General features: G+C 47.1%; 2 protein-coding genes, 1 non-coding gene and 1 pseudogene across 8 annotated transcripts in view; 1 reads left to right on the plus strand and 3 right to left on the minus strand.

Moving 5' to 3' along the window:
• Positions 1-51,268: 51,268 nt before the first annotated feature.
• Positions 51,269-106,297, minus strand: IGF2BP1 (insulin like growth factor 2 mRNA binding protein 1). 6 transcript variants are annotated; one of them, XM_055257546.2, is made up of 15 exons: positions 105,446-105,981; positions 104,193-104,253; positions 76,899-76,947; positions 76,070-76,121; positions 70,787-70,850; positions 64,050-64,331; positions 62,407-62,541; positions 60,996-61,118; positions 60,114-60,249; positions 58,941-59,063; positions 58,388-58,507; positions 57,407-57,481; positions 56,451-56,582; positions 56,099-56,212; positions 51,269-53,073 (listed from the first exon to the last, which is right to left on the minus strand). In XM_055257546.2, exons 1-15 carry the CDS (start codon positions 105,618-105,620, stop codon positions 52,981-52,983), a joined length of 1,734 nt encoding a protein of 577 aa, XP_055113521.1. In that variant the 5' UTR covers positions 105,621-105,981; the 3' UTR covers positions 51,269-52,980. The 6 variants fall into 6 exon arrangements, with proteins under 6 accessions (XP_055113521.1, XP_063484858.1, XP_055113522.1 ...); XM_063628788.1 differs by having other exon boundaries at positions 58,388-58,504; positions 58,941-59,057; positions 105,446-105,935; XM_055257547.2 differs by having other exon boundaries at positions 58,388-58,504; positions 105,446-105,935.
• On the minus strand, positions 65,327-65,661 carry LOC129470116 (COX assembly mitochondrial protein homolog; annotated as a pseudogene).
• LOC129470811 (U6 spliceosomal RNA) lies at positions 66,340-66,443 on the minus strand. The gene has a single exon (XR_008653339.1). It is a non-coding gene; the product is annotated as a U6 spliceosomal RNA (small nuclear RNA).
• Positions 106,298-138,695: 32,398 nt separating the features above from the next.
• The window catches only part of GIP (gastric inhibitory polypeptide), a 10,345-nt gene continuing 5,793 nt past the window's right edge, over positions 138,696-143,247 (plus strand). The window contains exons 1-2 of the mRNA XM_055258484.1: positions 138,696-138,775; positions 140,361-140,467. Of these exons, the coding sequence (XP_055114459.1) occupies positions 140,382-140,467 (86 nt within the window). The 5' untranslated portion in view covers positions 138,696-138,775; positions 140,361-140,381. The remainder of the gene's footprint in view (positions 138,776-140,360; positions 140,468-143,247) is intronic.

Genomic DNA, 143,247 nt, shown 5'->3' on the forward strand with positions numbered 1-143,247 from the left:
CCTTGAACTCGGGAGTCGGAGGTTGCAGTGAGCCCAGATCGCGCCACTGCACTCCAGCCTGGGTGACAGAGTGAGACTCGATCTCAAAAAAAAAAAACAATTTGTATATATCTATCTATATATATATATAGATAGATATATACACACACACAAACGTACATGCACATACACACATACATGCACCCCCAAAATAGGGAATACACTTTTTGTTTGTTTGTTTTTTGGAGATGGAGCTCGCACTGTCGCCCAGGCTGGAGTGCAGTGGCGCCATCTTGGCTCACTGCAACCTCCGCCTCCCGGGTTCACACCGTTCTCCTGCCTCAGCCTCCCGAGTAGCTGGGACTACAGGCGCCCAGGACCACACCCAGCTAATTTTTTGTATTTTTAGTAGAGACGGGGTTTCACCGTTTTAGCCAGGATGATCTCGATCTCCTGACCTCGTGATCCGCCCATCTCAGCCTCCCAAAGTGCTGGGATTACAGGCGTGAGCCACCGCGCCCGGCCTACTTTATTTTATTATTATTATTATTATTTATTTTTTGAGACAGTTTCACTCTGTTGTCCAGGCTGGGGTGCAGTGGCGAGATCTCAGCTCACTGAAAACTCTGCCTCCCAGATTCAAGCGACTCTCCTGCCTCAGCCTCCCAAGTAGCTGGGATTACAAGTGCACACCATGCCCGGCTAATTTTGTAATTTTTTTTAGTAGAGACGGGGGTTTCACCATGTTAGTCAGACTGGTCTTGAACTCCTGACCTCAGGTGATCTGCCAGCCTTGGCCTCCCAAAGTGCTGGGATTACAGGCGTAAGCCCCCATGCCCGGCCGGGAATATACATTCTTTTTAAGCACACACATGAATATTTACAAAATGGACCATAGTAAATGGACCATTTACTATGAGCAAAACAGTTTCCCCAAAAATGGATAAATTGGGCCGGGCGCGGTGGCTCACGCTTGTAATCCCAGCACTTTGGGAGGCCGAGGCGGGCGGATCACGAGGTCAGGAGATCGAGACCACGGTGAAACCCCGTCTCTACTAAAAATATAAAAAAATTAGCCGGGCGTGGTGGCAGGCGCCTGTAGTCCCAGCTACTCAGAGAGGCTGAGGCAGGAGAATGGCGTGAACCCGGGAGGCGGAGCTTGCAGTGAGCCGAGATTGCGCCACTGCACTCCAGCCTGGGCGACAGAGCGAGACTCCGTCTCAAAAAAAAAAAAAAAAAAAAAAAAATGGATAAATTACAGATCATATTCATAACCACAATGCAGTGCGGTTAGAATCCGCACACGCATGCGCACAGGCCGGGAAATTAAGACACACAATCCTAAAAAATGAACGAATTAGAGAAAAATCTCAAATGAGGTTGCTATTTACAAAATGGACTATGCTGTGCTTCTGGTTTTTACCAATATGCTGAACTAACCATAGAGGTAAGACACCATGCAGTGGGAAGTTTGTGAAAAGCCCCAGAGGCGGAGGGGTCTGTGCCAAGCGTAGGGCAGGAGCTTTGGCTGGCGGCCATACGCCTGTGGGTGTTTAAAGTAGGAGAGTAGCCGTCGGAGTTGTGCTTTTGCTTCTCCCCCACCGTTACCTTGGGGAAAATACTATCTGCCTCACGTCTGTGGCCACTCCGGAGAACCTGGAGTTCTGATTTCCAAGGGGAGGAGAAGAAGCGTGTATCCCGGCTCCAGGAGAGAGAGAGACCAATTCACCTTTCCTCTGTTTGGTCCAGGTGTCCTCAGCAGTAAAATCAGGGCAGTGCAGGTGCAAGGGGGAGACAAAGAAAAACAAGGAGGCCGACTAACTTGGATATTACCTCTCTACCACCCTCCGCATCTCTCTTTCCAAACTCCCAGAAGGCAATTTCAGCTCCTAATTCAGTGAAACTATGACCGTGCATTCCAACAAGAACACTCCTCTGTGCACTAGAACCTTCACATCCCCTAACTCAGGATCATGGGGATGGGAAGCAGAAACTATTCAAGCAGGCTACGAGGTGTAATAGTGAGGGAGATACTTCAACTTTCACCCTTTGTTCCCCAATCCACGCACCCGGGCTAAGGCAAAGCAGACAACATGTTCCAGCCACTGGTTTACGATGTATGCCAGTTAGACCCTGGCAAAAGGGGCCCTGACTTAGGCCTGTGTTTCAGAGGACCTGCTGTTTCTCTTGTGACACTGACCTCACAGGATGAGGAGTCTATGTCAAGGGGTTGTACTTCCTTAGAGCCCATGTGCCCCCCACCCCCACCCCAGCCCAGGCACCTCCAGTGCCCAGGACCCTACAATTCCCTGCCCACTTCCAGAGTCTGTGCAGTGCTCTTCCTGAGATCTGTGCCACTGCCAGCAGTGTGCACACCCCTGGGCCCAAGGGGTGGTCCCAAGTCAGCTGTTTGCAGGACATGTGGACAGAGCTTGGGATGTTCACATGCAGGACGTGTGGACAGAGGCTTGGGTGTTCATACCATATTATGGAAGGACAAAGCCAGTGATTGGAGAGGGAAGGGAGTGGTCCACAGGCTGCTGTAGGAATCTGACTTGCCTTGCACTGCAAAGACAAAAACTCTCAGTTCAAATCTGGGTTTCCAGTTCCTTATGAAGATGTGATTGTTAAGACAGGAAGGCAGAAGATGAGCCTCATTTATAACTTTAAAATATTTAGACATATGGTGTGTCTGCCTCTGCTCCCTGTTCTTGCCTTAGCCCTGCAATGTTAGGGGAGGGCCCGTGTGCTGCAGGGCAAGCCCAAAGGCACAGGGTGTGGGCTTCCTGCTCGCAGGCCACTGAGCCTTCAGCAGACCCTTACTCTGTTCTGTCACGCTGCTGCTTCCTGCTGAGGGGCCACTTGCCAAGACAAGGAATTCTGTGGGCATTGGCCCATTATCACACTTCCTTTGCCATAAAATGTGTCCCCTGGTTGGCATTTTACATGCTGTGAGGGACACCAGGGTGAGAAACGAAGCATTCTATAAGACCATGAAAGAGGATGCCAGTGAAGTGCTGAAGGTGGGGCATGCAAATCTGTAGCCGGGATATGTGTCTATCCCCAAGTGGACAAACTGCTTCTCCCCACCCCCATGATGGGAAAGGGCCCAGTGAAATCTACTTGCCCCTGGTTAGCCAGCTGGTCCCCCAAGGAATTCCAAGAGCTTAGTGTTGATCTCTGCTGTTGGCAGGTTGGGCACTCAGAGGTAGCAATAGCCAAATCCACCTTGGGAAGAGAATAATGTGTCTCCACTATGGCCTCTTTGTACCTGGATCCATTGAGCAAACACTGGGATGGCTGAGCAGGGAAAGAAAACCCATGCCTGGAATACATGCTGATATGGTTTGGCCTTGTGTCCCCACCCAAATCTCATCTCCAATTGTAATCCCCATGTGTCAAAGGAAGGACCTAGTGGGAGGTGATTGGATCATAGGAGTGGTTTTCCCCATGCTGTTCTCATTATATAGAGTGAGTTCTCATGAGATCTGATGGTTTTAAAAGGGACTCTTCTCCTTTCACACACTCTCACCTGCTGCCAGGTAAGACGTGGCTGCTTCACCTTCCGACATGATTGTAAGTTTCCTGAAGCCCCCCCCAGCCATGTGGAACTGTGGGTCAATCAAACCTCTTTTCTTTATAAATTACCTAGTCTCGGATAGTATCCTTAAAGCACTGTAAGAACGAACTAATGTGCCTGGCAATTCCAGTTAGGGCAGATCACTACCCACTCCAGGGCAGAAAGGCTTTGATGTAATCAACCTGCCTCTGAGTGGTAGATTAATCTCCTCAAGAAACAGTACCATATCAGTGGCTTAGCCATGGTTTCTGCTGCTGACAGGTCAGACATTCAGGGACAGCAGCAAAAGCTAGATCAGGCTTGTTCAAGGGAGCCCAAGCATAGGCCCATGCATAGCCTGCACCCATGCCACTGGGGATACTCCGCTCACAGAGCCATTCGTTCAGCACTGGGGCATGGAGGAGCAACAGAGAATGGCTTACATCCACTAAGTGAGTTAGTGTATCCACCTGGCTATTGAGATTTCTGAGGTTGATGATGCCTGATATTATTTGGCTGTGCGTCCCCACCCAAATCTCATGTCCAATTGTAATCCCCAGTGTTGGAGGTGGGGCCTGGTGGGAGGTGATTGGATCATGGGGGTAGATCCTTCATGAATGGTTTAGCACCATCCCCTCAGTGCTATTCTTGTGATGATGAGTGAGTTCTCACAAGATCTGCTTTTTTAAAAGTGTGTGGGCCCTCCCCACTTTATCTTTTGCTCCTGCCCCTGCTCCTGCCATGTAAGATGCCTGCTCTTGTTTTGCCTTCCACCATGAGTAACAGCTCCCTGAGGCCTCCCTAGGAGCAGATGCTGCCATGTTTCCTGTACAGCCTGGGGAACTGTGAGCCAATTAAACCTCTTTTCTTTATAAATTACCCAGTCTCAGGTATTTATTTATAGCAGTGCGAGAACAGACTAGTGCAATGCCCTCTGATAATTACTGACAGAAAACATAAATATCTCCAATGCTGGTTCTTAAAAATAGACAATTAAAAATTATATATATATAATATATATTATATATATAAAATATATATAATATATATAATATATATAAAATATATATAATATATATTATATATATAAAATATATATAATATATATTATATATATAAAATATATATAATATATATAATATATATAAAATATATATAATATATATAATATATATAAAATATATATAATATATATAATATATATAATATATATATAATATATATAATATATATAAAATATATAAAATATATAATATATATAATATATATAATATATAATATATATAATATATATAATATATATATAATATATATATATAAATCATTTTTAAAAAATAGGCCAGGCGCGGTGGCTCATGCCTGTAATCCCAGCACTTTGGGAGGCCGAGGTGGGCAGATCACTTGAGGTCAGGAGTTTAAGACCAGCCTGGCCAACATGGTAAAACCCTGTCTGTACTAAAAATACAAAAATTAGCCAGGCATGGTGGTGCGAGCCTGTAATCCCAGCAACTTGGGAGGCTGAAGCGTGAGAATCACTTGAACCCAGAAGGTAGAGATTCCAGTGAGCCGAGATTGTGCCACTGCACTCCAGCCTGGGTGAAGAGAGAGTCTCCGTTTCAAAAGAAAGAAAAGAAAAAAGAAAACATAAATATATGCACACTAATGCCTGTTCCCATGGGTCTATCCACATATGTCTTCTCCAGACCTCCTTTCTCCAATCTTTCAATCTTCTTCCTTCCAGGCCCCAGACCAGCCAACCAAGCTATTCTTCATGGTCCGGGAGTCCACATATATCTTCACCTCTGACCACTTTGCCATCCATACAAATTTGATGACCAAATGTAATGCGTGCTCTAAGCTCTGCCCGCTGGGAGGGTTTTCCCTGACGACTTTCTTTCAGGACCACCTCTAAATAGGGCTACAGTTATCCTTATTCAGCTTGTACCAATATACCAAGGTGATCCTTCTGTAGCCTAGCTTCTTTCCTTCTCTATTTGCTGGTCATAGGGGAACTCTTGTGAGGCCACAGGTGTGAGCTGATGAAGAGGCATTAGCACAGAACGTGACAAAGGGGCTTGGCCAGCCCATTTCTGTAACTTCATTATACCCTCTGCAGAGCCTGCGTTCCATCTGCAGGAGTGGAGGGTCTATCTAAATGGTGGCATTCTGGCTTTCACAGTGTGCTCTAAGTTGATAATAGGCTGACGTCAGCCTGTCATTCTGTTTTTTATGACAATTAGCTAAAGCCAACTAATTCCATTACCCTTATAATTTACTTTGCCCAGGCCAGGTGCAGTGGCTCATGCCTGTAATCCCAGCACTTTGGGAAGATGAAGTGGGAGGATCATTTGAGCCCAGGAGTTCGAGACCAGCCTGGGCAACATAATGAGAACTCGTCTCTACAAAAAATTGAAAATATGAGGCAGGGGGAATTGTTTGAGCCTGTGAGATCAAGGCTGCAATGAGCCATGATCACGCCACTGCACTCCTGTCTGGGCTACAAAGTGAGATGCTGTCTTAAAAAAAAAAAAAAAAAAGCCGGGCACGGTGGCTCACACCTGTAATCCCAGCACTTTTGTAGGCTGAGGCAGGCAGATCACGAGGTCAGGAATTCAAGACCAGCCTGGCCAAGATGGTGAAACCCCGTCTCTATTAAAAATACAAAAATTAACCAGGCATGGTGGTGGGCGCCTGTAATCCCAGCTACTCGGGAGGCTGAGGCAGAGAATTGCTTGAACCCAGGAGGTGGAGGTTGCAGTGAGCCGAGATCGCACCACTGTACTCCTGCATGGGCTACGGAGCAAGACTCCGTCTCAAAAAAAAGAAAAAGAAAAAATAATTTTACTTTGCCCCTGTATCTTTCCAGTGCTGGAGATATTACATGATCCAGTTTCTCCTTCCACCTGTTTCTCATCCCATCTACCACAGGTGTGGGTTTGCAGTTGTGCTGCTGTGGCATGCAGGAGCTTCACTGTCCTGCCTACCACAAGCAATGAGGTCTAATATGGTTTGGCTCTGTGTCCCCACAGATTGCCGAATTGCAATCCCCATGTTTTGGAGGAGGGGCCTGGTGGGAGGTGATTAAATCACGGGGCTGACTTCTCCCTTGCCGTTCTCATGATAGTGAATGAGTTCTCACGACATCTGATGGTTTAAAAGTGTCTGGCACTTCCCCCTTTGCTCGCTCACTCTCTCTCTCTCTCTCTCCCCCTCTCTCTCCTTCTCTCTCCCTCCCTCCCTCTCCCTCTCTCCTGCTCTGCCATGGTAAGACACACTTGCTTTCCCTTTGCCTTCCACCATGATTGTAAGTTTCCTGAGGCCTTCCAGCCATGCTTCCTGTTGATCCTGTGGAACTGTGAGTCAACTAAACCTCTTTTCTTCGTAAATTACCCAATCTGAGATAGTTCTTTATAGCAGTGTGAGAACGAACTAGTCCAAGTCCAGAATTCCATCCTAAGGCTATGCTTTCTTACAGCTGCTTCTGCACCCAGCTCTCCTACTCTGGGTTCCCCGCAGTGCAGACCCTCAGATAAGGATTTGAGTGCATGCTGTTTATTTGGGAAGCAGTCAAATAAAACTGTGAGGAAATAGGGAGGGGAAACAAGGAAGGGAGGAGAGCTCATGAAGGTATATGTTAATATGTGGGGCCCAATCCCACTGGGGATCCTTTGAGGAAAAGTGTGGAACAAGCTTCAGAATTGCACTGAAGAGCAAGAAATTTGGGATATTTGTCCCCACCCAACTGCCTTCCCTCGTTGGTTGGGAGTGTTGCCTCTGGCCCTCTAGGCCTGCCCTGCATGCAGGCAGAGAGAGCATGCTTCCCTGACAAGAGAACATTCTTGAGCAAAGAGATGCAGAAAACCAACAGCGCATACAGGGAATGTGCTCTGGAGTAGCGAAGGTAATGGGTGAGGCACCATCGAGCAGCATCTGCAGGTTTTTACCTTTGCTGCTGCAACCTAAGCCAAATAACTGTAGGTCCCCTACAGAGCCAGGTTCTGACTTCCACAGAAGCTTTATTTTTTATTTTTATTTTTATTTAGAGACAGGGTCTTGCTCTATCACCCACAGGGGAGTGCGGTGGCATGATCATGGCTCACTGCAACCTCGACCTCCTGGGCTCAAGCAATCCTCCTGCCTCAGCCTCCCAAGTACCTGGGACTACAGACACTATCACACCAGGCTAATTTTTGTTTTTTTAGAGATGGGGGTCTTGCGGCCGGGCGCGGTGGCTCACGCTTGTAATCCCAGCACTTTGGGAGGCCGAGGCGGGCGGATCACGAGGTCAGGAGATCGAGACCACGGTGAAACCCCGTCTCTACTAAAAATACAAAAAATTAGCCGGGCGTGGTGGCGGGCGCCTGTAGTCCCAGCTACTCGGAGAGGCTGAGGCAGGAGAATGGCATGAACCCGGGAGGCGGAGCTTGCAGTGAGCCGAGATTGCGCCACTGCACTCCAGCCTGGGCGACAGAGCGAGACTCCGTCTCAAAAAAAAAAAAAAAAAAAGAGATGGGGGTCTTGCATTTTTTTCCCAGGCTAGTCTTGAACTCCTAGCTTCTAGCTTCTAGTGATCCTCCCACCTCAGCCCCCCAAAGTGCTGGGGCCAGAAACTTTCTCACCACCTGTTGAGAACAACACCTAGAGTGAGGAAGGAAGATAGGTTTCATGATTCCATGTCCTGCTTAGCCCACAGCATGTTTTCTCTCCTGCAAGAAAGAAGAACCCATTTGAGAGCATGTGAGATCTAGGCAGCAGCTATCCTTCCATTGGCAGTGTGCACTTACTCCCAGGCCTGCCTCACCTCCCTCCACTGCCTGGCATGTACTCATGGGAGTCCCTTCTGCCTTGGTTTGTGTTTAAGCCATGAGAATTGGAAGAACAAAGCATTTCCAGTAAGAAGCACAGCTTGCCACTCAAAGTCAATGAGGGACGGGCAACATTGTCATGATGATGCCTCATACCTTCCTTTCTGTTTTCTCTTACATAGCAGAGGGTTGTAAATGAAGATGAAGGACCTCCTGTGAAGTCTGGTCTAGTAGAATTCACACTCAGACCTTCTGATGCCTGGCAAATGCTGTCACCTCTAGACCAAGTGACCTGACTCTCCTCCCACCTTTGCTTCCCTCCACGCTTGCTGGCAGCTGGAGAAAAGTGATGAGAACCCTTCACCCTTCTCAGTTCTGCGTTCTCCAGGACACCCCCCAGCACCTCAGTGTTGGTCTCTCTAATGAACAGAGTTATTATTTACCCCCGAACATATTTGACTGTGACTTGAGATATGACCAGGTTCCTAGCTACAAATCAGCCCTGCAGATAGGAATAAAATTACAGGGAGAAAACGTCAGACCAACCAACAAACAAACACACCCTGGTAGAGTCTGGGTGTGATGGCTCACACTTGTAATCCCTGCACTTTGCGGGGCTGAGTCAGGACAATTGCTTGAGCCCAGGAGTTTGAGACCAGCCTGGGCAACATAGGGAGATCCATTTAAAAAAACAAAAAACAAAAAACAAAAACCTTGGGAGAGTGAATAGAGACTTGAAAAACTCACTGATTAAACAGGGAGTCAAAGAGATTAGAGGAAGTTCTTTATTAGCCTAGGATCATTTATAATTGATCTGGGGTTTATTGACACAAAGGACAAAGTCTCTGTGAATCTCAGCCTGTCTCCCATCATGCTCATTCACAGTGAATGATCAAAAAAAACCTTTTTGCCTATTTTTTTTGAGACAGGGTCTTGCTCTATTGCTCCGGCTGGAGTGCAGTGGCACAAATGAGGCTCACTGCTGCCTCAACCTCCCAGGCTCAAGCAGTCCTCTTAGGTCAGCCTCTTGAGTATCTGGGACTACAGGCGTGCATCACCACACCCGGGTTGGTCTCGAACTCCTGGGCTTAAGTGATCCTCCCACCACAGAGATAATTCTAAATTATCTCTGTCCTCTCCAATCATACTTTTCATTCTTTCACTGATAGGTGCCAGCTGCAAGGTGGAGTAGTATCAGGTACAGTATTTCAGAAAAGAAACAAGGTAACATGGAGAACCCTCCCTCATCTCACTTAAATGCAAGTAGGCTTCCTGGAGGAGGAGGACTTTGGGAGAACATCAGAAGTGTTTTCTGCCACCCTAAGCATTTTGCAATCCAAGGACAAGAGCTCACCCATAATCACCCTATGATCCATGTGGACTGTGTTGGTATATGTCAGATGCTGAAGGATAAAATCCAAAAGTTTTTGGTCACTGGTCAAAATGGTCAGTTGCTTCTGGCTTCTGCCCTGTATCATATGTTCTAGAATGTCAGCAAAGATTTTCAGTGACCCTAGAGAAGCTATCAGGATGACATGGAAATATGTTAAAACGGGTTTTTAAAAATCCTCACCCTTTGGGAAATGCATATACCCAGGATAACCCAGCAGAGAATATAAGGGTGAGAGAAGAAGGCATTGTATTAGTCCATTCTCACACTGCTATGAAGAAATACCTCAGACTGGATAATTTATAAAGAGAAGAGGTTTAATTGACTCACAGTTCCACGTGGCTGGGGGCCTCAAAAAACTTACAAGCAGCAAGAAATAGAATGAGTGCCAGCAGGGGAAATGCCAGGCACTTATAAAACCATCAGATCTCCTGAGACTTACTCACGATCACGAAAACAGCATGGGGAAACCATCCCCATGATTCAATTATATCCCACCAGGTCCCTCCCACAACACGGGGGGATTATGGATTACAATTCAAGATGAGATTTGGGTGGGGATGCAGCCAAACCATATCAGGCATTGAGAATGTTGCTGGAAGGGCAGATTCTACATGAACTCAAGCTGAAGGTACACTAGACCCCCGGCACATGCCAAGTCTGGGCTTGTTGAAAGACCTTTCTGGCTGGGCACGGTGGCTCACGCCTGTAATCCCAGCACTTTGGGAGGCCGAGGTCAGGAGATCGAGACCATCCTGGCTAACACGGTGAAACCCCGTCTCTACTAAAAATACAAAAAATTAGCCGGGCATGGTGGTGGGCGCCTGTAGTCCCAGCTACTTGGGAGGCTGAGGCAGGAGAATGGCGTGAACCCAGGAGGCGGAGCTTGCAGTGAGCCAAGATCACGCCACTATACTCCAGCCTGGGCCACAGAGCGAGACTCTGTCTCAAAAAAAAAAAAAGAAAGGCCTTTCTAAACCATGGGCTGTAGCTGTGCTATGTATAAGGATACAGCACACTTAATCATTGCAAGTGAATGTCTGACTTTATTCATGAAAGTACAAATTGTATAAAATAACAATAAATATGTGCGCTTCATTTTAGGCAAAAACATATTTTACCTGCAGAAAATTGTCAGATTTTTTTTCTTTTTTCTTTTTAGACAGTGTCTCGCTTTGTCATGGCTCATTGCAGCCTGGAACTCCTGGGCTCAAGCGATCCTCCCACCTCAGCCTCCTGAGTAGCTGGGACCACAGGTGCACGTCTGGCTAATTTTTTTTTTTTTTTTTTGGTCTCCCTATGCTGCCCAGGCTGGTCTCAAATTCCTGGCCTCAAGAGATCCTCCTGCCTGCAAGAGGCCCTGCAACCTCAGCCTCCTGAGTAGCTGGTACTACAAGCGTGCACCACCACACCAGGCTAATTTTTAAATTTTTTATAGTGATGGAGTCTCCCAATGTTGCCTGTAATCCCAAAGTGCTGAGATTACAAGTCTGAACCACCACACCCAGCCAATAGCTCTTGGTATTTTAATGTAAATTTTTGGTAAACAATTTAGGAACTGCCTTGTTTTGTTTTGTTTTTTCCTTTAAAAACCTACTTGTGGCTGGGCGCGGTGGCTCACGTCTGTAATCCTAGCACTTTGGGAGGCCGAGTCAAGTGGATCACCTGAGGTCAGGAGTTCAAGACTAGCCTGACCAACATGGTGAAACCCCATCTCTACTAAAAATACAAAAATCCAGATGTGGTGGTGGGTGCCTGTAATCTCAACTACTCGGGAAGCTGAGGCAGGAGAATTGCTTGAACCCAGGAGGCAGAGGCTGCAGTGAGCCAAGATCATGCCACTGCACTCTAGCCTGGGTGACAGAGCAAGACCCCCTCTCAAAAAAAAAAAAGCCCTACTTGTAACTGTTGTTAGATGGAGCATATATATTCAGGACAACTTGAATGTATACTCCCTGTCAGGCCTCTGAGCCCAAGCCAAGCCACCGCATGTCCTGTGACTTGCACGGATACGCCCAGGTGGCCTGAAGTACCTGAAGAATCACAAAAGAAGTGAAAACACCCTACCCCGCCTTAACTGATGACATTCCACCACAAAAGAAGTGAAAATAGCCTTAACTGATGACATTCCACCATTGTGATTTGTTCCTGCCCCACCCTAACTGATCAATTTACTTTGTAATCTCCCACACCCTTAAGAAGGTTCTTTATAATTTCCCCACCCTTAAGAAGGTTCTTTGTAATTCTCCCCACCCTTGAGAATGTACTTTGTGAGATCCACCCCCTGCCCACAAAACATTGCTCCTAACTCCACCACCTATCCTGAAACCTATAAGAACTAATGATAATCCCACCACTCTTTGCTGACTCTCTTTTCAGACTCAGCCCACCTGCACCCAGGTGAAATAAACAGCCATGTTGCTACACAAAGCCTGTTTGGTGGTCTCTTCACCCGGACGTACATGAAACTCCCAGTGTCAGGCCCCTGAGCCCAAGCCAAGCCATCGGATCCCCTGTGACTTGCACGTATACATCCAGATGGCCTGAAGTAACTGAAGATCCACAAAAGAAGTAAAAATAGCCTTAACTGATGACATTCCACCATTGTGATTTGTTCCTGCCCCACTCTAACTGATCAATGTACTTTGTAATCTCCCCCACCCTTAAGAAGGTTCTTTGTAATTCTCCCTACCCTTGAGAATGTACTTTGAGAGATCCACCCCCTGCCCCCCAAAACATTGCTCCTAACTCCACCACCTGTCCCAAAACCTATAAGAACTAATGATAATCCACCACCCTTTGCTGACTCTCTTTTCGGACTCAGCCCGCCTGCACCCAGGTGAAATAAACAGCCATGTTGCTCACACAAAGCCTGTTTGGTGGTCTCTTCACACGGATGTGCATGAAACCCAGGTTGCAATCCTCAGTCTTGGCCCAAATACACTCTCTACTTATATTAATTTTACCTGAGCTTCTTCCTTTTAGGTCAACAAATGAAAACCTAAAATACACAATAATGGCCTTGAGAACAAGCAGGCAATAAGTAGCAAAGATAAATAGAGTGTTGGGAAAATGGTGAACTACTATATAGCAAGACACTTGGTCTAACTGCTGCCTGGCAAAACCTTTGGTAAAATTGCAGACTCACATCTCAAGAAAGAGATGAGCTTATAAAATAACTGGCCAGTCTGCAAACAGTCAAGAGGAAATATGGACAGTGCAGAAATCAAAATTGAAATTAAATTAAAATTAAAACTGTTTCCTAGCATATGAAAGGCATGGCCATCAAACTATAGCCTCAAAAAACACCCAGATGCAGCTGGGTTCGGTGGCTCATGCCTGTAATCCCAGCACTTTGGGAGGCCAAGGTGGGTGGATCATGAGTTAAAGAGATCGAGACCATCCTGGCCAACATGATGAAACCCCATCTCTACTAAAAATACAAAAATTAGCTGGGGGTAGTGGTGCATGCCTGTAGTCCCAGCTACTCAGGAGGCTGAGGCAGGAGGGGAGTGGAGGTTGCAGTGAGCTGAGATGGTGCCACTAGACTCCAGCCTGGCAACAGAGCAAGACTCTGTCTCAAAAAAAAAAAAAAAAAAAAAGAAAAACACCCAGATGCTGCCATTAAGACAGCCTGTATTCATTAGATTTTGCTGCATAACAAACTACCCCAAAACCTAATGACATAAAATATGCATTATTCTCACAATTCTATACAGGTTGACTGGGCAACTCTTCACATCTAGACCGGCTTGGCTTGGGCTGAGGCTGGATGATCAAACAGTCTCACCCACGTGTCTGATTGTTGGCAGACTGAGTAGTCTAAAGAAGCCTCAGCTGGAACTGCTGATTTCTGCTTTATCTGGTCTATCATCTTCCAGAAGCCTCCTTCACAAGTGGCAGAACGGTTCTAAAGTGAGCAAGCGAGGGCAAATCTTTTTCAAGTCTCTCCTTTCATTGTTTTGCTCATGTAGAGCAAGCCACCTGGCTAAACCCGGATTAAAAGCGTGAGAAATTGAATCCACCCTTTATTGTGAGGATTGGCAGAATCACAATGCAAAGGGGTGTGCATACAGCAACTGGAGGAATTTGTGGCCATTTTTTCAATCTACCACATGGCTTTAGGGCAAAGAGTAAATCAAGGGTGTGATTATCGCACCCCATTTTGAAGATCTATGTAAGGATTAAGGTGGTGCCATTCAGCTAGACAAAAGTGTTCCTAGAATGAACTGTGTGGTCCCACAGAAGCCTGATATGCCTATTATTTAGTATCTGATATTAAGTCTAGAGAGGAAACCATGAAAGAATTGTGGACATGGCTTTTGGCCCATGAAGTTGTCTGAAATCAAATACACAGAAAATATTCAGTTCAGCCAGGCACAGTAGCTCACGCCTGTAATCCCAGCACTTTGGGAGGCCGAGGCGGGTGGATCACCTGAGGTTGGGAGTTTGAGATCAGCCTGACCAACACGGAGAAACCCCGTCTCTACTAAAAATACAAAAATTAGCCGGTCATAGTGGTGCATGCCTGTAATCCCAGCCACTTGGGAGGCTGAGGCAGAAGAATCACTTGAACCCGGGAGGCAGAGGTTGCATCAAGCCAAGATCGTGCCATTGCACTCCAGCCTGGGTAACAAGAGCAAAACTCCATCTAAAAAAAAAAAGGAAAGGAAGAAAGAAAAGGAAGGAAGGAAGGAAGGAAGGAAGGAAGGAAGGAAGGAAGGAAGGAAGGAAAAAGAGAGAAGAAAGAAAGAAAGAAGAAAGAAAGAAAGAAAGAAAAAGAAAGAGAGAGAAGAAAGAAAGAAAGAAGAAAGAAAGAGAAAGAAAGAAAGAAGAAAGAAAGAGAAAGAAAGAAAGAAGAAAGAGAAAGAAAGAGAAAATACTCAGTTCAAGAGAGCTATTTTGGCAAAGTGCCCCCAACTTGGACTGAAGGAGACAAGATGTAAAATAATCTCTATGTCCCCAACTTTCTATGGACAGAAAGAGGCTAAAAAAGCTTCTCAGCCAACACAGAGGGCACACGTTCCAGTGCCCTCTTCCACAGTGCCCAAGGAGGAGGATGAAAAAGGAAGGACTTTGTGAACATCGAGGAAGGTGACAAGAAAAACACTCAGGGATAAATACTCCACTGAGAACTTCGTGTTGCTAAATGCAGTGTTCATGTAACTGTAATAGGTTTGTTTCCCGATGCACACAGCAAATCAATAGACCAAGACACTGGGCTACAGCAGAGAAAGAGATTTAATCATAGGGCTGCTGAGTGAGGAGATAGGGGGAAACCTCAAATCTGTCTCCCCAAGGAATTATGGACTAGGGTTTTAAGGGTTTTGGAGCAGGCTGAAGTATGATCGTTGGTTGGTCAAAGAGTGAAGGATGAAGTTATGGGACAGGGAGATAAAGAAACTGTATTCTCATGCTGATTCTATTCCACTGGAGAGGTCTTCAAACTGATTGGCATCAGCTGTTTCACTGGAATTCAGGCTCTGCTTAAGCAATCTTTAAACAAAAGCCTTATGACTCCAAAACCAGAGATCCTATCTTAAACAAAAGCCTTATGAATTTTTTTTTTTTTTTTGAGATGGAGTTTCGCTCTTGTCACCCAGGCTGGAGTGCAATGGCACAATCTCGGCTCACTGCAACCTCCGCCTCCTGGGTTCAAGTGATTCTCCTGCCTCAGCCTCCCAGGTAGCTGGGATTATAGGCGCCTGCCACCAAGCCTGGCTAATTTTTGTATTTTTAGTAGAGACAGGGTTTCACCATGTTGGCCAAGCTGGTTTAGAACTCCCAACCTCAGGTGATCCACCCATCTCGGCCTCCCAAAGTGCTGGGATTACAGGTGTGAGCCACCTCGCCTGGCCTCTGATTTTCTTTTTTTTCTTTCTTTTTTTTTTTTTTTTAAGATATGGTTTCATTCTGTTGCCACACCAGGGGAGTGCAGTGGCACAATGGGACTCACTGCAGCCTCAGCCTCAGCCTCCCAGGCTCAAGCCTCCCGAGTAACTGGGACTACTCTTACCTCAGCCTCTCGAGTAACTGGGACTACAGGCATGTACAACCATGCCCAGCTAAGTTTTGTATTATTTGTAGAGACTGGGTTTCACCATGTATCCCAGGCTGGTCTTGAACTCCTGGGCTCAAGTGATCTGCCCACCTCAGCTTCCCAAAGTGCTGGGATTACAGGTGTGAGCCACCATGCCTGGCCCAAAGTCTTATGATTCCAACATCAGAAATCCTATCTATAGGAACCATGAGGATACAAACAGCCAGTATCAAGTGCTGCTACATGACTTTCAGTTACAAGGAAGGGGACCAAAGTGCAGCCTGTTTAATGATTAACGATAATTATATTTCTGTCCAGAATTCTTGTTACCGCTATGAGGCTGGCTTCAGTCACCTCTCTGTGTTCATACTATTTGCCTTCTTGGAAGATTTTACCGCAGTTGACTTCTCCCTCTGATTTGGTTTGAATGTTTTGTTCCCTTCAAATCTCATGTTGAAATGTAATCCCCAGTGGTGGAGGTGGGGCCTTGTGGGAGGTGTTTGGGTCATTGGGTGGATCCCTCATGAATGGCTTGGCACCCTCCTCTCAGTAATGAATGGGTTCTCACTCTGAGTCCACGTGACATCTGGTTGTTTGAAAGGATAGACTACCCTGCCCTTGCTTTCTCTCTCGCCATGTGACAGGCTTGCTCCTGCTTTGCCTTTCGCCATGAGTAAAAGCTCCCTGAGACCTCACCAGAGACTGAGCAGATGCCAGCATCATGCTTCCTCTATGGCCTGCAGAACCGTGAGCCAATTAAACCTCTTTTCTTTATAAATTACCCAGCCTCAGATATTCCTCTACAGTGACACAAAACAGACTAAGGCATCCTCCTTCTAGGAACCTGTTCTTCTTTTGGCTTCCACTCCACCACATCCTTCTGTAACCACCTGATAGATTCCTCCTGCCCACTGTACAAACAAAATCAATTCATGGGGACCATGGCATTGCAGTAAAGAAAGAGTTTATTTGACCCAAGGCCAGCCATGCCACACTGGAGATAGTTATTACTCAAATCAATCTCCCTGAAGGCTTAGAGCTTAGGAGTTTTACAAAGATAGTTTAATGGGCAGGGGGCTACAGTAGGGGAAATGCTGATTGATTGGGTCAGAGATGAAATCATAAGGAATTGAAGCTGTCTTCTCGTGCTGAGTCAGTTCCTGGGTGGGGGCCACAGGATTGGTTGGCAGGTCCAAATGGGGCCATCCAGTTGTCAGAAATGCAAAAACCTGAAAAGACATCTCAAAAGAGGCCAATCTTAGGTTCTACAATAGCAAGGTTATCTGCAAGAGTAATTGGGAAAGTTGCAAATCTTATGACCTCTGGAATCATGGCTGGTAATTATTTTGAATTCAAGCCCCTCTCATACTCCTAACTTGATGGCCTTTCATTAGGTTTGGTTTTTTTTTTTTGAGACGGAGTCTTGCTCTGTCCCCCAGGCTGGAGTGCAGTGGTGGGATCTCCGCTCACTGCAAGCTCTGCCTCCCGGGTTCACACCATTCTCCTGCCTCAGCCTCCTGAGTAGCTGGGACTACAGGCACCCGCCAACATGCCCAGCTAATTTTTTCTGTATTTTTAGTAGAGACGGGGATTCAAGGTCTTAGCCAGGATGGTCTCGATCTGCTGACCTCGTGATCTGCACGTCTCAGCCTCCCAAAGTGCTGGGATTAAAGGCGTGAGCCACCACGCCTGGCCTGCCTTTCATTAGTTTTACAAGAAGAGTTTAGTTTTGGGGGAGGGTTATTATCATTTAGACTATAAACTAAATTTCTCCCAAAGTTAGTATGGCCCGCGCCCAGGAATGAGCAGACAGCCAACCTGGGAGGCTAGAGGCAAGATGGAGTCAGCCATGTCAGATTTCTCACACTGTCATAATTTTGCAAAGGTGGTTTCACTTCAGGTTGTTGAGGCTCAGAAGCTGATACCCCAAAATATTGTACTTTGACATACTGAACTGAAGAAGCCTCATTGTCCCTCTGACAATCTCCCCCCACCACACTATCTCATCTGCCTAAGATCCAGACCTACCAAAAAAGAACAATTGTTTTTATTTTCCCTCCCTGTAAGACCAAGAATATAACCATACCTGAACAGACCCTTTCACTGACAAAGAGAACTGTTTACAAGTGAATCTCTGTTCCCGAACCCATTCATTCTCCCTAGTAATCCTTTACTGTCCCTCAACAGAATTCCTCTCCCCTGACCCCCTAACCTGTTTTGCCAGCATGGTGTATAAGCTTCTGAATCCCATTGCAGGGTAGATAATCACTCTGTGGTTCTCTCCATGTACATGTTAATAAAATTTGAATGCCTTTGTCTCCCATTAATCTGCCTTTTGTGAGTTTCTTTTTCAGCAAACCTTCAGAAGGCAAGGGGAAGTTTCCCCTGACCCCTACAGTTGCCTCACTGATGCAGGATTTTTCTCAGCCACTTTGCCAACTGGGGTCCTCCATGGCTGGTGACACCCACATGCCCAGGCCTCGCTCAGTCCCAGGACTGCCGCTGGAGGTGCCTCACCAACTCGGCCCACCTGCACTGTAGTTTGTACCCACATTCGGTGGTTCCTGAGCTCTTGTCCTGCATCCAAGAAGAATGAGGATATGCTGACAATTGAAGGATGAGGATGGGCAGAGGACAATTTTATTGAGCAATGGAACAGCTCTCAGGAAAGAGGGGATGTGGAGAGTGGTCTTCCACTCCCACAGTGGCATAGTTTCTTTCTGTCAGTGTGGCTGAGTCTGGGGCTTTTGTGGCTCAGAATAGGGGAGTGTGTGCTGATTGGTTTCTGAGGATGTAAAGAAAAGCCAAAGCAAAGGCATCACTCAGAGGTGGCAGTGTAGAAAACCAATTAGGAAAGGGCTGTCATATGTAAAATAGGTGAAGGGTGGGGATCAATCAGAGGAAAGTGCACCAAATGGGAAGACAGGTTCTCAATTCAGTCCATGGATTTACCTGAGACTTATAGCTAGATTTTAAACTGTCTTCAGCTTGAAGGTGGGGCTTCACTGGGGACCCTCCCATATCTGCCTAGGTATTTGCCTGCCTCCTGCCGCTATCATCACCACCTCCTATTCCCTGAAGAATGTAAGCATCATGAGAGTAGAGATCTCACTTATTTTGTTCATTCTATTTCCCCCATACCAACACCAGGCCTGGAACATAGTAGGCATTCAGTGAATGAAGAAATTAAATGAGCTATTCTTGCCAAGCCTAAGGCTGAGGTCTCAGTTTGTCTTCATTGCCCTGCATCCCCTGGCCTTTTTGTCTTGGAACAGCACAGTTGGAGTTTACTGTCATCATGTTTGTCTGCAAAACCAAGATACCTTGCACATATCTTAGTGGTTTCTGATCCCAAAAGAAAACACATCTGGTGACTCAGAAAGGATGTGGAAGCTGTGCCTGGATGTCATGGACTCCCTTGGCTCTTTCTGCTGCTATATTGCAGCCTTTGTCATTATTACTGCTAACATAAGTGTACTGCGTGGAGTCTCATGAATCCTTTCCTCCATCTAGCTGTCAGAGTTGTTTGAACCAGAGCATCTCCATCTTGAATAAGGGCTGGGTAAAATAAGGCTGAGACCGACTGGGCTGCATTCCCAGGAGGTTAGGGCATTCTTAGTCACAGGATGAGACAGGAGGTCAGCACAAGGTACAGGTCACGAAGACATTGCTGATAAAACAGGATGCAGTAAAAAAGCCAGCCAAAACCAAGATGGCAACAGAGGTGACTTTTGGTTGTCCTCATTGCTCATTAAACACTAATTATAATGTATTAGCATGCTAAAAGACACTCCCACCAGTGCCAAGACAGTTCACAGATGCCATGGCAATATCAGGAAATTAGCCTATATGGTCTAAAAGAAGGAGGAACCCTCAGTTCCAGGAACTGTCCACCTCTCTCCTGGAAAACTCATGAATAATCTGCCCCTTGTTTAGCATATAATCAAAAAGTAACTGTAAGTATTATCAGTCAAGCAGCCCAAGCTGCTGCCCTGCCTATGGAGTGGCTATTCTTTATTCCTTTACCTACTTTTTTTTTTAAGTGAAAACAAGTTTATTAATAAAGTAAAGGAATAAAGACTGGCTACTCCATAGGCAGACCAGCCTATTCCTTCACTTTCTTAATAAACTTTCTTTCATTTTGCTCTATGGACTTGCCCCAAATTCTTTCTTGCACAAGATCCAAGAACTCTCTCTTGGGGTCTGGATCAGGATCCCTTTCCAATAACATCTTCCTGTGGAATCACAAAGGCACTATAATGAGGAGACCCCCGACCCAAAGGAAATAGACTGCAGCACCAATTGGCTGACCTTGGGTGAGTGGTGGGATACATTTTACCCAGGTAAAGAATGGGATTGGGTTAGAGTCCTTCCTAAAACAGAGAGGGTGAAGGTCCCTCTTAATAATAAGGCAAGGATGCTTGACCAAACTTGGGTTTGAAGCCCAACTTAGGAAGGTTAGAGTCCTTCCTAAGATTTGGGGGGTTAGAGGCCCCTTTAAGTAAAGTCCCTCTTGGTTAAAAATGGATTTGGCGGCCAGGCACGGTGGCTCACACCTGTAATCCCAGCAGTTTGGGAGGCTGAGGCAGGTGGATCATCCTGGCCAACATGGTGAAACCCTGTCTCTACTAAAAATACAAAAAATTAGCTGGGTATGGTGGCTCGCACCTGTAGTCCCAGCTACTTGGGAGGCTGAGGCAGAAGAATTACTTGAACCCCAAAGGTAGAGGTTGCAGTGAGCTGATATTGTGCCACTGCACCCCAGACTGGTGACCAAGCGAGACTCCGTCTCAAAAAAAAGGATTTGGCATTATGGGATGTTAACGATTAATCTCTTTGGATTAATCTATTTTTTTTTTTTTTTTTTTGAGACGGAGTCTCGCTCTGTCGCCCAGGCTGGAGTGCAGTGGCGCAATCTCGGCTCACTGCAAGCTCCGCCTCCCGGGTTCACACCATTCTCCTGCCTCAGCCTCCCGAGTAGCTGGGACTACAGATGCCTGCCACCACGCCCTGCTAATTTTTTGTATTGTTTTTAGTAGAGACGGGGTTTCACCGTGGTCTCGATCTCCTGACCTCGTGATCCGCCCGCCACGGCCTCCCAAAGTGCTGGGATTACAAGCGTGAGCCACCGCGCCCGGCTGGATTAATCTATCTTGCAGTCTTTGCTGATGGCTGTGAGTGACAGGATTAGGCAAGTACAGGATCATTGGACATGGAGAGCTTTTTTCTCCCTAAAGGGGGAAACTTGAGAGCCGATGGGACTGCTGGAAAAGATCCCTTCACTACTGACAAGTAGCTGCCTGAACTTTTATTCAGTGTGGCTGCAATGGGTGGGTCTTTCTCTGGCCTCCCTCAGCTCCCTGCCTTCCCCACCCTGCCAACCACCCTGCCACAGGTAATGTTTTTCTCCCTTTCTCTCCTTTCTATTTCCTATCTTTTCTGTTAACTCAGGGCAGCTGTCTGCTTTTTCATCTTGCCCAGAGACCACATGTTAAATCTCCTGGTCAGAAGGTCATTCCACCCAACCCTGAATGGATCAAAGTTGACAGGGCCCAACCAGGGGTAAGTTTGAGACTTGCCAGGTCGATATTGCATGCTAAGTGGAGTGGCTAATGTCTATGCTTTATCACATGTATTTTGCTCTGTCCAGAGTGGAAAATGTTAATTTGGTTACCCCATGTAATCTCTTGGGCAGCATCTTACAAAATTGAGAGGATTTTGCCTATGGTTCCATGAAACAGAAAAAGATGATTTTCTTTTGTGTTGTGGCTTGGCCTCCAGGGCTATGGTGCGGCGAGCAGGGAACTGCTCAGGGAAAGGGAACCCAGAAGCCTGGCATGTGCCCAAAGGGTAAGAATTTCTTACCAGTCAGGCTTTTGGTCTCTCTCTTGCTATGCAAACTGGTTGAATGAATGGTAAAAATTCACTGTTTATCTCCTCTGTAAAGTTTTAATTAATGGGAAAAAGGATTTTTGAGGCTGGTCTTAAGCCATAGCAAATCTGGTATACTCTGTGCTATAAATGTATCTTTCTGTATCATTCGGTCATAAAGAGGAGTACTTTAGGACAGAACATGGGCTTAGGACCCCAAGCCAGCCCAGCAAACTGGCCAGTAACAAACTTTGCTGCAGGTCCCTGAAATTAAAAAACAAAACAAAAAACTGGATGAGGGCCGGGCGCAGTGGCTCACGCTTGTAATCCCAGCACTTTGGGAGGCCGAGGCGGGCGGATCACGAGGTCAGGAGATCAAGACCACGGTGAAACCCTGTCTCTACTAAAAATATAAAAAAATTAGCCGGGTGTGGTGGCGGGCGCGTGTAGTCCCAGCTACTCGGGGAGGCTGAGGCAGGAGAATGGCGTGAACCCCGGGGGGCGGAGCTTGCAGTGAGCTGAGATTGCGCCACTGCACTCCAGCCTGGGCGACAGAGCGAGACTCCGTCTCAAAAAAAAAAAAACCTGGATGAGGACTCCATCTTGTTTTATGTCTTTGGGAGCTTGACCTTGTAACCATGTGTCAGTACTTTCTCTTGGTCTTCACCATTCAGAAGACAGGAATTTCGGATTTCATGTCACAGTTACCCCTAAAACTTGTCTTGAGCATTTAAAAGCCATTGCAAGCTCAGAATTGGCTGCCTCTAGGAGCCCTGTGGGAAGAGCAGTGGAGACTGCCCAGTGCTGTAGCTCAGTAGCTACAGCTTTCTCTTTTCACGATGGCATCCGGGGTTCAATTCCTGGCTTAAGGAATGAGTCTTTTCTGGTTTAATATCTGCACAACCTTGACCATTTGTTGATTCTCTTCCCCTCCATAAACTGTCTTGAATTTTTTTTTCTCTGAGCACCTGGGAGGTTACCTTTGGTAAAGTTCAAAAAGCCAGAAATATTGGCTGTTTGGCATGGCTAAAGTTGGGTAATAAGAGATTTTAAAGGATTTTTTTAGTGTTATGGCTAAAACTCGGCTTAATTCGGCCGGGAACGGCAGCTCATGCTTGTAGTCCCAGCTCTTTGGAAAGCCAAGGTGGGTGGATCGCCTGAGGTCAGGAGTTCGAGACCAGCTTGGCCGATATGGCAAAACCCCATCTCTACTAAAAATACAAAAATTAGCTGGGTGTGGTGGCGCACACCTGTAATGCCAGCTACTCAGGAGCACCAATGGGATGGCGCTAAACCATTCATGAAAGATATGCCCCCATGATCCAAACACCTTCCAATAGCCCCACCTCCAACAGTAAGGATTTCATTTCAACATGAGATTTGAAGGGCACATCCAAACTATTTATCAATGAGGAAAAGGGGTGCGTATGTGCGTGTGTGCGCGCGCGCACGTGTGTGTGTGTGTTTTAGAGACAGGGTTTTGCTCTGTCACCCAGTCTGGAGTGCAGCGGTGCAGTCATAGCTCACTGCACCCCCCAACTCCTGCGCTCAAGGGATCCTCCCCTCTCCACCTCCCAAGTAGCTAGGACTATAGGCATGTGCCACCACACGTGGATAATTTTTAAAAGCTTTCTGTAGAGACAAGGTCTTACTGTGTTGCCCAGGCTCTCAAACTCCAGGCCCCAATTGATCCTCCTGACTTGGCCTCCCAAAGCACTAGGATTACAGGCATGAGCCACTGTGCCTGGCCAGGAAAAGTTTTTATTATAGAAATATTTCTGCTAATACAAAAAAGAAATATTCCTGCTAATAAATAAAGAAGAAACCAAACATGCTGGTGCACACCTGTAGTCCTAACTACCCAGGAGGCTGAGGTGGAAGGATCCCCTGTACCCAGGAGTTTGAGTCCAGGCTGGACAACAGAGTAAGACCTCATCTTTAAAAATAAATAAATACATCCACAAATAAAGAAGGAATGGTGGAATTAGAATATCACAATATTGCATTCTCTAATGAAATAATGAATCAAGGCAGTGATTAAAAGCAGCTGCTAGCCGGGCGAGGTGGCTTACGTCACACCTGTAATCCCAGCACTTTGGGAGGCTGAAGTGGGCGGATCACCTGAGATCAGGAGTTTGAGACTAGCCTGTCCAACATGGTGAAACCCCATCTTTACTAAAAATACAAAAATTAGCCAAGCGTGGTGGCAGGCACCTGTAATCCCAGCTACTCGGGAGGCTGAGGCAGGAGAATCACTTGAACCTGGGAGGCGGAGGTTGCAGCGAGCCAAGATTGCACCATTGCACTCCAGACTGGGTGACAAGAGTGAGACGCCATCTCAAAAAAAAAAAAAAAAAAAAAAAAAAAGCAGCTACTGATGAGTGGATAGGGTGGCTAATGCCTGTAATCTCAGCACTTTGGGAGGCTGAAGCAAGAGAATTGCTTGAGGCCAGGAATTCAAAACCAGCTTGGCCAACATAATGAGACCCCTGCTTCTACAAAATAATTTTTAATGTTTTAATTAAAATAAATAAATAGGCCAGGCATGGTGGTTCACACCCATAATCCCAGCACTTTGAGAGGCTGAGATGGGCAGATCACTTGAGGTCAGGAGTTTGAGACCAGCCTGGTCAACATAGTGAAACCCTGTCTCTACTAAAAATACAAAAATTAGCCAAGCATGGTGGCAGGTGCCTATAATCCCAGCTACTCGGGAGGTTGAGGCAGGAGAATCACTTGAACCCAGGAGGTGGAGGTTGCAGTGAGCTGAGATGGCGCCACTGCACTCCAGCCTGGGTGACAGAGGGAAACTGTCTCAATCAATCAATCAATAAAAGTATTAGGTGAAAAGTCGCATGTATTTTCATTGTTACGTATGCATAAGAGTAACATGTCTAAATAAATCTAAAAAGGCTCTTTCAATAAAATAAAATGTCTAAGTGACTGGAAGCAATGCTAAAATTCTCCCCATCATGAGCCATCAGAGAAATGCAAATCAAAGCAAAATGAGGTACCACTCCACACTCACTAGGATGGCTACAATCAAAAAGACAGGGCCAGGCGCAGTGGCTCACACCTGTAATCCCAGGACTTTGGGAGGCCGAGGCAGGTGGATCATGAGGTCAGGAGATTGAGACCATCCTGGCTAACATGGTGAAATCCTGTCTCTACTAAAAATACAAAAAATTAGCCAGGCATGGTGGGCGGCACCTGTAGTCCCAGCTAATCGAGAGGCTGAGGCAGGAGAATGGCGTGAACCCGGGAGGCAGAGCTTGCAGTGAGCCAAGTTCAAGCCACTGCACTCCAGCCTGGGCGACAGAGCGAGACTCCATCTCAAAAAAAATAAATTAATTAATTAATTAAAAAGACAGACAGACATAAATAAGTGTTGATGAGAATGTGCAGAAATTGAAACCTCACGCATTGCTGGTAGGAAAGTAAAACGGTACCACTGCTTTGCAAAACATTTTGTCGGTTCTTCAGAAAGTTAAACATAGAGCTACCATATAACCCAACAATGCCATGCATAGGTATATACCCACAGAAACAAAAATATATGCCCATGCAAAAACTGGTACATGTTTATAGCAGCATCATTTATAGTAGCCAACGAGCAGAAACAACCCTCAAATATCCATCAACTGATAAATGAATACACAATATGTGGTATATGCATACAATGAAATATTATTTGGTAATGAAATGAGAAGCTGATATATCTGTAACAAGAATGAACCTTGAAAACATTATGCTAAATGAAAGAAGCTAGTCATAAAAAGCCACTTATATTATGATTCCATTTATATGAAATGTCCAAGATAGGTAAATCTATACAGAGAGACAGAAAGTAGATTAGTTACCAAGGGTATCAGAAGAGAAAGAAAAAAGAAAAGGAAAGGAAAAAAAGAAAGTAGGTTAGTTGTTACTAGGGATCAAGGGAAGGGAGGAATGGGAAGTGACCACTAATAGGATTTCTTTGAGGAGGGGAGAATGAAACTATTCTAAAATTAGATCTTGGTGATAGTCGCTCAACTCAGAATATATAAAAACTATGAGCTGGGCACGGTGGCTCACTCCTGTAATCCCAGCTCTTTGAGAGGCTGAAGCGGGAGGATCACTTGATCCCAGGGGTTCAAGACCAGCCTGGGCAACGTAGTGGGACTCTGTCTCTACAAAAATGTGTTTTAGTCCAGGTGCTATGGCTCATGCCTGTAATCCCAGCACTTTGGAGGCCAAGGTGGGTGGGTCACTTGAGGTCAGGAGTTGGAGACCAGCCTGGCCAATATGGCGAAACTTTGTCTCTGCTAAAAATACAAAAAAAAAAAAAAAAAAAAAATTAACTGGGTGTGGTGGCACGCACCTGTAATCCCAGCTAGTGGGGAGGCTGAGACAGGAGAATCGCTTGAACCTGGGATGCACAGATTGTGGTGAGCCAAGATTGAGCCACTGCACCCCAGCCTGGGTGACAGAGTGAGACTCCATCTCAAAAAAAAAAAAAATTTTTTTTTTAAAAACTAGCTGGGCATGGTGGCGCATGCCTATAGTCCCACCTATTCAGGAGGCTGAGGTGGGAGGATTGCTTGAGCCCAGAAGGTCAAGACTGCAGTGAGCCAAGATCACGCCACTGTATTCCGGCCTGGAAGACAGAGCAAGACTTGCTGTCTAAAAAAAAAAGAGAGAGAGAGAGAAGCAGTGACGACAACATTTTCCTTTCATGATGATGTATAAAATAATGCTGCATGCTGTATCTTACAATTGATGACATCCTAGCATTAAGTATGGTTGTTTGTTTTCTTTTTTCTTTTCTTTTCTTTTTTTTTTTTTTTTTTTTGAGATGGAGTCTTGCTCTGTTGCCCAGGCTGCAGTGCAATGGCGTGATCTCAGCTCACGGCAACCTCTGCCTCCCGGGTTCAAGCGATTCTCCTGCCTCAGCCTCCTGAGTAGCTAGGATTACAGGCATCCACCACCATGCCCAGCTAATTTTTGTGTATTTTTTTTTTTTATTAATTTTTTTTGCATACAAAAACAATAAACATTTTCTAAAAATACATACAAACAAAAAGATGCGTATCAAACATATTAGGAAGGTTGCACATGGGAAGTCGGGGAATAGAAATGGGGGTGGGAGTTAAAATAAATGAGAGAGGGACTTTATATGGATCAGTGATAATAACTCAATCCTCTATTTGACAAAGAAGAGGGAGAAGGAAGAGGAAGAAAAAGAAAGTGGGATAAAGGATCAGAAAGGGAGGAAAATAGAAAAAATTAGAGTATGACTCCAGGGTAGACCTGTTTTGTTGTCATTGAGTTGGTTGGTTGGTTTGTCTGTTGTATTCTTCATGTTTCGCCAAGTTGGCCAGACTGGTCTCGAACTCCTAGTCCGAAGTGATCAACTCGCCTCGCCCCCTAGAGTGCCGGGACCACAGGCGTGAGCCACCACAACCAGCCCCCACATTGCTTCTGGCCTCCATGGTAGACCTCCCAGACGGAGCGGCCAGGCAGAGGAGCTCCTCACTTCTACCCAGACACGGGGCGGCCGGGCAGAGGGGCTCCTCACTTCCCAGACGGGGCGGCCAGGCAGAGACGCTCCTCACTTCTTCCCAGACGATAGGTGGCCGGGCAGAGGCGCTCCTCACTTCCCAGACGATGGGTGGCCGGGCAGAGGCGCTCCTCACTTCCCAGACGATGGGTGGCCGGGCAGAGGCGCTCCTCACTTCCCAGACGATGGGCGGCCGGGCAGAGGCGCTCCTCATCTCCCAGACGATGGGTGTCCGGGCAGAGGCGCTCCTCACTTCCCAGATGGGGCAGCCGGGCAGAGGCGCTCCTCACTTTCCAGATGATGGGTGGCCGGGCAGAGGCGCTCCTCACCTCCCAGACGGGGCAGCCGGGCAGAGGCGCTCCTCACTTCTTCCCGGACGGGGCGGCCGGGCAGAGGCGCTCCTCACTTCTGCCCGGACGGGGCGGCCGGGCAGAGGCGCTCCTCACTTCTTCCCGGTCGGGGCGGCCGGGCAGAGGCGCTCCTCACTTCTTCCCGGACGGGGCGGCCGGGCAGAGGCGCTCCTCACTTCTTCCCGGACGGGGCGGCCGGGCAGAGGCGCTCCTCACTTCTTCCCGGACGGGGCGGCCGGGCAGAGGCGCTCCTCACTTCTTCCCGGACGGGGCGGCCGGGCAGAGGCGCTGCTCACTTCCCAGACGGGGCGGCCGGGTAGGGGCACTCCTCACTTCCCAGACGGGGCGGCCGGGCAGAGGCGCTCCTCACTTCCCAGACGGGGCGGCCGGGCAGAGGCGCTCCTCACTTCCCAGACGGTGGGTGGCCGGGCAGAGGCGCTCCTCACTTCCCAGACGATGGGTGACCGGGCAGAGGCGCTCCTCACTTCTTCCCGGATGGGGCGGCCGGGCAGAGGCGCTCCTCACTTCCTCCCGGATGGGGCGCCCGGGCAGAGGCGCTCCTCACTTCTTCCCGGACGGGGCGGCCGGGCAGAGGCGCTCCTCACTTCCCAGACAGACAGGGCGGCCGGGCAGAGGCGCTCCTCACTTCTTCCCGGACGGGGGCGGCCGGGCAGAGGCGCTCCTCACTTCTTCCCGGACGGGGCGGCCGGGCAGAGGCGCTCCTCACTTCTTCCCGGGCGGGGCGGCCGGGCAGAGGCGCTCCTCACTTCTTCCCGGGCGGGGCGGCCGGGCAGAGGCGCTCCTCACTTCTTCCCGGACGGGGCGGCCGGGCGGAGGCACTCCTCACTTCCCAGACGATGGGTGGCCGGGCAGAGGCGCTCCTCACTTCCCAGACGGTGGGTGGCCGGGCAGAGGCGCTCCTCACTTCCCAGAATTTTTGTGTATTTTTGTGGAGATGGGGTTTCACCATTTTGGCCAGGCTGGTCTTGAACTCTTGACCTCAGGTGATCCACCCGCCTTGGCCTCCCAAAGTGCTAGGATTACAGGTGTGAGTGGTGTTTCCTAATTGTCAAAACAATTCTGGGACTTCAGTATTAATATCTGTATCTTGTATAGCGAACAGACATTTTCCTGTATGACTCCTACATTCTGCCCAGGGAAAGTCTGAGTAATTGCAAACCCAGGTTAGTGCAGAGTTAGGCAGGAAGCCAGCTGTAATATGAAGGAGCAAGATCAAGCCCAAGCCTAGGGGTCTCACAGAACTGCTTTGGACTCCAGGAATCCAAGTGGAGGAGAATTAGACAGTTGTCGGCCGGGCACGGTGGCTCACGCCTGTAATCCCAGCACTTTGGGAGGCCGAGGTGGGCGGATCACAAGGTCAGGAGATCGAGACCATCCTGGCTAACACGGTGAAACCCCATCTCTACTAAAAAGATACAAAAAATTAGCCGGGCGTGGTGGCGGGCGCCTGTAGTCCCAGCTACGCGGGAGGCTGAGGCAGGAGAATGGCGTGAACCCCGGGGGGCGGAGCCTGCAGTGAGCCGAGATCGCGCCACTGCACTCCAGCCTGGGTAAAAGAGCGAGACTCCGTCTCAAAAAAAAAAAAAAAAAAAAAAAAAGACAGTTGTCAATTTCATCCAGAACCAGACATGGGGAAAAATGGAGCTGGAAACAGAGTATCATTATCTTAAGCTCAGTAGTTCCCCAGGAACCTGCCTGGTGCTGGTTATGGGACCCACTCTCAACCCTCAAGCCCCAGTGTCAAGGATGGAGTCATCATAGGCCTTCTATGTTTTCCCCCATCCTAAGGGCAACATCACCAGCTCTGACTCTCCCTCAGAAGGTTTCACCCTGTTCTACTGAAACATTACAACCAGAAAACTTTTTCTGTCTTCCCCATGAGAGGCCCAGGAGTTTAAGACCAGCCTGGTCAACATAGTGAGACCCCAACTCTATTAATTCTTTTTTTTTTTTTTTTTTTGAGACGGAGTCTCACACTGTCGCCCAGGCTGGAGTGCAGTGGCGTGATCTCAGCTCACTGCAATCTCTGCCTCCCAATTTCAAGCTATTCTCCTGCCTCAGCATCCCGAGTAGGTGGGATTACAGATGCCTGCTACAGATGCCCACTACAGATGCCCGCCACAGATGCCACTTTTTGTATTTTTAGTAGAGATGGGGTTTCACTATGTTGGCCAGGCTGGTCTCGAACTCCTGACCTCGTGATCCACCCGCCTCAGCCTCCCAAGGTGCTGGGATTACAGGCATGAGCCACCGTGCCCGGAGAATTTTTTTTTTTTAATTGGATGGGCATGGTGGCACAAACCTGTAGTCCCAGCTACTAGGGAGGCAGAAGCAGGAGAATAGCTTGAGCCCAGGAGTTCAAGGCCACAGTGAGCTAGGATTGCACCATTGTACTCCAGCCTCGGTGACAGAACAAAACTCTTTCTCAAAATAAATAAATAAGCCATTCTGAGTCATCATAGACCTTCTCTGTTCTCCCCCATCGTGGGGGTAACACCACCAGCCCTGATTCTCCCTCAGAACGTTTCACTCTGTTCTGTTGAAACATTACAACTAGCCGGGCACGGTGGCGTGACAAAAAATTAGTCTGGCGTGGTGGCGGGCACCTATAGTCCCAGCTACTCAGGAGGCTGAGGCAGGAGAATGGTGTGAACCCGGGAGGTGAAGCTTGCAGTGAGCCAAGGTCGCACCACTGCACTCCAGCCTGGGCGACAGAGCGAGACTCTGTCTCAAAAAAAAAAAAGAAAAAGAAAAAGAAACATTACAACCAGACAACTCTCCTCCCCGTGAGGGGCCTGTCCCCTTGGGCATGGCCTGGGCTCTGGCTTAGGAGAAGCCTGCAGATGCTCTCACAGGCTAGGGGGCTTAGTATTTAACTAAATGCTCTTATCAGAGGCTTCCTCCCCCAGCCCATCCTTAGTGCACAGCAGACAGCTGTTTGGAGAGTTTCTGGAGCCTCATTTCAAGTGATGGCTTGGAACTGGGTTCGAATTTTGGCTTCAGACAAGTAGCAAACCAGCCATAAAAGCCATCTGAGCAAGAGGGTGGGGGAAGAAAAGGCAGATGAGTAGGTGTTTGCTTAAGGAGGTATAATTTCACCCCCAGGTGATATCCAGAAAACAAGGATCCTCTGAGCAAGGCCTTGATTCCTGGAGGGTAAAAGTAGTATCTAAAGCCATTCCAACGGCCAGGCACAGTGGCCCATGCCTGTAATCCCAGCACTTTGGGAGGCTGAAGCAGGAAGGTCACTTGAGCCCAGGAGTTCAAGAGCAGCCTGGTCAACATAGTGAGACCCATCTCTACAAACAATTTTTTTTTAAGTAGGTGGACATGGTGGCACAAGCCTGTAGTCCCAGCTACTCAGGAGGCTGAGGTGGTAGGATAGCTTGAGCCCAGGAGTTTGAGGCTGCAAGGACCTAGGATTGCACCACTGTACTCCAGCCCGGTCAAGAGAACAAAATCCTGTCTCAAAATAAATAAATAAGCCATTCTGAGTCCCCTCTCTTTCCTGACTTCTCTGGGTTAGGAAAAAGAGCTCAGCTGGGTGCAGTGGCTTAAGCCTCCAATCCCAACACTTTGGGAGGCTGAGACAGGTGGATCACTTGAAGTCAGGAGTTTGAGACCAGCCTGGCCAACATGGTGAAACCCCATCTCTACTAAAAATATAAACTTAGCGGCCGGGTGTGGTGGCTCACGCTTGTAATCCCAGCACTTTGGAAGGCTGAGGCGGGCGGCTCACGAGGTCAGGAGATCGAGACGACGGTGAAACCCCGTCTCTATTAAAAATACAAAAAAAATTAGCCGGGCGTGGTGGCGGGCGCCTGTGGTCCCAGCTACTCGGAGAGGCTGAGGCAGGAGAATGGCGTGAACCCGGGAGGCGGAGCTTGCAGTGAGCCGAGATTGCGCCACTGCACTCCAGCCTGGATGACAGAGCGAGACTCCGTCTCAAAATATATATATATATATATATAAACTTAGCTAGGCTTGGTGGTACGCTCCTGTAATCCCAGCTACTTGGGAGGCTGAGGCAGGAGAATCACCTGAAGCCAGAGGCGGAGATTGCAGCGAGCCAAGATTGCGTCATTGCACTCCAGCCTGGGCAGAAAGAGCGAAACGCAAAATTCCATCTAAAACAAAAAAAAAAAAATGCTCTGGGTTCCAGCTTTGACCACTTTTCTTGTTTGTCTCCCAACCCCAACTCCCCTGAAATCTGCTGTATTGCATTCTTTTTCCTTTCTGAGGCTCAGCTTTGCCCTTGATGGCATGGGTAGATTTACCCTGCCCTGGTAACTATCGCTGCTGGGAATTTGCCACCTCCTGGTTCTTCCCAGCCTCCTGCAAGAGCATCTGTTCAAAACCCCCTGCCCTGTCTGCCCCTGCCACTGCTGAGCTGGCAGGACTCTGCTGTGGGGCCCCTCTTATCCTGCATTCTCCCTTCGGGGTGGGACAGACATAGTCTGTGCCTTAGTCAGAAAAAGACAGACACACGGTTCAGCCAATTGGAATGAATAGTGCAGCACCTAGAATCAGTTCGCATTCCAGCATGGGTCAGGCTTCCAGGTGGAAAGATTGGTGGTAGAATCTGTACACCTGAGGCCTTCCCTCTCATTACCAAGACAGTGATGACTCAGCCCTGGGCTAGGTTTACGGAAGGGAACCCCCAAGGGAGCCTTTTCTACAACTTCATCGGGGGCTGGCCTTATACCTTGTTGCAACAGAAGAAGACCCACTTGGTGGGGTTTAGAAATAGTAGGAAAGCCTATCTAGCCCCACAAATCTCTGCCCACAGCACTTGAATCCCTCTGCTTTGTCAAGTTGCCTGGCTTAGCCTCATTAGGGATGCATTCCTTTGAGTTAATTGAATCCAGAGTACCACCCAGGTGGCCAAGATTGTTAGGTTTAACCTAATCTAATATAAATCAGTTAGCTTTGCATAAAGGAAAATACCATTGCTAGACCACCGTATCCCATTAGGCTTGGTCCAGCCCAGGACAGGATGCAACATCAAATTTGAATGGAGTCAGAGGAAGATGGGAGTGGCTCAGTCTACCATGGGGGTGCTTGGGGCATAGAGAAAGAGAACCCTGGTCACACAGGACTATGCTAGGGACCACCTTAGGAGTTGTCACCTTGTATTCATTGATTATTATCATCAATGTTCATAGCTGCCCAAATCCAGCAAGCATAGCTGGGAAGGGGAGTACAACAAAAGGACCATGAGGTTAGAGTAGCCAACCTCCCTCTCCAGATCTTCTTTGTTACTTGCAAATTCCAGGATCCCAGTCTCCCACAGTAGATGTGGATGGGAAAAGGTAGAGTGAAAATGGTTAATTGTGTGCTTCAAGTCTCTTACAGCCATTCTGGGCCTTGACCCCTCCTTCTCAACATTTTATTTAGATAGGAGGTAGCTTTTTGGGAATTGCCACATTCAGAAACAAACTGTGGGTCTTTTTTGGGGGGTGGGGGGTGGAGTTTCACTCTTGTCTCCCAGGCTGGAGTGCAATGGCGCAATCTCGGCTCACTGCAACCTCCGCCTTCCAGGTTCCAGCAATTCTCCTGCCTCAGCCCCTGAGTAGCTGGGATTACAGGTGTGTACCACCACGCCCGACTAATTTTTGCATTTTTAGTAGAAATGGGGGTTGCACCATGTTGGCCAGGCTGGTCTCGAACTCCTGACCTCAGGTGATCCACCCACCTGGGCCTCCAAAAGTGCTAGGATTACAGGTGTGAGCCACCACACCCGGCCTAAACTGTTGGTCTTAAGTGTTTGTGCTGCTGGGAGCTGAAGTTTGGTTATCCAATCATCCATTCCAGTTTTTCCTTTTTCAAGAATCCATACCATCTTTTAATGGCACCTGCTGCCTGGGGACAATATGGGGCCTGAAAGGTCCAGCGAATGTCCCAGGTGCTTCTCACTGCTGGGTACTTTTTGCTCTGATGACACAATTGTTTGATTGGATATGTTCAAGGAATCAAAAATATAACATAGTCCATCCAAGAGTCCTTGCATACTATGGCACTCATCTACTGTGCAGATGGAGACGGTAGTATCAGATCCTGAAGAGACATCTATAGTAGGCAAAATAATGGACCTCCAAAGGTGTCCAGGTACTAAACCCTGGAACCTGTGAATATATTGTGTTACGTAGCAAGGGACATTAGAGATACAGATGCAGTTAAGGTTGCTAATCAGCTGAATTTGAAACAAGGAGATTATCCTGTATTTCCTGGCTAGGCCCAATGTGATCACAAGGGTTCTTACAAGTGAAAGAAGGAGACAGGAGAGTCAGCATCAGAGAAAGTGAAGAAGGGCTGGATCGGCCTAGTTCAGTGGCTCACGCCTGTAATCCCAGCACTTTGGGAGGTTGAGGAGGGCAGATCACTTGAGGCCAGGAATTCGAGACCAGCCTAGCCAAATGGCGAAACACCGTCTCTACTAAAAATATAAAAATTAGCTGGGCATGGTGGTGGACACCTGTAATCCCAGCCACTTGGGAAGCTGAGGCAGGAGAATCGCTTAAGCCTAGGGGGCAGAGGTTGCAGTGAGCGGAGATCATGTCACTGCACTCTAGCCTGGGTGTCAGAGCAAGACTCTGTCTCAAAAAAAAAGGAAAACAAAAACAAAAAACAAAACAGAAGGGCTGGATTGACCATGGCTGGCTTTGGAGATAGAAGAGGACCAGGCCCCAAAGGAACGTGAGCCGCCTCTAGAAATCTGAAAAGGCAAGAAAATGATTTCTTCCTAGGACCTCCAGAAAGGAATGCAATCCTACCAACATCTTGATTTTAGCCCGGCAGAGACTCATTTTGTGTTTCTGAACTACAGAACTGTAAGATAATACATTTATGTTGTTCTAAGCCTCTAAGTTTGTAGCAGGTTGCTACAGCATCTATAGGATATGAACACAGTGTCTGCTGCAGTCAACGCCCAGCAGTACTCTTACGAAGAGGTCTATGTAGTCCATCGCCAGGACTAACAGGATCCAGGACCCCTAGCTATATGCTCTGAAGTTCACTTTGCCACTCAACTATATGGCTGGCATTTCAGGCATGTTTGCCAGGCTTCCTTGGCCTCAGGTGCTGGAAGCACTAGGCCTGGTTTTGGGGTCCAGTCCTGAATTGTACATGAATTACATGTGTGATGGTGTATCCAGGGAGCTATGGTCCTCACCTGGGCAGCGCAGATCTGATTACTTCATTGATTTCATTGATGTTCATCCTTGAAGGGTCCTTTCTCAGGGACATTCACATGGGTCATGAAGTGGGGGTAGGGGTAACAGGCTACATTGGCCGGGTGGGGTTGTGTTAACAAGGACAAGTGCCACAGCCTGCCACTCTGCCCATTGAGCCGAATTCTCTTGCCCATGCACAGTTTGAAACTGTTTTCTTTGGGGCTGCCCAGCAGTAGTGGTCCAGGACACTCCATCAGCCATTAAGTAAGTGGATCCATCCATGAACCAGGCCCAGGCATCTTCAGGAACCTTGTGTACCAAAGCCCCCAGGAAGCCCAAGACGCCAACATAGACCGGCATCTGGGGTAGCCACATCGGAGTGTGACTGGCTACTTTTTCATGTTGCTGTGGGGCACCACTAATGCTCAGTTTACTTCTTTCCCAGATATGCCGCTTGCACTTAATCATGAATGATTTCTGGGCAGCACCCACATGTTGGTGTTCTCATTTCTGATGCATCCAATGATAGGGCTGGCAGCGCCTGACACCACCTGTGTTGATTTGTTAGTCTCTCAGTGTCTGCCCATCAGTGATGTCCAGTAACAAGCCAGTAATTGCCTCTCAAATGAAATATACTGGGTGGCAGTGTCAGCCACATGCTGTACCAAAACCCCAGGGTGCCTTTTGCCAGTCTCCAGTCTGCATAATTGTCAGTAACTGACACATGTAGTTCAAATAGCTCATTAGGGCTGATGGCCCAAGCAGAACTCTATATAGCTTGTTGAATAGTTTCTAGGGCCTGTCATTGGTCAGGATGCCATTCAAAGGTGGCTGCCTTGTGAGAGATCTTATGAAATCAGTTGAGCAGGGTCCCCATGGGAGGTAGGAGCTGCCTCCCATACCCAAACAGTCCCATTAGATGCTGTGCCTCCTTTTTGTTTGCTGGAGGTCCTAAGGCTGACAGTTTTCCTTCAAGAGTTTCCAGCATTGTTCTCTGAGGATCAGCCCATGTGGTTCCTACATTAGTTTGTGAGGCCTGCCACAAAATACCACACACTGCGTGTTTTAAACAGCAGAAGTTCATTCTCTCACACTCCTATTTTCAATCATTTTTTTTTTTAGAAACAAGGTCTTGCTCTGTCACCCAGGCTGGAGTACAATGGCATGATCATGGATCACTGCAGCCTCAACTTCCCTGGCTCAAGCAATCCTCCCATCTCAGCCTCCCAAGTAGCTGGGACTACAGGTGCATGCCACCACGCCCATGTAATTTTTGTATGTTTGTAGAGACAGTGTTTTACCATGTTACCAAGGCTGGTCTTTAATTCCTGGGCTCAAGTGATCTGCCTGCCTTGGCCTCACAAAGTGTTGGGATTACAGGCATGAGCCACTATGCCCAGCCTCAAATTGTCTCTTCTTTTTTTGTTGTTTTTTGTTGTTGTTGTTGTTGTTGTTGTTGTTGAGACAGAGTCTCACTCTGTTGGCCAGGCTGGAGTGCAGTGGCATGGTCTCGGCTCACTGCAACTTCCGCCTCCCGGGTTCAAGCAGTTCTCCTGTCTCAGCCTCCTGAGTAGCTAGGATTACAGGCGCGCACCACCACAACCTGTTAATTTTTGTATTTTTAATAGAGACGGGGTTTCACCATGTTGGTCAGGCTGGTCTCGAACTCCTGACCTCATGATCCGCCTGCCTCGGCCTCCCAAAGTGCTGGGATTACAGGCGTGAGCCACCACGACCAGCAAATTGTCTCTTCTTAAAAGGATGCCAGTCAGATTGGATTAGGGCCCACCCTAACAACATCATTTAATCACCACAGTACAGGCCCTATTTCCAAGTACGTTCTGTTGGTACTGGGGGTTAGAGCTTCAACATACAAATTTAGAGGGTACACAATTCAGCCCCTAATAGTTCCCCAGAACTTGCCTTGGTTGGCTGGCCCCTGATTTACGCTGGAGTTAATCTTCTAGGCCTATTTACTTAGGTATTGAACCATTTTATCTAAGCAGTTAGTCTGCTTGCCCTTAGCCATTAGTCTCCTCTTTGGAGACCCCCTGGCATAACTGCCAGGTCTACATTGCCCTGTGGTCTGAACCTTCAATTTGTCTCTTTCTCTCCCGTCTAGCCTGAAGTGCATTTACCTTGGCCTGTATCCAGGCGTCTATTCTGGACAGTTTGTTGCCCAGTAGCTGAATGGCTTTCTGGACTTAATTGTCCATGACAATGCCATTTTAACAAACTAGTGAATCTGACCCTGAGTGACTATGTCATCATCTGGACACTTGTGTTTTCATTGTAAACCTAGCCCAGGGTTACAAAGATCCTAAAAGCTATGGGGTGTTTCCCATGAGTGCTCCTCAGACAATGGAAACTTCTCTTGGGTAGGCCACTGTTCTCATTGTAGATGTAAAGATTCACCGACTGTGCAAACCTAAAGTACATTAAGAAAAAAAAAGGCTGGGCGCGGTGGCTCATGCCTGTAATCCCAGCACTTTGGGAGGCCAAGGGGGGCAGATCACGAGGTCAGGAGATCGAGACCATCCTGGCTAACACGGTGAAACCCCATCTCTACTAAAAAATACAAAAAATTAGCCAGGCGTGGTGGAGGGTGCCTGTAGTCCCAGCTACTCAGGAGGCTGAAGCAGGAGAATGGCGTGAACCTGGGAGGCGGAGCTTGCAGTGAGCCAAGATTGCACCACTGCACTCCAGGGCAACAGGGCAAGACTCCGTCTCAAAAAAAAAAAAGGCCAGGCATGGTGGCTCACTCCTGTAATCCCAGCACTTTGGGAGGCTGAGGCGGGCAGATCACCTGAGGTCGGGAGTTCAAGACCAGCCTGACCAACATGGAGAAACCCCGTCTCTACTAAAAATACAAAATTAGGTGGGCATGGTGGCGCATGCCTATAATCCCAGCTACTCGGGAGGCTAAGGCAGGAGAATTGCTTAAACCTAGAAGGCGGAGGTTGTGGTTAGCTGAGGTCATTCCATTGCACTCCAGCCTGGGCAACAAGAGTGAAACTCTGTCTCAAAAAAAAAAAACAAAAAAAGAACTCCAGCTTGGCCGGGCGCAGTGGCTCACGTGTAATCCCAGCACTTTGGGAGGCCAAGGCGGGCAGATCATCTGAGGTCAGGAGTTCGAGACCAGCTTGGCCAACATGGCAAAACCCTGTCTCTACTAAAAATACAAAAATTAGCCGAGCTGGTGGCAGGTGCCTGTAATTGCAGCTATTCAGGAGGCTGAGGCAGGAGAATCGCTTGAACTTGGGAGGTGGAGGTTGCAGTGAGCCGAGATTGTGCCACTGCACTCCAGCCTGGGTGACAGAGTGAGACTCTGTTTCAAAAAAAAAGATTCACTGATTGCAACAGCCTTGATTAGTCTTTGTTTGTTTGAGACAGGGCCTCGCTCTGTCACCTAGGCAGGAGTGCAGTGGCATGATCTCAGCTCACTACAACCTCCGCCTCCAGGGTTCAAGTCATTCTTGTGCCTCAGCCTCCCAACTAGCTGGGATTACAGTTGTGTGCCACCATCCCCAGCTAATTTTTTGTATTTTTAGTAGAGACGGGGTTTCCTGATTGGTCTTTACATGTTCTTCCTCCACGTTCGTGTCATCAGCAAGGTGGAGGTGGCCAGGCTGGCCTGGAGCTTGGGGTTTGTCATTAGGCAACCAAGTGATTTCTACTCCTCAAATAGCACAACCCGTGTGGCTTCCTAATCTATAGCCCAGGAAGCAACCTCTCCAGTCTCAACCCTCTCTTTAACATTCCTCCTTTCACACTCATTGCAAAAGTGGACCTCACTGCATCTCTGCATAACTGACTGCTCTTGATGACCAGGGAGCATCTCATCTGTGGTCATGGTTACCGGTCAGAGAGAAGCAGTTTTGCTTTCCCAGTAGTCCTAAAGGGCCTTGAACAACAATCACAATGTGCTTTTCATAGCTTTATGGGGCCCTTTTCCCATTATCTCTAAGTCCAACCACCAATGCAAACCATTAACTTTTTCAGGACAACAGGCAAGTGCCACTTGTCCCCCTTGTCACTAAATGCTTCAGCATGCAGGTCACTACCATCCAAGTGTCCTGATCCGTACCTGGCTGGTTGGCTTGCTGATATCACCTATCTTTCTACAAAAGGGCATTGTGATCTTATTTCCTCCAGGAGGAAAGGGTTAAAAATCCAATGTTGACAACCTGTCAGGAGCAGGTGGCCCAAAGCTCCTTGTAGTATGACCTCTGTCATGGGTTAAATGGTGTCCCCAAAAGATAGGCCTACTGGGGACCTCAGAATGTGACTTGGAATAAGTCCAACACTTTATTTGGATTAAGTGTTCTTGCAGATGTAATCAAGGTAAAGATTTGGGGTTGAGATCATCCTGGATTAGAGTGGGCCCTAAATCCAACAATGAGTGTCTTTATAAGAGAAAGACAGACACAAAGAAGAAAGCCATGTGAAGATGCAGGCGGAGTGGAGTGATGGGTCTACAGGTCAATGAATACCAAGGATCGCGAGGAGAGAGGCCTGGGGTGGATTATCCTCTAGGGCCTCCAAAAGGAATTCACTCTACTGACACCTTGATTTTGGACCTCTGGCTTCCACAACTATTGTTTTCAGCCACACATTTTGTGGTAACCTGTTACAACCACCTTAGGAAACTAATAAAGCCTGTATTACAGCAAGACAAACAGGCCTTCTTTGGCCAACTTTTGCTGAGTTACAAGTTCTGTATCAGGAACATAGACTTTCTTACTTTGTAAAAGACAGAAGTTTCTCCTTGACCGCCAGAGAAATTCAGTGTTGTAAATCCACCTACATTGTTTTAAAATACTTTACTTGGCAAAGAGGTCCTGAGTTTCATTGGGGCTTATGGGTCGGGGTTGCTCCCACTGGCAGGCAGCCAAGGCCACTAAGAATGAGATCTTTAACTTGCCAGTCAGCAAGACATCATTATAGAGTGAAAATTTTGGACAGCAGAAGAATTTTCCAACACTTTATGCACATTCAAAATCCAAACATGTAGCTACTCTGGGCACACTGCCTATAGCCCTGCTCTGCAAGGGGCAGGAAAAAGAAAAGAAAAACAATTCAAACTTGTAACACATTTCAGCACCAATGACACATTTTTACAATAGTTCATTACAGTGAATGAGCTGGAGTCTCATTTGCAAAGTCACTTTATCCTTTTCCCCACCCTCTTCACTGCAAGTTTTTTGCCTAATATGTTAGGCAGTTTTTTTACAGAAACACAGACCAAGGACTTTTAACACAGGTACTGCAGGAGTTATGCAGTAGCTAGAAGCACACAGAGTAATTTGCACCAGGGAGCACAGCTTTGCACTACTTTTGGTTTTAAGTGACCATTAACTCAGCCTCCAAGTCACTTTGAACACCTGGGCCCCAATCCTACCTCTAGCCGCTGGACCTCCCAATGTGGATCCAATATATTTTTTGGGTTTTGTTTAAATTTTATTTTATTTTATTTTATTTTATTTTTTGAGACAGAATCTCCCTCTGTCACCCAGGCTGGAGTGCAGTGACACGATGGTAGCTGTAGCCTCGACCCTTGGGCTCAAGGAATCCTCCCCACCTCAGCCTCCTGAGTAGCTGGGACTATAGCCATGCACTGCCATGCCCAGCTAATCTTTTTTATTTTTTTAATTTTTTTTTTTTTTGAGACAGAGTCTCGCTCTGTCGCCCAGGCTGGAGTGCAGTGGTGTGGTCTCGGCTCACTGCAAGCTCCGCCTCCCAGGTTCACGCCATTCTCCTGCCTCAGCCTCCCGAGTAGCTGGGACTAGAGGTGCCCGCCACCACGCCCGGCTAATTTTTTTGTATTTTTAGTAGAGTCAGGGTTTCACCATGTTAGCCAGGATGGTCTTGATCTCCTGACCTCGTGATCCACCTGCCTCGGCCTCCCAAAGTGCTGGGATTACAGGTGTGAGCCACCATGCCCGGCCTAATCTTTTTAATTTTTGTAGAGACAAGGTCTCACTATGGTGCCCAGACTGGCCTTGAACTCCTGGGCTCAAGTGATCTTCCTGCCTCAGCCTCTCAAAGTGCAGGGATGACAGGTGTGAGCCACCACCCTGGCCTGCCTCCCAATGTTTATCAACAGGTGGCATGAGCTGCCAGCTCCCTGGAAGTCCCATCCCCTAACTGGATCCATGCAGCCCATGAACAAGTAGGAGAGTGGTAAGATCCTACTCCTTCCTTCTCACCTGCCACTCAGGTGAAGGCCATGCTAGCAGATACCGGGGCACACAAATCATCCCCTTACATTATCTCACTAAGCCTCAAGTCATCTTTTTTTTATTTTTTTAATTTTATAAAGTAGAGACAAGATCTCGATTTGTTGCCCAGGCTGGTCTCGAACTCCTGAGCTCGAGCCATCTTCCTGCTGTAGCTGGGATTACAGGTGTGACCCACCACACTTAGCTTCAAGTTGTCTCTTAAGGGTATTGTAACTTTACAGTCCCCACCATTGGGTGGCAAATTTATCAAACTCCTGAGTACAAGATAAGGCAAGGCCAAGATCTGACTGACTTGACCAGTAAAGATACAATGAGGCTGGGCGTGGTGGTTGATGCCTGTAATCCCAACACTTTGGGAGGCCGAGGCAGGCAGATCATGAGGTCAGGAGTTCAAGACCAGCCTGGCCAACACGGTGAAACCCTGTCTCTACAAAAATACAAAAATTAGCCGGGAGTGGTGGCGGGTGCCTGTAATCCCACCTACTTGGGAGGCTGAGGCAGGAGAATTGCTTGAACCCAGGAGGCAGAGGTTGCAGTGAGCCGAGATCCTGCCATTGCACTCCAGCCTAGGTGACAGAGCAAGAACCCATCTCAGAAAAAAAAAGATACGAGTCACTCTTAGATTTGACACGTTAGTACTTACACCAGTGGTGAAAAGAAGGATAAGCCAAAGGTGCCTGCTCCCATGATCCTGTCCCACGAAGTATGGAACACCCTACTGAGGAGGAGCCAAGCTGAGGCTGCAGCTCTGTGGTTTGGTATCCTGCGCTCTACTCTGAGGGAGGGATGGGGCAGACTGAGTAATCAGAATCCAGGAGTCACGAAAAACAGTTTCATGACAGTCTTCTGGGAGAGAGAAGCAGGTGGGCCTCATAGTAGCCTTTTACAAGCCTGCAGTCCCCTCGTGTTCTGGGAGGATCACAAGGCGTTCTGCCAAAACTCAGGGAGGCTGTGTCTCAAGCCTTTGCCTGCATGAATACACGCAAGGTCGCCATGGTGCCATGGCAGAGTTATTCCCCTACTAGAAAATAGAACAGACAGAACAAAGATCCCTGCCTGCATGGAGGTTAGATTCTAGAGGAATGGCAGAGAGTAAATAAGTTAGAAGCCAGAATGGTGGCTTTGGTGGGGACGGGAAAGAGATGAGCATGAGGGGCTTTCAGGGGTGCTGCTGCTGTCCTCTTTCTTCATCTGGGTGTTGGTGATAGGGGTACATTTTCAGTTTGTGAATTCCTTGATTAATTCACTTATGATTTGTGCACTTTTCTGTATGTGTGCTATACTTAAATTCAAAAGGTAAAATAAATATATAATGAAGTACAGATTAAATAAGGAAAGTATACAGTATGTCAGATAGTGGTAAATTAGAGAATTTTCTTTTTTTTTTTTCTTTAGACGGAGTCTTGCTGCTCTGTCACTCAGGCTGGAGTACAATAGCACAATCTCAGCTCACTGCAACCTCCACTTCCCGGGTTCAAGCAATTCTCCTGCCTCGGCCTCCCAAGCAGCTGGAACTACAGGTGCGTGCCACCACACCCGGCTAATTTTTTTGTATTTTTAGTAGAGACGGGGTTTTGCCATGTTATCCAGGATGGTCTCAATCTCCTGACCTCGTGATCCGCCCCACCTCAGCCTCCCAAAGTGCTGGGACTACAGGCGCCCACCACCATGCCCAGCTTATTTTTGTATTTTTAGTAGAGATGGGGTTTCACCATATTGGCGAGGCTGGTCTCGAACTCCTGACCTTGTGATACACCCGCCTCGGCCTCCTGCTGGGATTACAGGCGTGAGCCACCGCACCCGGCCTCTTATTTCTTTATAAGCAATTTGCTCTTAGAATTTTCTCTTTGGCTTTGATCTACTTAAACATCACTAGAATATATGTAGGTGTGAGATTTCCCAACTCTGTCAGCTTTGGCAAGCTATGGGCCCTTTCAATCTGAGGTTTGACAAGTTTTTGAATTCTCAGAAATTAATCTCTATTGTTTTTCTTTAATATTCCCCCCCATTTCTCTCTCTCTTAACACAAGCATCTGGATGTTAGCACTTCTACAACTAGCCTTTGTATTTCTTAGCTCTTCTTTTCTATTTTGTATTACTTTGCTCTTCTGCTCTGTTTCTATTCTGGGAGATTTCATTGCTGTGGTCTTCTAATTCTTCTTCTTTTTTTTTTTTAATGGAGTCTTGCTCTGTCGTCTAGGCTACAGTGCACTGGCTTGATCTTGGCTCACTGCAACTTCTGCCCCCCTGGTTCAAGTGATTCACCTGACTCAGCCTCCAGAGTAGCTGGGACTACAGGCGCACACCACCACACCTGGCTAATTTTTGCATTTTTGGTAGAGATGAGGTTTCACCATGTTGGCCAGGCTGGTCTCAAACTCCTGACCTCAGATGACCCACTGCCTCTGCCTCCCAAAGTGCTGAGATTACAGGCGTCAGCCACTGTGCCTGACCCACTTATAACTTTTTTTTGAGACGTAGTCTCTCTCTGTCGCCCAGGCTGGAGTGCGGTGGTGCAATCTCGGCTCACTGCAAGCTCCGCCCTCCGGTTCACGCCATTCTCCTGCCTCAGCTTCCCAAGTAGCTGGGACTACAGGCGCCCACCACCACGCCCAGCTAATTTTTTTGTTTTTAGTAGAGACGGGGTTTCACCATGTCAGCCAGGATGGTCTCAATCTTCTGACCTCGTGATCCGCCCGCCTCAGCCTCCCAACGTGCTGGGATTATAGGCGTGAGTCACCGCGTCCAGCAACCCACTTGTAACTTTTTAAACTTTTTTTTTTTTTTTTTTTTTTTGAGACGGAGTCTCGCTCTGTCGCCCAGGCTGGAGTGCAGTGGCGCAATCTCGGCTCACTGCAAGCTCCGCCTCCCGGGTTCAGGCCATTCTCCTGCCTCAGCCTCTCCGAGTAGCTGGGACTACAGGCGCCCGCCACCACGCCCAGCTAATTTTTTGTATTTTTTTTTTTTTTTTTTTTTTTTGTGACGGAGTCTCGCTCTGTTCCCTAGGCTGGAGTGCAGTGGCACGATCTCGGCTCACTGCAACCTCCGCCTCCCGGGTTCACGCCATTCTCCTGCCTCAGCCTCTCCGAGTAGCTGGGACCACATGCACCCGCCACCACGCCCGGCTAATTTTTTGTATTTTTAGTAGAGACGGGGTTTCACCGTGGTCTCGATCTTCTGACCTCGTGATCCGCCCGCCTCGGCCTCCCAAAGTGCTGGGATTACAAGCGTGAGCCACTGCGCCCGGCCTAATTTTTTGTATTTTTTAGTAGAGACGGGGTTTCACCGTGGTCTCGATCTCCTGACCTCGTGATCCGCCCGCCTCGGCCTCCCAAAGTGCTGGGATTACAAGCGTGAGCCACCGAGCCCGGCCTTTAAACTTTTTTTGTTGTTGTGTGTTTGGTTTTTTGACACAGATTTTCCATCTTGTGCCCAAGTTGGAGTGCAATGGCATCTCGGCTCACTGCAACCCCCACCTCCCAGTTCAAGCGATTCTCCTGCCTCAGCCTCCTGAGTAGCTGGGATTACAGGCATGCACCACCACGCCTGGCTAATTTTGTATTTTTAGTAGAGACGGGGTTTCTCCATGTTTGTCAGGCTGGTCTCGAACTCCCTACCTCAGGTGATCCGCCCACCTCGGCCTCCCAAAGTGCTGGGATTACAGGCGTGAGCCACTACGCCCGGCCTTGTTTTTCTTTAGGATATTTATATTTAAGTGATCCCTTTACTAAGTTGTATTAATTATAAGTTTATTAAGGGCCAGATACGGTGGCTCACACCTGTAATCTCAGCACTTTGGGAGGCCAAGGCGGGTGGATCACCTGAGGTCAGGGGTTCAAGACCAGCCTGACCAACATGGTGAAACCCCGTCTCTACTAAAAATACAAAAATTAGCTAGGCATATTGGCGGGTGCCTGTAATCCCAGCTACTTGGGAGGCTGAGGCAGAATCACTTGAACCAAGGAGGCAGAGGTTGCGATGAGCCGAGATAGCGCCATTGCACTCCCACCTGCACGACAAGAGCAAAACTCTATCTCAAAAAAAAAAAAAAAAAGTGTTTAACTTTTTGGACTTCCTGAAAATGCAGTATTAATTGCAAATAATGACTATATTTTTTATATTAAATACTTCTTTTTTTTCCATTTAGTATCTTACTGTGTTGCCCTGCCCACAAACTTTAAAAATATAGTTACATAGTATCTTTGGGATTTTGTTCTTGATCTTAATGGATCAGTTCAGTAGTCAGCAAGAATTATATTTAGACTGATGATTTGAATTAGAGTATCTTAATCATGTTATTAAAATATTTATTTAGGCCAGGCGTGGTGGCTCACACCTGTAATCTCAGCATTTTGGGAAGCCAAGACAGGTGGATCACTTGAGGGCAGGAGTTTGAGACCAGCCTGGCCAAGATGGCAAAACCTCATTCCACAAAAAAAAAAAAAAAAAATAGCCAGGTGGCCAGGCGCGGTGGCTCACGCCTATAATCCCAGCACTTTAGGAGGCCAAGGCGGGTGGATCACAAGGTCAGGAGTTCAAGACCAGCCTCGCCAATATGGCGAAACCCCATCTCTACTAAAAATACAAAAATTAGCCAGCCACGGTGGCAGGCGCCTGCAGTCCCAGGTACTCGGGAGGCTGAGGCAGAAGAGTCTCTTGAACCCGGGAGGCGAAGGCTGCAGCGAGCCAAGATCGCGCCACTGCACTCCACAGCCTGGGTGACAGAGCGAGACTGTCTTAAAAAAAAAGAAATTAGCCAGGCATGGTGACACATGCCTGTAGTCTCAGCTACTTGGGAGGCTGAGGCAGGAGAAATCACTTGAACTGGGAGGTGGAGGTTGCAGTGAGCCAAAATCACACCAGTGCACTCCAGCCTGGGTGACAGAGTGATACCCTCAAAAAAAAAAAAAAAAAAAAACCCAAATTGGAAAAAAAAAAAAAAAATTGGAGAGGGCAGGGTCAGAATAGACCTTTCCCTTTACAGGAAACCCAGAAACACAAGTCACTTACATGTTTTTTTCTTAGGGTAAGTGTTAGGAAGAGTGACATACCCTTGTCACTTCTTGGACAGCTACTTCTCTGCAGTGATGTCCCAACATCTTTAATGCTGGAGCCCTCATTCCAAACACCTGACCTGCCCCCCCCCGTCCCAATATGCAAAGCTAATTAAGAGCAGGGCACCATTTAAAAATCACTCTTCTGTACACTGAAGAAAAATGCCTACTTTGCATTTCGATGACTCAGGTCCCTGGGAACCAGGGCTCCCATGCTGAGGCTGAGCATCTCAGCTCCCAGACCCAAAAACCCTGAGACACAGACATACTTGTCTTTCAATATAAGTTTCCTTTTATTGAAATTGAAACAGCAAAATGAAGTGGTTTGTGGCTGAAACAACCTTCACGGGAAAGAAAACTGGAGTGTTCGTTCATCCATCAAAGAACAAACTCCAACGTGTGAGCCAGCTGCCCCACCTCCCCCAAAGCAATGAACAGATTAAAGGACGGGAGGAAGGATACAATCAAAATCGGGTGGTGATGGCTGGCAGATTTCCAGTAAAATACAATTTTCAAAGTTGCTGCAATTACAGAATAAGGTAGCATTCATATTAAAAAAAAAAAAAAAAAAAAACTGTCCCAAGCAGTAGGCCTCCAGCTCTTCCCGATTTGCACTCATCAAAATACATCTTTCCCTCTTCTGAGTAAGTGATGTTTCAGAACTGCTTACAAATCCACTTTGCCTCAGGGGAGGAAGCTCTTTTGATTCACTCTGGTTTTGGGGACCAGGATCAAGATTCTGGAGAAAAGGGAGACTCCAAATGGTGATAGAGGACGTTTATTCATTATGGTAACACATAATCTGCTGAAGTTCATTTTGAACGTGCTTTTACATAGCAGTGGCTAACATAAAATCTGCACAGAAATGTTACAAGTGGCTCCCCAGCCCCCACAGCAGGGAAGTGCCAGTCAAGATTTAAGCATCCCCAAAACAAAGCCTTTATTCCTGGGGGGGCTTATTGGTGGGGGAGGGGGGATGGGGGTGACTGAAGTCAGCTGGCTGGGAGAGGAGAAGGGAGAGAAGCACAGGAAGGACTCACTGGCAGGAATAGGGTGGGGGATGGGGTGAGACAAGCCAGGGGCAGACTGTGAAAGCTGTTACCTGTTAGAATAGCTAGCACGTTATCTTAAACAAGTGAAGAAAATCGCCAGAGTGAAACTTATTTACGGGGGAAAAAAAGGCTTGGGAAATTAAAACAATCCAGTGGTCACTGGAAAATGTCTCCCTCTTTTAAAAAAAACAATTTTTTTTTGGTTTTTTATTTTATTTTTTGGAAAGTATTCTCAAGGTAATATTTTTTCCTTTGGAAAAAGAAATCTTTTTCCCCCCCTAACCTAAGCAAGTGGAGTTGCCACTACCTAATTTATCTATTGTTTTGCTAAGAGGTAGATAAAACAAAAGTGAAATGGGGCTTCTATGAGGAGGTCCATTAGAGGGTGGGTGGGGAGGGGCTGGGATCGCCCAGTGGAACTCCCCCAACTACAAAGACAGCCTGAATGAGTCCAAGGACCGGGCCCTCAGACTCCCCCAGGGCAAAGGATCCTGCTTCACCTCTTCTCCTTCTAGAGCCAACTGGGCCCCCCTTGAAGACTGAAAAAGGGCCCAATGGAGGTGTAGGGTCTCAAAGAAACCCCGTTGAAGAGGTCTCAGCTCTGGCTTCCCCAGGCTTCCTGACTTTGGGGCTATGTGGTGGGTTCCAGGCCAAGCCCCAGGTCTCACTCCAGCCAGCCCCTCTAGAAGGGAAGAGGCCATTCCTTTCCTCACCATCTGGTCCAACAAAGCTATAGAAAGTGAGAGAGGGACAAGCTGGAGGCCAAAGGGGTGACACATGGGCAAGGAAAGCAGAAAGTGGGGACCTCACAGCCAGCCCTCCCAGCCCAATCGATATGGGGGGGATCCTGGCAGGCCTGCCTGTTCCCCAAGGACAAACCTTTCGTGGCACAAGCCTCAGCTCACTTGTCCTGGTTGGGATTCATACCCTTATGCACGAGTCCCTGCCCTTAGTTCCAATCTTACTGTAAGGATTGAGGTAGTTAATCCATTTATACTCGTAGCATCCATCACCTGCGGTTAATCAAAACACATGCTCCCGAGGAGCTTCCTGCTATTTCATTCAAGAAAAAAAATTTTTTTTCTTTTGTCCATCCGGAGTCAACCATACTAAGGCGCCAGCAAAGGCGCCATCAGACTGTGCCCCAAAGCGGTGCACAGGGCCGAGGGTCAGGGCTGGGGCTCTCGCCCCTAAATCACCCTTCAGACATGAGGCCTCCTCCCTGTCCCGTACCCCAATAGAGAAGCCTTATGTATCCAAAGGAAAGAAACTGAAGTTTTCAGCTGGTGTTACTCTAAGTCTGAATACAGAGAAATGTTCTGCATCTAAATTATCGAGTATTTGGAAGGGAAATGGCTTTTATGTCCCCTGGCACTGATGAGGATTTTTCTTCAATCTTCCTGCAATTACTGTGACAGGCTGTGCTGTTTCCCTTCTACTGGTTTTCAAGAAAAAGGCAAACAGTCGAGTGGTTTGAATGGCAAAGCCACTAGGATCTCCCCATAAACACTTCAGGGGAAAGAAAGGAGAACCCCCACCCCTGATGAGAGGTGGGAGGAAGGGGTTGCCTAGAGGCACCAGCTTCTCCTGTGGAGCAAGAAGGCTCAAGCAGGCCCTCTGGGGCTCTGTGAGGTAGTTACTAGCACTGCTGGTTCCCAGTTTGGCAGAGGGTATGTCTGGGTTGGGAGGAGGGGAAGGCACCCTTGAGAGCTAACTGAGGCCCCTCCTCACTGCCCGTCTGCCAGGCCTGAAGGGAACTTGGCGGTGCTATCTCTGCAGTAGGGGCAGGGGACAGAGCAGTCCCACAACAAGGAGCTACCTGGAGCCCCAAACTTCCTCTCCTTCCCCAAAGTGCAACCAGGAGCCGACGGACCAACTTCTCAGCTCCCTACCCCTTGGCTTGGCAAACACCGCACCCTAGTCCCCCAGGAGCCTCTGAAGGGAAGGGCCTCGCCCTTAGCTCCCAGTTTCCAGGAGGCCTTCCTCCTCAGACAGCCAGGTGTATGTCGAAAGCTGGCTATTGCTTTGATTCAGGAACAGCCTCTCTCAGCCTCTGTCTGTCTTTGGCACAGAGGAAAATGGACACAGAACCAACTAGAGCATCCCCCCTCCAGTGTTCTCTGGGTTTTAAATGGGGTCTTTTCTGCCAATAGTGAGGCATAAACAAGAATAGCTCCCAACTGCCTCCAGAAGGAGGGGGTCAGGAAAAAGGAAAAAAGATTGATAAGGACTGGGAGGAGGGGAGGAAAGTAGAAAAGGGCTATAAAACTCCCTGTCCTTAAAAATGGCTCTCTCCTAACCAGACCCCTCACAGGAGCTGAGTCCACAATCCCAACTGCAAAAGGCAACCAGACCCGAGAGGGGATTAAAGCCATTTGGGGTGTAACTGGCAGATGCAGCTTCAAAGTCAGTCAGTGAATCAAACCATTTTGGTTATGTGTTTCAAAGAATTTAAAAATATATCCTAAAGAGATGGCCCTTTCTTAAAAATATATATGTAGCACACACACACACATATATATCTTAGAGCACAGAAGCATTTTTTTTTAAGTCACTCTTCTCAAATCATCCAAATCTCCCAAGTGCTTTTCGCGATAGCTTGTTATCTCACCAAGGATGGGGAAATGGAGGTGCTGAGCAGGAGGGCAAGGAGTTGCCCTAAGACCTAGCCTACAGGGCACAGGAGGGCCCGGCCCACCAAGACAGGTCCTTCATCCCACTAAACCTTAACCACCAAACCATGCTCCTTTTGCTTTCTGGTGGTATAACTTACACGATTTTCCTGCTGGGCAAATATCAACAATGAGTGGAGCCTTGCCTAATCCAAGCAAGTGAAGTTTTCCAGTCCCTTGCCACACACTTCCTGGTCTCTTCTGGGAGCTGAATCAGACAATGGAAAAGGACTTGGGCTCAAGGTGTGAAGGGAGCAGGCCCCCAAGGAAACTGAACACTGCAACAATCACATTTCAGGTACTGTGGGATTTTTTTTTTTTTCTTCCTGATGATAGTCTGAACCAGATATCAAAGCATGCTTGCTGCTGGAAATTCGCTTTAAATTACTAAATGGCCGACGTCTGAACGTTATCTGCTTTGTTTTGGGATAAAGCACATAGAGCCAGAGATGGAAAGCTGGGAGACCCTTTTTATGGGACAAGTGGAGAGGCTTAATTCTACTGGCCTGATGTGATCCCTAAATGTTTTTCTGCTTCTATTCAATTTGGGCCAGACAATTCTGGGGGCTACAAGGGAATGTCCTAGGGAGAAAGTGATAAGGCAGGAACCTGTCCCAGTCACGTCCCCATATCCCCTGCCCCTCCTTGCCACCAGCCACCCTAAATCAAGAATTCCCTAAGTTTGGGTCCACTTTTAAAATCAATCAGACCGATCTAAAGAAGACAGGGAGACAGAGGTGGGGGCAGTTAACTAGTATCTGTTTGCCCCTTGGATCTATGGACACAGATTAAGAAGAATAGCAAGACGGAATTGAAATGAAACAATAACAAAAAAAAAAAAATGAAAAGCATTTCAATGACAAACCAGGTGGACCTCTCTGAGGGCGAGAGGGTGGCCTTGTCTTTCTTCCATGAATGGAATCTCAGCTCCCATATTTTTAGACGGAGAAATATAGGTTTTTTTTAAAGGGTATATTTTTTAGTTATTATTTATCTCCTCGATAAAACGGAGGCAATATTTTAAAATATCTCAACAGCACCACTGGTGGGAAAAGCTGGCTGAGATGCTGTTTAACCAAAAGAGGAAAGAGAGGAGACCAAGGGCCAGGTGGTTGGTTGTTGGGCATTGTTTAACCACTGAGAGCCCCCAGCTCTGCTAGGCCTTTTAATCCTATCAGGTAGGATATTCCAGCAGCGGCCAGCAGCTGGGGCTCTAGAAGTCAGAGAACAGGGCCAAACAAGGCTCTGGGCTCTGCCCCTCTGGGCTCTCTCAAACCTGGGCCTTCCCTCTTAGCACTAAGCCTCCTCCTAAGGGTGCAGCCCCCAAAACCTTTCCCACCAGGCCTGTTCTCCATAGAGAGTTCCTAAAGGGTTACTGGCTCATGTTGTAAGAAATTATGAAACATAACTTTCTTGTTTTTTCTTTTCATTAAAAAAATAAAATATTCAAGACTATCAGCTTCTCTTTTGCTTTGCTTTTCTTTTTTATATAAAATATCAGCAAGCCGCAAAAAAACAAAAATCAAAAAAAAATTTTTTTTAATGGGGTTGGGGGGAACAAAAAGGAAAATAATTGCTGAGGTAACTTCATACCTTGAGGTAGTTTACTTCGCACACAGCATTGCCTGACTACGCCCACATGTTGCGGTTGTCCTGTTGTTACTGTTGTTGCAATGTTGAAAGGAGGGGAACTCCACGCATGGGCTTTTCCATATGTAGAGAGGCCTTCCTCCCTTCCCAGCACACTTGATAGCATTGTCCAGGGTAGCTAAAGTGCATTACCTGGCTAATATGCATTGTCAATCAGTATATTAGGAGGAGAGGCCTAACCTCATTTAACTGATGGCTTCTGTCTCCCACAAGGGCTAAACACTCCATGGGATCTTATTAAGCCTGGTAAATTAATAAATTAAGCTTATTTACCCCTTGCTGTACAATGCTGCTGGTATTCTGAATTGTTTTTTAGACACACCTTTCATCATGCTGATGATGATTCATGGAGACAGAAGCCGTCAGTTAAAAATTCCTCTCAGATACAAACAGAAGCAAGTACTCTCCAATTTACTGAATTTGCCAGATGATGGACTTTAGCTTTATCGGGAGCTCAGGGTTGGGTTCTAAGTCCCACCACCAAGCAAACAGTGCCGTGGCTGGGAGTGCCCCACAACCCCTGCCTCTAGGAACCAGCCCTTATGGGAGCACATGGGCTGGGGTGAGGGCACCGTGGCAGCCTTTGGGGCCACTCAAGTCCTCCATGGAACTGAGACTTTATCAAGGGGAGTTAAGTGTCCCCTTCCCAGTGCTCATATCCAATCATTAAAATAGACTTTAAAAAAATATAAAATCCGCCTGAGAACGATGGGAATCAGGGACAGTGGTCAGCCCCTACCCTGCTGAGCATTCAATACCATCTATGTGCACCTGGACATAACGTGAAACCTACACAGGAGAGGGACGTGAATGTGGTGGGGAAGCCCCAACAGAGTGGGGAAATTTCAGCTGTGCCAATTTGAAGATGGTGATCTGGCATAGATCAGCCACAAGGGCACTCCTTTTAAACGTGGATTATTATGTATCTTAACCATCTTTCTCCCCATTTTCCCCTCTTCTTCATTCCCTATTGCACCTACTGGTTAGGGAGTGATTGAAATTAATCTACAGATACTGACAGTTCTTTTCCCTTGAGTCAATATTGTAAGCAAAGCAATGCATTCGTTCGCATTTTTTTCTGGTAGCAATAAAGATAAAACAATTAGTGTAAATATAGAAAGAGGCAGTAAATGGAGGTATTTTAATCAATTACCCAAGTAGGGGGAAGAAGATTGGAAAAACATTAAGGTCAAGAAATGAACCATCCTTTAAGACTGATTAAAACACCCCTCTGCATGTTTTTAAAACCTGAAGGAAATTTTATTTTTCTTCCCACTAAGGTGTGATCCACCCTCTTGGTGGGGCCTGGAGAGCTTCTTTAAACAATCCACGTTTAAAAGTGCCTTGCGCTAGAATTTCTGACACCCCGAGGGGCAGACAGTGTTGGGCCAATTGGGTGGGTGTTTGGGGCTGAGAGATCAGGGTTCCTCACTGGAACATCTTTCTCAATCAAGTGGGCAAACCTGATCTACAGCCCGGCCCAGGTGTCCCGGATTCCCACTCATTCTCAGGCCTGCCGGGGAGAGCACACTCTCGATTTCTGCCCGTTGTTGTCCTGGACTCGAAGGGACAGGGAGGGGCTGGTCACTTCCTCCGTGCCTGGGCCTGGTTACTCTGTCCCTTCTGATGCTGCTGCTTAACCTGGGCCAGGATGTCTCGGATCTTCCGCTGAGCCATCTGCAGCAAGAAAAGGCAAGAGGGTGGGTGTGAGGACCTCCAAGGAGACAGCCTTCCACGGAAGACAGGTCATCAGGTCCAGACACAGGCAATAAACAGAACAGGTCACACAGGACTCAGAAGAAAGATAAAGAGAAAGGATGAGGGTTGGGTTGACCTTATATTTCTTTGCCTCCAGTAGAGCCTGAGTATCCCCTGGAAAATACAGCAAACGTGGTAGGTGTTAAGTGGGAGATGGGGTTGGGGGACATGAAGGAGAAACAGTATCAATCCATTCATCAGAATTTAAAACTTGACAAAGTTGATAAACATTACCAAACCCAAAACAGAATGCCTAGAGTTTCTAGGCAGAAATACATCACACATTGTAGAGCAGTGGTCCCCAACTGTTCTGGCACCAGGAACTGGTTTCATGGAAAACAATTTTTCTTCCACGGATGGAGGTGGGGGTGGGGAAGTGGTTTCAGGATGAAACCTCAAATCAGCATGCAGGAGATTCTCATAAGGAGTGTGCAACCTAGATCCTTCGCATGCACTGTGCATCCCTCGAGCACTTCACAACAGGGTTCGCCCTCCTATGAGAATCTAATGCCGCCCTGATCTGACAGGAAGCGGGGCTCAAGAGGTAATGCCCGCTCGTCTGCCACTCACCTCCTGCTGTGCGGCCCGGTACCAGTCCTTGGCCCGGGGTTTGGGGACCCCGTTGTAGAGGGTCATAACTTAGAAGACATCATCACAAATCCACGCTTCATTTTAATACTCCAGGAAGAGGAATAATATGTCTAGATATGGCCAGGCGCACGGTGGCTCATGCCTGTAATCCTAGCACTTTGGGGAGCTGAGGTGGGTGAATCACCTGATGTCAGGAGTTCAAGAGCAGCCTGGCCAACACGGTGAAACCCCATCTTTATTAAAAATACAAAAATTAGCCGAATGTGGTGACGCGCGCCTGTAATCCCAGCTACTTGAGTGGCTGAGGCAGGAGAATCACTACAACAGGGGAGGTGGAAGTTGCAGTGAGCCAAGATTGTGCCACTGCACTCCACCCTGGGCAACACAGCAAGACTCTGTCTCAAAAAAAAAAGGTAAAAATAAAAAATAAAAATAAAAAATAAAGTCCAGATATGGATTAATCAAAAAGCATAAATACATAAGCTTCACTGTGAAAATGGACAAAATACAAAATCTTTTATTATTTTCTTCTTAAAAGGTTCTTCCCTAAGAATAAAGTTTTATAAAGGAAATCAACTGCAAAATGGGATTCACTTCATAGAATGAAGACCAGAATGTCTCCTTTCCATAAATGAGTGCTTCCTTTCCTGGTTAAAGAGGAAGCTGAGGCTGGGCGTTGTGGCTCATGCCTGTAATTCCAGCACTTTGGGAGGCTGAGGCAGTGAGATCGCTTGAGCCCAAGAGTTTGAGACCAGCCTGGGCCACACGGTGAAACCTCATCACTACAAAAAAATACAAAAATTAGCTGAGCGTGGTGGACCTGCCTGTAGTCCCAGCTACTTGGGGGGCCTGAGGTGGGAGGATCACTTGAGCCTGGGAGGTAGAGGCTGCAATGAGCTGTGGTCACACCACTGCCCTCCAGCCTGGATGGCAGAGCGAGACCCTGTCACAAAAAAAAAAAAAAAAAAAAAGAGGAAGTTGATCTAGGTTGGGAAAATAATGTGGAAGTCAATAAGAGGTCCAACTCCATCAACCCTGGCTTGATGTTTTACAGAGCTTTTCATTTAATTCTCGTTCTGATCAGCTAAAATTGCTTCAGTGTTTAATATTAATATATCCTGGCTTTATGCATCTTTGGATGTATCATTTACTCTCTTTAAAAAAAAACAAACAGCTGAATTAAAGATTCACATTTACCCTCTTAAGCTTCATTTATAAAATGAAATTGTTGTCAGAATTAAATGAGTTAATATACATAGGCCACATAAAACAGTGCTGGGTATATCAAAGGCATCGATAAATCTTAGATATTATTATTATTATGGCTCTTATTAATACTTCTTTTTTTGTGTGTGTATGTATGTATATATATATATATATATATAGTTGAGATGTAACTAAAGCCTCTTATTAATACTTCTCAAAGGGTTATCAGAGAAAGTTACTTATCCAAGGTCACATAGCAGAAAGGCTATGTATGTGAAGTTTGAGGTCAAAGCTCCCTGGCTCCAAAACCTTCATACTTGATGCTACACTATATGGCACTGGAAGCCAAAAAACCAAGAGCCAGTTTGCCCCAATTGCTCTAGCAGCCCCAGCAGACCACAAGCCTGCTAAGATCTGGATATCCTCTATGAATTGTAGGAACTGTGATCAACAGTCTCCAAAGTTCCTTTCCAGTTCTAACACTGATGGATTTAAGACTTTAGGAAAACACCATTAGCTGCCAACCACCTGTTTGCTTGCCTTGCTGAGGTTCAGCAAAATTTGAACCTGATATTGGCCTTCCCTTCCACGCTCTGGAGCCTGTCTGAGTGCTGAACGGCAATGATGAGTTCTGGGAAAGGAATGGGAGGGTGGAGGAGCAGAAACCAGGGAGAGAACAGCCATTCTGCGAAAGGCAGAGGGACTACATTTCAAAAATGCATCAATCCAGGGTGTTAGTACTGTTATTATTCCATGAACAAAACCAATCTTCTTTCATAACCAGTGCAGAAAGGGGTTAGGGAGGGACTAACGTAGAACATATATATATAATGTTATATATGTTATTTATATATATAATGTTATATATGTTATTTTTATGTTATATATATATATATAAAATGTTATATACAATATATGTACATTAAACTTGTCAAATTACTTTCCCTAGAGAGTAATAAGAGGGAATATGTCATCTACACATCCCACTTCTGCACCTGAAAGAGGGCAATAACCTAGCTCAGAGGCAGGCAGATGTGGCTGAGGCCCCAGGACTTGTCAAGGTCATGAAGGTCAACCTTTGGAGTCTCTGCTTCTCTGCTCCCTGTGCTCCTGCAGCCCTCCCGCTATGGGGGAGCACCATATGTACCTGACTGGCATAGAAATGTCCGATGATTTTCACGATGACCTGGTCGTTCTCATCAGGGGTCTGGTCTCTTGGTACTACCACCTCAGCTGCCGTCAAATTCTGCAACTCGTTCACCTGGGGGTGGCCAGAGAGGAGCTCAGGGTGCCATCAAGAAAGCATGGGTGGGGTTGGAGGGAGGAGCCAGGGTGACTAGTAGGGAGAACCTGGAAGAGTCAGGACCTGAGCTTGGGGAGTAGAATCAAGTAAATGAGCAAATCAGGAGTCCTGAGATTGAGCAGTACAGGAGGCCAGAGAGAGCTGCTGAGATTGGAGACCAAGGCCCAGGGCTTTCAACCTGGCCCTCACAGCTCACCGTTTTTCCACCTTTGCCAATGACCCGGCCAGCTGCTGATGCTGGCACACGTATGTGGGTCTCCAGCTTCACTTCCTCCTTGGGACCAAAGAAGTTCTCCTCCTTGAGTTTGCCATAGATTCTTCCCTGAGCCTGAGAAGAGGAGGTAATTGTTAATCAGTGGTTCATATACCTGTGACAAAAGGGAAAAGTGGGAAAAAGGAAGCTCCAGCCCATATTTTCTGGCCAACAGGCCCTCCCCATCCTAGGCGGGCTAACCATCTAAGGCAGGTGAAGGGCAAGGCTGAGGTGGGCAGCTTGTCAGCATTCCTTCCACTTAGCTATCATACTGGAGACCCTGGGTGGAGATTATGAGTTATGAGTAACTGAATAAACACTTCTTAAGGGAAAAAATAGTTCCCAGAGGAATCTAATTCACAAGCTACAAACCAGACCTATGGAGTCTGGACGTGGCACTGACCAGCATTTCAAGGCCCTGAATGGCAACTAATCAAGTCACACAGAGGGCAGGCCTGTCTGACTCTCCAGTGGCCCAGAGAGCTGTCCCAGTCCTCTATCTTCACATATGTTAGGTTAAGCTAATTGATGGTTCATTTTTTGGCTGTCCGATCAGAATTTTGAGAACCTTAGGATTTAGTGGGGACATAAAAGATGAGAATTTGGCATTAAAGGCCTTCCCTAGAAATGACGGCAGAGTGCAAATAAGATGCCCTCAGACTTCTTTCCTTCCCATCTTCTTCTGTGGACCTTAAAAAGGGAAGATGAAGTCAACAGAAATCCAGTTTGATGTCAATTTGAAAATAGCTCTGCAGCCCTTTATCCTGCATGAAAGGCTTAAAGATGTGATGAGGACTTGACAGCTAATGGGAAACTGCCCCAGCCTTTTTCCTACCTCAGGGGAAATACCCAACCTCAATTCCTCCATGTTCAGCTTGGAAAACGATAAAGACCAAAACCTTGAATTGGGCCTCTGGCGGTCCAGTGATGATAACCATACGAACTTTGGAGTCAGGTGTTTCGGGTGGTGCAATCTAAAAAGCAAAAAGCTAGTCAATGAGGGACCCTCTATGGGAAGACCCCCACCATGTCCACTTCATCCAGTTCCCCTTCTACCACCCTTACTCCCAACTACCCATTCTGAAGACTTAGGGAAGGAAGAACAAAGACCCTGAAGCCCACATCATTACGCCTGCACACCAGAATTATTAGGAGGGCAGAGGTGCTCAGTTATAAGGATTGGCTTCAATGACACTTTCTAAGTAGGGCCTCCGGCCCCCTCCACCTACCAATCTCCCAGAGAGGTTTCAGTGGAGTCTTGCCAACAGGCAAGGACACAAATGAAATGATCAACGGATAGAGGGCAGTGACTGCACCTCCACTGGAGGACAATCAAGGTTTTTGCTCAAAGCTTTTAAGACAACTAAAGCAACTGGATTTAGGTTTGTGAAAACTTAACAGCATCCTTGTTTCACTATGACAGATTCTCCCTTCTCTCTCCCCGGGACCTTGGCCAGGGAAGGTGACAGACAACTAACACTTACTTGGTGTTAGTACGTGAGCGAAGGGCTTTGGCTGCATAGCTTCATAATATTGTACTGATTAGGAAAGTGAGGCTCAGATCATATAGCGTATTGGAGGAAGGGGTGATGAGGTGGATCTTGGATTTGAACCCAAGTCGATTTGTGTTAGAACCTAAGTTCTCTTTCTGTGTTATAACCCTGACCCTGCCCAGCCTGAAAACCCAGAAGCACTGAAGCCATCCCATGGGGACCAAGCAAGGTCAAAAACAAAGAGGACTTCGATTCCATGGGGGAAAGGTCCCTCACATGACACACAGAATTCCCAAATGAGTAGGGGGAATATGGGAGAAAGCGCAGAGTGATAAAAGCAGAGCCCCCTCCCTTTCCAGAAACAGGACGACCCACAGAGCAGATCACCTTGATGGAGGCGCTGGCAAACCGGGAGAGCTGTTTGATGTGCTGCCCCTTCTTGCCGATGATGGCGCCCACTGCCTGGGCGGGAATAAACACCTGCACCATCTCCTGCTCGGGAGCCTGCTGCCAGGACAGGGGGCGTTATTACCAGGGGGCCCAAGTAGCATGGCCCAGAAACCCTCCACTCCCCTGCCTTGCATTCTCAAGGAGGAAAGAGCACAGGCACCAAACCGCCACCATGGGCTGCCAACGGATGCTGTGAGCTCTTTAGTTCTTCCTATGCCCAGCAGGGCTAAAGGGAAGAGGCCAGGAAAATGGAAGAGGCCAGGAAAGAGTGAGAGAACAGTGCTATCTATGCCCCGGGAGCATTCTAGGCAGACATTTGGGAGCCTCAGAGCCAGTGGCTAGGAGCACTGGAGAGGAGGGACGCCTCTGAGACCTTCCTTCCCTCTCCCTGCAAACTTGCCAAGCATCCAACTCCCATAGCATGCTGGGTCCCCCTTAAGGGAGGCCACATATGGGCCCGGGGTCCCGTGTAATAAGATCTTCCACCTACCATAAAGGAGCTATAGGGAGCAGCCCCGGTAACGCTGCTGGGAGGCGGCGGGACTGCGCTGGACGAGGCTGGGAAAAGACCTACAGCAGCCAGGTTCAGGCCAGGGATCAGGTGAGACTGCAGCTGGGGAATAAAGGTGAGGAGGAGGAGTCAGCACACCCTGACAGGGCCTCGTGTGTGACCCTGGCTGTACAAAAGGCAAGTAGCCCCAGGGGAAGTGGGCCAAAACCATGAATTACATACTTTTGCACAAAAGCCTATTCTGTGCTTTTCATACACTCTCACCTACACACTTCGGTGTGGAATTTTAAGTGATATGATGTTCTCACTGGACTAACGGCTAGCAATTGCAACCAGAAATGCCAAACAGTTACACACCCTCAGGAGTCCTTCCTCTCTGGCTGTTCAGACTGCTGGAGACAGACGATAGACCCACGACACTGTACTATAATCCCCCTATATGAGAAAAAGGCGTGGAGACAGAGCTCCATTTGACTTCTAGGACTCTGGTTCTAAACATTTTTGGTCCTGTACCCCAACCCCAAGTCTCCTTTAAAAATCAGATGAGTTGTGTGCAGTGGCTCATGCTTATAATCCTAGTACTTTGGTAGGCCAAGGCAGGAGAATCGCTTGAGCCCAGGAGATCGAGACCAACCTGGGTGACACAGCAAGACCCTGTTTCCAAAAAATAAAATTTTAAAAAATTTGCTGGGCATGGTGGTGCACACCTGTAGTTTCCTAGGTACTTGGGAGGCTGAAGCAGGAGTATCCCTTGAGCCCAGAGGGTCAAAGTTGCAGTAAGCTATGATTGCACCATTGTGCTCCAACCCGGGCAACAGACCAAGACCCTGTCTCAAAAATCATAAAATAAAAATCAGATGAAAATGATGGACCCCCCCATTTCAATAAAGTGCACACAAACACAAATTGTACACATACTTGGAATCACAGGACTCAAAGCCCAAGATTGGACCCCTACTCTAGGAACCAGGTGAAGAATCCTTGCTAATTAAATACTATTTAAATACTATTTCTGACAGTCGAAGTCCAAAAGCATCAACTGAAGCTCCAAGGCCACACGGCACAGGGCACATGTCCATCACCCTGCACCCCACAAGTTGCTGTTGCTAAGACTCAGGAAAAGATAAGCAGAGGGTACTACCCAGCACTCACGCTCATGGCGGCCACATCATTCTCGTAGGCCTCCCGAACTTTCTTCATTATTTCCTGCTCGGCCCTGCAACAATTCTCGATGGCCCCCTTCACAGTGATGGTCCTCTCAGGGTTGTAAAGGGTAAGGTCTTGCAACCTGGCAGAAAGAGCAGAGTCGTGTCCTTTCACTGGCAGGCCAGGACCAGGCCCCGGCAGGAACAAAGACGAGAGGCCAGCTGAGTCATAGGCCCACCATTTCTGCAGCCTATTCAACTTCTGGCAAATAACTCTGCAACTCCAGTCTTTGGTGTTCCCAGTTTGTAACCAGGGCAGGGAGTAAGATGGAGGGAGATGACAATACCTAACTTCAACTCCTCTGTTAGCAATGGATCCAATCTCAGATTACGGTTGTGCCTCCAAGTTTCCCCATTGATTCTACATAATCCATGTCCTATACCTTTTTGGACAAGAGCAATTACTTTGCCCACAGGTTAGTCTCTGATGAAATGAAGAAGCACACTGCTTGCAGGAGCAGCCCACCACAGACAGAAAAGGGCCAAGGTCACTTCTCACAGTGACAGATAAGCCTAAAGCCCTGAGTCCCTGGCTCCTAGCTGCAGACTGTCCACGAGCCACAGGGAAAGAGGGCTGTGATGTGGTTGGACGTGGACTGCAGAGGTAGCACCTTACAACACCCCCACCCCATATGGCAGTGGGAATGGGCAGATCCAGTCCTTACAGGGATTTTTTAAATGCTCTTTACCACTTCGACTGTTTTTCTTCAAGAGGCAGAAAGAGCATCCATTTTAAAAAAGCACATGTCAAGGTTCCGTGATGAAATATTGACTCTGGCCCCCATGCATCCCCCACTCATAAACAGGGAAAAATAGAAGAGAGCCTTACGAGGAGATGGTGATTTTTGTCTCGGTATCTTGCTCTACCTTCTTCAGGTTCCGTCCTTCCTTGCCAATGAGACGCCCTACAAAGTTATTATGGGCCAGGATCTTCAGGGGAACCTCGTCAGCCCTTGGGAAGACAAAGGAAGAAGTGGAAGACAAGAGCTCCTTCAATTGTGGGCATCATGAAGACTCAATCACCATGCCACCCCAGACTTGGCATTTCCAAGTAAAACATCTCAAAACTTATCAAACTGCATACTTTAAAAATATGTATGATTTATTATACATCAATTGAACATCAATAAAGCCAATTTGTTTTATTTTATTTTTTGAGACAGGGCCTCACTCTATTACCCAGGCTGGAATGCAGTGGCACTATCAAGGCTCACCACAGCCTTGACCTCCTGGGCTCATGCGATCCTCCCTTCTCAGCCTTCCGAGTAGCTAGGACTATACACACAGGCCACCACGTCCAGCTAATTTTTCTATTTTCTGTAGAGGTGAAGTTTCACTATGTTGCCCAGGCTGGTCTAGAACTCCTAGCCTCCAAAGTGCTGGGATTAGAGGCATGAGCCACTGTGCCCAGCCAATAAAGCTATTTTAAACAGCACAAGTGTGTAAAGGAACATCTGTAAGCAGATTCCTTGCATCACTGTTTTCTGATAAGGAAAAGTTTAAAACAATTTAAACACCCATCAAGAAATAGGAGATTGATTACATGAACTATGAATAGCTATACTGTGGAATTCTATGCAGCTATAAAAAGAATGAGGTCTGTCCATATGTACTAATATATGTGCTGATACAGAAAATGAAAAAAGTATAGAACAGCCTGTTCAGTGTGATTCTCTCTGAGCTAAAACACATGTGCACACACACACACACATGAATACACACAGGCACACATATCCATACATGTAGGCACGCATACACAATATACACACACCTGTGAGTGCACAGAATTTCTAGGAGGTCATACAACAGGAATAAGAAGGGGTGGGGTGTGGTGGCACACGCCTGTAATCCCAGCTCTTTGGGAGGCTGAGCTGGGTGGGTCACTTGAGTCCAGGAGTTCAAGACCAGCCTGGGTAACATGGCAAAACCCCATCTCTACAAAAATCACAAAAAACTAGGCAGGCGTGGTGGTGCATGCCTGTTGTCCTAGCTACTCAGAAGGCTGAGGCAGGAGGATTCCTTGAGACCTGGAGGCAGAGGTTGCAGTGAGCTGAGATCATGCCACTGTACTCCAGCTTAAGTGACAAAGTCCTGTAGAAGAAAGATTTTCTCAGTTTACATCTTTTTGTACAATTGCTGACTGTATTTCTTATATGTCTGTATAAAACCTTGAAAGTTGAGTTGGGGAGGCTCAACTGGACTAGCAATCCCTGAAGATCCAAGAAAAGCTGGAGACTTACGTTTTGGTGTCCTTAGCCTCTTTATGCATAATCTCCAAGATCATCTTACAAGCGGAGGAGCAGCCCTCAGGGGTAGAGTGCACACTGATGGCTTTTTCAGCTGCACCTGCATTCTCCTTCCTATGCACGTCTATCCTGGGGGCCACAAGGACAAGGCTGGTTAGTTGTCCCCAGTGATACCAGTACTTCAGGCTCCCACCCCACTACCCCTCCTCGGTCAAAGGCATAGAACCTGCTCTTCTTGGAACAAGGACAATCAAGTACAACTTTGGGAATGGCAATGAAAGGACTGGAGAAATATGACCCGTCTGTTACTCTGGATTCTGTCTCAGACCAGCAGTGTCTCAATCTACAGGTGGTTGGTGGCCAGGCACGGTACCTCACGCCTGTAATTCCAGCACTTTTGGAGGCCAAGGCGGATGGGTTACTTGAGGCCAGGAGTTTGAGACCAGCCTGGCCAGCATGGTGAAACCCCGCCTCTACTAAAAATACAAAAAAATTAGCTGGGTGTGGTGGTGCACACCTATAATCCCAGCTACTAAGGAGGCTGAGGCACAAGAATTGCTTGAACCTGGCAGGAGGTTGCAGTGAGCTGAGATCACACCATTGCACTCCAGCCTGGGTGACGCAGTAAGACTCTGCCTCAAAAAATAAAATAAAAATAAATAAATAAATAAGCGGTGGTTGAGGACAAGAACACAGCCTATGACACAAATAAATGCAGGGGTGGGAATTACCAGCCCACAGCTCCAAAGCTGCATTTCCGCTTGAATTCCGTATGTCCCCCTTGAAACAAATATAAAGAGAAGACACAGTGCCCCAAACTCAAAGTAAATAACAAGATTTACTATGATAAGGACATAATATGACCTGTTCTTTGCCACTGAGTACACTGATCAGATATAAAGATTAGAGAAAAGCCCGGGTGTGGTGGCTCACGCCTTTAATCCCAGCACTTTGGGAGGCTGAGGCTGCCGGATCACGAGGTCAGGAGTTCGTAACCAGCCTGACCAACATGGTGAAACCCTGTCTCTACTAAAAATACAAAAATTAGCTGGGCATGGTGGCGTGCGCCTGTAATCCCAGCTACTCGGGAGGCTGAGGCAGGAGAATCGCTTGAACCCGGCAGGCAGAGGTTGCAGTGAGCCGAGATCACACCACTGCACTCCAGCCTGAGCGACAGAGCAAGACTGTCTCAAAAAAAAACAAAAAAGATTAAAGAAAAGAAGGTCGCAGTGGCAGAATGGGAGATGGGACACAATTATGAGAGTCCTAATTTTGGACAGGTTGGCCAGCCCTGTTACCACACTAAGTGGTCATGAAATCACACAGCACTGAGTGGCTGACTCATCAAAATGAGGTTTGCTTGAAGACTTTTTTTTTATGAAACTTCACATGAGGAATTCTAGAACCTCTCTCGCTAATAGGAGTGTGTGGCCTAGCACCCCAGACCCATTCTCCCTCCCTATCTGCCCTCCCTTTCCCAGAAGGCTGGTATTGGAAGCAGTGACCCCTGAATGCTCCAGGCAACATTTCCTAAAAGGTAAATGTTGATGTCCCCAGCATGCTTCCAGGAAGCCTCTTTAGGTACCAACCACTGTTCCCTAGCACCCAGCCTCCATTCCCCAAGAGCCAAGACTCACTTGGACTGGGTCTGTTTTGTGATGTTGCGGATGGTGGCCCCCTCCTTGCCAATGATGGCACCCACATACTGGGTGGGCACCAGGAGCCGAAGGGGGATGTCCACTTGCTGCTGCTTGGCTGGGGCCCCCGTTGCCACAGGTGAGCCCTGGCGGGGCTGACCCCGAGAGCCAAAGCCCCCTCGGCGCCCATTCTCAGGTCCCTGTGCTATCTGCTCATCAGGGATGTAGGAGACCTTCAGGGCATGGTTCTCCAACTGGTGGCCATTCAGCTTCATGATGGCTCTGGGGACAGAGTGAGAGTCTATAGGTCATTCCAATCCATGCCAATCATACCAGATGCTCTCTTGGCCAAAGCACTCTAGTAAGTTACAGCTTGGAACACACTAAAGAAAAGGAGATAGTCACCTGCCCACTACCTCCACCTCCATTTTTCAGAACTTTCCAGTCTAAATGGCATCAAAGACTTCAAAGGAAATGTAAATAAATACAGTGTTCCCTAACACTTAGTTGGGATTTATTGTTCACAAAGGCCTTCCACTGGAACCATCAGAGAAATGGGCTTCCAGTCCAATAGAGAGTATAGGGTTCTGCCAGCCTAAAAAGGAAGAGCAAACCATAGATCTCAAAGTACTCCCATGTCAATTGGAAAGCATACCACAGACCTGAAGAGGCTCCACAAAGCTAACACATACACTTTCCAGATTGAGGAATCCCTACTACAGGGTGAGGAAACCAACTGCTAACTACTACATAATCCTAACTTTAGAGATGATGAAACCAAGGTCAAAGGAGATTGAAATGTATACATGTAGAATCCAAATGTTAATCCTGCCCTAATTAAGTGTGGGGTTTATTTTTGTTTTTGAAATAAAAGATCTTTATTTCAGATAAAAATTAGTATTTCCTGGCTGGGCACGGTGGCTCACGCTTGTAATCCCAGCACTTTGGGAGGCTGAGGCGGGCGGATCACGAGGTCAGAAGATCGAGACCACGGTGAAACCCCGTCTCTACTAAAAAACACAAAAAAAGTTAGCCGGGCGTGGTGGCGGGCGCTTGTAGTCCCAGCTACTCGGAGAGGCTGAGGCAGGAGAATGGCGTGAACCTGGGAGGCGGAGCTTGCAGTGAGCCGAGATTGCACCACTGCACTCCAGCCTGGGCGACAGAGCGAGACTCCGTCTCAAAAAAAAAAAAAAAAATTAGTATTTCCATAATTAGGATAAAGCAAACACACATTCTTGAGTCCATTATTTAAGGAAATTTATACTATAAACGACTTCCATGAATATTAGAGTTCCTGAATATCATTTGAATATTTGCCTACAGGCTTATGGGAAGTTTCTGTAGCCTTCTCTTTGTAGAAATTCCAGTTTTTCTGAATTCTTCCTTCCTTCAGGTATTCCATTTTGCATTCTTCATAAAAGGCTGGATCATTATGGTGAGCAGTTACACGTCCTTTCAGTAGAGAATTTTCTTTCCAGCATTTTCCTACCGTAAGGATTCCAGAGTTCTTGCAACATTTGGTAAAATCTTGAAGTTGTTCACAACACCTCTCTCTGGCCTTTTCTCTCATTATTTTAGGGATCCAAACATCTTTTTCGACATGTCTGAGATGCTGCTTTAAAACTTGCAGCGTCTTCCCATTGTTTTTTATATAAAATTCAAACTCCTTGAAATGCTTGAAATGGTTTACATGACATTTCACGATTCACAACTGAAACCCCTCCATAGCCATGGCACACACTCCTCTTTGATCTCAATTCTTTCTTGTGGCCTTTGCTTAAGCCACTGCTTTTTGTTTTGTTTTGTTTTTTTCTTGAGACAGAGTTTTGCTCATTGCCCAGGGTGGAGTGCAATGGCATGATCTCGGATCAGTACAACCTCCACCTCCTGGGTTCAAGCCTCAGCCTCCCGAGTAGCTGGGATTACAGGCATGCGCCACCATGCCCCGCTAATTTTGTATTTTTAGTACAAATGGGGTTTCTCCATGTTGGTCAGGCTGGTCTCGAACTCCCGACCTCAGGTGATTCGCCCGCCTCAACCTCCCAAAATGCTGGGATTACAGGTGTGAGCCATCGCGCCCGGCCCAAGGCATTGTTTTTCAAATTTCAGGGCAACCCATCAGAGAGTTATTAAATTAATCTGCCAGGTCGAACGCCATCACGGCAGGTGGAGAAGCAGCAATTGAGGAACTCTTCTAATGAGCTGCTGGTGCACAAAAAAAAAACAAACACGCAGTCTCGAAATTTTAGCTCCTCCGCAGTCCCCCATTGTCTTTATTTATTTATTCATTCTTTTGATGGAACGCTTCACAAATTTGCGTGCCATCTTCGCGCAGGGGCCACGCTAATCTCTGTACCGTTCCAATTTTAGTATATGTGCTGCCGAAGCGAACACCTCCGCTGTCTTTTGTGCCACCTCTCCTTCCAGAGTCTCCAGAGACCCCTAACTGCCCACTTGGCTCTGGGGCCACAATCTCACAACCCTCCCCAACCCAGTGGGGTCCGCCAGCGCGGGGCTGTAATACCACACATCACCAGCAGATGCCGCAGCCCCAACACTTCACAAAGCCAACTTTCAAAATGACCACTGGCAGCCATTTACTACCTGCTATATACTTGCCAAGCTCTACGCCGGTCGCTTCCAGTCAACCCTGCACCAGTTGGCCCAGCTGGGAAATGCGGCCACCGTGAGGATTAAGTTAGTAAAATGGTACACAGTGCCTTAAACAGTGACCGGCTGGCGGTGTGAAATTATTACCAGGCCGAGACCAGCCTGGAACCGCGGCCTCCACTCCCGCCTAGTGCAGTCCCGGGCCCTCCCACAAGGAGGTCCAGCCCCCCGGGGTTGCCTTCCAGCCAGTTGGGGCTTTTGCCCATTTTCCTATCGCCTGCCACCAAGCTGCTGCTACGTATCCCGGCTGGAATCTGACTCCCCCTCCAGCAAAGTGGTGGGGGGCGGGCCCGGGTCGGGGAGGCCACATCACCAGCTTCCTGCAGGAACTTCTAGAAGGCGAGCAGCCCAGAAAATGGCACGGGCGGCCGCCCAGGGGAGACCTCGGAGGGCAGGGCATCCCCGTTCCCAGGTGCCCCAGCCACCCCCACCGCTGCAGGTGTACGCCCGCAGGAAGGCGCCACGTGGTGGGGCCTCAAGTGCGTGTGGGGAGACTGCGAGGTCCCAGCCTACCCACCGCAGGCCACTGCCCCAGACCGCTGCCACCTCCCAGCGCACCTCGCATCCACGTCTGCCCAGGCTCCCAGGACAAAGATAACTGAGTTAGGACACCAGTATTCCAATCTTAGTTCTATTGCTCACTAGCTCCATGAAGCAGGAAACTTACAACCTAGTCTAGACCTAAGTCTCATCAACTGTAAAGGGAAACTGATACTTGTGCCCTGCCTACCTTACAGCTAATACATTTAGGTCTGTAATCCATTTTGAATTAATTTGTGTGTTCAGTGTAAGGTGTAAGTCCAAATTCATCTTTTGTCATGTGGGTATCATCGAACTGCCCCAGCATCATTTGTTGAAAACACCTTATCTTTCCTAATAAACTGTCTTTTTAGCACTTTGTGTGAAAACAAAAACAAAAACCAGCCGATATAAACGTAAAGGCTTTTCTAGGCTCTGAATTCCATTCCATTGATCAGTATGTTTATCCTGATGCCAGTACCACACTAATTTGATTACCGTAGTTTGATGTTAAGTTTTAAAATTTGGGAGTTTAATTCTTCTTTGTTCTTCTTATTCAAGACTGTTAAGGTTTTTCTGCATTTCCTCAAGATCAACTTGTCAATGTCAGCCAAAACTGCATATCTTATGGGATTTATGTGACAATCACAAGTGAAAACATGTAATAAATTAAGGGATTTGTCATTTTTACACCTATTAAGTCTCGCACCTCCTTTGGTTGAATCTACCTCTGTGGATTCCATCTTGAAAAGTTTTGTGTTTTTGGTTTTTCGTTTTTTGTTGTTTTTGAGACAGGGTCTTACTCTGTTACCCAGGCTAGAATTCAGGGGCATGATCTCAACCCACTGGAACCTCCACCTCCACCTCCTAGGCTCAAGCAATCCTCCTACCTCAACCTGCTGGGCATGTGCCACCATGCCCAGCTAATATTTTGTAATTTTTGTAGAGATGGGGTTTTGCCATATTGCCCAGGCTGGTCTTGAACTACTGAGCTCAAGTAATCCGCCCTCCATCGGCCTCCCAAAGGGCTGGAATTACAAGCATGAGCCACCAAGCCCGACAGCATTTTGAAAGATTTTGAGGGTTTAAAAAAAAAAAAACAAGGCCAAGTGTGGTGGCTCATGCTGGTAATCCCAACACTTTGGGAGGCCAAGGTGGGCTGATCACCTGATGTCAGGAGTTCAAGACCAGCCTGGCCAACATGGGGAAACCTCGTCTTTACTAAAAAATACAAAAAATTGCTGGGCATGGTGGCAGACAACTGTAGTCCAGTAGTCCCAACTACTTGGGAGGCTGAGGCAGGAGAATCACTTGAACCCGGGAGGTGGAGGCTGCAGTGAAGAGAGATCGCACCACTGCACTCCAGCCTGGGCAAGACTCCATCTCAAAAAAAAAAAAAAAAAAAAAATGGCAAACCATGATATAATTCTAACACTTTGGGAGGCTGAGGTAGGAAGATCGCTAAAGCCAGGAGCTTGAGACTAGCCTGGGCAACACAGTGAGACTCCCATCTCTAAATATTAAAAATTTTAAAATTGGCCCAGCATGGTGGTGCATGCCTGTTATCCCAGCTACTTTAGAGGCTGAGGCAGGAGTATTCCCTCAGCCCAGGAAGTTAAAGCTGCAATGAGCTGTGTTTGCAACACTGCACTCCAGCCTGGGCAACAGGGAGAGAGTGTCTCAAAAAATAAAATAATATATATATTTTTTTAACTGTGGCAAAGACGTAGGAATTGGAGACAGAATGGCTTGCTTACCACTTGGAGACTAGAGTCTCAGTATATTTGGTATGTCTGTAAAATGGGGCTGAATAAGATTGAAGGGAGGGCACAAGCATCATCCATTCCCAAGGCTGACACTGGTTAGAAATGTTAACAAGGCAGCTGGGCGCAGTGGCTCACTCCTGTAATCCCAGCACTCTGGGGGGCTGAGGTGGGTGGATCACTTGAGGTCAGTTCGAGACCATCCTGGCCAACATGGTGAGACCCCATCTCTACTAAAAATACAAAAATTAGCCAGGTGTGGTGGTCCACACCTGTAATCCCAGCTACTCAGGAGACTGAGGCAGGAGAATCACTTGAACCTGAGAGGTGGAGGTTGCAGTGAGCCAAGATCACGCCACTGCACTCCAGCCTGGGCGAGAGAGTGAGACTCCCTCTCAAAAAAAATAAAATAAAAATTAAAAGATTAAAAAAAAAATTAGCCAGCTGGGCATGGTGGTGTACACATGTAGTCTCCCAGCTACTCAGGAGGCTGAGGCACAAGAATCGCTTGAACCCAGGAGGCGCAGGTTGCAGTGAGCCAAGATTGCACCACTGCACTCCAGCCTCCTGGACGACAGAGTAAGACTCAGTCTCCAAAAAAAAAACCAAAAAAAAAACAGAAATGTTAACGAGGTAACAAAGGGCAGGCGAGGTGGCTCAAGCTTGTAATCCCCGCACTTTGGGAGGCCAAGGCAGGCGGATCACTTGAGCCCAGGAGTTCGAGACCAGCTTGGGCAACATGGTGAAATCTTGTCTCTACAAAAAAAATACAAAAATGAGCCGGGCATAATGGTGCAGGTCTGTAGTCCCACCTACTTGGGAGGCTGAGGTAGGAGGATTGCTTGAGCCCAGGAGGTTGAGGTTGCAGTGAGCAGATATCATGCCACTGCACTCCAGCCTGGGTGGCAGAGTGAGACTTGTCTCCAAAACACAAGAACATGGCAACAATAGGCAGGAGAGAATGAACAACTGTTGACATGAGCTTTAAAGCCAAACCCTAGTGGCCGTAAGGGGCAGTAGGAACCTCTAGAAAATTCTGAGCCCAGGAGGTATTTAAAAGAAAATGGTAGGTATTTGAATAAGAGGTAGGATTTTACAAAGTATTATTAGATTGGAGAAGGCGGCACGTTGAAGAAGCAAGAAAGCCCAAAGCAAAATGTGGCAAATCGTGTAACAGGCTCGGATATTAATATAAATGAGTAATGTGCAAAATGTATAGTCTGTCTGTAACAGCGAGTGAGAAGCATAATCGCTCAACCAAAGGGCTAGGAGCTAAAATTGTGGGTGCGATGGGACTAAAAGGACCCCACAACTATCACCAGCTAGGTTTACGACCATCACTGCAATAAAATGTCCCAGCATCCCAAGGTTGAGGAATCTTTTTTGAACCCCGAAGTTCCCCCTCATTATCACTAGATGGCGCCATAAACACAGCAAAGGACTCTAAGGTCCTGAAGCAACCAGGGACCTATCAGCGGGGGAAATTTTCTCCGCAAGGGATTTCTCACTTCTCTGGGAGGGCTTTGGCGCCCTCCCTTCTATGTATTTTTGCTATCAATCTTTATGTTTCTGAGCCTTTGAGATCCCTGAAACAACGGACATGAAGGAGACCCCCCTGAAGAAACCTTTTATGTAAGATTCTGGGTTTGGCTTAGGCTAATATCAGAACCCTGGATAGGGACCCCAGCCTGCCTAGATCCCCTGAGGAAAAAGTGGGACTAGGCTCACACCACCCTTCACAGAGCCCCCCCCACCACCCCCAGCCCAACTTTCCAGCCCACTCACTGCCTGGTCTGCTCCCGGTTGGAATAGGTGACATTCACCACTGCCGTCTCACTCTCGGTGTTCACTGCAGAGAAAAGGGAGGATAGCATCAGAGCAGGGAAATCTGGAGGCCCAATCAATGAATCCCCAACTCCAGCTTTCCACGTTTTGAGATCAAGAAGACACCTGGCAGGCCAGGCACAGTAGATCACGCCTGCAAATCCTAGCACTTTGGGAGGGCAAGGCAGGCGGATCACTTGAGCCCAGGAGACCAGCCTGGCCAACACAGTGAAACCCTGTCTCTACTAAAAAATACAAAAAGTAGCTGGGCGTAGTGGCACGTGCCTGTAGTCCCAGCTACTGGGGAGGCTGAGGCAGGAGAACTGCTTGAATCACTTGAACCCAGGAAGCAGAGGTTGCAGTGAGCCGAGATCATGCCACTGCACTCCAAACCTGGGCAACAGAGGGAGATTCAGCCTCAAAAAAAAAAAAAAAAAAAAAAAAAAAGACACCTAGCGGATACTCCAACTTGAATAAAAAGGCAAAAAAAATTTCCCCTTTCAAGGGAGCTACCAGAAAGTTCAAATTTACCAGGCAGGGCATTGTACCTCACGCCTGTAATCCCAGGACTTTGGGAGGCAGAGGCAGACAGATCACTTGAGCTTGGGAGACCAGCCTGGTCAACATGGCAAAACCCTATCTCTAACAAAAAACACAAAAATTAGCCTGGCGTGGTGGTGCACCCTTGTAGTCCCAGCTACTCAGGAGGCTGAGGTGGGAGGATCGCTTGAACCTGGGAGGCAGAGGTTGCAATGAGCCAAGATTGTGCCACTGCACTCCAGCCGGGGTGACAGAGTGAGAGCCAGTCTCAGAAAAACAAAGAAAAAAAAGAAAATTCAAATTTACCTTCTTGCTTTTTGTAATTTCCTCAGCCAGTTCCCAAGAAAGTGGATATACAAATGGGTGTAGCCGCCCTATCAGCAGTTGTACAACAAGGCTATACAGCAAGGCAAACACTACTACCCACCTCCACACACACACACACACAACCTGGGAGTAAATTCCCCTTAGAAAGTTAAACTAGTTGGCCAGGAGCGGTGGCTCACACCTGTAATCCCCAGCACTTTGGGAGGCCAAGGTGGGTAGATCACCTGAGGTCAGGAGTTTGAGACCAGCCTGACCAATATGGTGAAACCCATTTCTACTAAAATTACAAAAATTATTAGCTGGGTGTGGTGGCATGCGCCTATAGTCCCAGCTACTTGGGAGGCTGAGGCAGGAAAATCGCTTGAACCCGGGACGTGGAGGTTGCAGTAAGCCAAGATTGTGCCTCTACACTCCAGCCTGGGCGACAGAGCAAGACTGTCTCAAAAAAAAAAAAAAAAGTTGTAAACTAGTTAAAAATCAACACACGCTGAATGAGATTAGCAATTTATGTAAGTAAACACCCCAAGAAATCCAAGAAATGGCCTGCAAAGATATGGCTGACAACACTTGGCAACACCTAAATCCATTCTAGAGGCCTATGTATCCTCAAGGGCACAAGAACTAAAGTGTATTAAAATCCAGCTAAACAGAGGCCAGGCACAGTGGCTCACGCCTGTAATCCCAGCACTTCAGGAGGCTGAAGCAGGTGGATCACTTGAGGTCAGGAGTTCAAGACCAGCCTGGCCAACATGGCAAAACCCAGTCTCCACTGAAAATACAAAAATTAGCCAAGTGTGGTCGTGCCTGCCTGTAATCCCAGCTACTTGGGAGGCTGAGACAGGAGAACTGCTTCAACTCAGGAGGCGGAGGTTGCAGTGAGCAGAGACTGCACCACTGAACTTCAGACTGGGTGACAAAGCGAGACTCTATCTCAAAAAAAAAAAAAAAAAAAAAAAAAAAAAAATCCAGCTAAATGGACTGACAGGAATGGCTGTAGAAGTCTAGAAAGAAAAAAAATAATTTGCATGTTTTCCAGGGGAAAGGATTTCCTGTCTTGGATGTGGCCATTGTAGCCTCAGGATGCTAGCCATTGATCCCATCAAAATTCTTGGCTCTAACTAGGAAAATGGTTTGGCAAGCTGACATTAGAATCCCAAGCAGTCTGGAAACATATTTCTCACTTACAATTATTAAAATTAACCGTCTGAGGTGGGAGAATCACTTCAGAAGGTGGTGCCAGGAATTTGAGACCAGCCTGGCAACATAGGGAGACCCCGTCTCTACAAAAAATTGACAAAAAAAAAAATTCAGCCAGGTGCAGTAGTAAACACCAGTAGTCCCAGCTACTTGGGAGGCTGAGGCGGCAGGAGACTCACTTGATCCCAGAAGTTTGAGGCTGCCATGAGCTATGATCACACTGCATTCTAGCCTAGGAGGCAGAGCTAGACTCTGTCTCTAAAATAAATAAATAAATAAACAAACAAACAAAGTTAACACCTTCTTTCTCCTATATCGTCTTGTGAATTTGGGTCTCCTGGGCTTGCTCAACCATGGGGTGGGGGACCCTGGCTTAAATTAAGCCTCTGCCCCCAAAACACTGCGGATAGATAAGGCACTTGGTCACAAACTTCAGTGCAAAGAATCTGTCATCCAGGCTGGAGTACAGTGGCGTAATCAGAGTTCACTGCAGCCTTTAACTCCTGGGCTAAAGCTATTCCTCCCATCTCAGCCTCCCAAAGTCCTGGGATTACAGGCATGAGCCACCACGCTAGGCCCCAGACCACTCTTAAGTGCTCTGGCCTTCATCAGTAGGTCTCTCCCTCCTCAGTGGTAAGGAAGCTTCTGCAAGAACAATCTTCCAGTGACTGGAAATACAGTAGTAAACCAACAAAACCTCTGCCTTTGTGGAGCTTACGGAGAGACAACAATAAGCATAATAAATAAGCAAGTTCTACAGAATATTTGACAGTGATGACTGCTATGGAAAAATATAAATCAGATGAGGCCAGGTGCAGTGGCTTACTCCTGTAATCTCAGCATTTTGGGAAGCCGAGGCGGGCAGATCACAAGGTCAGGAGTTCGAGACCAGCCTGACCAATATGGTGAAACCCCATCTCTACTAAAAGTATAAAAATTAGCTGGGCATGGTGGTGGGTGCCTGTAGTACCAGCTACTCGGGAGCTGAGGCAGGACAATCGCTTGAACCCAGGAGGCGGAGGCTGCAATGAGCCAAGATCGCACTACTGCACTCCAGCCTGGGTGACAGAGCGAGACTCCATCTCAAATAATAATAATAATAAATCAGATGAAAGAGGATGGGATGGGTAGAAAGAATGGACCTCACTCACAAAGTGACTTTTGAGTAGACTCAAGGACTTTCTCTACTGTCCAACAAAGTCAAACATTTCCCATACTGTTCTCTCCAGGTTGCAGATATCCTTCCAGACAGGGTATGTTACAGCTTCCTAGTGAGCCTTGGATAAATTTAAACTAGTGTTGACTCCTTACACACCTCTCAGTGAAATTCAGCATGCACTTGCTCCCAAGCCACTGCTCAATCTTACTGTTTGTCCAGGAGTAACTTATTCATTACTCTAAACTGTGAACAGTACTGGGCAGTAGTTATCAGTGAGTCCTGTTGTATCCTGGCATTTAAGATAAAAGGCAAGCTACAGGATTAGAGCAGGTTAGAATGTGTTTGATAGATTCAGCAGTTCACTCTTGGGTGGGTGAAGGTTTTCATCATTTATAATCATTTATAGCTTGCCCCTTTCCACAAATAATTTGGAGAGGAATATTTAAATCTCAAACCAAGTGATTATCCACTTGTTTCTTGAAGATCTACCAAACCTAACCCGGTATCTTGTCTACCTAAAGACCGCCTTATGTCCAACCAAAGTCACTTTCCATTACTAAATGGACAAAACTTACTTTGTTTTGTTTTTGAGACAATACAGAGTCTTGCTTACCCAGGCTGGAGTGCAGTGGCACAATCACAGCTCACTGCAGCCTTGGCCTCCTGGGCTCCAGCAATCTTCTTGCCTCAGCCTCCCTAGTGACTGGGACTATAGGCATACACCACCACTCCCAGCTAATTTTTTGTAGACATGGAGTCTCACTGTTTCCCAGGCTGGTCTCAAAACTCTTGTGGCTCAAGAGATCCGCCCACCTTGGCCTCCCAAAGTGTTGAGATTACAGGTGTGAGTCACTGCGCCCAGCTGGCAAACTTTTTATGACCTAGAATTCTTTATCATTTATCCTTCTGTGGGCCTACTCTTCAAAAGATTTTGCTTACCTATCGAACTACATTAACTAAGCAATAAATCCTCTGCTTTTTATTTTAATTGACCAAAGACATTATGTTGCTACCAATCAGAGCTTCTAAAAAGAGACAATCGGTTGATTATTCCAGCCAAAAACAAGAAACATGAAGCTTTTCAAGTAAAATGGCTGCGGAGTAACTCCAATTGAATGCAAGATTTCTGTTCTTAGACTAGTTCTAAAATGCTGGGATAGCCATTTCTACCTTGGTTGATCCCTAAGAGCCTGGAGACTCCATGCTGAGAAGGAGTGGCTTTGTTCAACCCTCCTACTAAACAGAAGAGAAACCCAGTTCCACAGATAACCAAGATCCGAAGCCGAGGCCAGGAGTCCATGCCCCCAATCCAATGTATTTCCCCGTGTAACACATTCTATCTGCCTTTCTTCTTTTGGTTTTCAATGTAGATTTGATCATAGAAAGTGAAGCAGAGGCTGGGCACGATGGCTCATGCCTGTAATCCCAGCATTTTGGGAGGCTGAGGCGGGGGGGCCACAAGGTCAGGAGATCAAGACCATCCTGGCCAACATGGTGAAACACGTCTCTACTAAAAATACAAAAATCAGCTGGGTATGGTGGCACGTGCCTATAGTGCCTATAAGCCCAGCTACTTGGGAGGCTGAGGTAGGAGAATCGCTTGAACCCAGGAGGTGGAGGTTGCAGTGGGCCGAGATTGTGCCACTTCACTCCAGCCTGGTGACAGGGCAAGACTCCGTCTCAAAAAAAAAAAAGAAGGAAAGAAGGAAAGGAAAGGAGAGGAGAGGAGAGGGGAGGGGAGGAGAGGGGAGGAGAGGGGAGGGGAGGAGAGGGGAGGGGAGGAGAGGGGAGGGGAGGAGAGGGGAGGGGAGGGGAGGGGAGGAGAGGGGAGGGGAGGAGAGGGGAGGAGAGGGGAGGGGAGGGGAGAGGACAGAGGAGAGGAGAGGAGAGGAAAGGAAAGGAAGAAAAGAAAGAAAGAAAGAAAAGAAAGAAAGAGAAAGAAAGAAAGTGAAGCAGAACAAATGCACCGAACTCCTCCAACCCCCACCACGAGCGTCACCCCACGCCCGGCCCACTCTTACCTTGCTCACAGTTCTCTACTGTACCATACTGAGCCAGCAGGCTGTCCAGTACCTAGGAAAATGGAGAAGGGAAGTACACTTAACTCTGAGTCCCAAGACCCTTGCAAAGCAGCCACTGGACACCCTGCATCCCAAAGCAATGTGGCATAGATAGAGCCACAGGAGTGTTTGAGCATTATTACCTGTCCAGTGTGACCTTTCTGGGGTGCTAATGCTGATGGGGTATCTTTGCAGGAGTGTACTTAAGTTCTGCCTTAAGGGCCTTTTGGGAAGCAGACATGGGCTGCCTGGGTCCCTAAATTATCTTCTGCCATATTACCAAGTTTAGGGCTTAGGAAACACTCATCCACCTCCCTAATGCCTCTTGCCATAGGGACAACCTAAAGATGGGGCTGTGGGTTACATGAGGCCAGGCGCGGTGGCTCACTTGAGGTCGGCGTTTGAGACCAGCCTGATCAACATGGTGAAACTCTGTCTCTAATAAAAATACAAAATTAGCCGAGCATGGGGGTACACGCCTGTAATCCCAGCTACTTGGGAGGCTGAGGCAGGAGAATTGCTTGAACCTGGAGGAAGAGGTTGCAGTGAGTCGAGATCACGCCACTGCACTCCAGCCCGGGCAAAAAGAATAAAACTCCATTTCAAAAAAAAAAAAAAAAAGAAAGAAAAAGAAGAAAGGATGAGACTCAAAAAGAAAAAAATAAATAAATAAGAAAGAAAGGATGAGACCTAGGCCTCCCCAGTCATTTCTGGCAACTCCAGAATGGTCCAGACGTACTTTCCAGGCTCCACTATCCCACTCCATTTAGAGTTTCCCCCAAACACTTACTTCCCATCGGAGCTGGGGTGGAATATTTCGGATTTGAATTTTCCGGCTCCTGAAAGTAAAGAAGGAGCAGAGTTAAGGAAAGCTCTGAATACATTAGGGGTCTGTGAACTCGCAGTTTCTAATCCTTGCCCCAGTTTCTATTTCCCTACCTTCTGCTCACCAACACCATAGTCTTAAAATCTAAGAATAAACTTTTAGGAATGGAGACTCGGAGTAGGGGTACCTCGCTTTAGAGACCAAAATTATCATGAATGCTACCACACCTAGGAATGCAGAATCAGGTGTTCTAAGCACTCAGTTAACATTCCCAAAACACACACACACGCACACAAACTGTTTTGTTTGTCCCACCACCTTCTCACTCATTCCTTTATTCAGGAAGCAGGTTACCATGACTATGTTCCAGGCACTAGGAATACAAAGCTAAATAAGACATTATTTTTTACTTTTTAGTTGTTTTTGAGATGGAGTCTCTTGCTCTGCCACCCAGGCTGGAGTGCAATGGCGCGATCTTGGCTCACTGCAACCTCTGCCCCCTGGGTTCAAGCAATTCTCCTGCCTCAGCCTCCCTAGTAGCTGGGATTACAGGTGTGTGCCACTACATCTGGCCAATTTCTATATTTTCAGTAGAGACAGGGTTTCATCACATTGGTCAGGCTCGTCTTGAACTCCTGACTTCAGATGATCTGCCTACCTCAGCCTCCCAAAATGCTGGGATTACAGGCATGAGCCACAACATCCGGCCCAAGACATTATTATTAATTAATCTAACAACCATTTAACCATTTAATTGATACCTACTTCATGCACTACTTTGTTCCAGATGCTGGAGACACACAAATAAAGAGACATAATGCCTGGTTGAAGGTGTTCACAATTTATTAGGTGAGATAATATATGCAAACAAATCACAGCGAGATATAGTGCAGTGGTTAAGTCCTTGGCACAGATATGGATTTAAACCTATGCTCCACTTACTAGTACTGACCTTTACAAGATTGTTTAACCTCTTTGAGGCTGTTTCTTCCTATGTAAAACGAGATAATACCTTTCCACAGGGTGGTAGGTGATGCTAGAAAATGTAAGTACTTGAAGTGTAACAATAGATGTATCTGTGAATACTAAGGTGGGAGTGATTGACACATACACAAGTCAGCATAATGCCACTACCTTCCTCTCTCCCAGTAACTATACAGTACTTTCTTCTTTCCATCTTTATTATCATTAACAATCTTGTAAAGTGCTGTCACCCAAACTGGAGTGCAGTGGCATAAACACAGCTCGCTGCAGCCTAGACCTGCTGGGATCAAGTGATCCTCCCACCTCCCACCCTCCTGTATAGCTGGGACCACATGCACATGCCACTGTGCCCGGGTAATTTCTTCTTCCCATCTTTAAAATGTGATTTTTAGCCAGGCGTGGTGGCTCACGCCTGTAATCCCAACACTTTAGGAGGCCAAGGCAGGCGAATCACTTGAGGTCAGGAGTTGGAGACCAGCCTAGCCAACATGGTGAAACCCCCTCTCTACAAAAAAAAAAAAAAAATTAGCAGGGTGTGGTGGCACGTGCCTGTAATTCCAGCTACTCAGGAGGCTGAGGCAGGAGGATCGCTTGAACCAGGGAGGCAGAGGTTGCAGTGAGCCGAGATCACACCACTGCACTGCAGCCTGGGCAACAGAGTGAGACTCGTTTAAAAAAAAAAAAAAGAAGGCCGGGCGTGGTGGCTCACGCTTGTAATCCCAGCACTTTGGGAGGCCGAGGCGGGCGGATCACGAGGTCAGGAGATCGAGACCACGGTGAAACCCCGTCTCTACTAAAAATACAAAAAAATTAGCCGGGCGTAGTGGTGGGCGCCTGTAGTCCCAGCTACTCGGAGAGGCTGAGGCAGGAGAATGGCGTGAACTCGGGAGGCGGAGCTTGCAGTGAGCGGAGATCGCGCTACTGCACTCCAGCCTGGGTGACAGAGCGAGACTCCGTCTCAAAAAAAAAAAAAAAAGAAAAAAGGTAATTTTCCCTGAGGAAGGCTTTCAGGTTCAGGGTCGACTCCCAGATCACTTGCTCACCACCGAAATCAATGCACTAATCCCTGGGTTTAAGACTTTTAAATTGACTTGATGCATTGGCCAATTGCATTTATATCTTTGTTTTTATCCTTGATCATAAACTCTTAGTCCAAGGACAATGTCCAAAAAAACTCTAGTGGCTTGAAGGAAAACTGAACTAGAAAGTAAGAAAGTCTAGTTCTAGCCCTTAACCTGCCCCTGACTGGCTGTTCCTCTAATTAAGCCTCTCTTAAGCTTCGGGCCTCAGTATTCCTACCTGACATGCAATGGGGACAGTGCCAGCCCTTGCTAAGCTTGGGGGAGGGGTTGGAAAACAGGGAAGGGGGATGCTAAGCTCTAGTTGTAAAAGCGTTGACCTTGGCTGTCCTGAGCCAGTTCACTCACTTTACCCATGTGACCTCAGTATCTCCAGGTTTACAGTGGGTACAGCAAGATCTTTATGATCTTTTCTAGCCTGCAATTCTAAATGTGGAGTCTTCATCCATAAAATATGTTAAGGAAATCTCTCCCAGGGATGAAATAATGGGGAAAGAAGGAAATAAACATTGAAGAGAATCTCTGTCCCTGGCTCTCTTCTTTGGTTTGTTCATGAACTTGATCTAAGTAGGTCAGATTATAGCAGGACAAAATAGTAAGATACAAATCCAGTTCCAGGTCCCCAGATGCCATCAGACCACCTTTTTGTGATTCAATTCATTGGCCAAGAGGGAACCCCCACATCTACCCTTGTGAGGAATTTCCTACAACTCATTTGATGACCAACTAGACAGACTGAAAATGTAGAAGCCCTCACAATGAAAGCAAAACTGCTGGAAGAAATGAGGAAAAGAAATGGCCATGCCATTGGAAGGTTGAGAACGCAGACCTAGTTTAACACCTGTAACAGGTATTGCCCAGGCCCAGGCCCAGGACTTCCCTCAAGGGAACACTTCTGGATGTCTGGATGAAGGGCAGAGAGGTGGGAGTGGCTTACCTGGGAGTTCAAACCAGTAAGGGCCTAAGGGAACCCCAGTTTAGGAGCCCAGTTTGAAGTGTGCTCTTTCAAGATGGTCCCTTAGTACAATCTAAGGTCAAAGGTCAAAATTCCCTCACACTTCAAACTCCCAGTTTTAGAGGCTTTCTTTCGTGGAGGGGATGGGGGGAGGGAGAAGGGTGGCAGTGGTGAAATCAAATCTCTGCTGGGATGTTAATCCATATCCTGAAAGCAATGGCAGGCAGATCGTCTGGAATGTCTGGAATGTTCCAGGAGAGGGAGGGGGAGGAGGGCAGGGCCACCCAACCAATGAAAGAAAAGACATCCTGGCAGCCCTCCCCTGCCCCCAACCAGCAGGGACTCACCCAGCCCTCCAGGGTACACACCCCACCCTGGGAACCCACTCCAGGCCCCTCCAGGCCGCCTCCTTTCAACAAAGCCCCCAGCCCTGATTAAAACACAACGGCGGGAGGTGGGGTGCAGGGAGGCACAGAGGCCGTGAAGAACCTTTGTCTTTTAAGCCCTTGGCCCCCGTTTCTATTAAGTATGGTGCTACCTAATTTCTTTCAGGCCTCAAAGCACATGGGGCATTTCTGATAACTGTGACCTGTATTCCCTTCCCTTGGTCCCAGTCTCATTCATTCCACAAACACTTAGAGAAGGCCTGATGTAGACTGAGCTGGGGCAGTGTGTTGGGAACTTGGGGGATCCAGATGGAAGCTAAGAGCACCCTAACTGGTTACTTCTTCACTCTGAACCTTAGTTACCTCCTATGAAACTTGAATAAGGCTTTTATAAAACAAGTTGCCTGCCATGTAGTAAGCACTCAATTCATGTCCAAGTCCCCAGTCCCAGGGAACTGGAGTATCCACACTAGCATGGAAAGAGGCAGGCGGGTAGGGTTGACAATAGTAACAGCTATTAAGATTTTACTTCTGCACTGGTGGAGAAAATAGTGAAAAATACCACTGCCTAAAGCCCCACCCCCATCTCCCCAATTAAAGGGTCCAGGGACCAGGGACCCACTCCAGTACTTCAGTAGACCAGCTTCCACCAGAGCTGAGAAGCGCCTTTGCCCTATGGGCAGTATCTCCTGGGCACCTTCTATATGCCTGGATTGCCTAAACTAATGAACATCCATTGTTCAGAAAAGGAAGGTGAACTCTGAGTTCATTAGTCCCTCCCCGCCACCCTCCTGTAACTGATAAACCTGTGGATTCAAAGAATGAAGCAACCAGCCCCTGGCAATAAAGGCAACAGTTGCACCAGCCTATTTTTCTGGGTGCCAACATGCTGTGGCTTCTGGTGCTGTCTGTCTGCCTTGATCTACAGAGTAGTTATCAGGTCCCGGGCCAGGGGTGGGGCATGTGGGGGCGGGGGCGGCAGCTTGCCAGATACATAGCAGCTATTGAGGACTCACCTCTCAAACGCTGCTGGGCCAAGGAGGAGGCTTAAGAGCCACAAAGACTGAGTGACCATCCTCCAGAAGCCCAGGGGGGATTCAGGAGAAAACAGAGGGAAGGAGCATCCTTGCAACAGCTTAAGAAGCTATGTAGGAAGTAAGAGATTCAGGAAGCAGAGGGAGCAGGGCCCCTGGGAGGGAGATGAGGGTGGGAACTCTCCCTGGGCTGAGAGTTCTCATCCTTCATACCTCAAGAGTTCAGAGAAGTGTCACTGACTTACACCAAAGAGAAAAGTAAACAGTTCTCAATTAGGGAAGAGCCTGCTTTTTTTTTCTTTGAGACAGGGTATTGCTCTGTCATCCAGGCTGGAGTGCAGTGGTGGGATCTTGGCTCACTGCAGCCTCGACTTCCCAGGCTCAAGGGATCCTCCCACCTCAGCCCCCTGAGCAGCTGGGACCACAGGCACATGCGCCATCACGCCTGGCTCCAATTTTTTTTTTTTTTTTTTTTAATTTGTAGAGACGGGGCCTCACTATGTTTTCCAGGCTGGTCTCACACTCCTGTCTGTCCTCAAGCGATCCTCCCACCTCAGCTCCCAAAGTGCTGTATAGATGTGAGCCACCGCACCAGGATGATAATAATTTCTTGATGTCATCAAATACCTAGTCAATGTTCAATATGCCAAATAATCACTTTTCAACTAACTAACTATGGAAATAGGCAGCTGGAAGAAGAAGTTAATAGCTTAAAGAATTATAGGTGGGATGTTTTGATTTATCGGAGTGCAATTCCACAGTGCAGACCCACTGTTCACTGGGTCGTGTGAACTCTTAAGTGTTTTTAATTTTGTCCTCCAGCCTAAGGTGAGTTTACTTTGGCAAATGCTTTTTGTCCCCTTTATGTCATCAAAAAGGCAGCATAGGGACAGTGCGAAGAGTCTGGATTCAAACAGCCTTTGGGTTCAAATTCTGGCTGTGGTTCTGCGTGGCTGTGTGACTTAGACAAGATACTCAACCTCCCCATCTCAGTACCCTGGTCTATAAAACATCCGTTGATACTACCTTAGTGGGTAGGGAGAATTATATGAGATAATGAATCTCAGAGCCTGGCATGTTAATTCCCTTCCTTTAAAGTAGAAGTTAGGGCCACGTGCGGTGGCTCACGCCTGTAATCCCAACACCCTGGGAAACCGAGGTGGGTGGGTCATGGGGTCAGGAGTTCAAGACCAGCCTGGCCAACATGATGAAACCTTGTCTCTACTAAAAATACAAAAATTAGCCGGGCGTAGTGGCGCACGCCTGTAATCCCAGCTACTTTGAAGCAGGGGAATCGCTTGAACCCGAGAGGCAGGGAGGTTGCAGTGAGATCGCACCACTGCACTCCAGCCTGGGCGACATAGCATGACTCTGTCCCCCACCCCACCCCACCCCAAAAATACATATACGTATGTGTGTGTGTGTGTGTGTATATATGTGTGTGTATATATATATATATAATATAATATATATATTATATAAAATATATAATATAATATATATTATATAAAATATATATAATATAATATATATATTATATAAAATATATAATATAATATATATTATATATAATATATATTTTATAAAATATATATCATATAAAATATATATAATATAATATATTATATATAATATATATTATATAAAATATATATAATATATACATTATATATAATATATATATTATAAAATATATATAATATATACATTATATATAATATATATATTATAAAATATATATTATATATAAAATATATATAATATATTATAAAATATATATATTATATATAAAATATATATAATATATAATATATTATATATATATATAAATTAGCCAGGCATGCACCTGTGGTCCCAGCTACTCAGGAGGCTGAGATGGGAGGATCACCTGGGTCCGGGAAGCAGAGTTTGCAGTGAGCCGAGATGGCACCACTGCACTCCAGCCTGGGTGACAGAGTGAGATCCTGTCTCAAACTAAATAAATAAAGTGTAAGTTAGGAGCCAGGCACAATGGCTCACTCCTGTTGTCACTCTTTTAAAGTCATATTGTAATTCTTATATTTTAGAAATATATACTGAAATAGTTACAAATAAAATGACATGTCTAAGATTTGCTTCAAAATAATCAGAGCGCAGGGGAAAATGAAAACAGACTACATATGCATGGCAATTTTAAAGCTAAGTGATGGATGGTACACGGAAGGGTTATTACATTATCCTTTCTACTTTTATGTTTATATTTCTTTCCATAATAAAAAGGTATAAACAAAAAAGATGTAATTCCAGCTCACCCAGTTCTGAAGTCATTAGCAGTTCAAAATTAATAGAAACTAGTATGAAGTAATGAAATTTTCCTATTGGTGTTCTATTCGAAAGAATCCAGAACCTTGAGGAGCTTACCGGGGCTGGAAGGAGACAAGGGCTTGGGCTCCAAGGGAGGAAGGAGCAAATGCACCAGAAGAGATGGTCTCAGAAAGAGGCCTCCCAGGAAAGCATTGTGCACAGTGTGAATGGGAGGCTGAAAACTACCCCTGGGACTGGGATTTCTCTAATCCTCTGCAAACCTGCTCCTTCTTTCAGCCCCCGTACGCAGAAGCGAGGATGCCGTTTTCAATCATGTTTATGGCCTCCCTCACCCCTCCCTAGAGGGAGGAGTGCCTTTAAACTGGGGTGGGGCAAGCCAGTTGAAGGAAGGGAGGAGGGCTAGGTGGGAGCAGGTTTTGGAATCTTGTCAAGTTTGGGGCCCCAATTCCCCTCCGGCCCCTGTCATGAGTCAAGCCTGGACTTTCATCTCCAGCAAAGAAGTAGGATTAAACCGGGATCTTCAGATTAGAACCTTCACCTCCACCCCTCCCCCAGGCCAAGCTTCCGGCTCCATGTGTGGTCTTGGACAAGCTAAGCCTTCAACTCTGGACCTCAGTTTCTCACATCTGGGAAACTAGGAGTAGGGTTAGTCCATCTTAGAGGGTCCTGTGTCCCCAGACAGGGATCAACCCTGTCTACCTATAAGGAAACACCTTCTTAATTAGAGGGATTTTCTGTGCCCTAATAGTCTGAATAACTGGTTCTTAACTTTTTTTTTTTTGAGACAGTTCCTATTAAGATAAAAGGCAAGAACATTCCACCAGAAAGATGCACTTTGCACACCATTTCAAGATTTCAGGGGTTAATGAAGACTTTCGAATCCATCCATAACCCCAAAGTAAAGACACTCCCTAACCGCCATCCCTACCTATCACATTTAACTTCATCCCAAAGATATCCAAGTCTTCAGTCATGGCTGCAGGCATCTCAACAAGTAGAGAAGGAATCAGCCTGAGGCAATTAGAAAACAAAGCTAGACTGGGAGCCAGTTTGGGGTTCCCAGGATGCTGGAAAACAGTGAGCAACAAACATGTTTCAAACCTGCAAAAACATACACACCATGCTCATGTCATCTAACAGGTACCAGATTTCTAATCAGAAGTCAAGAAGCTGGTGGTTTCTGCTAAGAGTCCAGCTGCTCGGAGCCATTCTTTTTTGTTGTTGTTGTTATCTTGACAGCTACTAGACACTGGGCCTTCTCTGTCCACTACAAGAGCCACTAATTACATGTGGCTGCTCTACTGAGGCTCTTGCAGTGTGGCCAGTCCAACTGAGCAACTGAATTTTTAATTTTGTAACTTTACGCGTCAGGCCGGGTGTGGTGGCTCACACCTGTAATCCCAGCACTTTGGGAGGCCGAGGCTGGTGGATCACCTGAGGTCAGGAATTCAAGACTAGCCTGGCCAACATGGTGAAACCCTGTCTCTACTAAAAATACAAAAATTAGCCGGGTGTGGTGGCGCATGCCTGTAACCCCAGCTACTCAGAAGGTTGAGGCACTTTGGGAGGCCAAGGCAGGTGGATCACCTGAGGTCAGGAGCTTAAGACCAGCCCCATCTCTACTAAAAATACAAAACATTAGCCGGGTGTGGTGGCAGGCACCTGTAATCCCAGCTACTCGGGAGGCTGAGGCTCAAGAATTGCTTGAACCCAGGAGGCTGAGGTTGTGGTGAGTTGATATCATGCCACTGCACTCCAGCCTGAGCAACAGAGTGAGACTCTGACTTGAAAAATAATAAATAAATATAAAATAATTTTAATCTAGTTTAGAATACTAGATTTCTAAAACTTAAGTACCCTCCAAAAAACTATTAAATATCTCTTTAATAATCATTTATATTGATTGCATGTTGAAATAATTTTTTATATATTGGGTTAACTATCTTTAAAATTAATTTCACCTGTTTCTTTAATATGACTCGTAGGAAATAGAAACTTACATGTATGGCTCACATTGCATTTCTTTTTTTTTTTTTTTTTTTTTTTTTTTTTTTTTTTTTTTTTTTTTTTTTTTTTGTTTGAGACGGAGTCTCGCTCTGTCGCCCGGGCTGGAGTGCAGTGGCGCAATCTCGGCTCACTGCAAGCTCCGCCTCCCGGGTTCACGCCATTCTCCTGCCTCAGCCTCCGAGTAGCTGGGACTACAGGCGCCCGCCACCGCGCCCGGCTAATTTTTTTTTTGTATTTTTTAGTAGAGACGGGGTTTCACCGTGGTCTCGATCTCCTGACCTCGTGATCCGCCCGCCTCGGCCTCCCAAAGTGCTGGGATTACAAGCGTGAGCCACCGCGCCCGGCCGGCTCACATTGCATTTCTGTTGGACAGTGCTGGGCATTGTGCTACAGTACCCAGCACATAGGCATGGTCCCTGCTTTCACGAGGTTTACAGTCCAGCAGGGGACCTGGTTTGATTTGATTTGGTTTGGTTTGGTTTGGTTTGGGATAAGAGGACAAAGCTAACCAGGGAGTAAGGGAGGGCTGCTCACTGGACCCCTTCAGAAGTAGGTGATTCTGCTGTTCAACAAGAGGGTTCCATGTGGCTGACACCAGAGTAGAAGCCCCCTCCCAAAGCTGGCCCCTCTCCCACTTGTCACTCCCATCTAGAAGTTGCCCTAAGGTGCCAACCTCTGCCTTTTCCAGAAAATCACCACTGACTCAGCCCTTCCTCCCCACTACACCTCCTTATCCCTACAGGGTGGAGAGGCGGTGAAAAAAAAAAATTGTCCAAGAAAACTTCTGAAGGGGGCGGACCTGGCACGCTTCAGGATGGCAGTAGCTGAGAAAGGGGGCGGGGGTGGGGAGGGGAGGAGGAGCTGGCCGAAAGCCCAGGGCTCTGTGCCAGGCTGATCCAGAGGCAGGGCAGCCAGACAGGCCGGAGGACAGGCGGGCCGACGGGCGGGCTGTCGAGTGGCAGGCTGGCAGGGGTAGGGGCCAGAAAACATTGACCTACTGGGAGATGTGGGACTGGGCAGAGCAGATGCCACCACCACGAAGAAAGCCAGAGTGTGAGGGGACTGGAAGGCGAGGACACCACTGGAATAACTGTCGCCCTGTGAGCAAGGTCTTTTAATGTATGTGGCATACACGCACTGCCTCCTTCCTATACTACTTGTTGGGGAAAAGTAGGAAGGAAAAGCAGGTCACCAAGAGCTACTCTGGGCTGAACCTTTCTTCCCACTCCTCTGGAGGGCTCTTCTACCCACGTTTAGGGGAGAGAAGGTAATCACTCAGCTTATATGACCACAGACACACACACATATACACACACGCGTGCACACACACAATACACACACCTTAATCTGTCACCAAGAAGTTCCAGTTGAAAAACGTCAGATTCATACATTGAGGCAGAAAGGAAAAGGGTAAGCCTCTGAAGCCTGAGAGGATGCTGAACAGTCACTCTCATTTCACAGATGGAGAAACTGAGGCTCAGAGAAGGAAACAGACTTGCCAACTTGGAGGCAGGACTAGTAGGCTGCTTGTGCTCACTGCACCAAACTCCACTGCTTTCTTTCTGAAGACAAGTGTTAATACAGCAGAAGCCTGAACAGCCCCGACGTCAGGAGCAGGAAAAGTGCCCATATTCTGTATGGTTAAGTGTGTGCCAACTGGCTTTTACTGCATGCGGCTCTAATTTGGGCACGGGATTTCACTTGCGGAAGAGCTAAGTGCCCTATAATACGGCTGGATGGCTGTCAGGGAGATTTGTTAGCGGGGTGAAAGGGTGCTCACCAAAAATTCCTATCATGCAAAATGTCATCTTGCTCTGGGGGAGGAAGGAAGCAACTTGTGGAAGGTGCTAAGGGGCGGTGGGGTCAAGCCAACCTCAGCATGAATACTTTGCTCAATTCGCCTATCTCAGAAATAGTTTGACAAGAAAGCCCATCTGAGCAGCCCCCAAGAAGGCCAAAACAGAAGCTCTGGGACAGCCCAGCTCTTTCCAGACAAATTCCACATCAGCCTGGTCCAACTGCCACCCTCTCCCCCACCTTGAGTGGCTCCCAAAGGGGAGAGGTGGTCATGTGGAAGCACAGAGAATGGGGGGTCCCCGGGGTGGACTGAGGATGTGGAGAAGAAACCATCAGGACAAACCTACAGTATGGGGACAAATGGAAAAGAGGTGACCCAACGGGAGCTGTGCAACTGAGCCTCCCTCTTGCAAGCTGAGATGGGGAGGTCCCCCTCAGGGACACTGCTCACGATCCTTCTCAGACTGGCAGTGGGAAGGGAAGAGTTTCGGAATCTTCCCCCCCGGGGTCGGGAAGGCTACTAAGCTCCGAGGGAGGGAAAGGTGGGGGGCAGGAAGACCATCTCTGGCCCGGCCCCGCCTCCCTGGAGATGCTGGTTTAGCTCTCGCCCCCGGTGGAGATGCCAGCCTCTCTCCAGAAAGCTTAAAAGCCATACAGTCACGGCCGGGCGAAGTGCCTCACGCCTATAATCCCAGCACTTTGGGAAGCCGAAGCGGGAGGATCACCTGAAGTCAGGAGTTCGAGACTATCCTGGCCAACATGGTGAAACCCCGTCTCTACTAAAAACACAAAAATTAGCCGGGCGTTGTGGCACGCGCCCGTAATCCCAGCTACTCGGGAGGCTGAGTATCACGGGAGCCGAGATCACACCACTGCACTCCAGCCTGGGCGACAAAGCGCACCCTCAGGCACTCGGGGTCTCAGAGTCCCGGCCGAGGATGGAGCTGGCGCCCAGTGGAAGGCATCATGAAAAGACACAGAGTCGAGCTCTGTCCTCCAGAGGGAACAGCCAAGGTGGCCCTCTCAGGAGCAAGGAGAGGAAACCAGACCAGCCTCCAAAGCAATCGGTCTTCGGCAGCTTCCCATTGCACCATGAGAAGGACCCGGCGGACATCCCCGTGCTCCTCGGGGTCCTTAGTGCCCCCTGGTGAGGATGGGCAAACATCTGGGCACCAGCCCCGCAAGCGTCTGCGTGTCCATGAGTGGCGGACGCTGCGCAGGAGCCCTCAGGGATCCGCGTCTCCCCCTAGCTGCCAACCATGACCTGCGGGAAACAGGCGCTGCTGCTGGCTTCTTCCTGGTGGGCGCTTCCTCAGCCAGTCTCTCCCCTGACACGGGCCCCTGCGTGGCCCTCCTCCCCCTCAAGTGCCCTCTCTGTGGAGGTCTTCCTCCCCAGGGCTCCGCACGGTCTAGAATGTTCTACCACCAAGGATCCTGTCTGGGAGGACTGAGTGCCTTCCAAGATGGTTCTCGCCTATCCTTGGCCAGGAGGAGGGGACGGCCAAGAGGACCTAGGCGGTGAACACGGCCCCTCGTGGTGGAGCAGGGGAAAGCGCAGCAGAGCAGGCCACTGAGGGGGACGGCAACTGCGGGGCTGGGACTGAGGGGGAGACTGAGGGGGACGGGGACTGCGGGGAGAACCACTAACGGGGATAGTGCGGTGCCTGGGAAGGGCGGCGGCAGCTGAGGCGGGGGAGGGGCGCCCTTGTGAACAGGCAATTGAGAACTGAGACGGCGCAGCTGAGGGGCGGGCTGTCCCCGCCTGTGCCCACGGTCGCCCCCTCCCCAGCCCCTCTCACCTAACCCGGGAAGCTGAGCACTCGCCCTCCCACCCCGGAATCTGGGTGGGCTGAGGCCGCAGCGCGCAAGGAGGGGGACCGAGCAGCCCCCCAGCCCCTCCGCTACAGGGCTCCGCACGGTCTCGAATGTTCTACCGCCAAAGCCCTCTTGGGCGCCCCGACTCCCTCCAAACCTGTCCAGCGGGGACCAGCGGCCCTTGGCTACCCGCCCTGGGCCCCGAGGGGGAGGGGACCCGCGCCAGGGGCTGCGGGGTGGGGGTGGGGCCAGGGACTTTGCCCTTTGTCTCTCTCCAGAGCCACCGGCCGGTCGAAACCCGACCCCGTGGCGAAGCCAGGCAGCCGGCGAGAAGCAGTCTCCCGCTCCGGGGTCCTTTAGTAAATCCAGACCCGACCTCCCTGTGGTCAGGGCTGTGACTGAGGTGGTCCTGTGGGGGAAGGGGGCTTCCCGCCTGCACCAGGCCTGCAAGCATTTAAGTGGCAACCGGTTGGGGGTAGGGAACCGGGGAGCCGGGGAGAGGCTGGAAGTGGGGCCGCGGAGGCTGGAAGGGAGAAAATGGCCCGGGAGGCGGCATTCCTTAGAGACCTTGGCTGGGCCGCGGGAGGAGGCGGGACGGGGCGGGAGGCCTCCCACTGTGAGGCCAAGAACTAAGGCCTGGGAGCAGGGTGGGGGCACGGAACTAGAAGCCTTCGGAACCCGCAGAGAAAGAAACCTCTCCTCCCGGGCTAGTCCTCAAGGCCTTCTGGGAAGCTCCATAGCAAAGTCACAATAGAAGTCATACTCGCCCCCATGCAGAGTAGGGCATCTGTTTGGGGGTGAGAATGACCTTTCAGCCCTTTTGGGGTGTCATCAATTAATGATCTTGTTAATAACTCACCTTTGCATAGTGCTTTAGAGTTCATAAAGTACTTCTTTTTGCCCACACTATGAACCTGGAACCACCACAAGAGGCTGAGTTGAGCCTCTCAACAACCAGGGGAGACTGAGAATATTGCTACTTCCGTTCTGCAGATCAGAAAACGGGCTCAGAGGTCAAGGTGACACTGGCCAGCAAATGTCACTACATTGTGCAGCCTGTTCCTGCTTGCCGGGAAAAAAAGGTAACTGGGTTCCTGATATTTTAGAAACTAACATGTATGGAAGCCAGGCGCGGTGGCTGGTGCCTGTAAACCCAACACTTTGTGGCGTGGGGGGTGGTGCTCAGGCTCTTGCTTGAGCCGGTAAAGTCAAAGCTGCAGTGAGTTGTGGTCGTGCCACTGCACTCCACCCTGGGCGACCGAGGGAGACCCTGTCTAAAGAAAGAAGAAAAACTAACATGTATGAACTATGAATTATGATTCTGTAGACCTGTAACAAAGGTCAACTCTTTGTCTCTTCCTGCTAGGAGGAGGGAGAAGGAGGAGGGAAAGGGAAGCATCTCAATCCCTGCCCTTCCCCCCAAGCTCCCATTTTCCCGTGGGTTGAACCCAAACAAAAGCGGGGGTGGATCAGCCTAAAGCTCCAGCCCTGGTACCTTCCAGAAGCGTCAAAGGATGGAGACTCCTAGAACTCAAAACACTCATCCATCTTATTTTATGAGGTTTCTGGAGATGGGAAGGATTCAGGTGAGGAAACAACAGTCCCAGGAAAAGAGATAGTGACCCCAGTTCCCACACCTTACGCATCTGCAAAAGGACAGGCTGAGGCTGACACCTAAGTTCTAACCCCACTCAGATCTTTCTTCCACTTTATTCAGCTTCCTCTCAGTGTATTATTTTATTCCAACAGAATTCCCATTTCCCATCTTAACTGCCCAGACAAGGGGAGAAAATCTGGACCCATCCATCTCAATTTTCTTCAACTGGCCGGGCGCGGTGGCTCATGCCTGTAATTCCAGCACTCTGGGAGGCAAAGGAGGGCGGATCGCCTGAGGTCTGGAGTTCTAGACCAGCCTGGCCAACATGGCAAACCCCTTCTCTACTAAAAGTACAAAAATTTGCCAGGTGTGGTGGCACATGCCTGTATCTACTTGGGAGGCTAAGGCAGGAGAATCACTTGAACCCGGGAGGCAGAGGTTGTATGTAGTGAGCCAAGATTGCACCACTGCACTACAGCCTGGGTGACAAAGCAAGACTCTATCTCCCAAAAAAAAAAAAAAAAAAAAAAAATCAATTTTCTTCAACGACTCAAGATAATCTGAAAATCTCAACGGTGATAGGAAAATACAATGCAAGGTAGGTATGAAATGCCTGGGGAGGCTCAGAGCAAGGAGAAATTTTATCTGCTAAGCTTACGCCCCACTCCCCAGCCCCTGCAAAAAAAGCTCAAGAAAACCTCAACCTCTCTGAGTACTGGAGGATCACCTGTTCCCAGCGTTTGTTTTTTTTTTTTTTTTTTTTGGAACAGGGTCTCATTCTGTCGCCCAGGCTGGAGTGCAATGGCACCATCACAGCTCATTGTAAAGTGAAACACGTGGGCTCAGGCAACCTTCCTGCCTCAACCTCCAGAGTTCACACCTTCTAACAGAGCTCAACTTTGGAAATAGAAATGCCTGGGTTTGAAATCCCAGCACTCCTACTTATTGAAGGTGTGACCTTAGTTCAGATTCTTCTGTAGAATGAAGATAATACCTTCAGAGTTCTTTGGGAAATTCGGTGAAGTAACGTGTGAGCTGAGTAGATACTCAATAAATGCTCCTATAATTGTAGAAAGAACTCATCTTTTGAGCCTTATCACCTCACAGTGCTCAGAAGCAAAGATGCTCAATAAGAGAAATAAACAGGAGTGACTGCCCTACCAACTGAGAGCCTCATTTCTGTGAATCCTCACTGAATGCCTCCCTCTTCTAGGTGAATGGTCTGCCCAAAAACAGCCTTGTGGATGGCTGCCCAAAAACAGCTCCCTGTCCATCCACAAGGCTGTTTTTGTTTTTTGGGTTTTTTGTTTTTTTTTTTGAGACAGAGTCTCACTCTGTTGCCCAGGCTGGAGTGCAGTGGCACCATCTCGGCTCACTGCAACCTCCACCTCCCGGGCTCAAGCGATTCTCCTGCCTCAGCCTCCCCGAGAAGCTGGGATTACAGGTGCGCGCCACCATGCCTGGCTAGTTTTTGTATTTTTAGTAGAGACGGGGTTTAAATGTTAGCCAGGCTGGTCCATGAGGCTCTTCTTAACCCATTCCTCTATTTTTTCTGCCTTGCCTCCAAAACCCAGCTTAGCTCTAAAGCCTCCCTCCTCTATTTTAGTTCCTGAGTTTGTGTGCCTCCCATTTTAGTGTGTGGACTCCTGGACTCTGTACTCTCAGTTTTTCCTGGATTTAAAGTGAAAATGCTGGAGGGTAGAGACTTGGCCTTGTACCTCTGTCTTTTGGGAGCCCTCTCAACCTCTATGTCTCACTTCCCCACCTGAAAAGACCCAATAATGCTAAATAAAAACTCAATAAATAATCAGTATTTAATGCAGGAAAGGGGACACACAAAGGCTTCCATTTTCTTTAGGATGAAGAGGTGACCGCACTTTGGGAGGCCAAGGCGGGCAGATCACGAGGTCAGGAGATCAAGACCATCCTGGCTAACACAGTGAAACCCTGTCTCTACTAAAAATACAAAAAGTAGCCGGGTGTGGTGGCGGGTGCCTGTAGTCCCAGCTACTCGAGAGGCTGAGACAGGAGAATGACATGAACCTGGGAGGCGGAGCTTGCAGTGAGCCGAGATCGTGCCACTGCACTCCAGCCTGGACGACAGAGCAAGACTGTCTCAGAAAAACAAAAAAAAAGGGGTGACCACCGTGTGGGAAAAAGTAAAACTGGCAATAGTTTTTAAATGGCCATTTTTTTAATCCCAGCACTGCCACTTACTGGAAATGAACAGAGGGAAGCAGGAATGGGTAAGTTACTATTTAATGGGTATAGAGTTTCAGTTTTGCAAGATGAAGAGTTCTAGAGATAGATAAAGGTGATGGTTGCACAACAATGTGAATGTTTTTTGTTTTTTGTATTTTGTTTTGTTTTGTTTGAAATGGAGTTTCGCTCCTTTTCGCCCAGGCTGGAGTGCAGTGGCCTAATCTCGGCTCACTGCAACCTCCGCCTCCCAGGTTCAAGCAATTCTCCTGCCTCAGACTCCCAAGTAGCTAGGATTACAGGCGCACGCCACCACACCTGACTAATTTTTGTATTTTTAGTAGAGACGAGGTTTCACCATGTTGGCCAGGCTGGTCTCGAACTCCTGACCTCAGGTGATCCACCCACCTCGGCCTCGCAAAGTGCTGGGATTACAGGCATCAGCAACCGCGCCTGGATATGTTTATGTCACAAAACTATATATTTAAAATGGTTAAGATGGTAAATTTTACCTTTTTGCATATTTTACAATTAAAAAAAATTTTTTTTAAGATGGAGTTTCGCTCTTGTTGCCCAGGCTGGAGTGCAATGGGATGATCTCGGCTCACTGCAACCTCTGCCTCCCAGGTTCAAGAGATTCTCCTGCCTCAGCCTCCAGAGTTGCTGGGATTACAGGCATGTACTACCACGCTCGGCTAGTTTTTGTATTATTATTAGAGACAGGGTTTCAAATGTTGGCCAGGCTGGTCTTGAACTCCTGACCTCAAGTGATCTGCCCGCCTTGGCCTCCCAAAGTGCTGGGATTACAGGCATGAGCCACTGCGCCCAGCCTAAAAATAACTTTTTTTAAAAAAGTACCAAGGATAAAGAGAAAAACCTAAAAGTTTCCAAAGAAAAAATATCTGAAATATCTGTTAAATTGTATTTCCAGCAGGGCACGGTGGCTCACGCCTGTAATCCCAGCACCTTGTGGGGTTGAGATGGGCAGATCACCTGAAGTCAGGTGTTTGAGACCAGCCTGGCCAACATGGTGAAACCCCCATCTCTACTAAAAATACAAAAATTAGCCGGGGGTGCTGGCGCACACCTGTAGTCCCAGCTACTCAGGGAGGCTGAGGCAGGAGAATCGCTTGAACCCGGGAGGCAGAGGCTGCAGTGAGCCAAGATGGCACGCACCACAGCACTCCGGCCTGGGCAACAGAGCAAGACTCCATCTCCAAAAAAAAAAAAAAAAAAATTATATTTCCTTCCATCTGCACTGTAAGATCAGGGTCTTTCACTTGTTCCTCATTGTATTTCTAATACCTAGCAAAGGTATCATGCAATAGTAGACTGTTACTAGATAAAAGTAACTGGACGAATGCATGCATGTATGCATGAATGAATACATTAGAGGTACCAATCTTTGCAGCAATATGCAAGCTATCCCAGAAGTCTGCAGCATCTTGTTAAATGTTTTCTCCCATGGCTTTTCATTGTAAATATATATTTTTTTAAGTTATTTTTCAAACAGCCAGTGACTGAGGCAAGGACCCCACACACACTCCTAGGCTACAGCTGCTAACCATGGGGCTTTTAAGAGAAGAGAGCCAAGGAGTTTGGGCCTAGACAGACAGCATTCCTCTTTTAGTTAGAAGTTTAAAAGAAACTACTCATTCAAGATGGCCAGCAAGAGGAGCAAGGGTAGAAGAGTGGAACAAAGATTATCTCACAGAAATATTAGAAGTTTGTGAGGATCATTCTGTTCCACCTCCTGCCTACACCCAGAGCTCATTCTGGACAGAAATCACTCCACTCTATTCTAAAAAGCCAACAGCAGCAGCATATCTTAATCAAATGGTAATAAATACAGAGAGGAAGAAAACCCTATAGATAACCTCAGTCAGCTAGATTTTAAATAAGTTTAAATAAGTTGTAGGAAGACCCTTAACAAGAGTATTCTTCTGAATCTAGCTGCTTCCTCAGCCAACATCCTAGTACATCTAGTCCTTGTTTGGAATGCACTGGCTGCAGCCACCAACAGCCATGTCTCTCTGTGAAGAATTATCTTTGCCCTTCAATTTATTTACTTTTTTTTTTTTTTTTGAGATGGAATTTCACTCTTGTCACCCAGGCTGGGCTGCAATGGCGCAATCTCTGCTCACTGCAACCTCTGCCTCCTGGGTTCAAGCGATTCTCCTGCCTCAGCCTCCCAAGTAGCTGGGATTACAGGTGCCAGCGACCATGCCCAGCTAATTTTTGTATTTTTAGTAGAGACAGGGTTTCACCATGTTGGTCAGGCTGGTCTCGAACTCCTGATCTCAGGTGATCCACCCACTTCAACCTCCCAAAGTGCTGGGATTACAGGCGTGAGCCACTGCGCCTGGCCTGCCCTTTAATTTAGAACTTCATCTCCAAATCCTGCCAAAACAACTGGTCTCTATTACAGTTGGAGTTCTCCTCCCAAGCAACTTAGAGACCTTAAGGAGGAAGTAGAATAAATATTTCTAACTTTGAATAGACATCCTCAACAAGTTTACTCCACCCAACAGCTCCCATTTCAGTTCCTGTCTCCCCTCATTTTCTCTTCCTCACAGTCCCTAATGGAAAGTTGACAAGCCCCAAGCAATCCCAAATGCCACTCCAGAAAGAGGCAACACACATCATTCTGCATAAACTAATTGTAAAACCCTTTATAGTAAATGATTAAAGTCACAAGCCTGTTAAAAGACTGAAAACCACATCCGGATGGGAAGCCCTTTTCCTCCCCATCCCAGTAAGAAGGTTCAACCCTTATTCCCAGGGCTGGGGCTGTGGACATGTGTGTATGTATGTGTATGCACCCATCCATGTGCCTGCATTATGGCACGCAGCCTTTGAGCAGAGGGCTGAAATGAAGAAGTGGGCATAAAGGTGGGTTCTGAGTGCATCTTTGGGAACTGGTTCCAGACCAGGGAACCAGGGAGAGAATGTGAGGACACTACAGAAACAGAAGAAGTAGGGAACAAGGTGTGCAGTCACCCCCTGGGTATCTAGGGATCCCCAGTTCCTGAATGCCTGCTGTTAGCTTACCAACAGCAGGACATGAAAATGAACATACCCATCCCAGCAGATGGGGGAGGTCACTCTCATTTCTTCCTTCCTCAGACCCCCAGGAGGATTCTTACAGTCCCCTTCATCCTGAATTCTTACAACACCTACCTTACATGCAGAGTTAGTTCCCCTCTCACCAATGTCCCTACTCTACATGTACCTTTGACAGCAGTGTGAAATTTCAGGTAGGAACCTGGTCCATGTTCAGGGCATAAATGATAACAGAATAAATGGCCTGTTTCCCCTAAAGAACAATTAATAGCATTATCCACCATGCTTGCCTCATCTCTCCAAGCCTTCTGTCTCAGAGAATGTACTGTGGGAATCTATAATCTAAGGGCTCTGTGGGGTTGCCCTGGTGAGCTTCATCTCCACTAAAAGGTGGCTTTTCCTTTCAACATACAGGTAGAGTTACCAAAGCACCCTACACACAGATCCCCTTCAACATGCCTAGCCATCACTGTTCCTAGTGCTTCAGATATATAGCCCAAGCTGACACACACACAGTTCAAAGACAACCTCTCATGGACACATTTTCAGGCATCTGTACACTTGATCAGGTCTAATACTCACGGAGCTAACCACAGCTATATGGGGCAGGGTAGGATACAACTGTAAAGCTTCAAAGGAGGACAAACAATGGCTAGGGCAAGAGGGACAGAAGTCAGTATGCACAACAAAATAATAACAATAAGAGCTACTGTGTACTACTATTAGGACCACTTCTTTACAGTTACAGAAATTGAGCTCAAGCTTTTAAACACTGAATTCTCCTGGGAGGAAGACCTTTCCTCCAGACCCCAGTAAAGGATGAGTGAGAGACCTAGGGTAGGTCATTAAGACTCTGACCTAACAGCACTTCTTCCCTCCTGGAGCCTTAAGAATTTTGAATGATTCCTTTCCTCCTCGTTCCTCTTTGCCAAAGAGCTCAGACCACACAAACAACCATTACACATATATTTCTGAATTCTCTGATTTCTCCACTTAAAGATCCTAACTATATCCAATCAACTAAACTAAACTATCCAATCAAATTTCACTCAGACTTAACATTTTCCATTTCAAGCGGCCAAAACATCCAAATGAGTGATTGAGTTGGTTTTTGTTTTTGCTAGAGACACAGTCTCGCTGTTGCCCAGGCTGGAATGCAGTAGTGTGATCTCGGCTCACTGCAACCTCCACCTCTCAGGTTTAAGCAATTCTCTGGCCTCAGCCTCTCAAGTAGCTGGGACTACAGGCATGCACCACCACACCTGGCTAATTTTTGTATTTTTAGTAGAGACAGGGTGAAACCTGTCAGCCAGGCTGGTGTTGAACTCCTAGCCTCATGTAATCTGCCCTATTCGGCCTCCAGAAGTGCTAGGATTGCAGATGTGAGCCACCATGCCTGGCCTGAATGAGTGATTGAGTTTTTAACCAAAATTAACTCAAAATGAAAAAAAAAAAATTGAAGTTCTCCTTAATCCTCTTTTCATAAGGAAATGTAGAGAGAATTGACTAGAATCCACCAACCAGACATGGTAGAAAAGGAAAGAGGAAATGTAGAGCTTCCCCTCTTCTCCTGCCTCCTCTATTATGGGATTTTTCTCCACAATCCTCCTCTAAACTATAAGCAAAATTTCCCAGCCATCCCATATCAGACACATCCCTTACATGCCTTCCAGCCACCAAAATGCCACTTGTCTAATAACCAGACTTGTCCTAAGGGGTCTTGAAAATATCTGCACAATCCACTCAAAACTTCTCTTAATCATCCAGCTGTTTGCTCTCTATTTCAGTCAATAGCAGTTTGCTTATGACCAGCCATGCTCCTGGGAACCTGGATTTCCCAAAATGCAAAAGCACTGCATTTCTGATGGTGTTTGTTCTGCACACAGTTACATTTCAGTGTGTTGCAATCAGGTTTTTTCCAACTGTATTAAAAGTATGAGGTCCAAACCTAGTTTTCTGTGATTTACCTGTAATCAACATATATTTTGCCAATCGACTATGGTTAGGGCAAAAGTTTGTTCCAGCCTGTTGTATTATTGCAAACCTACTGTGCTGCAAGGTAGTAAGCAGGTCTTACAAAGCTGGCTCTGCAATAAATTTTAATAGTAGGATGACCCCCCTTCTATCCACTAATAAGTACATAGTCCCCTCCCCTCTGATCAAAATCTGAAGGGCCATCCAAGTTCTCCTAGTAGAATGAAGTCACTACCTGGGGACTACATAGCTTCCTGCTGGCATTGCCTCCCTGCGATGGTGTGTATCAGGTGTTATCTTACAGGATCATTTTTAACCAAACTATCGGTAACCAAATGGGCATACACTTTCTTGAGTACAGGTTTGAGAGACCTTTCCTTCTGCTTTTTGTTTTGACAGGCATTTAAAAAGGTATAGGGGAGGAGAGGAAAGGTGGAAATGGATGGGGTGCAGAAGTTTTATACTAACATGGAGTCAAAGACTGGCTGAGACCCTGAGAAAGATCCTCAGAGCCTTGCCAGTGGCCAACTCGAAGGCCTGTTGTCTCTCTTTTACAAGATAAACAAAATCCATGGATAGAACCTCTGACTACTATTACTGCCTCTGTTATTGTTTCATATTACTGCCTCTGTTATTGTTTCGGTCAGCCTTCAGGACCTGTGGACAGACACAAACAGCTCATTTTGTAAAGATTGCAGGTTACTTAAATTGACACTTAACTCTTTAAGGTTCTATTTCTCAGGCCAAGACCCCAGCTACTGGGAGAGAGGAACAGCTACTTGCACTTCCATTTTCTTTCCAACTGTCTCATCCTATTTTCCCTTTACCCACTGTTCCTCTCTTCTTGCCTCTTTTCACTTCACATTTACCCACTGGCTTTTTGCCTTAGAATGGAGAGCTCTTGAGGCAGCCCAGGTGCTGGAAAGGGTCTGCAGCCCGCAGACTGGGGAACCCTCTCCCTCTCGTGGGGTATCTGCTGCGAGGTTTGCGATCTGGGGGGTTCCCAGGACTAAGGAGCGCCACAAGCGGCCTGGGATCTCCTGGGGTCTCAGGGATGAGAGGGGAAGTCCTCCTCGGAGACCCAGGCCAGCGGATGTTCTCTGTCAGGGGCTTGTTAAGAGAAGGCAGGCGGGCGGCCCCATCTCAGAGCGAGACGTGATTGCCGGGCTGGGACTGGCGCGGGGGCGGGCGGGGAAGGTTAGGGCCGCCGGGCCCGGGCGAGCGCTCCAGGAAGAGCCTCCAGCGTCGCCGCCACTTTCTCTCTCTCTACTCTCTCTCTTTTTTGAAACGGGAAGGGAAGGCAGGCAACTCCAAAAGCAAATATAGCCTTGCCCTGAGCTGAGTCTACCACCCGTCTCCGACCCCTCTCCCGTGGGTAACACTGTGAGCCTCCAGCCGCTCCCCTTTAAAAGGGAAGCGGGAAATCCACCCAACCCCGTATCTCCCTTCCCTCCCTCTCTCCCTCCCCCCTCCCCGTCTGGAATTTCCAAGCCGGGACTAACTCGTCTGATTTCTCCAGTCTCCCCTGCTGCTTTTTTCCTCCCCTTTTCTCTCCCTAACACTCCCATCCCAAATTCTAAGCTGCACTTTGTGGAAGACATTAGCCACATTTCAAGAATCTTTTAAGAGGATGGGGAACGAACAACACTTACTTTAAATTCTAACAGCTAGGAAAATGTCCGTTCTTCAAATGCCTTTGGTTCATACGCTTATTCTAACAACCCCATCACCACCACTACCACCCCACACACAAAAATCAACAGATCTAACCACTAAATAACTCTTAACAAAACCTTTAAACTTCAACAAATAGCACTTGCTGTTCCCCACTTCTCACTCAACTCAACCAGACCTGAATTTTAAAATGTTTTAAAATTGTATACTCAGTGGATTATCTCAATAGTATCTTTGTCAACTGTCTGCTACACATTAAAGTATAGTATAAATACACTCTTAAAAAGTAAGCCTTAAAAGTACCCACACACATAGATTAAAATGATACATATTAAGGTAATTTTAAAAGATTAGAAGCTCAGAACCTTTGAATCAAGGTTCTTCCAATTGCTAATGTCATGTATATATCTCTAAAACATAATTATAAGAATTTTTTTTTCCACCAAAAGCTATGCCATAAAACTTTACCTTTTCAACAATTAACAATACTTCGAATAAATTAGTGATGGGAATTGCAGTTCTTCCCCTTTTTTACTAAAAAGTTCTCCATCTGAGAAACCATTATGGTAATATTTCATCTTTTTAATTTGGGTCAGAAAATAAGGGGCTCTAGAAACCTACAATTCTTCTAAGGGACAGTCAGTTGCCACTGCCCTTACGAAACTCTCATCTTGAAATACTGACCACCCAAATGAGAACAGTTAAGGATTTCTACCAGCAGTGAAGGAAACTAATTTATGAATTTGCAAAGTTTAATTTTTAGGTGGAAATTAAGATAGGGAAAGAATGTACCCCAGTTTCCACCTTTCCTCCAAACAGTGCACAAAAACTTAACATTCAACCATTTTTTTCACTTATGTAAGGCAAAAAAAAAAAAAAAATTCTAACCTAGTATTAATAAGAAAACCTTTTTAAAACAGTAATCAATTATTTCTACTTTAAACTTTCATGTTGAATAGTAGTCACATGTATCTTTTACCTCGTATGAGTTAAAAACTTTCTTTTTGATTTGGATACTAATTCATAATTACAACCATTAAAGTAAAAGTGCCTGAAAACCCTCCAGCTCTAGTAATTTTCATTCCCTTATTTTTTAACCCCTCTTCATTCATTTTCAGCCCCAAAGTACAAGGTAGGTTTTCTTTTTTCCTTAAGTGCAAATCCATTTCTGAAGACAATTTTTAGGTTGTTTTGCAAACATTTAGTGATCCAGTGATTTCTTCGGAGCCTCAACAAATCATTGTTAAAATATACTTAAAATATTTTTTGCCATTTATAAGACATCCCTTCACAGATTTTTAAAGCTGTTACTTCAGAAAATTAAACTGTAAAATTTGGACACTTTCTTTTGAGAGTTCTCAATTTTATGAACGGTTTATAAAACTAATTTTAATAGGTAGAAGTTTAAGGGAGTTAGCCCACCTCATTTTTAGTCAACATAGACAAAAGGAAAGGACCATTAATCTGCCTAAAGAAATCACCAAACTTAGAATTCTTTAATGTGAACACATTTCACCTTTAAAAAAATGCTTCAGTGTATCTCTTTCATTTTTTTCTTAATTAACAGTAACACCTTTTATTTTGATGACACCAGTTGACAGTGAATATGCTATCTTTAGGTCACATTCCTCTAGAAAAAGGCACACCACAGTGGCAAGTGTAACAAAGGTTTAATTCCCTTAAAACGCAAATCATGTCTCAAAGTAACCAAGTTACACTAAAATGGTACCCCCTTTACCTCAACTACTCCTGAGTCTCTCAGAATAAAACATATACAAGCCCTTTCCACAACTGTTTTTAAATGCATTTGGTTTTTGTCTTTTGTCTCAGTATCTGGCAGTGAACATATACAAATTCTCAACAAAAAAGCACAAATTGTTAACCAAATTCCAACACTAAGAGGGGGTTTGAGATGGTGATCTCTAAGAAATTTAGTATCACCTCATTTTAAAAATTCAAGCTAACTGCTCTTTTCAGTTGAAATGCATAGTTTTCAGCCTCTTGAGTTCTTAAAAAGGTACAAATTATATGTATCAAATAAATTCAAACTGAGAACAAAATACATTAAGAGGTATTGCTATAGCATATCTTTGGTTTGATTTCCCCCTCTTGAAAAACAAAACAACCAGGAACATTTAGTTGTTGGGTTTTTATGAATTATCTTAGAAATTGAAATCATAGTTCATTTGGAACTGAATGCCTCAAGAAGAGTTCATAAGGAAAATACAAGAGTATATACACACAAAATATTATTTGTATAGTCGTTCATTTTGCTTAGAATATATTAGTCATAATTAACTAGTTCCTGTTCTATACATCCATGAGATGGAAAAAGTCAGTAACAAACCTAACTGACGAAATACTTTTCAGACACAGACTAAAGACACATACCACAACATACTTCCTCAAAGACACAAAATGATAGAGCAAACTGACTTAATGAAAACAAACTTTCTTTTTTAAATCTTGAGACTTCAAAAATTGATTCATTCTAGAAAAATGAAGTGCCTTCTCACCACCAACCAAAATAAAAAGCAAAGAAAACACAATTGACTCAATGTTTGGGCTAAAAAAATTATTTCAGGAAGGGGGAGAACACATAAAAGATCTAATTTAATATGGGTGTGGACAGAGATTTTTTTTTTACCTAGTCTTCTCACAAACCCCCTCTCCATTCCAACTCAAAAAAGAGCCCTCAGTAATGCATTTTGGAGGGAACAAGGAGCCTAGAAATGACTTAAAAGCAAGCAGATGGCTTGGGGAAAAAGATTCATAAATACAGGGCACCATGAAAATTAAAATATAAATGTTTTGAGTTCCATTTCATCACAGTTTGCTATTTCTCTTGCTTTTCACTTTATTCCCTAAAATTTAAACCATCCTCAAGAGCAACAGAAAAAATCCACATATTTTAGAATTCCACTTATTCTAGATATTTTTCATCAACACTCAGCTTTCAGTTCAAATATCCATACTCTTTTCAATAAACCTGCTGGTGTCAGTGTATGTTTCTTAGTCACATCTCCAGAAAATGTTTCAAAATAACAAATAAGACTTCTTTTCTTCCTTCCCATTTTATTGCCTCTTTACTCCTAACTCTAATTGCCTTTCCAATAACACGATATTTTAAACATTTGAAGCTCTATAAACGTAATAACAAGCCATATTGATCTATAGACACAATAGTTCCAAGTTACTTAAATATCAAGCTAAGCCACTGAACAGATTTTTATCTCACATTAAGCTTCCTAGGCCCTCTTAATGGTCCCCCAGAAAAAGCAGTCATCACCCACCTACCCACCTGGAAAAGGCCAGAGACTATTCTGAAATGTACGAAGTTTTCAGTTGAAATGGGGGGTGAGGAGGATCAAAGATTTACTGGGGGCTGCTTTCCAGCTTGGGACATGAGAGCAAACTCTACACTGTCAACATGTTTAAAGTCTGATTTGAGAAAGTAGAAAGACTCTGCCCTTATACTTCCCAGCCAGAGTTCAAGGAAAGGTTTCAGAGTTCAATGCAAGATTTGAAATCCACCATGAATTCTCGGTAAGCACGATAGAGGTACCCCATTTTGCTAAAGAGAGAGGATAGAGGGTATTGGAACACACACACACACGCACACACGCGCACACACACACACACACACACCATTCATCCACGGAGTTCTAGACCCTCCAAAGAGCCCCAGCTCACAGCCTCAACACAAAGCTCTCACCCCAGATGGTCCCCTGGTAACAATGGGCTGAAGGAGTGGGGGTAGGGGGGCTGGAAAAGGATAGTACAGCCAAGGCATATTCTTTGGAAAACCCAGCTGGGGAGAGGGATGATGTGAGATATGAGGGATTGGGGGTGGGGTGTCCATGGAAAATAAAAAGTCTTTGCCTGTTGCAGAAATATAAAGTACAAGCATAAGGGGATTCTTTGAGGGACGGGAAACTCATTCCACAACGCTTCAGGAGAAGGGCAATCCACTTAAGAATTATGGTGTGGAAAGAGTGGGAAAAACAGAAAATGAGGCCTGCTACGAAGTTGCAGAAACCGCCATGAGTCTGAACTCTTCAAAGATTTTAAGGTTCCCCACAAAAAACGGCCCCACGAGTTGAACAAACTCCACAAGGTTTCTCCCCTATTGATTTTCTTTCCCCTTTAATTCTACAAGTAACATCTTTTAACCTACCCCAGCCCCAACTTATTTTTTTTTTTACAAGCTGTAAACCACCCATTACAAGATCTTGGCCAATCTTCCCTCCCTGCCCCCAACATCCGGAGTTGGGGGTGGGAAAGACCAGTAATGGGTTTCTTCCACTGGAGACGCTATGGACCCCTTAACACAGCTTCACAGCACACCCCCGCGGCCCCCCCAACCCCCCAGAAAAGAGCTCTTTCCTACCTTTGTTTTTTGGGCACCGAATGTTCAATTTCTAGGCGTTTTCCTTGTAATTCTACTTTCCCTAAAGATTAAAAAAAAAAAAAATCACCATGAGAGCGTAAACAGGGGTTGGGGGTGGGAAGAAGAAGGGGAAAAGACACTAGGGTAATTCAGGAGTTACTGGGATTCGAGATCTTCCTAGGAATCCAGGCAGTGCCTTCCGCATCCAGATGAGAAAAAGGTTGCTCTAGGAATGGTGGAGTCTATAAATTCGTTATTATTCATTTTTTAATTTTTGCTTTATTTAATCACTGAGGCTTGTTCAGTGGATCGCTCTGGAATCCCGATTTGGGAAAGGTGCGAGGCCATTTGTGTGGGTGCGCTGCCTACAGAGCTCCCAGATGTGGGAAGAAGGAGCCAGGAGAGAAAGGGCTCCCCGTTCCTCAGAAAGTGGGGCGCGGGGCGGGAGGCAGTGTGCAGAATGAAACTTTATTTTTCTCTGTTGGCCAGGAAGAAGGGCTTCGGGCCACGGAGCGGTCACCTGTCGGGGCTGGTTTGGGAAGGGGTGGACCTGGGGGAGCGGAGCGGGGCCTGGCGGGGAGGGTCCCTCACTGCCGCCGCGCGCGCCTCTCGGCCCAGCCTCGGCATCTCGGGAAGCAGCATGGCGACCCGGCGCCGCCGCCGCCGCGCCACCCCGCTCACGCCCCACTTTCAAATCAAAATGGCTCAAGCCCCAGGCCCTGGGCGGGAAGCAGGACCCCCTTCCTTGCAAGTCCTACTGGAGGGCTGCATTCCCCACGCGAAGCGAACAGATCGCAGGAGGTCCGGGTACTCCTTCCACGCCTGGAAAGGCCTAAGACTGAGGAAAGGGAGCCGAGGTTTTCCAGCTGGGGGGGCGTCCACCGGCGGATAGGGAGGGGCTGGGCGTGGAAATAACGCCCAGCGGGGGTCATCTCCTTGTCCCTAAATTCAACCCCCCACTACTGCCAGTGGGGGCTCCCGCCCCGTCGGTGGGGAGGAGGGATGGGGGAAGCCAGACCTCCTTATCTCAGGCTGGGAAGAAGGGATGAGGAAATCCCGAATGTTTCTGCGCGGGGGTGTGAGGCGCAGAGCGAGGGAGGGGGCATCGAAGGGGGTAGGTCGAGGGTGGGTACGGAGGCCAAGCCCCGCAGGCCCGGGAAGAGAGGAGTTGGCGGGAGAGGAACCGGAAGGTGCGGGTCTCCGTTGTTCGGGGCTCTCCTTGTGGCTTTTCCGGGAGGTGGCTGTGCTCTTACCGGAGAAAGTTTCGATGGCCTTCATCGCCCAGTGCTCGTCCGGGCAGTCCACGAAGGCGTAGCCGGATTTGACCAAGAACTGGCCGCTGTAGGAGATCTTGTGCTCCGCAAACACTTTCTCCAAGTCCGCGGGGGTCACGCTCTCGTTGAGGTTGCCAATGTAAAGCTTGTTCATGGTGGCGGTCTCGGGGCAGGACGCGGTCCCGGGCAAGGCCGAACGAGCGGGCGCGGGTGGCGAGCCTCTTAGGCCGAGAGGCGGGGAGGCCAGCGGCAGGAGCCGCAAACTTTCTTTGCACCCCACCCCAGAAGTTGTCCCGAGCCCAGGGCGGGGAAGGCGGCCTGAGGGCGCGCAGAGGTCGCGGGAGAGTTCGGGGAGAGTCCAGGAGAAGTGCCCGCGGCGCGCAGGGAGACGGACGACACGGCGCAGCTCCTTCCCTTCGGTCCGAAACCCCTCCGAGAGGGCTGGTGTGTCACGTTTCTCCGCGGCCGCCCTGGCGCCGCCTCTAAATAAAATCGACTTGAAAAAAAATGGAGCGGAAAAAAAAAAAAAAAAAAAAGAAGCCACGTGGTGACAGCCCCCACCCACCCTGCAGGGAAAGACCCCCGACGCCACAGGGCCCCTCGGCCCTCCGGCCAAACCCGATAATCTCCCGCCTGAGGGTGGAGAACTCAACTCACTCCCGGGGTAAACTGGGGCGGTGGGGCAGCGTCCCTGAAGCTCTACAGGCCCCTTCCCCCTTTGCAAGAACCTGGCCCCTAGGGAAGCGCCCCGCCCCCACCCATCCCCCTACCCCAGCCCAAACTGGGGGAGGATGGTCCAGCCCAGATCTCGCATGTCTTAAAGGGTAAAATGTACGGTTATTTTTCATTCGTTTTGGGGGGCGGGGTTGCTCACCCCTCCCCGGTTAACTGCTAACGACTGACAGGCGGGGGACGGCCGAGATAGACAAAGAGAAGCTGAAGACTCTGGGGTCTTCAGGAGAGGGTCGCACGAGCTGGTGATTTAAAAAGAAAGGCACCTTTTCCCTAGATGTTTAAATGGAGGGGGGGGTCTCCGCCTTCCCCACGCCAGCCCCACGAAATTCCCCCGCCTCCGGGGATGCAGGACGGGGGGACCCTGCGAGCGCGGGACTGGGAAGTTGGGAACAGGGGGTATCCCAGTGGAGAACGAGGAAGCCGCAGGAAATCATGTTTTGAGATCCCCACGGGAGAAAGAGTGGTTCGCACCCGGGGTCCGGCTGTTAAATGATAACGTTTCGGGGTCCTGGGGGGAACACGCGGAACTGGCCGGAGATGACTCCAGGAGAGAGGAACGGTGGGAGACAAGGAAGAGGGGTGATAGCTAGGGCTAACCGGAGCGAACCGAAGGGGGAGGTCTTAGGGAGGGAGTGACCGGGTGGAGATTTGAATGGTCCCCTTTTCCCTCCCAGAGTCGGGGACAGACAGGTGGAGTTTCCAGCGCCCGCACCACCCAGGACACTGCTGGCAGCTCTCTAGGCCCTAGGTTCGGGTCTCGGAACTTTGTTTGGGGTGCAGGATTCCGATCCCGGCGGGAAGGCGGGAGAGGGACGGAGGGCGGGGGGCTAAGCGCGAAGCCCCGCCCACGTCCCCAGGTCAGACCCGCGGGGGGAGGGGGTAATTTCCGCTCCGCGCACGGGGAAGCGAGGGGCGGGAGCTTAGGGGAGGGGGCGGCGGCCACTCCCCTCCCCCTCCCGCCGTTCCTGGGGAGGGGGAAGCGGATCTGCCTGGGTCCCTTCCCTCGGCTTTGACCAACTCATTCCGGATCCTCCGGCTCCCGGAGCCCGAGGGAAGGACCCGACTGGGCAAGGGGCGACACGTGGGCGGTCGCACCCCGTCTGGGCGGTGGGGGAGGGGGCTGCTCGCCGCGCGTTTCGGAGTCCCGGATACGCGGCGGAGAGCGGGACGCGCGGTCCACGCGCAAGCCCTGGCTCCACGGCGGAGCGGCGAGCGAGGCCAACGAGTTTCTAGCGGCGGGGGCTGGGATGGCGCCAGGGGTGGCCGAGAGCGCGGCCCGGAGACCCTGGAACCCCCTCGCCCAGGGAACGGGGAAAAAGGAGGGGTCGACCCCAGAAATTCTGGAGTCCCCTTGAACAGGGCGGAAACTGGGGTGTTACTCCAGACTCTGCAGGAGGGAGGATAATTCTGTCGGGGGCACGCGTGCTGGGAGGGCAGGTGAGGAAGGGGGTCACTCCCCTTCCCCAGTCTCCGACCCCATTGTCTCAGTCGCCTGCGGCCCGGGCCGACTCCGCAACACGTGTTGACTACACCGATATGAATGCCTTGAATTTTTTTTATTGTTATTATTTTTCGTTTGCAGAGTCTGAGCTGACTCCGACTTCGGCTCACCGCTCTGCTGCCGGACGATTGTATGCCATTCAAAAAGTCGGGAGTTGAAAGACAGCACCTTTGTCCCCCTCCCCGTTTTCCCGGCGCGCTGAAAAGAAATGGGGCTGGGACTTGGTGGTGGGGGAGGGCTTCCAACTCGGTTTCTCTATCTGCTCCACCACCTTAGAGCCCACCCTCCCCAATGAGCGTTTTGTTCTACCCAGCCACGTGTTTGTCGGATTTTTGTTTTTGTGATTTTTTTTCCCCATGGAACAAGAAGAATTAAAGTACTAGGAGCTATTTGTTGTTGAGTAGAAAGAGAATATTTTCTGTCCAAGAAGGTGGGAGACATCTGTGTCTCACCCCCACACACACACCTCCGACCCTCCCCCCTTATCTAACTCTTAATACTTAGCTCTTGATCACAAGCATTATTTTTAAACAAACCAATGAGCAGGAAACAGGCATGCCACATAGTAGGCATTCAATAAACATTTTTTAAATGAAAAACAAGCTAATACAAACAGCACAGCAAAGAGAATTCATGAAAATTAGAGTCCAGGGGGGGAAAAAATTATCTTGGCCAGAACGTGTGGCTCTGTTGCCCGGGAACTTTTCTTGGTGATGTGTGTAGACTTTTGAAAGGGCTAAAAGATGGTCTCAAAAAGGCTGTTGTATTTCTTGGCCTTTTCCTAAAGAGGAGCCCCAATCTCCTTAAATCTTTTCTGTTATATTGGGGAACAGGGAGGACGGCAACTAGGCAGAGCATCCCAGTTCCCAGAAACTTTAAGTGCTGTTTCTTTCATTTAATTTGAATCTTTAGGTGCTAATAAAAGCACTTCTCAGACTGTCTCCCTGGGGGACACATCCACTACTCTGCCTCTGTATGCCTAAAACAAAAGCAAGTTACACCCCACAAAAATCTCCATCCAGACCTCTAAACTCCTATAAAATGCAGGCCACTTTTTACTATCCTAGAGTCAATGGGAAACAACATTTTTAAAAATAATCATTGAATTCAGTTCACTTTCAGGTTGATTTTTTTCCGTGTAAAAATATACTAGCTAAAGGTTAGCCTAAATCAGTTTTAATGTATTTAAGATAATGTTAGAAGGGAATATATAAATTCACTTGAACAATCTGCTATTTTAAAATCTTTTTAAATATTTAATTAAAAATTACCAATAATTGCTAAATTGAAACTGATTAGTTCTTTTTAAAAAATCAGCTGTTTTACTGAATTCTAATCCTCTCCACCCCCCAAAAAAAGGCTTAACGTGTGTATGTATAGTCAGAAGCTGCAAAGGCTGCAAGAATACAAGAGAGGAGACAACAGGGGTTAGATACAGGTCTTTTTCGCCCCCAAATCAGTTTTGCCTTAGTGACCTGGCTATTTTAGGCTGGGGTTGGGGGAACTAAATCACGTTGATTGGTGTTTCATCTCTCCCTTCTGAATGAGCCCAGCACTCACATTAAGGATTATTTCTTGTCTAGACTGACATTCCTAGGTTAAGGATAAAAATGGGCAGACTTGAGGTGCCATAACTTTTCATCTTTCTTTTCTTTGTTTTTGTTAACATTAAAGATTACTATCAAACATTGTATTTATTTTCAATTTTTTTTCTACATTGCTTCTTTGGGACAGATAAATCTTTAGCGCAGAGTTACACTTAACTTGTGTAAGAGTTAAAAATATAGCTACAGGATTAAATGTTTTTTTCTTTAATAATTATCCTTTATAATACATATCGTATACAATATATATTGTATATTCTACATAGTAATATTAATACTGTTATACTTCTTCCTCTTCTTGTTCTCCTCCTCTTCCTCCTCTTCTTTATTTTTTTCCTGGAGAACAGTTTGGTCTAGTTACGGAATTTAATTATCTGAATTCAGAAATACTGACATTTGACTCCATTTTAAACATAGGATTCTAATCCATTTTCCTCCAATGTGAACACACAAATACATGCAGAGAGGAAAAAAAAAGTTTGAGAGAATAAAACAACTTTTTTAAAAATGAAAATAAAATAATATTTTTCTTGGAGAAATAAGCCAAGTTAAAAAAGGAAAAACAAAAAGGAAAGAAAAAAAGTTTAAAAAAATGAAAAAAGAAAAGATAGAAAAATTAAAAATCAATAATTTCACTATTGTCATAGAAAATTAATTTTACTTGTAAATGTTTATTTTTCAGCATTTGTCCATTTATAATGGTTTAAAATTTATCATTTTTATATCTTAATTTTTCACTTGCATTTGTACCATAAATATTTCCCCAGGCTGCCTCCAAGTTTTCATAACTATCATTTTAATTCAGTCCAGTTATATGTGTAAATTATTAATCATGATATTTAGATATACATTTCATCAAATTTTTTACTTTTGTAAACAGTGCTGAACAGATATTTTGGTGAATATAAATTTTTCCTTTTTGGGGTTAGCTCCTTTGCATAAATCCCCAGAATATATATTGCATTTTAAATCTAACACTTACTGACTCTTCTATTTTTAAAGTGTAGCATGTTTTACAAAAGAAAGAACAAAACAAATGGAAAGCAGCTAGGAGGGAAATACATTAAAATACAATTTATTTTCTAATGAATCCATCAATTTTGGAATAAAATTATGGTTGCTACAAAATACAGAAAAAAGCTCACATTTCCTGATATATTGCTGCTTTAACCTCAAAGTTTTTAGAGGAATTTGTTTTTTGTTTGGTTGGTTTTTATTTATTTACTTTTGTTGTTGCTTGCTTGTTTTTTTACTGTTACTACTTTGGGATGTTTTGTTTCTTCCTGCAACTTAAAGTCTTAATGTGGTTTTAAATGCCTATAAACTTTGAGAAAGTGTAAATTAGTTCCAGTTTAAAAGCACATGCAGCTTTTTCTCTTGTCAAATAAATAAGGATAAGTATGTGTTTAGGATATCTCATAAAATGTAAGCAAACTGTAAGCAGAAAAGGAAATTTTTCTCCTTCAAATTATCGTTCATTCAAAAGTGTTCAGTGTTTAAGACCTGAGAAAGAAATGTATTTATTCCAGAGATAGAAGAGGCTCAAGGGGAAAAAAGAACTTTAAGGACAATCATTTGTTTTTCTGTGGGTCACACAGTGTGTTTGACAAAACCTCTCAATATTTTGTTTTGGTTCAGCTTTACAATGTAGAAACTTTTAGGTAAGGAGGGGATCATTTATTTTATTAACTTTAAAAATAGATGTTTTCAAATTCATTTTGTTAGTAAACTACTCCATCCAACCCCTATTAATACATGTAGAAGAAATAAATGGTCAATAACATCCTTCACATTACATTCTTATTACCTTTTGCAATTTTTTTATTCCAAAGTCATTTGATTAAAAGATAATGTACAATCTTGTTTAGTTCCTACAGCACAAAATACAAAATAGATCACTGATACATTTGGGGGGGAATTGTATAATTCAAGAAAAGACAAGGAAAATGTTATTTTTCAAAATAAATTGTAAAAAGCAACAAAAGAGAAGGAATCCATATATAAATATTAAGGTGGAAACAGTAATGAGACAATTTTGTACTTGAAATCAACATATCTTCTAAATATTTAAATTATTTTAATCCGAAATGAATCAGTTACATGTCAAACTTCATGAAGTTTCCATTTTAGCTACACAACATCTATACATTTTAAAACTAAAAGAATTTTTTAACTCAGCAAATTTTTTTCGTTTGCTTTTTTAAAAATTTTACCCCTAATGATGAGATTAACTGACTTTACTCCTGTTTAGGATATTTTTTTTTCAGGAGCTGCCACAAATATTTCAGAGTTACTAGGGATAATGCTGCTATGTTGGGGTTTTTTGTTGTTGTTTTAAATTTTAAAAATTAAGCCATATTATTTCACTAGTATTTCATCACCAAAAAATTAATTTAAAACAGTTCAATCTGTCTTCATATACAAACCAGATTTACAAAGAAAAGAGAGCCTAATAGTATGGCATTTTTGTTTTAAATGGTTGTTTGACTAAACTGAGATACAATTCTAAAAGTGACTCCTAATTTTCATGAGTTAACAATCTACAGAGAATTTTGGTTCACCCAACTCTCCTATAAACACTTCTACCTTTTTTTTTTTAAAGAATTATTATCAACACAACTTAATTTCCACTCTTAAACACAATCTGAAAATATTTGGTGAGCATTTATATAATAAATTATTGAGTACATTCTTATAATTTTTTCATTTCTAAAATGTGTTTATAAAGTGTATAGGAAAAAAATTTAGAGTTATTTCTAAGTTGCTTTAAAATGAAGTTCCTGATCCATCTTTTTTCCTACCTTCCTCTGCCTCCCTGCCCCTCCCCCTGCCCCTGCCCCTCCCCTCTCTCTTCCTCCCCCTCTCTCTTCCTCCCCCTCTCCTTTTGTTCCTCCATTTTTCTTCCCGCTCCGGACACTGTCAGTTCCTTTCCTCCTCCCCCTTTACCTTTACCCTCTTTTCAATTTTTCTTTTTCTTTGTTGCTTCTCTTTACCCTTTTATTATTCTCCTGCTCCTCTGCCCCTCAATTCATTTGTTCCTTCTTTTAAATCAATATACCTATCCAAACTTTCTGTCCTTTTTCTTCTCCCTCTCCCACTATCACTAACTTGTTCTCATTCATACTTATTTCTAGGGAAAGGGAAGGATGCAGAGATGCTTGAATTATTTTATACACCAAAAGGGGAAACTTGTTACATTTTTTAGGAGAACCTCAGTGTGATTCAGGTCCCAGAACAACTCCGCTCCAGTATTCGCAGTTTTTATTGGATGAACATTCATCAGACACTTTTACGTATTTGTGTCATTTTTCCATGTCCTACTTTGCTTATAACTAAATTTGTAATTAGCATTTTATGACCAAATCCTTGAGGGCAAAGACTCTGTATCACCCAGGGTGTCTAACAGTGCTGACAGATGTCCAATAAAAATCTACTGAATAAGTATATTTGATACTATCTGAGAAGATGTGATCATTGTGATCAGATAAGATGCTGTTTTCAGCCTGTAAGCGCCTTTTTCTTAAATAAATACGACACAATCAGATGAAATACAGATAAATGTAGTCATTTAAAAGGATAATTGGTCTATATCAAAAATAGCAACCAAGGGGCATCTCTGAGCTTGAGCTTGTTGCTCCCTAGTTCTGTTCCCATGACAGTTTTGTGCCCATGGCAGTTTTGTACCCAATGTCAGCAACCGCTTTCCTCTGTGTCTGGTCATATCGGCTCAGAATTCTCAACTGAGGGCTTCAGGCAGTCACAGCCACCATCAGAATTAGTTACAGAGCCCTTTGCCATTCTGATATCCTCTAGTGCCACACAGCCAGGATGACAGTCTCAAGGAGGTAACCCACATACACCTACTGCCAAGAGCTCTCTTAGGTTCTTCCTTCTGGGAATGTAACTAGCACCCCACTAACTACATACATAAAGATTTCTTATTTTGTATATGATCCAAAGCAAAAACGTCACCCCAAGACAGCCCTTCTTATTGGTCCCCAGGTCGTCTGTTATAGCCCCTCAGCCAGAGCAGATGTTCACTTAATGTCCTACCTGTCAATACAGCTATGAACACCCAAGGAGAAGGCAAACCAATTTTTATAGCAGGCTAAATTAAAACAAAAACTAAGCAGTTCCTGAAAATAGTAAGGTTGCGTGTTTTTAAATATAATACTCATTACTAGCAAGAATATAGTGAAATAAACATTCCATATGGCTGTGTGGGAGGACAATTTTAAGGCAACAAGAACCTTTAAAAATTAATTTCTCATTCACTTAGAAATTGCACTATTGAGTAACCTCTCTACAAAAAAATCCAGTATGTAAAAAAAAAAAAAATTATTCAGCCTTAAAAAGGAATGAAATTCTGATACCTGCTACAATATGGATGAACTTTGGAAACGTCCTAAGTAAAATAAGCCAAAGCAAAAGGATAAATGTATGATTCTTAGTTGGTACAGAATTTCAATTTTGGATGAAAAAATTCATGAGATGGGTAGTGTAATGGTTGCACAACAGTGTGAATCTACTTAAAGCCACTGAATTTTATGCTTCAAATGGTTAAAATTGTAAATTTTATTATGTATATTTTATCTTTTTTTTTTTTAAGAGACAGAATCTCACTGTCACCCTGGCTGGAGTTCAGTGACACAATTAGGGCTGACTGTAGCCTTGATCTCCTGAGCTCAAGTGATCCTCCCACCTCAGCCTCCTGAGTAGCTGGGACCACAGGCAAGCTACTGCTATGCCCAGCTAATTTTTATTTATTTATTTATTTATTTTTTTTGTAGAGACAGGATCTCACTATATTGCCCAGGCTGGTCATGAACTCCTGGCACCAAGAGATCCTCCCACCTTGGCCTCCCAAAGTGTTGGGATTGCAGGCATGATATCATGATTTTTTTAAAGGAAAAAAAAAATGGGTTTAAAAAAATCTAAACAAACAAACAGGGTCGGGTACGGTGGCTCACACCTGTAATCCCAGCACTTTCGGAGGCCGAGGCCGGTGGATCACACGAGGTCAGGAGTTCGAGACCAGCCTGACCAACATGGAGAAACTCTGTCTCTACTAAAAATACAAAAATTAGCCGGGCGTAGTGGTGCATGCCTGTAATCCCAGCTACTCAGGAGGCTGAGGTAGAAGAATTGCTTGAACCCGGGAGACAGAGGTTGCGGTGAGCCGAGATTGTGCCATTGCACTCCAGCCTGGGCAACAAGAATGAAACTCCGACTCAAAAAACAAACAAACAAACAAAACAATGAATAAAGATGTGTTATTAATAAGTGTCAAAAAAAACTTTCGGCTGGGCAAGGTGGCTCATGCCTGTAATCCCCCCACTTTGGGAGGCTGAGGCCAGAGGAGCACTTGAGCCCACGAGTTCGAGACTTGCATGGGAAACACAATGAGACCTCATTTCTACGAAAAATTTTAAAAATTAGCCGCGCTTGGGAGCCAGGCGCAGTGGCTCACGCCTGTAATCCCAGCACTTTGGGAGGCCGAGGTGGGCGGATCACGAGGTCAGGAGATCCAGACCATCCTGGCTGACACGGTGAAACCCCGTCTCTACTAAAAATACAAAAAATTTAGCCGGGCGTGGTGGTGGGCGCCTGTAGTCTCAGCTACTCCGGAGGCTGAGGCAGGAGAATGGTGTGAACCCAGGAGGCGGAGCTTGCAGTGAGCAGAGATCGCGTCGCTGCACTCCAGCCTGGGCGACAGAGCGAGACTCCGTCTCAAAAAAAAAAAAACAATAAAAAAAATTAGCCGGGCTTGGTGGCACATGCCTGTTGTCCCAGCTACTCGGGAGACTGAGGTGGAAGGATCGCTTGAGCCCAGGAGATCAAAGCTACAGTGAGCCGAGATGGGTGCCACTGCACTCCAGCTTAGGCAACAGAGTGAGATCTTGTCTAGAAAAATAAAAAAGAAAGGAAGAAAACTTTTTTTTTTTTTTTTTTTGAGACGGAGTCTGGCTCTTTCATCCAGGCTGGAGTGCAGTGGCGCAATCTCGGCTCACTGCAGGCTCCGCCCCCCGGGGTTCACGCCTTTCTCCTGCCTCAGCCTCCCGCGTAGCGGGGACTACAGGCACCCGCCACCTTGCCCGGCTAATTTTTTGTATTTTTAGTAGAGACGGGGTTTCACCGTGTTAGCCAGGATGGTCGGAAGAAAACTTTTAACAATATAAATATTAAAAGAGGAATATTCAAATAACTTCTAGCATAACCACTTGAAATATTACATTCCAAAGGGTTTAGAGAAATTTGAGGAAAAGGTTACAGAAAATGAACACAAAATTGAGTATTTGTGTTCATATAGTTCATATGATTGGAATCTTTTTAAAAAAAATTTAACTACATGTGCATAAAAGACTAGAAATTACCTGCAGAAATTCGTGCCCAGACACATGCTGTACAAGAATATCCACAGCAGCATTGCTTATAACAAAACTGGAAACCATACTAGTGTTCATCAATAGGAGAACAGATAATAAAGCCTGGTATAGTCATGCAGTAAAGTACTAATAAGCGGTGTCAATGAATGAACTTCAGCAACACAAGCCAAGATGGATGAGTCTCACAGCGTTGATCTAAAAAACCTAGGAAGCAAAGGTGTGCACAATTAGTCCCAATTACTCAGGAGGCTGAGGAGGGAGGGTTGCTTGAGCCCAGGAATTTGAGTCCAGCCTGGGCAACATAACGGGTCTCCATCTCTTAAAACAATTATTTAAGGAAAAAAGCAAAACAAAACAAAACCTAGAACTGAGGAATAGACGCATTATGGTTTTGTTTACATAAGTTCCAAAATATCCAAAACTAAACAATGTATTGTTTAGGTATACATTCAGAAAAGTTAACACTTTAACAAAAGTAAAAAGAATGATGAACAAAATTCCAGAGTGTGGTTAATTCTGGGGAAGTAGCACAGGGCTGATTGCAGAGGGGCACAGAAGGCACTTCAAAGATATTGAGAAAAAAAAAGAGATATTGAGGATGTTCTAGTTCTTAATCCATGTAGCAACTACACAGTGCTTGTTTTATCATTCTTAAAACAGCACAGGCCAGGCGTGGTGGCTCAAGCCTATAATCCCAGCACTTTGGGAGGCCAAGGCGACAGATCACTTAAGGTCAGGTGTTTGAGACCAGCCTGGCCAACAAAGTGAAATCCCGTCTCTACTAAAAATACAAAAATTAGCTGGGCATGGTGGCAGGAGCCTGTAATCCCAGCTACTCAGGAGGCTGAGGCACAAGAATCTCTTGAACCCGGGAGGCAGAGGCTTCAGTGAGCCAAGATCACGCCATTCCACTCCAGCCTGGGCTACAGAGCAAGACTCAGTCTCAAAAAGCAAAACGAAACAAAAAAACAGCACATGTACCTTTTATATTATGGATATTATGTTTGTTAAGTATAAATATGTCATAATAAAAACTAATTGAAATAGCCAGGCGTTGTGGCTCACGCCTGTAATCCTAGCACTTTGCGAGGCCGAGACAAGTGGATTGCATGAGCTCAGGAGTTCAAGACCAGCTTGAGCAACACGGTGAAACCACATCTCTACTAAAATACAGAAAAAAAAATTAGCCAGGCTTGGCGGCATGCACCTGTAATCCCAGCTACTTGGGAGGCTGAGGCAGGAGAATCACTTGAGCCCGGGAGGTGGAGGTTGCAGTGAGCTGAGCTCAAGCCATTGCATTCACTCCAGCCTGGGCGACAGAGCCAGACTCCGTCTCAAAAAAAAAAACAAAAAACCAATTGAAATAACAAAAAGTCTAGGAAGAAATTGTTAATAGTGATTCTCTTTGGCTTTGAGAACACGAATGTTCTCTTTCTTTCCCTGCTGTGTGTTTCTCTTCCTCTTAACTCATATTTTTCAACATTTCTAGATTGTGTGTATTATATTTTTATATAGAAAATTATTAAAAAGTCAAATGAATACTTGAAATATTTGAATGAATCATCCCAGAATACCTATGTAAACCAAATAGGGAATAGTTTTGGATGATCTCCTGCCCCAAGATTTGATGCCACCAGAAATTCTTCCATTAATTAGCAACCGGCAAGCATTGAGGGTTAGCTGCAACATGCCCTGATCAATCATGGATGTGGACTGACTTTAGCTAAAAGTCTGATTAATTATACATGTATTCATAATAAATTCAGAGGGCATGTGCTGAAACTTAGGACCACCATGGTCAACAGCAGCGAGCAAGCACTCAGATTCACACCTTGCCCATCTGTCCTGGATCCGGCAGACGCGTTGCTCCTTTCCACTGCCAAGCTAGAGCATTTCATTTGCATTCACTGGAAACCTCTAAGGATGAAGCCTGCTTCTCCTCATCAGTCTGCGAGTTTCTTTTCTTTTTTTTTTTTTTTTTTGAGACGGAGTCTCGCTCTGTCGCCCAGGCTGGAGTGCAGTGGCACAATCTCGGCTCACTACAAGCTCCGCCTCCCGGGTTCACGCCATTCTCCTGCCTCAGCCTCTCCGAGTAGCTGGGACTATAGGCGCCCGCCACCACGCCCGGCCAATTTTTTTGTATTTTTAATAGAGATGAGGTTTCACCATGGTCTCGATCTCCTGACCTCGTGATCCACCCGCCTCGGCCTCCCAAAGTGCTGGGATTACAAGCGTGAGCCACCGCGCCGGGCCTGCGAGTTTCCTGCTGTAGTATCATGTCTTACAACACACTGGAAACCACAAAGGAAGATCCATAGTGCTTCGTTTTTGTTTGTTTGTTTGTTTGTTTTTTGAGACAGAGTCTTGCTGTGTTGCCCAGGCTGAAGTGCAGTGGCTCAGTCTCAGCTCGCTGCAACCTCCGCCTCCCAGGTTCAAGTGATTCTGGTGCTTCAGCCTCCCCAGTAGTTGCTATTACAGGCGCATGCCACCATACCCGGCTAATTTTTTGTATTTGTAGTAGAGACAGGGTTTTCCCAGGTTGCCCAGGCTGGTCTCAAGCTCCTGAGCTCAGGCAATCCACCCTCCTCAGCCTCCTAAAGTGCTAGGATTACAGGCATGAGCCACTGTGTCTGGCCATATTGCTTTATTTATCTAAGCAAGTCGTTTCCATTATTTTCATCACCTAGCATTTCTGTTATTATTTCTCCCTGAGCCCAATGTTTTGAAAAATGTTGCCTATCAAAAAATTCCATTGATCAAGTAATAATAAATTATGCCTGTTATAATTGTGTAGAGCAGTGCTTTTGCCCTGCATAAATGGCAAGAGTTTGTACAGCTGGGCATTATGGCTAATGCCTGTAACCCCAGTATTTCGGGAAGCCAAGGCAGGAGGATCATTTGAGCCCAGGAGTTTGATTCGAGCCTGGGCAACATAGCAGAGATCTCACGTCTACTAAAAGTCAAAAAGGCCGGGTGTGGTAGCCCGTGTCTATAGACCCAGCTACTAGGAAGGCTGAGGCAGGAAGATCTCTGGAGCCCAGGAAGTTGAGGCTGCACTAAGCTGTGATCGCTCCACTGCACTCCAGCCTGGGCAGCAAAGGGAGACCGCATCTTTAAAAAGAAAAAAAGGCTGGGCGCTGTAGCTCACGCCTGTAATCCCAGCTCTTCGGGAGGCTGAGGTGGGTGGATCACGAGGTCAGGAGTTCAAGACCAGCCTGGCCAATATGGTGAAATGCCGTCTCTACTAAAAATACAAAAATTAGCCAGGCATGGTGGTGCATGCCTGTAGTCCCAGCTATTCGGGAGGCTGAGGCAGAAGAATCGCTTGAACCCGGGAGGCGGAGGTTGCAGTGAGCCGAGATCATGCCACTGCACTTCAGCCTGGGCGACAGAGTGAGACTCCGTCTCAAAAATAAATAAATAAGGCCGGGCGCGGTGGCTCAAACCTGTAATCCCAGCACTTTGGGAGGCCGAGGCGGGCGGATCACAAGGTCAGGAGATCGAGACCATCCTGGCTAACACAGTGAAACCCCGTCTCTACTAAAAATACAAAAAAATTGGCCGGGTGTGTTGGCGGGCTCCTGTAGTCCCAGCTACTCGGGAGGCTGAGGCAGGAGAATGGCGTGAACCCAGGAGGCGGAGCTTGCAGTGAGCCGAGATCGCGCCACTGCACTCCAGCCTGGGGGATAGAGAAAGACTCCGTCTCAAAATAAATAAATAAATAAATAAATAAATAAATAAATAAATAAATAGCCAGGCGCGGTGGCTTACGCCTGTAATCCCATCACTTTGGGAGGCGGAGGCGCATGGATCACAAGGTCAGGAGTTCAAGACCAGCCTGGCCAACATGGTGAAACCTCGTCTCTACTAAAGATACAAAAAATTAGCCAGGTGTGGTGGCACGTGCCTGTAATCCCAGCTACTTGGGAGGCTGAGGCAGGAGAATCACTTGAACCCAGGAGGCGGAGGTAGCAGTGAGCCGAGATAACACCATTGAACTCCAGCCTGGGCAATTGGGCGAGACTCTGTCTTAAATAAATAAATAAATAAATAAGAAAAAAAAGATTGTGCACAAATTCACTGAAAGCAAAGAGACTTTGCATTGGGATCTGCCTGTACAGCCTTGCCCAGAGCAAATGGCTGATTTGTGTTGGATGTCCTATAGACACCACTGTACCTACCCATTAGCCCTACCTTCTTTCCTTCCTAGAGCTCCGAATCTGGGGACCTTAGGGATTAAGAGATGTTATTCAGGATCAGGACCAGGACCAGCTTTCCCAGTCCCCTACTTTACCTGGGAGGAGAGCAGAAAAGGACAGAAGAAATCCAGGGGAACATTGTAAAATATGGCAAACATCCTGAGGCGCCAGTACCATTGTTTCTACTTTATAGGTCAACTGTGCCTCACATTGGTGGCAAGACCAGGAATCTAACCCAGCTGTGCTTACAGTCAAAGCTCTTGCTTTTGCCTTGATACCAGTGCTTCATGACCTTTGAAGCATTTAAAAATCCAATGCAGGCCGGGCGTGGTGGCTCACCCCTGTAATCCTAGCACTTTGGGAGGCCGAGGCGGGTGGATCATCTGAGGTCGCAAGTTCAAGACCAGCTTGACCAACATGGAGAAACCCCGTCTCTACTAAAAATACAGAATTAGCCTGGCATGGTGGCGCATGCCTGTAATCCCAGCTACTCGGGAGGCTGAGGCAGGAGAATCGCTTGAAGCCAGAGGCAGAGGTTGCGGCGAGCCGAGATCGTGCCATTGCACTCCAGCCTGGGCAAGAAGAGTGAAACTCCGTCTCAAAAAAAAAAAAAAAAAAAATTAACTCAGTCATATGCTTAAATGCAATTATTTAAGTCACATACCTAAATGTCAGACCAAAAACTATAAATCTTCTAGGAGAAAAATTGGTGATCTTGGGCTGGGTGCGGTGGCTCGTGCCTATAATCCCAGCACTTTGGGAGGCCAAGATGGGTGGATCACCTGAGGTCAGTAGTTTGAGACCAGCCTGGCCAACATGGCAAAACCCCATCTCTACTAAAAATATAAAAATTAATCAGGTGTGGTGGCACACGCCTGTATCCCCAGCTACTTGGGAGGCTGAGGCAGGAGAATTGCTTGAACCTGGGAGGCAGAGGTTGCAGTGAGCAGAGATTGTGCCACTGCACTCCAGCCTGGGCGATAGAGTGAGACTCCATCTCAAAAAAAAAAAAAAAAAAAGATGGTGATTTTGGGTTAGCAAAGACATTCCAGATAGATATGATGCCAAAAGCACAATCAATAAAAAGCTGAATTGAGCTAGGTGTGGTGCCTCATGCCTGTATACCAAGCACTTTGGTAGGCTGAGGCAGAAGCGGAGGATTGCTTGAGGTGAGGAGTTCCACACCAGACTGGGCAGCATAGTGGACCCCATCTCTATAAAAAAATACTGAAAAAAATTTTAAAAGGATACTGTTAAGATAATGAGAGGAGGAGATACAGTGAGACCCTGTCTCTATAAAAACAAAAAAAGAAAAAGAAAGGAAGGAAGGAAGGAAGGAAGGAAGGAAGGAAGGAAGGAAGGAAGGAAGGAGGGAAAGATGGAAGGAAGGAAGGAAAAATAAGTCAAATTGATAAATTGAACTTCATCAAAATTTAAAATTTCTGCTCTTGAAAAGATATTGTTGGCCAGGCATGGTGGCTCATGCCTATAATCCCATCCCAACACTTTGAGAGGCCAAGGCAGTATGGTTGCTTGAAACCAGGAGTTCAAGACCAGCCTGTGCCACATGATAAAACCTCATCTCTACCAAAAATACAAAAAATTAGCTGGTGGAGTGCACCTGTATTCTCAGCTACTCAGGAGGCTGAGGTGGGAGGATAGTTTGAGCACGGGAGGTGGAGGTTGCAGTGAGCCAAGATTGTACCATGGCACTCCAGCCTGGGTGACAGAGCCAGATCCTGTCTCAAAGAACAAACAAACAAAAAACTCAATAACAGGGAAACAAACAACCCCGCTCCAACCAAAATGAGCAAAAGATTTAAATAGATGCTTCACCAAAAAAGATATACAGATGGCAAATAAGCCCATGAAAAGATACTCAACATCATTAGTCATTAGGAAAACACAAATTAAAATAACAAGGAGATATCACTGCATAACTACTAGAATGGCTTAAAATTAAAAAGACTGATCCTACTCAGTGTTGGCAAAACTTTGTAGGAACTAGAACTGTCATACAAGAGGTGAGAATATGAAATGTTACAATGACTTCAAAAAACATTTTGGCCATCTTAAAAAGTTAAACATACCTCAATCCTAGGTATTTATTCAACAAAAATAAAAGGAGGAAGCCAAGGTGGGCAGATCACCTGAGGTCAGGAGTTCGAGACCTGTCTGGCCAACATGGAGAAACCTCGTCTCTACTAAAAATACAAAAATTAGCTGGGCGTGGTGGTGGGTGCTTGTGATCCCAGCTACTTGGGAGGCTGAGGCAGGAGAATCGCTTGAACCCAGGAAGAGGAGGTTACAGTGAGCCCAAGATCGTACCAGCCTGCACTGGACTGGACTGCACTGGACTGCACAAGTCACTGCACACCAGCCTGAGTGACAATGAAACACTTTATCTCAAAAAACAAAAAAAGAAAAAGAAAAACATATGCCTATACGAAGATTTGTTCATAAATATTCAGAGCAGGCTTATTTTGTTCTTGTTGTTGTTATTGTAGTTTTGTTTGCTTGTTTGTTTTTGAGACAGGGTCTCACCGTTGATCAGGCTGGAATGAAGTGGTGCAATCACAGCTTACTGCAGCTTCAATCTCCCTGGTGCAAGCCAGACTCAAGGGATCCTCTTGCCTCAGCCCACCAAGTAGCTGGGACTACAAGGTGCATAACACCACACCTGACTAACTTTTGCATTTTTTGTAGAGATGGGATTTCCCCATGTTACCCAGGCTGTTCTGGAGCTCCTGAGCTCAAGTTATCCATCCACCCCAGCCTCCCAAAGTGTTGGGACTACAGGGGTGAGCCACCAGACCCAGACCATAGCAGCTTTATGTGTAAGAGCCAAAAACTAGAATCAACTCTAATGTCCATCAACAGTGAAGAGATAAACAAACTAATGTATCCATATGATAGAAGACTATTACTCAGCAATAAAGACAATGGACTATTAATCACACTACAACATAAATGAATCTCAAAATAAGTACCTGAATGAAAGAAGCTGACAAAAAATATATTGTATTATTTCATTTATATAAAATTCTAGAAAAGGCAAACTAATCTACAGTCTGCTGGGCACAGTGGCTCACACCTGTAATCCCAACACTTTGGGAGGCCGAGGTGGGCAGATCACCTGAGATCAGGAGTTCGAGACCTGTCTGGCCAACATGGCAAAAACCCCTCTCTACGAAATATACAAAAATTAACCTGGTGTGGCCAGGCACAGTGGCTCACGCCTGTAATCCCAGCACTTTGGGAGGCCAAGGCGGGCGGATCATGAGGTCAGGAGAGCGAGACCATCTTGGCTAACACGGCAAAACCCAGTCTCTACTAAAAATACAAAAAATTAGCCGGGCGCGGTGGCAGGTACCTGTAATCCCAGCTACTCGGGAGGCTGAGGCAGGAGAATGGCATGAACCTGGGAGGTGAAGCTTGCAGTGAGCCGAGATAGCGCCACTGCACTGCAGCCTGAGCGAAAGAGCAAGACTCTGTCTCTAAAAAAAAAAAAAAAAAAATTAGCCAGGTGTGGTGGCAGGCACCTATAATCCCAGCTACTCAGGAGGCTGAGGCAGGAGACTCACTTGAACCCAGGAGGTGGAGGTTGCAATGAGCTGAGATGGTGCCACTGCACTCCAGCCTAGGCAACAAAGGGAGACTTCTGAAAAAAAAAAAGAAAATGCAAACAAATCTACAGTGACAGACAGAAGATCAGTGGTAAGGAGTGGGGAGAATAACAGAGCACAGCAAATGTAACAGGGCTTAAGGACACTTTTGGAGGTAGTAGATATGTTCACCATCTTTTTTTTTTTTTTTTTTTTGAGACGGAGTCTCGCTCCGTCGCCCAGGCTGGAGTGCAGTGGCGCAATCTCGGCTCACTGCAAGCTCCGCCTCCCGGGTTCACGCCATTCTCCTTCCTCAGCCTCTCCGAGTAGCTGGGACTACAGGCGCCCGCCACCACGCCCGGCTAATTTTCTGTATTTTTAGTAGAGACGGGGTTTCACCGTGGTCTCGATCTCCTGACCTCGTGATCTGCCCGCCTCGGCCTCCCAAAGTGCTGGGATTACAAGCGTGAGCCACCGCGCCCAGCCATTCACCATCTTTTTAAAAAACTTTTTTGTTTATTTTGGGACAGGGCCTGGCTTCATCGCTCAGGCTGGAGTGGAGTGGCACTAAGCAGCTCACTACAGTCTCAACCTCCTGGGTTCAAGCAATCCTCCCACCTCAGCCTCCCAACTAGCTGAGACCACAGGTACCCGACACCATGCTCAGCTAATTATTCAAAGAATTTTTATTAGGCCGGGTGCGGTGGCTCATGCCTCTAATCCCAACACTTTGGGAGGCCAAGGCAGGTGGATCAACTGAGGTCAGGAGTTCGAGACCAGCCTGGCCAACATGGTGAAACCCCATCTCTACAAAAAATACAAAAATTAGCCAGGCGTGGTGTCAGGCGCCTGTAGTCCAAGCTACTTGGGAGGCTGAGGCACGAGAATTGCTTGAACCCGGGAGGAGGAGGATGCAGTGAGCTGAGATCACACCACTGTTCTCCACCCTGGGTAGCAGAGCAGAACTGAGTCTAAAAAAAAAATTTGCTTTTAAATAATATTAATTAGGGAGGCCGAGGTGGGCGGATCACGAGGTCAGGAGATCGAGACCACGGTGAAACCCCGTCTCTACTAAAAAAAATACAAAAAATTAGCCGGGCGTGGTGGCGGGCGCCTGTAGTCCCAGCTACTCGGAGAGGCTGAGGCAGGAGAATGGCGTGAACCCGGGAGGCGGAGCTTGCAGTGAGCCGAGATTGCGCCACTGCACTCCAGCCTGGGCGACAGAGCAAGACTCCGTCTCAAAAAAAAATAAATAAATATGCAAATACCATGGAGGGAATGGTGAGTTGGAAAATGACCATTTTCTTTCTTTCTTTTCTTTTTTTTTTTTGAGACGGAGTTTCACTCTTGTTGCCCAGGCTGGAGTGCAATGACATCATCTCAGCTCACTGCAACCTTCATTTCACGGGTTCAAGTGATTCTCCTGCCTCAACCCCCGAGTAGCTGAGATTACAGGCATGCGCCACCATGCCTGGCTTATTTTGTGTTTTTAGTAGAGATGGGGTTTCTGCATGTTGGTCAGGATGGTCTCGAACTCCCCATCTCAGGTGATCCACCTGCCTCGGCCTCCCAAAGTGATGGGATTACAGGCGTGAGCCACTACACCTGGCCCAGAAAAAGACCATTTTCAAGCATTATAGTAAAATGGATTCAAGGAGCAGTCATCAATGGCTGCTAAATCTCGTGAGGAGGTCTGATGAGGGACAGGTAAATGTCTCCTTGTAAATTGCTTATTCATTATAAGGTGAAAAATAATAACTATACAGTGGGGAAATCAAGCAAAGCCTTGACTGGGTGATCAAGATTATCATTACTCAGGGGCAGATAGACATCTTATTCCTCCAGGTATGATAGTCTGAAAAAAATACACTTTCATTTTTCTGGTATTCTGGCCCAAATGCCTAACTTGAATCTAATCAGAAGGAAACATTAGAAAGACCCAATTGAGAAACATTCTATAAAATAATGGATATGCACTCTTAAAAATTACAGTATCATGAAAGACATTCTCATTGCAGAAATGAGGAAATAAAAAGAAAGAAAGAAGAAGGAAGGAAGGAAGGAAGGGAGGGAGGGAGGGAGGGAGGGAGCCAGGCACAGTGGCTCATGCCTGTAATCCCAGCACTTTGGGAGGCCGAGGCGAGTGGATCACCTAAAGTCAGGAGTTTGCCACCAGCCTGGCCAACATGGTGAAACCCCGTCTCTACTAAAAATACAAAAATAGCCGGGCGTGATGACGGGCGCCTGTAATCCCAGCTACTTGAGAGGCTGAGGCAGGTGAATTGCTTGAACCCGGGAGGCATAGGTTGCAGTAAGCCAAGATTGCACCACTGCACTCCAGACTGGGCGACAAGAGCAAGACTCCATCTCAATCAATCAATCAATCAACCAATAAAATAAAACAAAATAAAGTGAAAGCAATTAAGAAAGTAAAAAAAATAAAAGAGGCCAGTCGCAATCACTCATGCCTGTAATCCCAGCACTTTGGGAGGCCAAGGCTGGCGGATCACTGGAGACCAGGAGTTCCAGACCAGCCTGGCCAACATGGCGAAACCTGTCTCTACTAAAAGTACAAAAACTAGCTGGGCGTTGTGGCAGACGCCTCTAATCCCAGCTACTCAGGAGGGTGAGGCAGGAGAATCACTTGAGCCCAGGAGGCGGAGGTTGCAGTGAGCCAAGAAGATTGCACTGCTGCTCTCCAGCTTGGACAACAGTGATACTCCGTCTCTTTTTTTTTTTTTTTTTTTGAGACAGTCTTGCTCTGTCACCCAGGCTAGAGTTCAGTGGCACGATCTTGGCTCACTGCAACCTCCACCTCTGGGGTTCAAGTGATTCTCCTCCCTCAGCCTCCTCAGTAGCTGGGATTACAGGCATCCGCCACCGTGCCTGGCTAATTTTTTTTTTTTTTTTGTATTTTTAGTGGAGACAGGGTTTCACCATCTTGGCCAGGCTGGTCTTGAACTCCTGACCTCGTGATCCACCCACCTTGGCCTCCCAAAATGCTGGGATTACAGGCGTGAGCCACTGTACCCGGCCGATACTCCCTCTCAAAAAATAAATAAATAAGGCCAGGCACAGTGGCTCATGCCTGTAATCCCAGCACTTTGGGAAGCAGAGGCAGGTGGATCATGAGGTCAGGAGCCTGCGACCAGCCTTGCCAACATGGTGAAACCCCATCCCTACTAAAAATACAAAAAAAAACTAGCCAGTGTGGTAGCACATGCCTGTAGTCCCAGATACTTGGGAGGCTGAGGCAGGAGAATCCCTTGAACCCAGGAGGCAGAGGTTGCAATGAGCAGAGATCGTGCCACTGCACTCTAGCCTGGGTGACAGAGCAAGACTCCGTCTCAAAAAAATAAATTAATTAATTAAAAATAAATAAATAAATAAAATAATGGCTACTCTATAGGCAGAGCAGCCCCGAGGGCTGATGGTTGGCTATTTTTATGGCTAGTTCTTGATAATAATGCTAAACAAGGAGTAGATTATTCATGAGTTTTCCAGGAAAGGGGGAGGTAAGTCCTGGAGTAAGGTCCCCTCCCCTTTTTAGGAGACCATATAGGGTAACATTTTTTTTTTCTTTTTTTTTTTTTTTTTGAGACGGAGTCTTGCTCTGTCGCCCATGCTGGAGTGCAGTGGCACAATCTCGGCTCACTGCAAGCTCCACCTCCCGGGTTCACACCATTCTCCTGCATCAGCCTCCCAAGTAGCTGGGACTACAGGGGCCCGCCAATACGCCCGGCTAATTTTTTGTGTTTTTAGTAGACACGGGGTTTCACTGTGTTAGCCAGGATGGTCTCAATCTCCTGACCTCATGATCTGCCTGCCTCGGCCTCCCAAAGTGCTGGGATTACAGGCGTGAGCCACCGTGCCCGGCCTTTTTTTTTCTTTTTGAGACAGAGTCTTGCTCTGTCATCCAGGCTGGAGTATAGTGGCATGATCTTGGCTCACTGCAACCTCCACCTCTCGAGTTCAAGGGATTCTCCTGCCTCAGCCTCCCAAGTAGCTGGGATTACAGGCACATGCCACCATGCCCAATTAATTTTTGTATTTTGATAGAGATGGGGTTTCACCTTGTTGGCCAGGCTGGTCTAGAACTCCTGACCTCAAGTAATCCACCTGCCTCGGCCTCCCAAAGTGCTGGGATTACAGGCATGAGCCACCGCACCCGGTCCATATACGGTAACTTCCTGGTGTTGCCATGGCATTTGCAAACTGTCATGACACTGGTGGGAGTGACTTTTAGCATGCTAATGCCTTATAATTAGAGTATAATGAGCAGTGAGGAAGAGCAGAAGTCACTTTCATCTCCATTTTGGTTTTGGAGGGTTTTAGCTGGCTTCTTTAGTGCAGCCTATTTTATCAGCAACATCTTTATGACCTGTGTTTTGTGCTGACCTCCTGTCTCATCCTGTGACTTAAAATCCCTAACCATCTGGGAATGCAGCCCAGTACATCTCAGCCTTATTTTACCCAGCTCCGTTTCAAGATGGAGTCCCTCTTGTTCCAATGCTTCTGACATATTTCTCCCCTACCTTTTACAAGAGAACGCTTAATTTTTTTTTTCTTTGAGACAGAGTTTCACTCTTGTCAGCCAGCTGGAGTGCAATGGCACAATCTCAGGTCACTGCAACCTCCACCTCCCAGGTTCAAGTGATTCTCCTGCTTCAGCCTCTCGAGCAGCTGGGATTACAGGCATGCACCACCACGCTCAGCTAATTTTTTGTATTTTTAGTAGAGATGGGGTTTCACCATGTTGGCCAGGCTGGTCTCGAACTCCTGACCTCAAGTGATCTGCTCACCTTGGTCTCCCAAAATGCTGGCATTACAGGTGTGAGCCACTGCACCCGGCTACATCAGGGATTTTTTTTTTTTTTTTTGAGACAGAGTCTTGCTCTGTTGCCCAGGCTGGACTGCAGTGGCATGATTTCAGCTCACTGCAATCTCTGCCTCCTGGGTTCAAGCGATTCTCCTGCCTCAGCTTCCCAAGTAGCTGAGATTACAGGCACATGCCACTACACCTGGCTAATGTTGTTATTTTAGTAGAAATGGGGTTTCAACATATTGGCCAGGCTGGTCTTGAACTCCTGATCTCAAGTGATCCACCCACCTCAACCTCCCAAAGTGCTAGGATTACAAATGTAAGCCACCACACCTGGCCTGCTTCAGGATTTTTTAAAGCTCCCTGAATGATTCTTTTTTTTTTTTTTTTTTTTTTTTGAGACGGAGTCTTGCTCTGTCACCCAGGCTGGAGTGCAGTGGCGCAATCTCAGCTCTCTGCAAGCTCTGCTTCCCGGGTTCACCCCCTTCTCCTGCCTCAGCCTCCTGAGTAGCTGGGACTACAGGCACCCGCCACCATGCCTGGCTAATTTTTGTATTTTTAGTAGAGACGGGGTTTCACAGTGTTAGCCAGGATGGTCTCGATCTTCTGACCTCATCATCCATCCGCCTTGGCCTCCCAAAGTGCTGGGATTACAGGCGTGAGCCACCGCACCTGGCCTAAAGCTCCCTGGATGATTCTAAAATGCAGCCACTGTTGAGAACCATTGTTTTAGTGGGCTGTCTCTATGGCCAAGCCAGATTGGGGACAAAGATCAAATCCAGACTGTCAGACCCCATTCCAAAGCCAAGATAGCTTGGTTCACAGGCCTAGATAAACAGGGGTTACCTTCATCACATCCTACAGCCTCAGGTGATCCACCCACCTTGGCCTTCCAAAGTACTGGGATTACAGGCATGAGCCACCATGCCTGGCCAGAACCCTTAATTCTAAGGGTTGTAGAGGGACAAAGATCCATCTTCTGTAACTTCTTTAGGCTGAATAGGGGTGATGATATTCCTGCCTAACTTTTAGGGCCTCTTGTATTCCGAGTAGAGAGGAGCTCAGTCAGAAAGCATCGGTATGTCAGGGGCCGTTCATAACACTTGAGTTCTGACAAAATGTGACATCTGGAAGATTAATAAGTGTTCAATTTAAGAAAACATTCAGTAAGCTTATCTTGCATTCTTACACAAAGAATACAACAGCAATATATTCCACAATAGTAAAGCAAAATAAGCAAAATTATCCCAAGTAAACTAAATGAGACGGCTTTCTACGAACTGGGCAACTATTGAGCCAACCTAATATGAGATTGCTGGCTGATTCCGATATGTGCCCAGAATTAGAATGTTGATCCAGATTTTTATATTATCCATCACTGCAACCTCCGCCTCCCAGGTTCAAGCAATTCTCCTGCCTCAGCCTCCTGAGTAGCTGGGATTACAGGCATGTACCACCATGTCCAGCTAATTTTTGTATTTTTAGTAGAGACAGGGTTTCACCATGTTGGCCAGCCTGATCTTGAACCCCTGGACTCAAGTGATCCACCTGCCTCAGCCTCCCAAAGTGCTGGGATTACAGGCATGAGCCACCACACCTGGTCCATTAGTCAAGTTTTATTCCTTAAAGGAAAACATGCCATTCCAGTCAATACCTTGGTAAAATAACCAGTTTCTCCAATTGTGTCCTGTTGCAAAAGAAAACATTTTTATAGCACTTATGCAAATAACTATATTGCCATAAGTTAAGAATATGCTCAAGTAGCCAGGAGCGGTGGTTCACGCCTGTAATCCCAGCACTTTGGGAGGCCAAGGCGGGCAGATCACGAGGTCAGAAGATCAAGACAATCCTGGCTAACGCGGTGAAACCCTGTCTCTACTAAAAATACAAAAAAATTAGCCAGGCGTGGTGGCGGGCGCCTGTAGTCCCAGCTACTCCGGAGGCTGAGGAAGGAGAATGGCATGAACCCAGGAGGCGCTGCTTGCAGTGAGCAGAGATCACGCCACTGCACTCCAGCATGGGCGACAGAGCAAGACTCCATCTCAAAAAAAAAAAAAAAAAAAAAGAATATGCTCAAGTAGTTTCCAAATTCTGGAGAAATCAGGTAGAGACAAACAAATGTGCTCCAAATTTTGTTTACAGAAATATAGTTTACTTAATTGTTGAAAGCTGTAAATAGCTCAAGAGAAAAGTTTTTGTGGCTCCAAAGTCAGCCAATTGGTGCTGCAGTCTATTTCCTGTGGGTTGGGGGTCTCCTCAGTATCTTACCTTCATAGTCACCAGGAAGATGTTACCGGAAAGGGGTCCCTGATCTAGACCCCAAGAGAGGGTTCTTGGATTTGCGAAAGAAAGAATTTGAGGCAAATCCACAGAGTAAAGTGAAAGCAAGTTTATTAAGAAAGTGAACAAATAAAAGAAGGGCTACTCCATAGGTAGAAAAGTCTTTTTTTTTTTTTCCCTCAGCCCCCAAGTAGCTGGAACCACAGGTGTGTGCCACCGTGCCCAGCTAAATTTTTTTGTATTTTTTTTAGAGATGGGTTTTGCTATGCTGCCCAGGCTCCTCTGTAACTCCTGAGCTCAAGCAATCCACCTGCCTCACCCTCTGAAAGTGCTGGGATTACAGGCATAAGCAACAACACCTGGCCGTGGTTTTTGTTTTCTTCTCCTTTTTTTTTTTTTTTTTTTTTTTGAAATGGAGTCTTGCTCTGTCGCCTGGGCTGGAGTGCAGTGGCAGGATCTCAGCTCACTGCAAGCTCTGCCTCCTGGGTTCACGCCATTCTTCTGCCTCAGCCTCCTGAGTAGCTGGGACTACAGGTGCCCGCCACTACGCCCAGCTAATTTTTTGTATTTTTAGTAGAGATGGGGTTTCACTGTGTTAGTCAGGATGGTCTCGATCTTCTGACCTCGTGATCCGCCCACCTCGGCCTCCCAAAGTGCTGGGATTATCTTTTCTTTTTCTTTCTTTCTTTCTTTCTTTCATTTTTTTTTTTTTTTTTTTTTTTTTTTTTTTTTTTTTTTGAGACAGAGTTTTGCTCTTATTGCCCAGGCTGGAGAGTTAAGCGATTCTCCAGCCTCAGCCTCCCAAGTGGCTGGAATTACAGGCACCCGCCACCACGCCCAGCTAATTTTTGTATTTTTAGTAGAGATGGGGTTTCACCATGTTGGCCAGGCTGCTCTCGAATTCCTGACCCCAGGTGATCCACCTGCCTTGGCCTCCAAAAGTGCTGGGATTACGGGCGTGAGCCAGTGCACCTGGCCTCAGCCTGGCTTGCTTGCTTGCTTGCTTTCTTTCTTTCTTTCTTTCTTTCTTTCTTTCTTTCTTTCTTTCTTTCCTTCTTTCTTTCTTTCTTTCTTTCTTTCTTTCTTTCTTTCTTTCTTTCTTTCTTTCTTTCTTCTTTCTTTTCTTTCTCTTTCTTTCTTTCTTTTTCTTTCTTTTTTTTTTTGAGACAGAGTCTCTCTCTGTCGCCAGGCTGGAGTGCAACTGCATGATCTCAGCTCACTGAAACCTCCGCTTCCCGGGTTCAAGCTATTATCCTGCCTCAGCCTCCCGAGTAGCTGGGACTACAGGCGCACGCCAACACACTCAACTAATTTTTGTATTTTTAGTAGAGACGGGGTTTCACCATGTTGGCCAGGATGGTCTCGAATCTCCTGACCACGTGATCCACCCGCCTTGGCCTCCCAAAGTGCCGGGATTACAGGTGTGAGCCACCGCACCAGGCCCAGCCTGGCTTTCTTAATTCACTGTATTTAATTTTCTCCATAGCCCAAGCACAGTGGCTCACACCTCTAGTCTCAGCACTTTGGGAAGCCAAGGCAGGAGGATTACTTGAGCCCAGGAGTTCAAAACCAGCCTGGGGCAACATAGCAAGACCTGTACTTAAAAAATAAAATGACCAGGCGTGGTGGCTCACGCCTGTAATTCCAGCACTTTGGGAGTCTGAGGCGGGTACAAGGTCAAGAGATAAAGACCATCCTGAACAACATGCTGAAACCCTGTCTCTACTAAAAATACAAAAACTACCTGGGCATGGTGGCACTCACCTGTAGTCCAGCTGCTCAGGAGGCTGAGGCAGGAGAATCTCTTGAACCCAGGAGCAGAGGTTGTGGTGAGCCAAGATAGCACCACTGCACTCCAGCCTGGTGACAGAGGGAGACTCTGTCTCAAAAAAATAATAATAACAAAATAAAATTAGCCAGGCATGGTGGTGCATGCCTGTAATCCCAACTACTCAGGAGTTGGAGGAGGTCAGACTACAGTGAGCTGTGATTTTTTATTTTTTATTTTCTGAGACGGAGTTTTGCTATTGTCCCCCAGGCTGGAGGGCAATGGCAAAATCTAGGCTCGCCGCAACCTCCACCTCCTGGGTTCAGCCGATTCTCCTGTCTCAGCCTCCTGAGTAGCTGAGATTACAGGTGTGTGCCACCACACCCGGCTAATTTTTGTAATTTTAGTAGAAATGGGGTTTCACCATGTTGGCTAGGCTGGTCTCAAACTCCTGACCTCAAGTGTTCCTCCCACCTTGGCCTCCCAAAGTGCTAGAATTACAGGCGTGAGACACCGTGCCCGGCCAGTGAGCTGTGATTGTACCACTGCACTCCAGCTTGGGTGACAGAGTGAGAAGACCCTAAATCAAAAATAAAAATCAATAATTTTAAAAATAATGATGATTTTCAGCATAGAGTGATGCAGGGGAGATCATTGCAGAGAATACTGCCAGCCAACACTAGCAGGATACCTTCAAGTTAACAGTAAGCTAGGCTGGGAAGGTTTTGTTCTTATGTCCAGTTTAGAAATGGGCAAGTGAGTTAAGCCTCAGAGTGGTTAAGAGCTTTGCCCAAAGCCAAACATAACCTTGGTAGTGGGGACAGGTGGAGCTGGGGCTTGAACTCCAGTCTAATCCTCTCTCTGCCCCACCAAGCTGCTCCTTAATCTAATTAAGGAGGTATATGTTTTCTGAAGTTGCAGAAGCCCCACCCACACACTCTCCCATTGCAGGACTGGGATACCAGGGGCAGGAGGGGCGCAAGGGTGGGGGAGGTTCCACTGGGGACTCTGGAAACTGCTCCATCCTTCATGCCCCCACACAAGGAAAAGGAAGAGAAAACCCTCCCTTCTCATCATTGTCTTCCTTTCTCTGGGATGTGCCCCTAGCAGAAAAATAGAGGAGCTCAGGAATTCTGCTCTTTCAGGGAGGCCCAGCCCTTTTCTTTTTCTTTTTTTTGAGACGGAGTCTCGCTCTGTCGCCCAGGCTGGAGTGCAGTGGCGCAATCTCGGCTCACCACAACCTCCACCTCCCGGGTTCAAGCAATTCTCCTGCCTCAGCCTCCCAAGTAGCTGGGACTACAGGCGTGCACCACCATGACCAGCTAATTTTTTGAATTTTTACTAGAGACAGGGTTTCACTATGTTGGCCAGGCTGGTCTCAAACTCCTGACCTCGTGATCAGGCCTCCTCAACCTCCCAAAGTGCTGGGATTACAGGCGTGAGACATCATGCCTGGCCCCCTTTGGTCTTTTATCCTAAGTACACAATCAATTTTTTCCCTCCAGCAGGACTCCTTGGAAGTGAGGACCTTGTAGCCATCTTCTCCCATTCCAACTCTTCACTGCAGCCCTCCTCCCACGGATTAGGCAGCATCTACTGAGTTTGAGCTCTTTTCCCGACAAACAAAAGCCTTTGAAAACAGCAAGAGGGATTGGGGTTAGAACTGAGAGAGGACTTCCAAACTGCTTCAAACTGCTTGTAGCAGATGGCCAGAAAAGGCTATAGATAGCATATTCTTTTTTTTTTTTTTTTTTTTTAGATGTACTCTCACTCTGTCATCCAGGCTGGAGGGCAGTGGCGTGATCTCGGCTCACTGCAACCTCCTCTGCCCCCTGGGTTCAAGTGATTCTCCTGTCTCAGCCTCCCAAGCAGCTGGGATTACAGGCGCCCGCCACCACACCTAGCTAATTTTTGTATTTTTAGTGGAGACAGGATTTCACCATGTTGGCTGGGCTAGTCTCAAATTCATGACCTCAAGTGATCCATTCACCCAGGCCTCCCAAAGTGCTGGGATTACAGGCGGGAACCACTGTGCCCGGCCATGTATTCTTCTTGAAGACCCCTCTAGAAAGTATCTATCATGACCTAAGGGAAATGCTGTCGGCAAAAATGTTTGGGAGCATGACTGTGTGTGTGATGTGACTGTGGGGAAAAGCTGGAGATAGTCCCTCTAAGCATCAGGATAGACCAGAGGACTTGGCAAAGTTGTTGGGCATCAAGTCACCTCTTGTTTCCTCCTCTGCCTAAGAAGAAATCTGTTGACTGGTGTGAGAGGAGCCGGAGAGTGAAGGCGGCTTTCTCAGTCAGCTGTGAGTTTGAAGACTAAGTGAACTTCAAAAGCAGGGTCCACGGCGGGGAGGCAGCAGCCAGCCCTGTGAGTCACCCTGACCTGGCTGCAGAGCTGGGCCAGAATGTCTGCGCCAGCGAGGGGGATGGGGATGGTGGTGGGGGTGGCGGTGAGTCACCAGTGGGGACTGGAAGAGCAAGCAAACCCCAGATGCTCTTCTGCTGTTACAGTTCTCATTCCTGAGGGCCCAGTCAGAACCCAGGAAAGGCTGGGAAATGGGACCCGGGGTTCTCTTGCGATGGTACTGCCCATCACCCATTCTCTGAATCTCACTCCGCTGATTACCTAACTCCTGTAACACCTCAGAAACCCCCCAACCCAACCCAACACACTCTTTCTTTGTTTTGGCAGGGGACGGAGTCTCGCTCTGTTGCCCAGGCTGGAGTGCAGTGGAGTGATCTCAGCTCACTGCAACTTCTGCCTCCTGGGTTCAAGTGATTCTTCTGCCTCATCCTCCCAAGTAGTGGGGACTATCGGCACATATTGGCCAGGCTGGTCTCAAACTCCTGACCTCGTGATCTGCCCTCCTCAGCCTCCCAAAGTGCTGGGATTACAGGCGTGAGCCACTGCACCCGGCCCCCACACACTCTTTCTACCTGTGTGGGTGTTGGGCTAGTTGGGGTGTCCTCCTGACCCCCATCTTCTGTGTCCTCTCTGACCCCTCACATGCTAGCAATTCTCCATAGTGAAATGGGAAGAGGGAGGCTCTGCTAATTCCAGAGCCTCCTCCTCCCCACCCCCAACCCCAAACCTGCACAGAACTCTGCACACAAGGGCGCTTCTCCTTATGGTGTGGACAGGCTGGCTTAACTGCCAGTTGGATTTATTGAATGATTTTGATCAAGTCCAGCAGGCTCTTCCAATCCTCAGAAACTTCCCGGGGTCATCTTTTCAATTTCCTGCCTCCCAGTATGCCTTTTGGGGGAGCTGTGGGAACCCCTAGGAGTTTGGCTTCATCTCTGATCTGTCCTGGCCCTCCTCACATGTTCTGTTGCCTCTGGGGAGTGTGGAACTTGCAGACTTGATCAGGGTCTCTGGGCTTGGGGGCCCTCCCCACATTCCCTGTTCCTGCCTGCCCTGCTCTTCCCTGCCTACGGGGTCTAGGCCACATTCTCTCTTGTCTGTTCACTGCAGGGCATGAGGGCCAAAGATCAAAGAGAAATGGGGATGAGGCTGCAGAGAAGGGGGTGGAGTGGTGACTTAAAGTACACTTGCTTGGCCAGTCGCAGTGGCTCACGCCTGTAATCCCAGCACTTTGTGAGGCCAAAGCAGGCGGATCACTTGAAGTCAGGAGCTCAAGACCAGCCTGACCAACATGATGAAACCCCATCTCTACTAAAAATACAAAAATTAGTTGGGCATGGTGGTTCTCCTCTGTAATCCCAGCTACTCAGGAGGCTGAGGCAGAATTGTTTGAACTGGGAGGTGGAGGTTGCAGTGAGCTGAGATCGTGTCACTGCCCTCCAGCCTGAGAGACAGAGTGAGACTCTGTCTCTAAATTAATAAATAAAATAAAGTACATTGGCCTTCAGAGCAGCCCACCCCCAAATCCACAGAGTACAAGGCAGGGGCTCATGGCTGCTAGAGCCCATCACGGAGCCTTCCTTGACTCCAATTTGGCCCCAGACTCAGGGTTCCCAGGGAGTGTTCACTTTTCTTGGATACCATTGCCTCCAGGCAGGAGGCAGGTTTGAACACAAGCCCTTCTGAGCTCATTAACTGTGTTGCTCAGCAGAAAACAAGATCACAAGCAGCCCTCACATCTCCCTTGGAGGTCAAATCTGAATCGATGTCTAATCTCTGCCCATTGGCAGCTGGGAGATGGAATTTGGAGAGCTTGCTAAGGGAAGAGTTTTTCTAGATGGTGGAGAATGAGTGGGTATGCAGAGGAGGTTTCCAGGAGGCAGAGGTAAGTGACTCTCCTAGTCCAGGTACCTCTCATCCCACACACACACTTAATTTCATGCTGGATCTGCTCCTAGGTTAGGGTGTTCACCTGGAAAGGAAGGTGGCCTTTATTAGGACCTGGAGCTAATAGGCAGAGCATGAGCTTGGCTGTTTATGGTCCCAAGTACCCATGGTGGCGGCAAAGAAGGAGCCTGGAAAGAAGGCCTTGGAGGTCTGCCAAAAATGCAATCTGTGCCCTGCCCCTTCTAGACTGAGAGCCCCTGTGGACAGAGCCATGTGCTAAGTACTTGGAGAAAGGCAAAGGGAGTATCCCAAGGAGTCTCCATTCTGAGGGGGAGACACAGCCCTTAGCCTCAGAAAGCCTCAGTGTGCTGGGGGGACATTGCCTCCAGCTCTCCTCCTCCTCTCAGAGAGCTCCCAGGCAGATCAGGGACAGAAAGCCCCTGCCTTGGAGTGGCTCCTGTATAATAGAGAGGCACAGCATAACTCCAGGGTCTTCACTCTGATAGAAGAGACAGGATGACATACTTCTCTTATACAGGACAGTAGGACATATGAGGAGAGGGGCTCCTAAATCTCTTTAGATAAAGTTGTAACTACCCCACCCTCCTGTGAGCCCCCTAGGTACAAACATGTCTCTTTCTCCCACATTATCCTGCCCCTGAGCAGGAAGACAGCTTGAATGTATGTTCTCAGTTTATCCAGCTGTCCCTAGGAAACCCCCATCCTTCATGTTCCCTCAACATTCTTGAGCCCTTGGGACACCTCTCTAGATAATGTGATGGGGGCATTGCCACATCACCAAAGCCATGGGCCACTGTCCAGAGCTGGGAGTCAGATGACTGTGGACCTACTCTCTCCCACCCAGAAGTAGCCTGTTGCCTTGTGGGAGTGTCCGCCTGCCAGTTAGTGCCACCCTACCCCAAGTCTGTCCTTACTACAAGTACCTTTTTTTTTTTTTTTTTTTTTGAGACAGAGTCTTGCTTTGTCACCCAGGCTGGAGTGCAGTGGCACGATCTTGGCTCACTACAACCTCTGCCTCCAGGTCCGGGTTCAAGCGATTCTCTTGCCTCAGCCTCCCGAGTAGCTGGGACTACAGGCACGTGCCACCATGCCTGGCTAACTTTTGTTTGTTTGTTTTTGTTTGTTTGTTTTGAGATGGAGTCTCGCTCTGCCGCCCAGGCTGGAGGGCAGTGGCACCATCTCGGCTCACTGCAACCTCCGCCTGCCGGGTTCACGCCATTCTCCTGCCTCAGCCTCCCGAGTAGCTGGGACTACAGGCGCCCACCAACATGCCCGGCTAATTTTTCGTGTTTTTAGTACAGACGGGGTTTCACTGTATTAGCCAGGATGGTCTCGATCTCCTGACCTCGTGATCCACCCACCTCGCCCTCCCAAAGTGCTGGGATTACAGGCGTGAGTCACTGCGCCCGGCCCGCTTTCTTTTTTCTTTTCTTTTCTTTTTTTTTTTTTGAGACAGTCTCTCTTTGTTGCCCATGCTGGAGTGAACTCGATCTTGGCTCACTGCAACTTCTGCCTCCCAGGTTCAAGTGATTCTCTTGCCTCAGCCTCTCGAGTAGCTGAGATTACAGCCGTGCACGACCATGCCCAGCTAATTTTTGTATTTTTAGTAGAGACGGGGTTTCACCATGTTGGCCAGGCTGGTCTTGAACCCCTGACCTCAGGTGATCCGCCTGTCTCGTCCTCCCAAGGGCTGGGATTACAGGCGTGATTCATTGCACCTGGCCTACCAGCACCCCTGCTAACTGAGGGCAACTGTAAAGGAAGTAGGGCATAGAAGAATAGTAGTGGGCCCTGTGCCCAGAAGGGAGGAAGAGGAAGAAAAAAGGGGGTACTTAGGGTACCCTACCCACAGGCAGGCCCCAGACAGCAGCTGGAGATAGCCAAATGTTAATCACCAATTAGCACAGTTCAGGTGGAAAGGGCAACTCTATTATGTGTAAAATGGACTTAATGTGGCAGGAGCTGTGGGCTTAATTTCTTGAGATAAGATGCTTTTAGGCTAATCAGCAGGTCTATGCCTAATATAAAGGAGCCGGGGCATGATTTCTTCAGCAGGCTCAGAAGGTCCAGAAGGCAGGGGAAGGAGACCCCTATCTGTCCTTCTTCTGGAAGAGCTGGAAAGGAAGTCTGGTAAGAGAAGTGGAGACAGGGATGGATGAGATGACCCGAGAGCAGGTGGATCTTGGCAACCCTGAGATGCTCAGCAGCCCTGGCATCTTAGTTTTCTCTTCCTCTGTATGAGACGTGAGAAGATAGTCAGGTGCGGTGCCTCATGCCTGTAATCCCAATACTTTGGGAGCGGAGGTAGGAGGATCATTTGAGCACAGGAGTTCAAGACCAGCCTGGGCAATGGAGGGAAACTCGATCTCTACACATAATTTAAAAAATTAGCTGGGCATGGTGGTACACGCCTGCGGTCCTAGGTACTCAGGAGGGTGAAGTGAAAGGTTTGCCTGAGCCCAGGAGGTCGAGGCTGCAGTGAGCCACGATTGTGTCATTGCACTCCAACCCCGGGTGACACAGCGAAACGCTGTCTCAAAAAAAGAGAAAGAGAAATGAGAAGGTAGCGCTGATGTTTCATTTATTTATTTATTTATTTATTTGTTTATTTATTTATTTATTTTGAGACGGAGTCTCGCTCTTTCACCCAGGCTGCAGTGCAGTGGCGCGATCTCGGCTCACTGCAGGCTCCGCCCCCCGGAGTTCACGCCATTCTCCTGCCTCAGCCTCCAGCGCAGCTGGGACCACAGGCGCCCGCCACCTCGACCGGCTAATTTTTTGTATTTTTTTAGTAGAGACGGGGTTTCACCGTGTTAGCCAGGATGGTCTCGATCTCCTGACCTCATGATCTGCCCGCCTCGGCCTCCCAAAGTGCTGGGATTACAGGCGTGAGCCACCGCGCCTGGACTTTATTTATTTATTTAGAGATGGAGTCTCGCTCTGTCACCCAGGATGGAGTGCACTGGCACGATCTCGGCTCACTGCAACCTCTTCCTCCCAGGCTCAAGCGATTCTTGTGCCTCAGCCTCCTGAATAGCTGGGATCACAGGCGCGCACCACCACACCTGGCTAATCTTTGTCTTTTATGTAGAGACAGGATTTCACCATATTGGCCAGGCTGGTCTCAAACTCCTGACGTCAAGTGATCCACCCACCTGGGCCTCCAAAAGTGCTGGGATTACAGGCATGAGCCACTGCACCCAGCCTGGCCCATCTTTTGGTCAGGTTCCATGTCCCTTCTAGTCACTAACTCCAGTGCACAGCACCCCTCACCTTCCCCCACGGTGTTGCCCCAGGCTCTTAGAAAAGGTCCAAACTGGGCAGGTGCGATGGCTCACGCCTGTAATCCCAGCACTTTGGGAGGCCCAGGCGGGCGGATCACAAGGTCAGGAGTTTGAGACCAGCCTGGCCAATATGGTGAAACCGTGTGTCTACTAAAAATACAAAAATTAGCCGGGCGTGGTGGCACATGCCTGTAGTCCAGGCTACTCGAGAGGCTGAGGCTTGAACCCAGGAGGTGGAGGTTGCAGTGAGCCAAGATTGCGCCACTGCACTCCCGCCTGGACAACAGAGCGAGACTCCATCTCAAAAAAAAAAAAAAAAAAAAAAAGGGCGGGGGGAAGAAAAGGTCCAAATCTCAGGGCTTCGCCCCCTCCAGCTTTCGGAGCCCCTACTGGTTGCTCTCTCAGCATGTCCTGGCTTTTTTCTGTCTTAGCTCAGGAAATAACCTTGGAAGATGGTGGCCATGAAGACCTTTGCTCTGCTACTGCTGTCCCTGTTCCTGGCAGTGGGACTAGGAGAGAAGAAAGAGGGTCACTCCAGGTAGGAGTGGTGACAGGAAAGGGATGGGGCAGAGGAAGGGCTAGGGGATGACAGGTTCTGGATTTGTTTCTAGGGGGAGATGAGAAAGGGAAGCAATCCAGGCTAAGAGGTAGGAAGCTCCAGGGAAACACCTGCCAGCAGCATGAGTGCAAAGTGAGCACTGAGCCAGAGAGGATTTATTGTGTGCTGCTGTTACAGTGGGAGAGACTATGGTTAGATCTCTGGAGGGACTTCCTGGTGGCTAATTGTCCGAAGATGACAGAATCTCCCTTCCCAATAAATGCTTTATTCATTTATGCATGTTTGCTTCTCTCTTTTCTTTTTTCTTTTTTTGAGGCAGGATCTTGCTCTGTCGCCCAGGCTGGAGTGCAGTGGCGTGATCGCAGCTCACCACAGCCTCTGCCTGCCAGGCTCAAGCATCCTCCCACCTCAGCCTCCCGAGCAGCTAGGACCACAGGCGCACACCACCACGCTCAGCTAATTTTTTTTTTTTTTTTTTTTTTGAGACGGAATCTCGCTCTGTCACCCAGGCTGGAGTGCAGTGGCGCGATCTCGGCTCACTGCAAGCTCCACCTCCCGGGTTCACGCCATTCTCCTGCCTCAGCCTCTCTGAGTAGCTGGGACTACAGGCACCCGCCACCACGCCCGGCTAATTTTTTGTATTTTTAGTAGAGACAGGGTTTCACCATGGTCTCGATCTCCTGACCTCGTGATCCACCCGCCTCGGCCTCCCAAAGTGCTGGGATTCCAAGCGTGAGCCACCGTGCCCGGCCGCTCGGCTAATTTTTGAATTTTTTGTAGAGGTGAGGTTTCACCATGTTACCCAGGCTTATGAATGCATTCTTTTTTTTTCTATTCTTTTCTTTTTCTTTTTTTTTTTTGGGATGGAGTCTCGCTCTGTCACCCAGGCCGGAGTGTGGTGGCACAATCTCAGCTCACTGCAACCTCTGCCTCCTGGGTTCAAGCAATTTTCCCTGCCTCAGCTTACTGAGTAGCTGGGATTACAGGTGCCCACCACCACGCCCAGCTAATTTTTGTATTTTTAGTAGAGATGGGGTTTCACTATGTTGGCCAGGCTGGTCTTGAACTCCTGACCTTAGATGATCCATCTGCCTCGGCCTCCCAAAGTGCTGGGATTGAAGGCGTGTAATCCCTGTGCCTGGCCCTTTTTTGTTGTTGTTGAGTTGGAGTCTCACTCTGTCGCCCAGGCTGGAGTGCAGTGGGGCAGTCTTGGCTCACTGCAACCTCTGCCTCTCGGGTTCAAGCAATTCTCCTGCCTCAGCCTGGGATTACAGGTGCCTACCACCACGCCGAGCTAATTTTTTTGTATTTTTAGTAGAGACGGGGTTTTGCCATGTTGGCCAGGCTGGTCTTGAACTCCTGTCCTCAAATGATCCACCTGCCTTGGCTTCCCAAAGTGCTGGGATTACAGGTGTGAGCCATCATGCCCGGCCATTATGCATGCTTTCAATTAAATTTTAGAGAGGGCTTCCTCTGTACCAGGCATAAGGGATGTATGTGAACATAGGTCCACAAATGCCTCCTGCCTTCATGAAGCACACAGACCCAAGTGGGAAATAGACCAAGAACCATATAGGCATGTTGCAAATCATCATGAGTACTGTATGGAAAAGCAGAGAATATGACCAGCGAATACAGCAGGGGGCTCTGACTGTGTTTTCAGGACCAAGAAATAACTTGTTTGAGTAGAGTTAGGGCTTTCTCAGGTGCAAGGACAAACCATATGCCCAGGTAAATTTGGCATATGTAATTTGTAAATTTGAGGCACAGATGTCAGAACACGTACAAGGAAACAGTATCATGTAGATGTTTCTTTCTTTCTTTTTTTTTTTGCAATAGAGTCTCGCTCTGTCGCCCAGGCTAGAGGGCACTGGCGCGATCTCGGCTCACTGCAACCTCCACCTCCCGGGTTCAAGCAATTCTCTGCCTTAGCCTTCCAAGCAGCTGGGATTACAGGCACCCGCCACCACGCCCGGCTAACTTTTGTATTTTTAGTAGAGAAGGGGTTTTACCATCTTGGCCATGCTGGTCTTGAGCTCCTGACCTCGTGATCCAACTGCTTGGGCCTCCCAAAGTGCTAGGATTACAGACGTGAGCCACTGCGCCTGGCCTGTATCATGTAGATGTTAAGAACATAGATCTGAGCCCAGATGGCCTGGGGTAAATCCTGGATCTGTTACCTACACAGAGTGGCAGACAATAAGATAATAATAAGGTAATCTCTGCACCTTGGTTTCTCCATTCACAAAATGGGGATATAAATAGAACCTACCTCATAGGATGTTGTGAGGATGAAATTATTTTATGGATTCAAGGGCTTGTAGAGTGCTTCTCAGAGTTTTTGTATGAGTTGACTATTGTTATGGAATGTGAACGAAGGAATTGAATCAGGAAGGGCCACGGCAGGAGGAGTAAAGGAGGGAATTGTGTGACTCAGTCCTTTCAGATGAGGGGGACCCTGATCCCCCCCTTTTTTTTTTTGAGATGGAGTCTCGCTTTGTCACCTAGGCTGGAGTGCAGTGGCGCGATCTCTGCTCACTGCAAGCAGCGCCTCCTGGATTCACGCCATTCTCCTGCCTCAGCCTCCCAAGCAGCTGGGACTACAAGCTCCCGCCACCATGCCCGGTTAATTTTTTTGTATTTTTAGTAGAGACGGGGTTTCACCGTGTTAGCCAGGATGGTCTCGATCTCCTGACCTTGTGATCCACCCGCCTTGGCCTCCCAAAGTGCTAGGATTACAGGCGTGAGCCACCGCACCC

The sequence above is a fragment of the Symphalangus syndactylus genome, chromosome 20 (assembly GCF_028878055.3).
Source record: "Symphalangus syndactylus isolate Jambi chromosome 20, NHGRI_mSymSyn1-v2.1_pri, whole genome shotgun sequence".
Classification (NCBI taxonomy): Eukaryota; Metazoa; Chordata; class Mammalia; order Primates; family Hylobatidae; genus Symphalangus; species Symphalangus syndactylus.

Coding starts and splice junctions, on each gene's coding strand:
- IGF2BP1 (XM_055257546.2), bottom strand. CDS start 105,620: ATGAACAAGCTTTACATTGGCAACCTCAACGAGAGCGTGACCCCCGCG. Junction 61,119..62,406: donor GAGGCTAAGGACACCAAAAC/GTAAGTCTCCAG, acceptor TGTCTTCCCAAG/GGCTGACGAGGTTCCCCTGA. Junction 56,583..57,406: donor CGCCAGAGGCCCAATTCAAG/GTTTTGGTCTTT, acceptor TCCTCTTCTCAG/GCTCAGGGAAGAATCTATGG.